A 144,179-nucleotide genomic window follows, 5' to 3' on the forward strand; every position below is an offset into this window, starting at 1 on the left:
GGCAAAAACTCAAAATTGTTTAGGCCAACAGGAAGAATGTTTGTGGTATGAACTAACTGGGAAAAGAATAGGAGTTTAACTAGCTCTCGGGGACAAGGAGAGGAGTTAGAAGCAGAGGCTCAGACATGACTATACCTGGCACCTATTTCTCTCTGTGCAGGTCATTGGTTTGTACTGGTTATCAGTATCTCAGTCCATTTCATGCTGCTATAACAAAATACCTGAGGCTAGGTAATTTTAAGGAGGAGAAGTTTATTGGGCTTACAGTTCTGGAAGCTGGAAAATCCAAATGGCATGGTTCCATTATCTGTCCAGGGCTCCCCTAGTCATGTTACAACATGGTGGAGAAGTTAAAATGGAACTGGCAGCATGCACAAGGGGACAAGCACCTGGGGTGGCTGAGCTTTGCCACAGCCCACTCTCAGGAGAACTAGTCCAGACCCACAAGAACTGACACTGATTTGAGACAGCATCAATCCATTCACCAAAGTGGAACAACCATGGCCTAATTCCCTTACAATAGGGCCCATCTTTTCAAGGTTTCATGACCTCAAAGTTACCACCCCAAGGACTGAGGGATTTGACAAGAGCTGAGGGTTCTGGAGAGGTCCCTGCTTAAGTGGAATAAAGTTCAAATTACCTAGTCTGGTATTCAGAATCCTACACACCTAGGAGAAACTTATATCTCTAGCTCAATTGTTTACCACTTCTTCCATGTTTCCTACCAGCCCTGCTGAGGCCCTCTGCCCAAGTACTGCTGTCATGCTTTCAGCTCTGTGCCCTGGCTTAGGCTCCTGCCCCAGTGCTCAGCGTCCCTTCCTCTCCTCTCCAGTGGGGAAGTCAAACCTTGTGGGAATCCTCCCCACTTCACAGAATGAATCAATCACTCCATTACCTATGTACCCCTAAAACTTTATTTTCACCCTTAGATTAACAGAAGATTGTATTCAGGACACTCTTTATATATGACTGTCCTATATAGGAACATAGGGATGCCCATCATATTCATTTTGGAATCCTCAATGCCCAGAAAAATGATTGGAACATAGAAAAATTTCAAATAAGAAGCTGTGGTCAAAGCGAATGATTGATTGAAGTTATGGCGATAAGCATAGAAAGGAGAAAGGCACATTGGATTATGTGGAAATAGATTTTGATCATCAGAAAATTACATAGCCGCCGGGCGTGGTGGCGCACGCTTGTATTCCCCGCGCTTGGGAGGCAGAGACAGGAGGATCGTGCAGGTTCGAAGCCAGCCTTGCTAGCTTAAGAGACCCTGTTTCCAAATAAAAATATAAAATAGGTCTGGGAGTGTAGCCTGGAGGTATAAGGTTTCAGGAACCCCAGTACCACCAAAAAAAAAAAAAAGAAAGAAAGAAAGAAAGAAAAGAAAAGAAGAAAGAAAGAAAGAAAAATACATCATAGCCAGTAGTTCTGTTTCTGAGAAAAACAAACAAACAAATGAAAGAAAACCAGGATGCTCCAAAATGCTCACTGACCTCCTACCACCTTGCAATATCTACTCCCCAAACGTGCCTGCTCTCTCTCTAGCAGTGGTAGAGTTCCAGGCCCCACTTAAGCTTTAGTTCAAACTCCAAGTTTTCAAGTGTGTCTGATCGTGCTCTCTTCTGCCCTTGCTTCTTGTCCAACTATCCCCTCATAGTTACATGATGCTTGACACACAGTAAGCATTCACACAGTACTTTCTGATTGAATGGTTAGAGGATTAAGTGAATGGATACAGCCATCCAGAATTATTTTTAGCTTTACAAACAGCCTCACCCTTTTCAAGTTTCCTCCACATGTCCACACAGTGGGTTCTATTTTAACCACTTTTCTACCCTTTTCCTTTTTTGGCCAAATTTTACAGATACAAGGGTTAGATCAGGTGCCAGTTTCTTCTACCAGGCTTCGGAAGCACACCTTTCCTTAAAGGATGGGCTGGTTACACCTTGACCCTGCACCAAGTACTCTTGAATAGAAAGGGCTAATGGCTGGGCCTGGTGGCACACTCTTGTAATCCCCACGCTTGGGAGGCGGAGACAGGAGGATTGCACAGGTTCAAAGCCAGCTGCACTGGCTTAAGAGACCCTGTTTCCAAATAAAAAAATATAAAATAGGTCTGGGAGTGTAGCCCGGAGGTAGAAGGGCTTCCAGGAACTCCAGTACCACAAAAGAATGAAAGAAAGAAAGAAAGAAAGAAAGAAAGAAAGAAAGAAAGAAAGAAAGAAAGAAAGAAAGAAAGAAAGAAAGAAAGAAAGAAAGAAAGAAAGAAAGAAAGAAAGAAAGAAAGAAAGAAAGAAAGAAAGAAAGAGGGAAGGAAGGAGGAAAGGGCTTATGCTCCTAGAGTTTAAAGACAGCGGGACCTTGAGGTCTACTCTCGCCAGTGGAAGAATCTGCGTAAACCCTGGGGACTAAAGAAGACTTCTTGGCTGTGTGGCCTTAGAGGAGGCTCTGAGACTGCAGTTTCTCTCCACTCTAGTTCTTTGCTAGAGATGACATTTCTTCAGTGCATGAGTGGTTAAAGATCTGTTTTTCTTTCTCAGGTGGTTTTGGAGGAAAACAACCTCAATGGGGATAAACACTGGGTCAAGTGAGATCGCCTTTCCTTGGAGAAAGCCTGTTACCTAAGCAGTCATAGAAAACAGAGGGTCCCTCTGGACTTTTCTCATAACTGTCCAACCTCCTGGCCTGGTAGCTTAGCGACTCTGCAATCTCTTTTGATGTCATCCGGCTCTTGTGGCATTATCTGGTTTTAAAGTGTATGCTCCCAATATCCTATCTCAGCCCAGGAGAGTGTGAAGAGCTGAACTGCCCCCGAGAGACCCCTCACTCATTAGGAAGCACCTGGAAACTTCTAAATTAATGATGAGGTGTACAGAAGGAGAGAAAGTAGTTAAGGGATGATCCAGGATGTGGCCAAGAAACTAGACTTTTTGTTAATTTTGGAACAGTGGGCTTTGAGCATAGCTCATGTGAATAAATTCCAAAGGTGTCAAACTTTAAGGACGGAATCATCAATGCTATACTATACCTTCTATCTTCTTTCCATCCTTCTTACTTCTCTTTTTATTTATCTCCAGTCTCCCTTTCTTTTCTCATCTTTTCTCCCTGAATTATGCTCCAGCCTGAAGGCATGCTGCTATGATTTGGATATGGTCTGGGTGACTGGAGATGTAGTCCACAGGGTGGCAGCATCAGGAGATGCTATGGAGCCTCTAAGATGTGGGCCATGTCTGAAGGCCTTTGTGTTAGTGGGTCATGCCCTCAAAAGAGAATAAGGTCCTTCTCAGGTGACTCCTTGGTAGTTCTCCAGAGAATGCTATAAAAGAAGCAAGCAGGCTCTTCCCATTCCAGCTTCCTGTGCGTCTTGGCTTGAGATATGACTCTTATCTACATGTTCTTCCATTCACTGCCTGCTGTGGAGCCAGACCCTGAGCCCTGTCATTTGGACTTTCAACCTCCAAAACTACAAGCTAAATAAATATTTTTCTTATAAAATTAGCCCAACTCAGTTATTTTATTAGAGTTATAAAACAATGTTAGATATATATGCTTAGCAAAGAAACACAAACACGGTGGGAGGACCCAATTATATATGTATATAGGCTGAGCGTGGTGGTGTACACTTATCATCCCTGTACTTGGAAGGCTGAGACAGGAGGATCGCGTGTTCACAGACAGCCTCATCTACTTAGTGAGGCCCTCCACAACTTAATATGACCTTGTTTCAAAATAAAATATAAAATAGGGCTTGGAACGTAGCTCAGAGGTAGAATGCCCCTGGGCTCATTTCCCAGTACTGCAATATATATATTATATATATATATATATATTATATATATATATTATATATATTATATATATGTAAATAGATGTATGTGTGTTATATTATATATGTGTTATATATTATATATAATCTATATGTTATTCTTGTGCTTTATGAGCCCCTTCCTTACCAAAATTCTACAGATATGCCATGGACAGTGTTGTCTAAGAAGATGCAGTATGAGCAGGTGTGTCACTACCTCTTTAATGGGAACATTTGAAATGATAAAGAGATGCCTTGTACATGAGTTATATTCATGGAGCGTAATCAGAACTGTAAATTGGTAGTTGAGCTTTTAACTTGATAACAGTGAATAAATAGTCAAACTGTTTGCTGTAGCTCTGAACTATAGCAAACAAACATCCCTGGCTCTTGCTCTTTCTTGATTTGTGATTGCCAGATTTTGTTCAGGGGCCAACAGGATCAGGAGAAGTGGAGCCCTTCTCTAACACTAGAGGGTGCAGGGTGGTTACGATGTCTGATGATGCCATTTCTCTTTTCTGATGATTCCTTTAGGGATGAATCTTGCTCTGGTCAATAAGACTCAAGTGAAATCAGCTTGGGAAGTTTCCAAGCTTTTTCTCCCTTAATGAGAATAAAAAAGAATTAACTGAACTGTTTGCATGCTATTAGAAATAAAAGTTTATGGTGTTGTAGAAAAAAAAGGGGGGGCACATTTGAAAATAGCTCAGCAAGGTGATTTTACTTTTTGCAAAAAGTCTCTTGCCACCAGGAATGCGAGTTGTGCAAACAAACGCATTGAGCTGGAAGTCCTCCCAGTTTGTATCCCTAAGCAGATCTCTGCACTGTCCTCCTATTGGTTTGAGCATGGTTTTACAGTCTATGTAGTTGGCTAATTCTTTTAGAATGCAATGCCAGGGGAAGAGATGGGCATTTGCAATTTTTAGGAAAGCTAACATTCAAAGAAGTCAAAACTTATACAAGGTTACAAAATAACAATTTTACAAAATGGGGTTACTTTAAGCTAATCCTTTGACAAAAAGACTTAATTTTATTCCCATAGGAAGTCAGCTTGAGAAGCTTCTGGAAAGTATTGCGTTCCTTAATGAGAAAAAAAGAGAGTTAACTGAATTTTCTTCTTCCTTTGAATGTAGTTTTCTTCTTCCTTTGAATGTAGTTATTTAGCAAAAGATGATTGGTGTCATAATACCCTAAAGATGTGTGAACAAAAAAGAAAAATATATGAAAGGTCTGATGATACTGGTTATGCACTCAACAATCCCTGAACTGAGGAATTGTGAGCTTCTACTAAGCATCTTGGCTGCTCAAGGTCCTCCTAACAAGGAGTTTCTCTGTTGCATGTAGCTAAATGTACCTTGACTGCTAATTGTTCTAGTCAATTCTGCCCTTTATACCCTCTTACATCTGCTATGACATACAATGGATCTATTGATAATCTCTGTGCCCTAACATTGCTTTTTGATGAGATTAAATTCTTCCTGTTATGCTTTTCTCTTAGAATCAAGAGCCCTTAATCAAATATTAAGAAAACTTTCTGGGCGTGGTGGCACACGCTTGTAATCCCAGTACTTGGGAGGCTAAGACAGGAGGGTCTGGGTTCCAGCCAGCCTCAGTCACTTAGTGAGGTGTTCTGCAATTTAGTGAGACTCTGTTTCAAAATAAAGAATAAAAAATCGAGCTAGGGGTGTAGCTCAGAGGTGGAATGTACTTGGGTTCAATCCCCAGTACCACATACACACAAAAAATATATTTGACCAAGGCTTTATACAGGTTTTCATTTTTAAATTGTGTTTATCATAAAAAGATACATTTAACAAAAACATTCCAAGCTGGGATATAGCTCAGTCGCAAAGTGCTTGCTTGGCAAGGGCACCGCCCTGGTTCGATCCCCAGTCCAAAAAGACAAAAAAAAAAAAAAAAAAAAAATTAAAAAAAAATACTCCCTTTAAAAAAAAATTCAAGTTGTATAAAATGAATAAACTCAGAAGTAAATGTAGCTATAATTTCCTTCCAGATTTTTCTTTGATTAGTCAACATAAACTGGTGTCATATATAATGAAAAATAGCTTATACTAGGGAGCTTTCCATATGCTAGGCTCTGTTTGAATGACTTCTCATGTACAAGTCATGTAATTCTTACAAGGTACCATTATTTGAAATAGGTATTATTATTATTATTATTATTATTATTATTATTATTATACTGGAGATGAAACCCAGGTGCATTCTACCTCCGAGCTACACCCCCAGCCCTATTTTTATTCTTTATTTCTTGAAATAGAGTCTCATTGAGTTGCAAAGGGCCTCACTAAGTAGCTGAGGCTGTCTTCAAACCGTGATCCTCCTGTCTCAGCTTCTCAAATGCTGGGATTACAAATGTGTGCCATGGCGCCACCATTGTTGTTGTTGTTATTATTATTATTATTATTATTATTATTACTGAATTATAATTGAGGAAAGGCAGGAACAGAGAGAAGCTTCAATGTTAATAAAGGCAGAGACAGAATATGAACTTGGCAATTGTCACCTCAAAGTCCACCATACTATAGTGCCTGCTGGTGGTACTTAGTGAATATGTATTGAATCAACACAATCATTGCTCAAAAGTTTTGTGTGTGTGTGTGTGTGTGTGTGTGTGTGTGTGTGTGTGTGTGTTACTAGGGATTGAACCCAGGGATGCTCTACCACTGAGCCACTCCCCCAAAACTTTGTATTTTTATTTTGAGACAGGGTCTCACCAAGTGACTGCATGCTGGCTTCAAACTTGCAATCAGCCCAGAAGTACTAAAATTACAGGTGTGCTGCAGTGCGCTTGGCCGATTTTTTCTTTGGGGACGATATTAGGGACTGAACCCAGGAGCATTCTGTCACCAAGCTACACCCCCAGCCCAATTTTGTTCCTTTTTATTTTGAAACAGTGTCTCACTAAGTTGCAGATGGCCTCACTAAGTAGCTGAGGCTGGCCAAGAACCTGAAATTCTCCAGTCTCAGCCTTCCAAGTACTGGAATTACAAATGTGTGCCACCATTCCTGGCTTGGCTGAAATTTTTATAATAAAATTTGACAGTATTTTTTTTATAGTTTCTGGTCTTGATGTCATACTAAGTGAGGCAATTTAACTTCCCAAAGAGATTAATTATTCTGGTTATTTTATCTTTTATGTTTCTAAGATATTATATTTCTTCATAGCAATATGGTCATACCTTAATACTTTCTCAATCATGTACACAAGCATTAATATACACTTCAGAAAACTAATCATGTCTTTAACCAACCAAAATAAGTAGAATTTTATCACATAAAGTTCTACTTTGATATTTCTAATAGTTTTTCTAAAATAAGCACTGCCATAGTGAGTAGATACAATGATTTACTGTATTTACTGAAATAATGGCTCGAACTGGACTATGATAGTACATCACCTAAGGGTCATTGCTATGTGGGTGACATGCTGCTTTTAATTAAGAGAGCAGCCTGGTAGCATATTGTCTGTTTAAAAGACTGTTGATGGATGAACAATGGATGTGAAAGGCCTAGCATCTTGCTAAGAATGGCTTATCATGTCTGCAATTAGAGGTCATTTTCAAAGGAAGGAACTTCGAACAAAAGGATCAATCATTTCTTCTTTTTTCCTTTCATGAGGCTGGCTGTTTTGAAAGCTAGTCCACCACTTTAACCACTATGGGACTTCTGCCCCCTCCACCTCCTATTAGACCTCCCTCATTCTCCTCATAGATTTGAAACAACTGCAATTCTCATTTTAATTTGTAGGTAGCTTTTTAGAGCAAATAAATTCACTGAAGAATTTCATAGAAGTATCAAAAAGATACTGTGATCTTGAAGCACCCCTCTAATTAATTAATTCTTCAATAGTCTATTTATATTCTAGGGCTGTCGTCTCTCCAACGCAGAAGCCAGCTTAGATTCGTGGTCACTTTGCTTTCTTTTCTCTTCCCGTGGAGCACTCCCCCTGGCACCAGTGTTCTCAGGCAGACACTGGGACCATCTTCTTCTCACCTCAGCCCACAATTAGTTCCCAACCTTTCTCTCCTCTCCCTATGTTCACCAACTTAAAATATAAAATAAAATAAAATAAACCAGAGACTTGTCCTCTCACAGTTCTAGAAACTAGAAGCCCTAAATTATGTATCTGCAGAGCCACGCTCCCTCCCAAACTCCTAAGGTAGATCCTTCCCTGCCTCTCCCTGCTTCTGAGAGTGGCCTTCAACCTGTGGTGTTCCGTGGCTTGCCGCTCAGGACTCCAGTCTCAGACCCTATCTCACACAGTGTTCTTCCTCTGTGTCTCTGTCCACATTCCCATCTGAAGAAGACAAGTCACACACTCAGTAGGGCCATCCTACTGAGCTCATCCTGGGCTTGATTACACAAGACCCCCAAGGCCCACAGTTTTGCTCCCCATGGTTTCAGTTACCTGAGCTTCGCTGTGATCCAAAAATATGACTGTAGTGCATTGAAGAATTAAAATATTTTGAGAGAAAAAAGGATACATAATATTTATTACAGTAAATTGCTATGATTGCTTTATTGTATTGTTATTGTTGCAAATCTTTTCCAGTGCATTATAAATTAAACTTTATCATGGGTATGTATTCTAAATATACATTGATGTGCATATATAGGGTTTGTTACTATCCACATTTCCACATATCCACTAGAAGTTTTAGAACATGTCTTCTGTAAATAAGGGAAGGCTAACATCTCTAAATACCCTATAACCAAATAAAGCCATAGTCACATGAATCGGAAATTAAAAGTGCATTTCAACTAATTTAAGATAGTATGTATGCAAACACACCTTAAAGATAGAATGAGATTTGGAAGAGGATGTAGCTTTTCTTTGTAGTAAATTTTTATTGGTGCATTGTAGTCATACTTTTTTTTTTTATGGTGGTACTGGGGTTCCTGGAAACCCTTCTACCTCTGGGCTACACTTACAGACGTATTTTTTTATATTTTTATTTGGACACAGAGTCTCTTAAGCCAGCGAGGCTGGCTTCCAACCTGTGTGATCCTTCTGTCTCTGCCTCCCAAGCCCGGGGATTATAAGCATGCGCCACCACGCCCGACTGTAGTCATACATTTTAATGGGATAAAAAAAACTTGTGGAGATATACATACACACATCACCCAGTCAGCTTTACCCAATCCCTAGCCCGTTCCGTCCCCCTCCCTCCTTCCTATGCTTGGCTTCCTGATTGACTTTGATATGTTTAAGTACATCATGTGCTTTAAAGAGTTTCTCTCCTTCCCACTCCCATTCCCTCAGATAGGTCACCTTAATCGCTCCTGTATAGGATCCCTTCTTCATCTAGAGTTCCTCCCATTACCCATTTCTCCTGAGGTTTTGCACATTAGGGAAAGCATCTGATTTCTTATTTTTTGTGACATTTCACTGTAAATGCCATGATTTTCTTCTCCTTTATGGCTGGGCAAAATTCCATTGTGTACACATCCCAAAGTATTTTAATTTTCTCATCTGTTGAAGGACATCTTGGTTGGTCCCATAGTTTGGTAATAGTGAATTGTGTAGCTTATGAACATGGTTGCTCGTGCATTAGTTTGGTATTTTGGTTTTTATTTTATTTTATTTTATTTTATTTTGGTAGATACCCAGAGGTGGTATTGCTGGATCATATGGTAAGTTCATTTTCCCTCTTCTGAGAACCTTCCTCCATACTATTTTCCAAAGTGGTTACATAAATTTGCAATCCCACCAATAATATATTAGAGCTTCTATTTCTCCACATCGATCAATTACAGTTTGTTTCTTCCTTGGAAGTCCTTCTTTTAATTTCCACACCGATTCCCATTTACTGAAATCCTGAAAGCCAGAAGGTGAGTAACTCTGACAAGATGATCCACTCACAACCAATTTTTTTAAATAGAGGTCACTTGGATCTGGGGATCTGCTGAGAGATGAGGTGAGGCAGCAGCAGCTTCTAGTGCTTCCTGGCTGCAGGGTTGCAGGGACCCACTGGCTCTTTGCTGTGGAGCAGGCCGCGGTCCCAGCCCCACCGTGCAACAGGCTCCAGGTCTGGCCTCGCTGGCTCCGGTCCTGGCCTCACCGCGTGGCAGGCTCTAGGCCCAGGCTCGCTGGATTCAGACCAGGCCTCACCACGTGGTAGGCTCCAGTCCCCATCATCATGGGCAGGATGTCTACAGAGCTTTCCATTTTTCCTTCCATATTTTATATTTTTTAGTAGGAGAAAACAGTACATGTCATTTGCAGAAGCTGGGAACCCAAATCTCTAGCAGCAATGGATTTTATCTCCCCACTGAAAGTGGAGGCACACAGCTTCACCACGGAGAGCAGGATCCGCTGCTCCAAGCATACCTCCGCCCCTGGCACAGCACAGAGGAGCGTGGTGGCCATGAGCGCCAAAGACTTGTGGGAAGCCCGGCGTAGCGAGCCAGCCTGGCCATGCAGGCAGGGCTCCCTCCAACTTTCCCTGGACATTTATCTTTTATAGTATGTTGTCCAGAATTTCTGAGCATGTGCGGCTGGAGCAGTCTACTTTCGGGAAGATTTCTTAAAAAATTCAAGGTGGATTGGATTGGATCTGTCTGCCTCTCCCGAATACTGGCCGCTGCCTCCATCTTGGTCATCTCCGCAAACCTTTTTCTTACATAGTATGTTATCCAGAATTCATGAGCATGTAGGGCAGAAGCAGTCTATTTTCGGGGAGAGTTCTCCAACAGCTCAAGATGGATTAGATTGGATCTGTCTGTCTCTCCTGAATACTGGCAGCCACCACTACTGCCATCTTGGTCCATCTCTTCTCTCTGATATTTTAGATATAGATAGTCATGGCTGAAAATGTCTCTGCATATTGTACCAATCAGATATTAAACCAAAATCTGTTTTCCAGGGTTTCTCAGAGGAATACTTCTCCTATTTGGCTGCTGACAGCCATCACTGCTGCAGCCACAGTCGCAGCCATCTTCCACCAGGATGTAGCTTTTCTGTTCCTTATTTTTTTAAGTTTTATTTTTTTGGTGCCCTGTAGTCATACATCTTAATGGGATACAAGATGGTAGAGACATACATGCACACATCACACACATAGCCCTTCCCCAACTCCCACTCCATTCCCTACCCCCTCTCTCCTCATGTTTGGGTTACTGATTGACTCTGATATGGTTGCAAATGTACATCATGTACATTAGGGAAGTTCCCTCTGTTCCTTTATTAACAGTGTGAATCTACTAAAAAAAGAGCATCCCACAGAAAGGAAGTAATTAGAATGAAACACAGATGTGGCTGACATTAGATAGGTGGGTGAAGGCACCCCTGTTCTGATAGGGTTGCTTTTCCTTCTCAAAGGCGCATGATTGGTTCTTACAGCTAATGTATGTCGTGTGTAAACCATATGACTCTCTCTTCTTGCTAGGATTCCATGCTGACCTAAAAAATCACCCAGGCAATTTGTTCTCAACAGGAATTCCTCACCTAGGGAAAGAGCAGGAGACCTCATGTTCTATGTCTTGTTTTCTGAGTCAGGCTAGTGGGGCCCCCGAGAGGCAGGTAAGTGGTGCAGCTGCTGAGCCCATCAGACTTCTGAGCCTACAACACCAGAATCCTGAGATACGTGAGCAAGTAAGGGCTGCTTCCAAGAGAAACTGGAGTTGACTCAGGCTTTGCGAGGCAGTGGCTCTCCGGGATGGCTGTTCCTTCAAGTTACATTACATGCGTTCAGGATCAACCAGTTGATTCGCAGTTTAGACTCTGGAAACTCATCCTCCAGATGTGATCTCTACTTGCATCAAGAACAGGGTGATAGTAAGGATTTACCAACTCTGTGACTCCGAATCAAGATTCTTAAAAAATGAACAAAATAATCCAGAAATGACTTTGCAGTCCTGTAGTGCTGTATGGAAGTGGTCCAGTGTTCTGATGGGCCTTCCACACTTGGGAGGCTACCTGCTGAGTAGCTGTAGATGAGAAACAAGGAGTACGTTGGCGAGTCCACCCCAGCCTGCTTCTGATGGCCTTGCCTGGAACATAGGTGCCATGGCCTCCAGGCTTGACCTTGGCACCTCTACCCATAGCCTCCATTGCTGCTCTCAGATGTGACTGTTACTTTTTCCTTCTTTTTTATTCTTTACTATGTGCTTTGCATGCTGACGGCCACACACCCTTGCCTTTCCTCAATAGCAAATTATAATCTAACTTCACTGCTTTGTCTCTTGCTTCTCTTATACACACAAATGCTTTGCTTTCCCCAGGTAATGCTGACTGTGATGGCCACCACTAACTGTACTAGTTCTCCGGGAGACTCACCTGACACCTAGCACATGATAATGAGGTGCATTGTTCAGTGCTGTGGGGGAAGCTGGGAAGCATGCCTCCTTCTTTGGCTCTTGATGGTTACTGTAATCTTCAAGGAGGAATGTGCCTAGTGAATGCTTGTTGATGGTAGTTGGAGGCAGAAAAGAAATGAAAGTACGTAGGAGGCTGAGACAGGAGGATCGCAGGTTTGAGGGCAGCTACAGCAAGTAGTGAGACTCTCATCAACCTAGCGAGACCTTGTTTCCCCAAAAAAAGTAAAATTGGGCTGGGGGTGGGGGTATAGCTTGGAGGTAGAATGTTACACAAAAAAGGTACACAGTTTTAGCTAAAATGTTACACAACTTTAGTTACACAGCTTTGGAGTCCAGTCCAACTTGTGTGTGAACATAAACACTGTATGTAGATAATTTTTTTTTTTTACAAGTTCAGTTACTTTCCATTTTATTTTCAAATTCTCAGGTGACGCACCCCTCTGTCCCCATATGTCACCTTTAGTGACACGCTATAAACATGATCCTGGGGTGGGGGTACACTGATGTTTCAGGCTTACTCCCCAAATATATATTTCCCTTACATTAGAGAACCAACCCTGACAATACCAGGTTTGCCTTGCCAGACCAGATGAATTCCAGAACCTTCTGGAATCAGAATTATGTTTTTCAAGGGTGCACTCAACCTCCTTGCTCTCGTCCTAAGCTTGGAGAATCTGGAGAAGCTCTGAAGGTGATGGGGAAATTTGAGACTGCTCCTTTAAGGCTTGAATCCAGGAGGGTAGCCGGTGTTTCTATTGACACAGACCCAGGGACAGTCTGGGGCCCAATTAGCAGTGAGCTAAGCAGGGTTTATGTTTAGCTTAGCAACCGTCTGCCGTCCCCGGGGCTGGTCGGGATGCCTCAGGCGGGCAGAGGCCACGATCTGCCCAAGTCCCCTCCCTGAGACCCCGACTCTGGGCCCTCGCCGCACGGGGGCAGCCGGGGAAGGTCCGTCCCAGGGAGGCAGAGCTGAGCGCCCCAAGAGTTTCCCCTGCGTGCAGAGAGAGCTGAGGCCGCCCCAGCCGGTCCCGGCCCCTAGGGCGCGGTGGATGGAGCCCTGCAGAGCCGCCCCTGCAGGTCCTGAGCTTGGGGCAGCCGCGAGGACTGCATCCCCCAGGTCAAGGCATGAAGGTTGCCGCCTTGGACCTTGGGTCTCTCTTTGCCAAAATCTTCAAGCCCTCCGCGGCGCCCCGCGAGGTGCCCTCGCTGGTGGCCGCGGCCAGCCCCGCGGGGTCGGCGGGCCAGGGCGCCGGCACCTCGCCTAGCGCGGCCCCCAGCCTGGCCGCGCGCCCCCCGCTGCACCCCCCGCTCGCCGCCCCCCAGTCCCGGGCCGCAGAGGCTGCAGATCCCCCCTTCTCCCCGCCCCCGAGCTCCGAAGCACCCAGAGGCCAGCCCCCGCCGCCCTCCGCCGCCGGCCCCAGAGCCCGGGGCTTCACGTGGTCCCACGTCGAGGAGTGGGACTCCGACAGCGACCCCGAGGACGGCGGAGAGGGGTGAGTAGCTGTGGGTCCACCCCGCCGCCTTCGCAGGGACCCCACCCTCCACCGCCACACCCCTTCCCCAACCTCCCCCAACTCCCCAGGAACCGGCTTGCGCTTTGGGTCTAAGCTTATTTCTTACTTTTCAAACAAGTGGTGATGTACTTTTTTTTTTGGGGGGGGGGGTCTGGGGTTGGAACCCAGGAGCATTCTACCTCCGAGCTACACCCCTTGCCCTGTTTTTTATTCTTTATTTTGAAACAGGGTCTCACTGAGTTGCAAAGGACCTCACTAAGTAGCGAGGCTGGCCGCGAACCGCGATCCTACCGGTCTCAGCCTCCCAAATGCTGGGATTGCAAGTGCGCTCCACCACGCCAGGCTTTACTATTTTTTTTTAAATATAATTTATTTGGAAACAGGGTCTCACTGAGTTGCTGAGAGCCTCACTAAGTAGCTGAAGCTGGCTTCGAACCTGTGTGATCCCCCCATCTCAGTCGGCCAAGCGCTGGGATTACAAGCGTGCACCACCACGCGCGGCCCGGATGTATTTTTTATAAGTATGTACTTTTACTGGTGCGTTGTAATGACACATCACAGCTCACTGTGTGAACAGGAACACGGTGCTTGCTGTGTTTCCCTGCGGATCCCATCCCGCTTTTGAATTCTCTATATATTCTGGAAAGTAATCTGTCGGGTACTTTTGCCTAACTTTCTCAGAGTGAATCACCCGTTGTTTACCAAGGTAGAGGGGAAAATGGTTTGAAGGAAAGGATAGTTCCCTGGTTTTCTTGAAGACTTTCCCTGAGACTCGAAGTGCCTTTCTTTGCTGAAGGCTATAGCAGATGTGCAAGTAACCTAAGACACAGTGGATTGGTTCTAAGAAACTGGAGAACATTCTGCTTCCCCACTTTCTAAGATCAGCTCCAAGTCTTATCCCAAGTGGGATGTGTTTTCTTTGTGTGACATCTAATTAATTTACACATGGATCACATCATCTGACGTAAGCGGGACTCTAAATGCTCAGGACGCATCTGATTCCATTCTCTAGAGATCTTGAGTTTTTGCCATAGTGCCCAGAGTCACGACAAAGAAGCGACTGACTTCATGGAAACACACACGCGCACGCGCGCGCACACACACACACACACAAACACACGCATGCACGCACGTTTGCTACCAAGGGCACTGACACGTTACTCTTGCAAAATGTGTACTTTAGAACAAAGGTAAATTTTAATTTTTAATAAGCAGCAAATTTAGCTAGCTATTTTTAAGTGGGCACAAAATTTTCCACCCTTTTGAATGTTATAAAAAATAGTGTAATAATTAAAGGCAAATCAGAGGCACTGATTCACAGTTAAAGATTTCTTCATTGTACTCTAGTGAAGGAAAAAAAGTCAGGCTTATCAGCACAGCCATTCCTTGTCTGCTTCTCCCCAAAAAAGTTCTGATCGGAAGACTTTTTACTATAAAACAGATTCTACTTCATTCATAATTTAAATAAATACAACTGCACAAAACTGCCTAACGACAAGGCTAAAACAGGCAGTTATGTCATATTATTTGTCCCCTTTAATTTAAAATATTATATTATGAAATGTGCTTATCAACTGATATTTCTTCCTTTGGGAAAATTAATTGCATTGGGAAAACTGGCTGGAGTACATGTGCCTAAGGAGTGAGACCTTTGTTATCAGCAACTGGCCTTTAACACTTATGCAATTAATGTTTGATGAGGAGCAGGGCTATACTCGGACCTTATTATACTCTCATCTCAATGCTTATATCAAATAGACACTGGAATATACAACATGGTCAGATAAAGAAACAATGCTACTTTCAGTTCTTAGCCATATTAGCCATGTTTATTTTGTCCAAAATACTGTAATAGATATTTTTGAACAGCACTGCAGTTAGCATTATTTATAGAAGAAACTATTCTCTATTAGCAAATTCAATTTCACTAAAAGCAAATAAATTAAATTTTCAATAATTTGGCCTTGAAATAGAAAATGCACGTGATATATGAAAACATATACGTGTTTCAAGAATCTCACTGCTGCATGTTCTGGCTGTCTGTAATAAAATATAAAGATATGGGCAGAGGCAGCATAGCAGACCAGCCCTCCAAGGATACATTTTTCTTTTTAGATACAAAACTACTTCTTTACTCCTTTCTTTCATTGCACCCATTTTTTTTAATTTGTGTGTGTGTGTGTGTGTGTGTGTGTGTGTGTGTGGTGCTGGGGTTGGAACTCAGAGCCTCCCCATGCTAAGCAAGTGATCTACCACTAATGCACATAATCACTATAATGTAGAAAGGGGCAGAAAGAAAGGAAGAAAGTATTAAGATAAAATTTTCTTCTTTTATTACAGACCATTTGCACTTAGATGTATATTTTTCCCCTCCTGAATGTCTGTGATGGCTGTTAAAAAAATAGAATAAGTAAATATTATAAGACAGCCAATTTAAATTCTCTCCCTGCAAGCTCATCTGTCGATTAGAAATACCTGCTACTGCTAATGTGATGGATTAATATTAAAACTGAGGCCGGGGCGGGTGTGGTGGCCTCATGCTTGTAATCCCCGCGCTTGGGAGGCTGAGACAGGAGGATCGCCCGGGTTCAAAGCCAGCCTCAGCTACTTAGTGAGGCTCTCAGCAACTTAGTGAGACCCTATTTCCAAATAAAATATAAAAAAAGGTCTGAGAGTATAGCCCGGAGGTAGAAAGCCTCTGGGTTCCACCCCCAGTACCACCAAAAAAAAAAAAAAAAAAAAAAAAAAAAAAAAAAACCTGATAATTTAATTTGAAAAAGCCTAGGGACCTGGAAAAAGAAAAAACAGTTCATGTAGAGGGAGGAGGGAGAAAAAAAAAAAAAGAGTAGCTAGAAAGAATGTGAATACATGTAAAACAAATTGAAATGCCTTCCTCAGAAACAGAGATCTAATTTTAAGACTATTGGGCTCAGTTATAAAGAAAAATATTAATTCAGTTTTATACATCTATGTTTTTAACATGTTAAGCATTTTTTCATTTGACTATACTTTGCCTTTGTTAAAACTAAAATCGCCAAGTCATTTAAATAGGAAAACATTCAAACTCTCTTGCAATTCAGGGACTTTTCCTTCCAGTAAGATGTCGATTAGAAGCATGGGTCTTGATCTTTGACCCAGGGAGTCAATAAATGAATGGCCCATGGAGCTTTCATACGACATACTGGCTGCTACATCTGAACCAGGAAGGAGGATACTGAGTTCTCTTTCCTTCCTTCACTGCCTTGCACCCCATATGTGATCCAACACTGTATACCTTCATGCTTACCTCCCAGTGCATTTCATTTATACACGACACTGCATGGACCCTGTTTTTCCTTGATCTTCATCTCTCTTCACTGCCTCTTTTTGTTACTTCTGGTTCAAATCACACAATTATCATGCTGTAAAGGCTTTACTCATTTGTCCTGCAAATAAAAGATTTCCTAGGCGGTGAGAGCTAAGTAGGTAGGTAGATAAATAATTGCTGCATATGAAGGTTGGTAGATTATAAACGTCATGTAAGCAGAAAGTATTCATATCTTTCCTAAGTTATTGCTGTTACATGTACTAATTCCCCCCCCCCACCGAATGATTATATTCTGTTGTTAAAATTATACTAGGGTGGGCATGTTATAGGAGCTGCCTAAAAGGGCTTGTCAAGACAGCTGACAGTAAAATGTTTGTAGGGATTCATACTCCAATTCTTTTGTTATTAAGTTGATCTAACATTGGGGTGAAGCCTAAGGATCCAGAAATCAGACAACTTGGATTCTAATCTCAAACCATTTACTGAGTATTTCTGGGCAAGTTATTTATTCTTTCCAAGCTGTAGCGGAGGCAGTAATAACACTTTCCACAAAGTGGTATTCCCAAAACAATTTAGTAAGTGCCCAACACATGGAGAAGTGTTTGGAAAATTATTACAATCTGTCTTTTGGCACAAAAATTAAAAATGAGAACATGTCAGATTAAAGAAAATATCCTAGGGAGAGAAAAGAATGAGAGAAAAATGATTCATTTTTATTATCTATCCTTTGATTTTTTTTTTTTTTTTTTTTTTTTTTTTGGTGGTACTGGAGTTTCTGGAAGCCCTTCTACCTCCAGGCTACACTCCCAGACCTATTTTTATATTTTTATTTGGAAACAGGGTCTCTTAAGCCAGTGCAACTGGCTTCGAACCTGTGGGATCCTCCTGTTTCCGCCTCCCAAGCGTGGGGATTACAAGCGTGCGCCACTGCGCCCGGCTATCTATCCTTTGATTTTAATATATGACATCTTTAAATTCAGTTATCTGGGAGAAGGATTACATTACAGGCTGCTCTTTAATCATTATTTTCCCTGCAAAATTCACAAAAAGTAAAGTTCCATTCAGTTAGCATTAAAACTGACTGCTGTATGACATGAAGAAGAAAATATATTTACCACTGTGGATCAAACTTTTACATTTTACAGTAGTATCACAAATCACATATGCCCAACCCTTGGTATAGCAAATGTCCATCCTTACCCCGTAACCTTGGGTTTGTATTCACATCTGATACCCCTTATTAGACTCCAAACATTTTGTTTTGTGTTGCTGTAAGCAACCCAAAGCTTTGGGTAAATACTTATTAAGTGAATAAATAAAAATATTTTCTTCCTCATATAATTCACTTTCACAAATTCCTAATCTAAAAGTAATTTAAATGCTCTTATTTGTGAATAATTTTTGCCTTGGACCTTTTTGCCTCATTGTCGTGGAGCTGGGACCTTGTATTCCACGGGGATGAATGGTGAGCTCAGAATACAATTATCATATGACTAATACGAAGTCATATGACCATGACTTTCACTGAGCATACTAATGGACTTTACACAGCTTTCCATGTCTTACATTTGCTTAAGCCCAAGAAAACAATTTTGTTTTAACTGTCTTAGGCAGTAGTGGTTTTTTTCCACTTTAAATTATCCTCTTTATTTTGTTATTATATTTAAAAATATTGAAAGTTATGTTTGGGATAGAAGTTGTACATTCTTTTGCTGTGTATTTAAAGAACACGTTTTGAGGTTTTTCTAATACAAAAGTCAACATGTACAGTACTTGATATGTGCCAAGAACATAACAGCAGTCACATGATGGAATTTGACACCTTTAGAGTTGTATAACATAATGGTAATTATGTTGTACAATAGCAACTCGTATAATGCTAACTTTTTAAAATAATAACATTTTAAGTTAATATAATTTTAAAGCATAACTGAAGTTGATTCAAATCTAATTTTATACTTTTTCATAGAATCCCAAGAATGTTAATTAAGTGTTCATATTAAATATCTTACTTAACCTCTTTTAAGCCTCATCTTCTCTTTCATAAAATGTAAAGAATAATACTTATTCAAATAAATATTGTAAGGACTAAAAAGACAATATATACAAAATTATCTCTGTGGTGGGTGGCATATAAACACTAAATAATTATTGCACATTTTTGTAATATTCATTTTTCTAAGTACATTTTTATTAATTAACTATAATCAGGCATCTTTTGCACAAGGTAGAATTTGTTGCTAAAAATCTTCAATGAAAGTTAATGTATTATTTTTTTTCTTTTTTGTGTGGTACTGGGAATTGAACCTAGGGACATTCTACCTCCGAGCTACACGGCCAGTCCTATTTTTTATTCTTCATTTTAAAACAAGGCCTCACTAAGTTGCAGAGAGCCTCACTAAGTAGATGAGGCTGTCCCTGAACCTGGATCCTCCTGTTTCAGCCTCCCAAGTACTGGGATTACAAACTGTGCCATTATGCCTGGCTCTAATATATTATTTTCTAAACATTAATTGCCAACCTATATTTAACAAATATCTATTCCATCTAACATTCATATGGCACTTGACTTTCTGAATTATCAGAGCAAAAACTGGAAATGAGGCATATCATTAAAGAATAGGAAAAAGAAGATGAATGTTGCAGGAGAGGTTTCAGACAAATGGTCACAAGCATAAGCTAAGAGAGGACGATGCTCATAGATTAAGCTACAGAGAAAGGGGGTATGAAGGATTGGAGGTGAAACTGGAATACCTATTGATTTGGGGGTGGGACATTCTAGGACACTAATACTGTGAACAAAAGCAAAGAGGTACAGAACTACATGGCACTTGAGGAGTGTCACTTAGGAGCTAGCTTTTGAAGAGACTTAAAAGAAAGCCAGGGGGAGCCTTGGATACCAGGCTCTGTTTTGTTAACACTGGAATGTGTTTATGCAAAGAGGTGGCAAGAGCAGCCTAAGCTTTAAAAGGATTAGGATCACGCATATAGGGAGATCCTAGAGTCTCTCAATAAATTCTGTGAGAGGATGAGGTAGAGATGCAGGGGCTTAGGTATGAATATAATCAACATGAAGATATTGGGATGACAAGTATCACAACACATTAAGGAAGTGGAAGGGAGCAAGAGAAAGGATGCCCTTACCTGCCTGAGAGGAGAATGTCATTACCAACAAAGAGAGACGCAGAAACACAGAGGTGTGTTTGTCAGGTAGATGGGATTTTCTTTGGTATACACGTTACATCGAAATCTTGGAAAAGAATGAGAGAACAGAGAAGAGTTCAGGCATGAAACTGGACATTTATGTGTAGAATTTGGCAGAATGATAAGGACTGGAAATATAAATAACTTTCCACAGGGTTGATGGTGAATACAGATAGCAGTGGAAATTATATAAGGAATTTCATTATATACGATGCAAGATACTTAGTGTTCTTTACTTTTGGTGCTGGGTGAGTTAAGCTCTTTTCAAATGAGAGATGTCTCCTCTGTCTTGCTAGACTAATGTTTCTCAATGTGGGTTCCATTTATTACCTGCTAGTAATGGCCGATTTGGTACTTTCTACCTTCTACCTATTCATGAAAAGTCCAGAAAGTAAGCACAAGCATTTCAAAACCTTTGTAAAAACTGACAACCAATCGACTCTGATAATAAATTACTCGAATTCATATTTTTGTATCTTCTTCTGATTTTATTTTCTTATTAATTTATTTTATTATATTTTAAAGTATTTGTCTACAGTGAATTGGAAGAATTTTTTAAGTGATTTAACACTACAGACACTTTGAGACACATTGAGTAGACTTTACTAAATAACTGACCCCACTGACCAAGAGATTCAGGACACTTAGATGAGGAGACAACCAAGTGATTATATTACTCTCTTTATAATATGGGAATAAAGAATGGGCAAATAGCATCCTTTGATTAAACATGAGATTTTCTATGCTGGTCATATAATCTGGACTTGAGGATGTGCTCAATTTACAGTGCCTTTGAGAGGTGTGGCCTGGGAGATAAAGCTTGCGGCCAAAAATTCACTGTTACAAAGGACAGAGTTGCTATTCCTTATTCTTGCCTTCATTAGAACTGACATTGTCAGGCGTGGCCTACCAGAGTAGTCATAGTTCATTCTAAGCACTCAGTGGCAGTTTCTCTCATGAAGCATAATCCACAGACAGACCTTGACAGGAAATTTTTAAACATGGCATGCTCTCTTTTCCCGTTACCCCTCTATAGTCCTTGTTTGGGACGAGTCCCTTGCTTAAAACTAATAGATTGTTGCAATTTATTAATCCTTCTGCATCTCACAGGAAGGAATCATGTCATGAAGAGAAGGGGTCAGGAACCTCATGCCACATGAGGGGATTTCTACATAGCTTAGATTTAATTCGTATTTAAAGCTCAGATTCTGCCAAAATGGTAGAAAACAAACTCAGTTATCTGGGATCGCTTCCTTCTTTATGTTAGTTTGGAGCCTTATTCTGCTGGGTTTCCATGGCTCTAGGATAGTAAGTGATGGGGAAGAAACTCTCTGTTATTTGATGGCCTCATCTTGCTGGAAAATGGAAATCTCTATGTCTTTTTGTCCTTCTTGACAAGCCAGGCCTCCTGCACACGCTGGCCAAGGTCCTCTGTGATAGGAGTCTCTCCCCCTGGTTTCTGCGGTGTTCCTGGTGGCCCCTTACATCACTGCACTGCTGTCTCTGTTTTCTGAAGCAATAACAAAAAATACCTTTGGATTTCTCAAAATGGGAAGATACAAAGAAAAATAATCAGTTAAATTTAAGAATAATCCCTCATATATTCTTCAGATAAAGGAAGCACATTCTTCACTCCTGTGTGCAAGGCAGATATTTATTTCATTTAACAACATCCAAACCACATTTTTGGGTAGGCATAGTTTTACAACCCATAGGCGACAGTTTCCAGAATAACCTGAACATTTTATGATCTTACAAGAAGCATAGTAGTTTCATTTCTAAGTTAATTCTAGAAAGCTATAATTTTAGAATATGAAATATATTTTAAAGAAGTGAGTGATATATTCTCAAGAAAAGATCTACTTCATCCAGACTTTTATTTTATTTATTAATCTTTGTAAGCATATTTACTGGTTGATATGAGCATTGTTCAAATATATAGTATTCTACAAATATTTGAAATAACAGCTGGCAATTCATTGCCCACTAGGAACTAAATACTGCATACATGTTTTATACATTTTGATGAATTTCCCAAACAAATACACAAGATAGGAAATTTATTTCCATTTTACAGATGAATAAATTGAGGTTCAGAAAGGATAAGAAAGTATGCAATTCTACATAGCCACTATGTGAAAAGTATGAAATTCAGTTCCAGGCAGTCAGTTGATATCATCCACACATATGTATAAGTAAATGTTCTAAGTTTTCTGTTTTTTCTGTTGTTGTTGTTTTTGAGGTACTGTGGATTAAACCCAAAGGTATTCTACCTCCGAGCTACCCTTAGCCCTATTTTTTAATTCTTTATTTTTGAAACAGAGTCTCACTAAGTTACGGAGTGCCTCACGAAATAGCTGAAGCTGGCCATGAACCCAACATCCTCCTGTCTTAGCCTCCCAAGTACTGGGATTATAAGTGTGCTCCACCACTCCTGGCTTAAGCAAGTGTTCTTAATGAATTGTTTAAGATGGTAATGAGGCTTAAAATTTGCTTCTAAAGTAAGGGTTTTTTTCTGTAAAAGAAAACTGATTCTAAAGAATTATTTTCTTTCCAATAAAAAACTAAAAAAATAAGAAAAATCATGTAAGTCATTTAAAATTATTTTCCTCAAAATAATAGCCCAATTAGTACTGATAAGGAAACAAATACCAGTTGTCATAGTCAAGACTTTATACAAATAAACCATTCATTTTGTCAAGTCACTTCCAGTTCATTATATAATTGTTTCTTATTATTTTGTGTATGTTTAATGCCAAATCAAATAGTTTCTTATTATTTTGTGTATATTTAATGCCAAATAAAATATTTTATTCTAAAAAAACAGATAATGAGAAAGCATTGTCTTACTAGGAAAAAAAAATGGAGAAGCAATTAAATGTGGCACTTTCTAAAGGAAGGCTATCCCTCTTCATTAGCAATTTTTGTGTGTGTGTGGTACTGGGGTTCCTGGAAGCCCTTCTACCTCCGGGCTTCACTCCCAGACCTATTTTTACATTTTTATTTGGAAACAGGGTCTCTTAAGCCATCCTCCTGTCTCTGCCTCCAAGCGCAGGGATTACAAGCCTGGGCCACCACACCCGGCTTCATTAGCATTTTCTTAATTAGAGTTTTCACTTAAAGGTTTAGAAGAAGCATCATAATTAAATACTGACAACTGTAATCCTTGTCAGCACTAATCTTTGTGTTTATCTAATGAGTATATTTTTTTGACACAACATTGAATATTTTAGATCTTTTTTTTACTATTGACTTCTAAAATAAATAATTTTAAGGATCTAAAGGGTGAGAAATTTTTATTTTAAAGATTTATTAAAGTGGAGATTTTAAAATTAGTCATTGACTTCAAAACCTTACAATAAAATTTACTTAATAACATGTCAAAATTACATTCAAAATCATGTAATAGTTGAGTGTGGTGGTACACACTTGTAATCCCAGCATTTGGGAGGCTGAGTCAGAAGGATCGCAGTTCTTGGACAGCCTCAGCTACTTAGTGAGGCCTTTGCAACTCAGTGAGAGCCTGTTTCAAAATAAGGAATAAAACATTAGGACTGCAGGTGTCGCTCGGAGGTAGAATGATCCTGGGTTCCATTCCCAGTATTGAAAAAAAAAAAAAATCATGGAATCCTATAAAGCTGTAAAAAATTATTGATGGCAATTACTGAATTTTAATTTTTACAAACATGCATCTTAACTACCCTAACAGTGACCTCACATATGCACACTGTATAGTTTGTTGCCATGATGTCACCATTCTACAATAGTTGTCTTTCTGTCCCTATTACTTTTACTGACTCCACTAAAATTTTAATTTTGATCCTTTTGTATTTTTTTCTTGATCTTGTAATGGAGTGTAACCATTTAGCTTTTTTATTTTTTTAAATGCATTTAACTTTTTTTATTTTTTATTTTTTGAGGTACCGGGATGGAATCCAGGGGCATTCTACATCTGAGCTACACCCCCATCCCTATCTTTTATTATTTATTTTGAAACAGGGTGGTACTATGCCTAAGCCTGCCCTGCCTACCCAAGAGAATATATGTTTGTTTTACTTCTTTCTTTTATTTATTATTATTATTATTGTTGTTGTTGTTGTTGTTGTTGTTATTTATTATTATTATTATTATTATTATTATTATTATTATTATTATTATTTTGGTGGTACTGGGGGTGGAACCCAGGAGCTTTTCTACCTCCAGGCTATACTCCCAGACCTATTTTATATTTTACTTGGAAACAGGGTCTCACTAAGTTGCTGAGAGCCTCAGTAAGTAGCTGAGGCTGGCTTTGAACCTGTCCCATCCTCCTGTCTCAGCCTCCCAAGCACTGGGATTACAAGTGTGCGCCACCATGCCCAGCTACTTCTTCCTTTTATTAAATTCTCACTGATCCAAATAGGTCTCCATATGAATGGAGAAATTGTTTGATGAAATGTGTATTGCCTTTTAAAAAGATGTAAAGAAGGAATCTAAAAAGAAAAAATACTTTGGTAAAGAAACTATAAAATGAATTCAGAACATAGAATATTCTTCAAGATAACTGACTTCCTCTCTTTTAAATTGTCCACAGGATTAAGGACTTACGGCAAATGTGAAAGAAGTGGGGTTTTTTTTAGATTAAAATAAACTAAGAAGACCTATAAACAGTTTAAAATGTTCAGACAGAATTCTAGTTTAAAAATATAGTTGTAAAAGACAGTAGAGACAATTAGATTTTAAATGCTCTTTTAGAAAGTGAATTTTGAAGTAGCTACATGTAGAATGACATTTTAAACTTTCTTTCAAATAATTTAAAATAAAATACATGTCAATAAATGAAATGTGGCAAAATGTTAACCACAGTTAAGTCTAAGTGATAGGTATAATTGATATTTGTACAAAATTTTCAACTCTTCTCTGTGCTTAAAGGTGCTATAGGAAAACGTTAGAAAGACTATTTTACATAATTATTAAATAAATAGAAATTAAACACTTCTCAATAGAAATGTTTAATCTTTTATTTGTATCAGAAATTTCATAAATAAGAAATAATTTTTTTTCAGTACTGGGGATGAAAACCCAGGGGCATTCTATCTCCGAGCTACACCCCCAGGCCTATTTTTATTCTTTATTTTGAAACAGGATCTCAGTTAGGCGTGGTGGCGCACACTTATAATCCCAGCATTCGGGAGGCTGAGACCAGAGGATTGCGGTTCGCAGACAGCCTCGGCTACTTAGTGAGGCCCTGCGCAACTTAGTGAGATCCTGTTTCAAAATAAAGAATAAAAAATAGGACAGGGGGTATAGCTCAGAGATCAAATGCCTCTGGGTTCCATCTCCAGACCCGCAAAAAAAAAAAAAAAAAAAAAAAAACAAGAAAAGAAAAGAAACAGGCTCTCACTGAGTTGCAGAGGGCCTCACTAAATAGCTAAGGATGTCAGCAAACTGCCTCCAGGTCTGGTCACAGCCTACCGAATGCTGGGATTACAAGCATGAACCACCACTGCTGGCAATAATCTAAATTTTTAGATGATGAACATTTAAATAATGAACTAGATGGTTGTCGGGGCCCACTTGGCTGGACCGAGATGGCACCCAGGCTTGTTGCCAGTGTGGACTCAAGATGGCACCTAGGCTTGCAGCCAAGTCACGAGGCTCACGAGGCTGGCGGTGCCCTAAGCCTGCGCAGTGAGCCCTATCAGGTGCCCTATGGATGATCAGTGACGCAGCGCCTCATGCTACCACCAGCCCGCCTATGAGAGGGTTAGAAATGCGCATGCCCTAGCTGTGGGAAGCTTGGGGTTGGTGGAGTGATGAGGGAGGGGTTATGAGACTGATATATATTTGCCTGCTGTGCGCATTGGCACCAGAAGCAGCAGCAGCAGCAGCAGCAGCAGCATTATTATTATTGAGAAGGAGCATTAAAAGAGGAAGTAGCTTCATCAACAGAGTCGGCGTTCGTTTGTTCCTTCCCTAGGCTCTGCTGGTCAGAGCCTTAGGGACACGATAGATGGTCATGAATAAATTCTTTCCTTTTTTAGGTTGTTTCCTAAAATTTAATGTTCCAAATACCATATCTCTATCCTTCTTTAAAAAAAAAATTGGTATTGGTGGATTCCTTTTGTAGAATTTCAAGTTTCAGAGAAGAAACAATTATTGGGGGAAGAAAGGGGAAGTGGAAATCATGATGGGTCCTAGAGCAAGAGAAGTGAGTATTTTTTAATTTTGTGAACAGGGAATAGGAATGGTGCGAGAAAGAAGAAAGAAAAGATCCTGTGCTCATCGTCCACACCTCTGCAGTCAAAGTCTGCTCATCCCCGTGTAGTTTAGTATCAGCACAAAGAACCAGAATAAGTTTTAAAATGAAGACTCTATTATCTATTATCTTATCTGTGAAAGAATACATGAGTCTTATTTTTGGCTAAGTATGGTTGTTAGTTTATGTGGCCTGCCGCAGTGATCATCATGTCTGTACCCTGAGGGCTGGGTTAATGGGTTAATGAAGAGGGGCTTGGCTAATAATGTGGAGAGGCAGCTCCCCATGGCCTTTCACACTCTTGTATATTTTTGCTGGTTCTTTATTGGGGCCATTTCTCAGGGTTGTGTTTTAAATGAACACCCTTAAAAGATGGGGGATAAAATCGAGGCTGGCTGCAGGCCGCTACAGAAGGCTGGCTGCCCACTCTCAGTGTTTGTTTCCCGTTTTGTTTTTTGCTTTTTGGGGTTTGTTTCATAGCCTAGTCCATTGCACCAAATACCCACGTGGGCACTGAGGTCCAGGGAATACACAGATTCTGACACTCTGGCTACTGGCATAAGTAATAGCCTTTCATCTCTGATCCCAGACTCTTGTACTTTAAGCATCTACAAAACTCCTTCATAGTACCAGTCAGTCAACACAATGGTTTCAAAGAATTATGTGATAGAAAATGTTTATGACATATATGTTATAAAACTTAAGCCATCTTTTTATGCAAAGCATGACAATAGCTAAAACTGTTAGGCAAAAATTCTATTGTGAAAACATGCAATCTCTTACCATAGGAGAAGGGAATAATACTCACACAATGAGATACTTGGTGGTGAATAATCACTTTGTTATCTGGGCCATCCATTTCCCAAAAAGGACAGAATTATGAGCTGTGTATAGTGGTGCACTCCTATAGTTATAGTACTTGGGAGGCTGTGACAAGAGGATCACAGTTTCAAGACCAGCCTTAGTAACTCGAGAAGGCTTTCATCAACTTAGGAAGAGATCCTGTTTCAAAATTTAAAAAAAAAAAATTAAGGCTGGGGATATAGTTCAGACATAGAATACCCCCCTGGGTTCTATCCCCACTATCAATAATAAAAACAGAATTATGATCAAATCCTAAGATACATCTAAATAATAATTTTTTGAGTAGGAAACTGAACTCAAGTGTATTCTTCCACACTTGAGGCAGAGGGTGGGTTAGTTTTCAGCATTTTCAAATTTCCATACAACACAACCTGGTGAGAGGTCCTGGGGAACAGAGGTCAGTAACAATTGCAGATCTTTGCTGGTGGCCTTTCACAAACCTTTCATTTTCTTTCAATACTTTTTTCTATAAATAATAATGGCATTTCAGGCCCTCAACTTGCTGTTTTGTGATGTGTCTGTCACCTCCCATCTTGAACTGTGTCCTTCTCACTGAAAGAGATAGTCGTTAGGATAACCTCCTTACCTGCATCCCCTTCTGAGGCTCTCTGGACCATGGTCTCTGCAGAAGGATGCAGCCCAGGATGTTTCTCAAACACAGAGCAAGGAGGCTCTTTTCGTTTAGCAGATCAGAGCCAACATGGGAACTGAAGAAGGCAGTCATTCTATTATCTGGCCAGGAAGTGGGAAACTGCCAAGATGGGATATAAGTATAATGAGTATGCTTCTCATGAGAATGTTCATGGAAGGTGAGAGTCAGCAGGCATCCCTGTTGTAGTGCTGTTGTCAAGTGTAAATGAAATTTGCGTAGTAGAGTGCTTGACTGAGATATAGGAACTTAATAAATGTTAGGAAATGATTGTGAATATTATTGTTAATAGTTGTAGCTGAAGGACACTTTGAAAGAAGGTGAAGAACAGAGTCCACAAGGTAAGTTGACCATAATAACCAAAAACTTGAAAGATGAGGGCAGAACAAAATATGAGATGGAGGATGAGATGCTGAAGAAGCAATAACAAAGGTCTCAGTCATCTTAATAACCATGGCTCCTTCGCTGTCTTCCACAAACTGATGCTGAAAGAAGGGTGAGATGATGCCTTATTGCCAGAGAGGATGAATGACTGTCATGCCATCAAAATTCCAGAGCCAGGTGATGTGGTACACACCTGTAATCCTAGTATTTAGGAGGCTGAGACAGGAGGATCGCAGGTTTAAGGACCGCTTCAGCAACTTAGTGAGACCTTCAGCAACTTAGCAAGACTTTGTTTCAAAACAACAACAAAAGGGATGGGGATTTAATTCAGAGGTAGAATGTCCCTGGGTTCAACCCCCAGTACCAAAAAACAAAAGCAACAACAACAAAAACCTCCAAAAAATTCAGTTCTCAAAAGCCTGCCATTTCTGTTCCTCCTTTTTGGCTAGCATTTCCCTGTGGGACCCAAATTCTTGTTTTTCTATTTCAGTAATCCCCACATAATGAAATCTTTTCATCACCATAACTGTTACTTATCACTATTACTTATCCTACTACTTATCCTATTACTTATCGCTAAGTGTACTGGAGTAAGGCTCACTGCTTGTCACCAAAAAGAATAAACTGACCCACATTTTTCTCCAAACTAACATCTTCTCAAGTTCCCCTTCTCTTGCTGGACGGGTATGGTTTATCCACTCTCCCAGCATTCTGCCATCTGGAGGTCTGATGATTAATTTTGCCAGTCATATTCATCAATGTGAATGAGCTAAAAGATGTTCGGATAGCTGAAAAAAACATTATTTCTGGATGTGTCTGAGAGAATATTTTTGGAAGAGATTGGTGGACTAAGAAGATCTGCTCTTACCAGTGTGTGAAGTGATCCATCCATTGAGGGCCTGGATAGGAGAGAGAAAATGCAGAGTAAGGGCTCATGCCGTTACTTCTGGAGCAGGGGCATCCATCTCTTCTGCCCTCAGATACTGGGGTACCTGGATCTTGGCCCTCATACTCTAAGACTTACACCAGCAGCATCCCACATCCCACTTCTGAATTCTCAGGCCATTGAATCTAGACTGGGATTTACACCATCAAGTTACATAATCAACTTCCCTGGTTCCAGGCCTTCCCTGGTTCCAAAACTGAATTATACTACTGGCTTTCTTGGTTCTCCAGCTTGAATATGGCAGGTTGTGAGACTCAATCCCAGCCTCCATAATTGCTCAAGTGGATTCCCATTATAAACCTCTTGCTATTTGTTTACATATATATCCAGTTTGCTCCATTTTCTTGGGAAACTCTACTAATACAGGGGGGATTAAGAAAGGCTTGCTCTTTATATTTGGGTAATGTATGACCTTTCAAAAGTTTTATTATTGCATTGAAATTATACACCATATTGAGAGTCATTGTGACAGAAACACACAGGCACACAGACAGCTCTTGGTGTATTCTCCTCCACATCCTGCCCCTCTTCTCCCTCCTCCCTCCCTTCACTTGTTGGAGAAATTGGCAGGCATATCTTCACATATTGTCATAGTAGTATTTGAATTGTTTCCTTCTTTAGCCATCCCTGCCTCTTTCCCTCCCGAAATCCCTCCGCCAATCCCCTTCTACTACTCTGTAGATCTCTCCATGTTTATTTAAAGTCCCTTATATTTCTATTCTCTTTGGGGTTTGAGCTAATTTTTTACTTTATTATCAAGGTTTGTTGAGGAATAGAGTGGAATTTTATTGTGGTAAAGTTGTTCTGTGTGTCAATTACAAAAGTTGACCACAGTTGCTAACTGTAATCCTTAGGACAGGCAACAATACAGCTGGGGTTGATTGTACTACCTAACAGCAGCCGATGATGTCTCTCTTTCCCACCCCACACTTAGTGGCCTCACAGTGGTAGTGTGAGATCAGCCATGGGAGGGAGCATGGACGCCTACAGGTCTGCAAACACCTCATGTCAGGGCTTTTGTTTCTTCCAGAGAGTTGGCTTAGCAACACACTGCTGCTAATAAGACGTATGTTGACTTCCAGAGCCATCCTGGATATGTCAGGCAGATTGAAACTAAAGGATGTTTTCACAAAAACCATTGGGGTTACTGAATATGGTTCTGTTGTATGAACATTCAAAATAGACATTTGGGAGCCTGCACCCAGGAATCACCCAGTACCAGGTCTCTGCCTAGTGGTTTTCAATGTTTGATTGCTGGTTTGTTTCTTCCTTCTACAACTCCCACCAGAGGATGTGGTTTCACTGAGCAGTTACAATTACCGTACTTACATCCTTACTCTCCACACAGCAAGAGTAAATGGCTGTGAGTGAAAGGGATGGCCTGAAAATAGTCTATTTCATAATGCAAATCACTGGTAAAATTAGTCCTATGTTTGAAGAATCACACCTCTCAACTGATAGCAGAGTTAAGGAACATGGTTTTAGATTATATATGGGTGAGAAGAAATTCTACTCTGGATGACTACATTGCAATATTTTTTGTCTCCAAGATCTATTTAGCCAAAAGTTGGAAAAAGAAAAACCAAACATAGAACAACAGAACATTCTATAGAACACCTTAGCACACAATACTTTTTTTCATTCTTATAATAAATAACATGTATTTTTTATCTTTATTACAATCTGTGCTTAATGGAAATATGTCTCTTCTACTCCAGAGCTCATAATATTTGTCAGTTCAAGGTCAATATTAAATTCAGTTTATTTAAGATTAGAATGTTTATCTTTACTACTTAGTGTATTTCAGTTGTTGTTCATTTGGTTAATACACTCTGAGTTTAGCTGGTGTGTGTGTGTGTGTGTGTGTGTGTGTGTGTGTGTGTGTGTTCAATATACTTCTGGTTCATATATTTGCTGTTCCTGTTAGAAAACTGTTTTTGCCCCACAGTGACCATGAAGCAGAATACCAAATCTACTTTTCCAAACATAAAGAAGTAATGGATAATTCTTGCATTAAATCAAGTAAAGATTTCCTTGGAAGTATAATGATTATTAACATCACACACATTTCACTATAAAAATTTACTCAATTCTACTTCTAAAAATGATAGACCAGATTGTTTTAGATCAACAGCCAGCTGAGAGAAACTAGAAAGGCTGAATAAAAATTTTTAAAATGCCCCCAGAAGTTAAAGTGAACTGGAAATAAACCAGCTCTGCAGAGACTGAAACCCAGTTTCAAATCTCCTCAGCTCTTGATTGGATTAAGGTGGCCTGGGATTGTCAGGGTCCCCAGCTCAGTCTGCTATAAGAAGCAAATGTAATCCTCTATGAATTTAAGTTGCAAGCACCAACTATATATTGTTTACCAAGGACACCATTTCAATATAAGAACATGGAAATGTTTAAAAATCAATGTGTGGGCAAAGTGCTTGTAGATGTGAATATTCTAAATAAAATAAAGCTGGTATAGCCTTTATAATATCAGATCAAGTATTATTTAATAAAAACATTAGAAATCACAGGGTCATTTCATGAACATAAAAGGGTCAATCCATAAGAGGATATAAAACTTCTAAATTTATAAGCATTAATAACATATAATAAAACTATATAAAGATATGTCTATTTGACATATTTTAAACCTGGAACAGGTCACATCTGCTGCTAAGGTTTTCTCTACAGATGCAGGGGGGGAATATGTTCTTATGCTGTTTATCTAACTGTAGCAGCTGAGATCAAATAGAAAAATATAGGAATCACAAAACATAGGGAGGAGACCCTTTTATTAACCCAGATATAAACTTGTACAATAGTGAAAAACCCACTTTACAAAACAAAACAAAAAATTAAAAATGGCATTGCAGATATTGAAGAAGAGATGGTTCCTATGGGCTGGTTGTCTGTCTCTACCAAAATTTTTATGTTAAATTTCTAACCCCCAATATTTTTGTATTTTGAACGGGGGCCTTTGGGAAGTAATTGGGCTTAGTTTAGGACCTTTCAAGCCAAGATGAAGGCCCTTCCTCACCAAGAATCTAATCAACTGGCATCTTGGTCTTGGCTCCAGAGCTATGAGAAATAAAGGTTTGTTGTTTTGTTTTGTTTTTGTAGAACTGGGGGTGGAACCCAATAAAAGTCTATTTTTAAGCTACTTGGTATGTGATGTTTTGCGATAGCAGCCGGAGCTAACAGAATGGTCTTTTCAATAAATGATTTCGACTTAACCGTGCGTATCCTTCAAGATGAAAATAAACTTAATTATCTATGTGATACTGTGTATGTGTGCACATACATACACAGCGGTTTCAAGTACATTGTAGAATTAATAAAAAAAGGTAAAACAATGAAACATGAGAAAAAACTTAGGATGTGATTCATGCCTTGAGATATAAAGATCTCTTTGCTAACAGGATAATATATAATCAGTAACAAAAAAATGAAAGATTTATAAATTACTGTATTAAATAAGAACTTCAGCTAATTCAGAGAGCCATATACATAAAGATTGTGAATTAGCCCAAGCAAGCTTTGTAAGGCCAGCTGGCCCTGGTAATTGTAATTTAGTGCTAGAAATAAAGTGCTTTAGAATTTGGTTTTGAATTGAATTTAGTTTCTGTTCTGCCTTTATTTATTATCTCCATAAAACTTTTGAAGTAAAAAACTTAAATATTTCCAGATTAAGGCTTAAAAGACCACAGATAAAAAGATCATCGGGCTTGGGAGGTGGAGACAGGAGGATCACGGAGGTTCAAAGCCAGCCTCGCTAGCTTAAGAGACCCTGTTTCCAAATATAAAAAAGTATGAAATAGGTCTGGGAGTGTAGCCCGGAGGTAGAAGGGCTTCCAGGAACCCCAGTTCCACCAAAAAAAAAAAAAAAAAAAAGATCATCTTCACCTCGGAGACTTGATAATAATCTTAATCATTTGAGTAATTATCCAGATACAGCATTATATTTCAATTTTTGCTAATTTAAAAAGGGCAAATCTTAGAAGATTTCTTATTTATTTCCACAAATTAAGTGATCTGTGTTGAAAAACACGTGTTCAAAATCATAAATTGCACAATTTTTCTTAATCTAAGATGCTACTGATTCAAAGACTCACTATTGTTTTACTTTTCACTACAAAGAAAAACATGTCACCAGTTATTACACAGTGTTTTCTTATTGTTTATAACTTCAACTTTATTTTCATTGTGGTAGATTATTTAGATGTAATCAGACTTTTTAAATAATAAATTATTTTAAGCCAATATAAAAGAAAAATATACTAGATTAATTCCTAAAAGTTATTAAGATGCAAAGACTATTATCGATCTCTTTTCTGCATAGCATTGTTAAGGCCTTTGTTTTCCCACACAGTATTTCCTATCATGTTAAAACACGGGTAAGACAGCATTTTATCAAGAATCCATTGAGGAACAAAGAGCTCTGGGTGCTGCGTTCCTCAGCGGCTTTGTAGTTACTCAGAGCCAGGATACACTTGACACTTGCTTAAGAAATGTGAATGAAGACATCCCCGGCCCGCTGCGCAGCCATCAGTAAAGAGTGAGGCATGCGCAGTGGAGCATGCTCGGATTCCTTCCGAGACACTGAATATTATTCTGAAAGCGGGAAGGTGATATTTTTAAAAATTGTAGTAACCATACATACCATAAAATTTAGCATTTTAGCCATTTCTAAGTGTACAATTCAGTGACATTAAGAACATTCCCATTGCTGCAAAGCCATCATCATTGTTCATCTCCAGAACTTTTTCCTCATGCCAGAAACTCTACACGCATTACCAACTCCCCATCTCTCCTATCTCCAGCCCCAGTGACCACCACTGTTTTCTGTATCAACAAATTTCTCTATTCCAGATACCTCCTTTAAGTGTAGCCAAACAATATTTGCCCTTTTATATCTGCCTTATATCACTTAGCATTATGGTTTTAAGGTTTGTCCTATCGCAGCATGAATCCAACTCTTACTCTTTTTTAGATATGAATTATTATTAATATTCCATTGTGTGCAGAATACATTTTGTATGCCCATTAATCCCTTGATGAATATTTGAATATTTTCCCTCATTTAGCTGTTGTGAATAGTGCTGCTATGAACACTGCTCTTTTCAATTTTTTGGATATGTACCCAAAAGTGACATTGCTAGATCATATGATAATTCTGTGCTTAACTTTTTGAAGAGCTGCCAAACTGGTTTTCCATGGTAGCTAGACCACTTTGCATTCTCCATGGTAAAGCACAAGGGGTTTGATTTCTCTGAAATTTTGCCAACACTTGTTTTCATTCTTCTTTTTTTATTTGTTTGTTTGTTTGTTTGTTTGTTTGTTTAAATAGCCACTCTAATAAGTACAAAGTAAGGGTCCTATCTTTTTATGTTGTATTAGAAGTACGTCATGATTACAACTCAGCTAAACCCTGTCCTTGTGAGCAGCTAGGCAGATACTTTTGGGGACAATCAGCTATGCTTGTAGGAGGTCTGACAGAACTGCTGTCCCTTTTAATGTTTCTTCAGTTTTGTTTGCAATGACTTTATAAAACATCACAAGCCAGGTGTGGTGGTGCCGCACGCTTGTAATTCCAGTACGTGGGAGGCTGAGATGGGAGGCTCACAGATTCATGGCCAGCCTCAGGTCCTCAGTGAAGACCTCAACAACTCAGTGAAACCTTAAAATAAAAAATTAACAAATAAATAAAATAGAACTGGGGTGTATCCCAGAGACAGAATGCCCATGGGTTCAATCCTCAGCACCGAAAAACAAAACAAACCAATAATAACAACAAAATCACCATTGGGAATAACGAGAATCAACTGTTTTACCTGTATCATTGCTTATATCTATGAGACACTACAGTATAAGGTCTTCATAAATCTTTTACTTAACTTCCAAACCTTTATTAGAATATCCCAAACATACAGTTTCAGAATACTAGGCCTGGTAGATAGAACACATTGTGTCCTTAGCAGTAAGTCTAAAGTAAAATAGAAGCACAGACTAGGGGCCAGTGCTCACTGTCTTGTGTTTACACTCGTTGTTACTTGTCAGATCACAATCAAATCCATTGGTTCTCTTTTTTTGTATGTGTGGTATTGGAGATTAAACCTAGGAGCATTTTACCTCCAACACTCTCATCGCTATTTTATTTTCATTTTGAAACAGGGTCTCGTTAGGTTGACGAGAGTCTCACTACTTGCTGATGCTGCCCTTGGACCTGCGCTCCCCCTGTCTCAGCCTTCCTACTGGAACGACAAGTGTGTGCCACCAGGCCCGGCTGATCTCAAATTTTAACAGGGACTCAAGTGCCCTGAGTGCTTATTAAAAGTTGTTGGATTTCAATGTAGAGTTTCTGTTTCAGCAGTTCTGGGGCAAGAATTTGGATTTTTTTTTCCACAATGCCAAGCTGCTGCTGCTGGCCAAGATGACACCTGTTCTGTTTTATAATTCGATCGTTCCCATTCCTTCCCACACGTTGCCCACCCCCAAAACTACTGGAGCTCAGAAATCCTGTCAGATATAGCCTTGTGATGTAGCCCGAGCACATGACAGGCCTGTGATCAACCAGGGAAGGAATGGATCACTTCTCAAAGCCTTTATCTTACAGCCCAGGGAAAGGAGGCCCACAGCTTCTCAGCGCAGGTCAGCGAAAGGAACTGGGACTCAGCCAGGCAGTCTCTTCCAAGGTGCTGTTGCCATCAAGACAAAATTTCTATCTTTGGGTGGGGACGCTGGCTGAAGGACATCCTTTCTAACATAAAACAGAACTGCCTGATTCTGCTGCAATGCAAGGTACTTAAGAGAAACCAGGGCTGGCCATGGCCAAAAGGAGGCACTGAAAGAACACTGAGTTCCTCCTCTCCATGCCCTGGGTCTCGGCTGAAGGGGAACTTGGGGAGCCAAACCCTCTCAGAACAACTGTGCTCTCTTGCTGTGGCCTTGTGCCCCCTGAGGAACAAGAGCGACTTGTCCTCTGCATGTCCCAGTGCTCAGCGCACACAGGCATGGGCATGCTTCACGTACAATGCAGTTTCTGTTCTAGGTCCAGAATGATGCTCCCCTAAAAACTTGCAGAAGGAGTAAAGAAAGACCACCATTTTTCATATAATCTTTGAGGTTGAGACGTGGCTGTCATCAGTAGCATCTCATGATGTAACCAGACGCAGTGGTTCCTTCTTAGTGAGTGCAAAGCCCACAAGCAGGACCAGGAGGTAGGGCGTGAAAAAAGGTTTATTACTTGCAGCCATCCAGGATAGTGCTGGGGATACTCTCAAATCAGTGAGTCCCCAACAAAGAAAGCAGAGGGCTCTCATCATGGAAACTCACTTGGTATCACTTGTAGAGACAGGATCATCAAGAGGGTGCTCAGTTGGAATGTGCTTATACATAGCATATTAAAAAGAAAAAGTTGCCGGGCGTGGTGGCGCTTGCTTGTAATCGCACATTCGGGAGGCGGAAACTGGAGGATACTCCAGCCTCAGTTACTTAGCCAGGCCCTTGATGACTCAGTGAGACCCTGTTTCAAAAAAAAAGAATAAAAAATAGGTCTGGGGGTGTAGCTCAGGGTTAGAATGTCCCTGGCTTCCATCCCCAGTACCACAAACAAACAAACAAACACTTATAATCCCCGCGCTTGAGAGGCAGAGACAGGAGGATCACATAGGTTCGAAGCCAGCCTCGCTGGCTTAGGAGACCCTGTTTCCAAATAAAAAAAGAGACCCTGTTTCCAAATAAAATATTAAAAAAATAGGTCTGGGAGTGTAGCCCAGAGGTAGAAGGGGTTCCAGTCCCCAGTACCACCAAAAAAAAAAAAAAAAGAAAGAAAGAAAGAAAGAAAGAAAGAAAGAAAGAAAGAAAGGAAAAGAAAAAGTGAAAGTAGACATGAAGGCCTCTGGGTGAAAAATTTAGTGTTATAATGAGTAAAGTTTACTCTAGATCATGTAAACAGTGTGAGTCAGAGTGATTTTGGATGATTCCTTATAAGTTTATTTAAAGGGCCTTATCTGATACCACACTTGATCTTAGCCAAAAGGCCTAGAAGCAATTACAGGGCCTTATCTGAAACAAAAACAACCATCATTCCTCAGGAGAAATACAGAATTGGGTTCCCATGAGCCTCTCATCTCAGTACTTTTCTCTACTGATTAATACATAATTTTGTCCAATGTTTATTTCTGTCTAACGATGCATTGTTTAGTATGGATGGTTGCTTTCTTGACATTAAGCTCACGACCAATAATAGCGCTCTAAGTGATGCCTGGATTAAATCTATCTAACTTGTGTTTCTTTCATAAGGCTCAGCACAACCTTCCTGTGCTTAGGACATTGAAAGAGCATTCTAGCACAATACCTGGGGACCACCGAAAATAGTGAGCTTGCCAGGAAAAAGCACAAAAATTCAGAAAACTTGTCACCGAGTAGACCCCTTGGAGCACCTGCTGGTTTGCAGTCAGAGAGCTGACAGGAGGAGGCAGTGACCTTGTTTGATCCCAGCTGGGTGCCCATGCCTCAGTTGTTCAAATTTTCCATCATTCTGCCTGTTTTTACAATTGGCCATGAGCACACTTCAGTACTGATTTGGGGGGTATAGATAAATGTTAGCAAGTAGGTCAAATGACAATTAGTGAACCAGAGAAGAATGAGGGTCAGTTTGCATTTTATTATTTTACTTACAAAAAATGAAACAGTCACTTGCAGTCAATGTCCTGGCAATTACTACAAAGTCATTCTATTTAAAAGGAAAAAATCAAACAACAAAAAACATTTTTAGAAAAATTTGGCCATCTTGATGGTATCGTTTGGGAAAACAAATATATTCATTTTCATAGAATATGTTTGGATAGCTGTTTATATTGTGAGACTGGTGAAATATACTTACAAATTTATTTTTGAATTATTTCTCCCTTTTTTCACTTTCTGCTGATTGTTGGGCTGTTTGGCAAATTTATATTTAATGTTTTGGGGTGCTGCTGCTATTTCCTTATGTGGCTGTATCATTATACATATTCCCCAGCAGTGAATGAAGTTCCAATATCCTTCAAACCCGAGACACTTGTTGACTGTCCCTTTGGTTACATCCATCCTAGTGTGTATGAAGCGGTATCTCATTGTGCTTGGACCTACATCTCCTGAGGGCTAACGATATTAAGCATCTCTCCATGTGCTTATTGGCCTTGTAGATCATCTGGAGAAATGCCTAGTCAGACCACTTAGTATTGCAAAAGATTTTTTTTCCTTTTTTTAAATTTTGGTACTGGGGATTGAATACAGGAGAATTCTACCTCCACAGTACACCTCTAGCACTATGTAATTTTTAGATAAGCTTACAAACATAATTTCTATTTGTGGGTTATGCGTGCCATACAGTGTCCACTGAAATGGTGATTTCCAGTTTAAACAGGGTTCATCATCTAATGTGGAATGAAAATTCAACGAATCCTAAATGTGGTGTGTGTGTGTGTGTGTGTGTGTGTGTATGTGTGTGTGTGTGTGTGTGTGTGTGTGTGTGTGTGTGTGTGTGTGTGTTAATGGGGATTGAACTCAGGGAGCATTCTACCTCCAGGCTATGTCCCCAGCCTTAACTTTTTTTTTTTTGGGGGGGGGGTCTGGGGATGGGACCCAGGTGGATTTGACCTCCAAGCTACACCCCCTGCCCTATTTTTTTTTATTCTTTATTTTGAAACCGGGTCTCACTGAGTTGCAGAGGGCCTTACTAAGTAGCTGAAGCCGTCCCGGAACCACTATCCTCTGGTCTCAGCCTCCCGAATGCTGGGATTACAAGCGTTTGCCACCATGCCCCGCTCCCAGCCCTAATTTTTAATCTTTATTTTGAAACAGTTGCAGAGGGCCTCACTAAGTAGCTGAGGCTGGTGGCAAACCTGCAACCCTCCTGTTTCAGGGACCCAAGTCTAATCCTAAATCTTTTTTTTTTTTTGCAGTACTGGGGATGGAACCCAGGGGCATTGTGTTGCAGAGGCTAAGTAGCTGAGGCTGTCCGCGAACCAGTACCCTCTGGTCTCAGCCTCCCGAATGCTGATTTTACAAGCATGTGCCACCAAGTCAGGCTCTAACTCTTTAAAGAAATATATACATGCTTTTAACTTCTAGGCAAGGTAATAAAGTGACAAAAGAAGGAAAATGGTGCCCTCTAGTGGTTCTCAGGAGATATTGCATAAAATATTTCAGTTTCAAAGTCAGTACCACATTTAGTTATATCTTGAATAAATTCCCTAGTTTATTGACTTGAGACCCCCTTTACAGAAACAAATTTTAAAATGTACTCAGATCCCCATTTGTTTTGAGTCAAGGTTTCCCAATTGCATCCAAGGCTACTAGCGCCCCATCCCATGATTCACAATATCACAGACTTTGAGAATCAATGCTAGATTGTTCCTAGAAATCGTTCATTTAAAAAATTCTGGTCTACAAAATTATATAATTTTGGGGAAAATGGATGGAATTGGAGAACATTATGCTAAGTGAAATTAGTCAGTTACAAAAAGTAAAAAAATGGATACTGTCGGGCGTGGTGGCGCACGCGTGTAATCCCCACGCTTGGGAGGCGGAGACATGAGGATGGCGCAGGTCCGAAGCCAGCCTCGCTGGCTTAAGAGACCCTGTTTCCAAATAAAAATATAAAATAGGTCTGGGAGTGTAGCCCGGAAGTAGAAGGGCTTCCAGGAACCCCAGTACCACAAAAAAAAAAAAAAAAAAAAAAACCCGGATGGATACTCTCCCTAATATGCAGAAGCTAGGGAGAAAAAGGGTTATACAAGGAACTTAGACCAAGAAGGAGATGAGCAAATAAGGCGACCTAACTCGGGGTGATGGGAGGGGGAAGAGGGAAATTCCCTAATGTACATGCTGTACATTCACAAACATCAAAGTCAATATCTAAGCCAAACATGAGAAGGGGGAGGGGCGAAGGAAGGCGGACGACGGAAGGGGGAGGGAATTGGGGAAGGGCTAAATGAGTGATGTGTGCATGTATGTCACTACCATCTTGTACTCTATTAAGATGTATGACTACAATGCACCGATAAAAATTTGTTTTAATTTATTATCCTACCTAGCTTACTTTAATTTCCTGGAGTCATTTAAAAATAATGTCCTTAGCCCGGCGTGGTGGTGCACGCTTGTAATCCCCGAGCTTGGGAGGCGGAGACAGGAGGATCGCGCTGGTTCGGAGTCAGCCTCGCTGGCTTAAGAGACTCTGTTTCCAAATAAAAAAAAAAATACAAAATAGGTCTGGGAGTGTAGCCCGGGGGTAGAAGGGCTTCCAGGAACTTCAGTGCCAATAATAATAATAATAATAATAATAATAATAATAATAATATCCTTATAAATTTCAATACCTAGGTTGACCCCCACCCCATGTTCCTGTACCTGTTGAAACAAATGGCCTTAGATTCTCAAGGAGAATCTTAGATTCTCAAGCAGGACAGGACAGGGACTCTACCTGCATCCACATTATTCATTGCAATTATTAAAAATGTTTCAGTGGGGAAGGGCATGTGTGTGCCTCACTTTAATACTTGGCTTTGAAATTGCCTTTTTCCTCAGCTTTCTCAGTCCTATTTCTTTTTGGTTTATGAAGGCGGTGGCTGGGTAATTTCTCAGTCTTACATTATAAAGTCCAGTGAATCTGGTCCTGCTATAGCTGTGTGACTTCAGAATTGAAACAAGCACACTTTGGTAAAGCACGCATCAAGGGTGCTGTTGCATCTGCAGAACACTTACAGGGTCGCGTGAACAATGCAGATGAAGAGACAGCAGAACATGAGCATCTTAATCCTTGGTGAGCAAGGTGTGGTGGTGCACGCCTATAATCCCAGTACTTGGGAGGCTGAGTCAGGAGGACCACAGGCTCGAAAATAGCCTTAGCAACTGAAGATCCCGTTTCCAAACAAAACTTAAAAAGGCCTGGGTGTGTATGTAGCTCAGAGGCAGAATGCCCCTGAGTTCAATCCACGTATCGCTCAATCTTTCTCTGGTGACCACAAGTAAGTTTGAAACTCCTGGTAATTGACAATGAATCGTGCATATACTAGATTCAGGGCTTTTGGGGGGCCGGAAGGGGATGAGTTACAACTCCTATTTAAGTTATTTATTATTATCATCATCATCATCATCATCATCATCATCATCATCATCATCATCATCATTTGCAGTGCTAGGGAGGGAACCCAAGGACGTTCTACCTCCAGCCCTATTTTTTTTTTTTTTTTTTAAACAGGGTCTCACTGAGTTGCAGAGGGCCTCGCTAGGCGGCTGAGACTGGCCTTGAACTTGCAATCCTCCACTCAGCCTCCCTAGTACCGGAATTGCAGAGTTTGTAGCTTCATTTTTTAAACCTCACTTGCCCACCCACTCCTATCTAGGAGTCCTTTGATGGGGAGAGGGAGTCAATGAAATCCTTCTGTAGTTCTCTTCCTTTCTCTTACTAACAAATTCGATTTTGAAGAAGCCAGGCAGGGAACACCCTCCTGCCCAGAAAGAACCCGACGCGCCGGAGGCCCAGGGAGGGCGGCGGCCTCGGCAGGAGACTGAGTGCTCCGCGGCCCACGTCCTGGTCTCGGCAATGCCATCTGGCCAAAGCCGGGGAGAAGGGGCCTGGCGTGCCCTTCCGGAGGTCTGGTCCTGGGGAGGGCTGCAGGCCGGCAGAGGGCGGGACTGCCGGCCAGGATCGGGAGGGGGCGCGGCTGGACCCCCGCCCGGATCCGGGAGAACCGCGCTACTGCACCGAGGGGGGACCCGCAGCATCTGACCGGGCCCGGGGGCTGGAGGGCCGAGCGCCGCGCCCCCAGCCGCCGCCCCAGGGGCTGCGCGGACCCGGCCGCGGGCGCCCCTGCAGGCTGGGGGTGTCGGGCGCCGCCCGGCCGCGCGCTGGGCTGGGTCGCGGGGCGCAGGGCTGGGCGGCCGGGGAGCCCGGGCCCCGCGGGGGCGCGTGGCCGCCCGCTGCCTGCACGGGGCCCCGCCGGGGTCCACGGCGCCCAGGCCGCGGGGCGCGGGAGCCGGCCCGGGGGACCCGAGCCCAGACCTGGGGCTGATCGTGATCGGGTAAGTGCGAGCTGGGAGGAGAGTGGAATGGAGGCACTCTCGCGTCCTATTTCTGTGCAAAGTGCGTGATTTTTTCCTGCTGGCAAATCCGGAATCCATCTGGAGTGTTTTCCTGCGTCCATTCATGAAATCTCGGTGCTCTGACGTCAACGGGCCTTCCCAAGCGAGGTTGTGCACTTGCTGGAACGCAGTCACCGCATCCTCGGGGACTTCCTCAGTCCCCAGGGCCCTGTTTGCTTCCTTCATAAGTCAGGGTGATGCAAGTGTGTAGGTTGGATAGTCACCGTCTCGCCTGTGTTTGTCCACAGTCTAGAAAACCATCCTGCATTTGAACATATTCAGAGACTGTGCATTCCAGATCATCCTTTGGTATGGAGGCACAACTGTGTGTGTGTGTGTGTGTGTGTGTGTGTGTGTGTGTGTGTGTGTGTGTGTGTTACTAAGGGTGGAACCCAGGGACTTTTCCACCTCCGGGTTCTACTCCCAGACCTATTTTATATTTTATTTGGAAACAGGGTCTCACTAAGTTGCTGAGAGCTACTTAGTAAGTAAATAGCTGAGGCTCGTTTTGAAGCTGTGCTATCCTCCTGTCTCAGCCTCCCAAGCGCTGGGATTACAAGTGTGGGCCACCAAGCTCGGTTTGGAGGCACAACATTTTGAAAGCTGAGATCGGATTATTACTTAAGCTTGGAATTTCTACAGGGCAGAGGTGAGGGGGCTCTCAGGAAGCAACCTGAGAAAGTAAAGTGAAATAATTAAATTATTTCTCTGACAGCTGGGGTGGAGGTTGGGACTCAGCACACCAACCAGCACATCAATGCAGTACTGCCCAGTGGTTGCACTACAGTCCACCCCTAAAATCCAGACCCTGTCCCCAAAATAAATCCGCTGATAAATAATATTATTTCTAGACTTTAAACAATAAAGGAACTACAATAAAATTGTCACTTATTCATGTTCTGTGTTACATAATCTTAATACATTCAGTTTTAAAATTGTGCATCTTCTAAGTTTGTACATTTCTAGACTGAATAGAAGATACTGGAATTAGTAATTTGCCAAGAATTCGTGGTTTACAGGGGATTATGGACATGTTCAATGGGCAGTTCAATGTTTGGTTGGAGCACAGAGCAGCCTGAGGACCAAAACATAATATGAAAAAGGAAAGGCGTATTATAGGCTCTGTTTGGAATTCACAACGCTGGTCACTTGGGGCTCCTGGAGAGACTGCGGGTCAGTAATCTGCATCCTGGTCCCAGCTTCTTGTTTTCTTCTTGGTGACCATTGGCATCATTGAGCTATGGGCTTGAATTCCTCTTTACCCAGTTTCTTCTGCTTTGTTTTGTCGAATTTGAATGCTATTACACTGAACTCTGAAGTTCAAGAAGTCACGCATGACAAGAGAAGGGAAGAGCAGAGAAGAGATGCAGAAGTGGGGTGGGATTAGACTGCTGTAAGCATTCATGGTACAGAAAGTCTCTGCCCAGCACCCTCGACACCTTCCACTCAGCGTAGCTGTCACGTGAGCGGGACTGCTGGTTTTTAACAAGGGTGTGGTATAATGTGAATAACTTGAAAATACTTTTCTTCTTAGTTTGAAAAGACCCTCTTTTCCCTCTGCCTTAGGTTGCTATGTATTTCATCTGCATAGAAAGATACAATTTTTATTATGAGATTAGAAATAGTTTATTATTAAATATCAGGAAGATAATTTGACTGGAAGGGAGTAAATGTTTGAAGAAGTTCACCGAAAGGGTATTTTAATGATTAACACAAGCTGTGCTACTCAGCTAGGTTTAATAGTTGTTGTTTTTTTAAACCAGCTTTCTCTTCTGCTTCAGTTCTCCATTAAGCGTTAATGTTTTTCAAACTCTCTAAAACTCAGAACACACTCCAAACACTAATACTAAAGTGACTTCGATGTTCGTGGGGCTTCCAAGTGATTGAGAAGAATTGGATATATTTAAGAATTGATATGGGATCAATGATTTGTTTTTCTGGAGTGCTGATCACCAAAAGTTCTTATTGTTCCAGTTAACATAAGGATATATGTGTATTATTGGCAACCTTGATACTAAGAAAAATTAAAATGGCAAGGTCCTAGACCTTATTTTCTTAAGGATGTGGGTATGTGTACACATATGTGTGTGTTTAGGGCAACATTGGAGAGGATCAATCTTATACAAAAGAAAATTTATTTATAAGTTTTAATAAATAAAACAATATTACTAAATTGAGAATATTATTACAACATTATCTTATTTTATTTTTCAGAAGAGGACTGTCAAAGGGTTCTAGAAAGCACAGCTTTGCTGTGAAAAGCAAAGATCCTTTACCTACACAGTTTACAAGAAATGTGCAGAAAGCCATTGATAAATATGCCAGGTAAGAATTAACCTGTTAAATGCTGCTTGTTACAAAATCAGAAAGTTCTCATAACAGACGTGGGAAACAAAGTCAGTGATCAGCCACCATGAACTTCTGTCAAATATAGTTTTATTTTTAACCAACCTAGCAGAAATGGTACATTGCAAAAAAAAAAATTAATTAGTGTACTGTAGCGGGGTGTGTTGGTACATGCTTGTAATCCTAGTACTTGTAAGGCTGAAACAGGAGTATTGCAGGTTCTTGGCCAGCCTCAGCTATTTAGTGAGGTCCTCTTCAACTTAATGAGACCTTTTTTTAAAATAAAGATTAAAAATAGGGTTAGGGGTGTAGCTCAGAGGTAGAATGCCCTTGGGTTTCATCCCCAGTACTGCAAAAAAAAAAAAAATAGTGTACTGTGAAATTAAAAAATATATTTAATGGAAGAAAAAGGAAAAAGGAAATAAGCACAGAGAAGTCAAGCCAGGCATTTCTCTACTTACAATATAACTTCTTCCTGATAAATGTTCTTTCTGTTGCTTATGTTCGTTCTGCAGTGAATCTGTGTCGTCGTTTTCATCCAGTGGAAGCCGCACTCCCACGAGAGCCCACAATTCATGGTCTGGGTCATCAACACAGAGTTCTACCACTGGCTTCTCTACAGAAAGGAGCTCAGTTTATTCTTGGAGAGATGACGTATGTCTCAGATTATTTCACATAATCCTGTGATTACAATTTATTTGAAGAACTGCTTTCTTCGGTTCAAAGAATCTTTTTTTTTAACCACTTATAAAAGCATTAGCTATTATATCCATACATATATGTTTATTTACTTGTTACATGTAAAACTACTAAAATACCAAAATAGAAAAATAAAAACCACTCATAATCTCATAGCCCAGATTGTTAGCTATTGAATATTTTGTTTTTTCCACACCCCATCTTGCCCCTATTGATATATATGTAATTTTTATGGCTGGAAATTCAGGACAAAATCCTGAAAGTTAGGAACTCAAATAAGAGAATAATTTTGGAAAGTTAAAAACTGAAATATCTCCATGTTTAGAAACCCCCCTCCCCCAATATTCTAAACTAAATAATTATACATTCATCTTCTAATCCTCGTCCCCTCCTAGGAGTCAAATTAACATGAGTTTTATTCTAGTATTTGCATTTTAAAAGAACTAATACAGCTTCCCTGTAATCTGGAAATCAAATTGGTTATCGATTTGAGAGGAGAACTAAGACATAAAATAATAAATACCAATCTAGGAAAATCAATTCAAAACGATCATTTGAGTCAGGCTTGTACAATTCAATATGCACTTGGTTGCTTTAAATTGTGCATTTGATTCTAGAATTATATACTCCTGAAAGAAAAACAGCTGGAACTCTTGCCCTAAAGGCTTCCTGTGCAGTCACTTCTCCTGATTATAGTCATGTTTATGTTAGTAACGTTCATGTTCTCCTTATTGGCTCATAGGACAAATATCTTCCAGTAGAGACCATCTCCAAGGCTGAAAGGTTCTCTCATCTACAGTTCACTGCAGCTACAGTGCAAGAATCTGTTAAAGCCAGACTCTACCCCCCTAAAAAAAAAATATTCTCGTCTCACTATAATAATTACATCTCTTAGAATATCTAATTTTTTTTTACTTTTCTTCTTTATTGATTAAAATAAGGCTAATGTTTCTTTCTACAATAATAATTACTTTTAATGTGGTAACATCATCAGAAAAAAATAGCTTGTATTTCACAGGTGTGCTTAAGCACATCAGGCTCAAATATATGAAAGGCATAATGTCTATGTGCGTGTGTGCACCTATATACATGTACACACGGTTATACGTATGTGTAGGTCTGCACATGAGTGTTACTCTCTTTGTCAAGAAGTGTACCAACACCTATGTCTTTATCTGTGTCTATGTAATATTCTCAAATAAGTTTCATAACTCATGTGGTAGAATTTGCCTCTATTTAATAGTTAAGGAATCCAAGGCTTGGAGTGAGATATAACTGGTCAGAAATGTAAAAATGGAATGCTGGCACATATGACTGCAAAGCTCAGATTCTCTTTTTCTTGTTGACTCCCTCCTATAAAATGGATTTTTAATTTTTTCTAAGTATCATTGATTGCAAGGCCCTTATTTCTATAAGCCTTAGTGTTGTGGCTAAATGTGTATTGTTGTGTTTTCTTTTTTTTCAGGAATTTGACAAAGTCAATGCACAGAAAGTGCAGCAGTTATTTTGGGAGGTGGAAGAGATGTTATTTGAAGGGAAAGTCAGCCCTCAGACCCAGAATCTACAGGCCGAATGTGGCGAGTGGGCAAGGAGATCCCTCCACCTGAGGTAGGCATATCCATCAGAGAAGTCCTCTACCATGGGCATTTTAACTACCCACTCCTGATTTGGGTTTAGATAATCAATAAATTTTTACTGAACTGCATGCATTTTCCCAGTCAAAATGTATATCTGGACCACATTCCTTTATGGACAAATCGTATCTTTTGTTATGGTGCCCAAGGAAACGTTTGGATATGTCAATACCTAAGTGTCTCTTAATTTGTGAAAAGCGCAACTAGCTTATTCTTAGAAAGACATTATACAACAAGTCCATATGTTCATGCCTTACATAACAAGTGCATTAGACATGATCTTTGCCCTTTACATAAAGTTCACTATATATGCGCAACAGCTGTCTGTCATCACTGAGAACCACAGGAGAGGAGCAGGTGGGCAGAGTGATTATATGCTGAATGGCTAGATAGATAAACCTTTCCATCTCTCACCATTCCTGATCTGGGGAGGGTCCTTTATTCATTTATTATTTTTCAGAGCAAAGAGGGAGAATTCAGGTTGGCCTGAAAGGACGCTATGCTTCCTGTCACTTAGCCAACCTACTTATGGGAATCCAGTCCATCTCACGTACCTCCTATTATATTTGGGAAGAACAAATTAGGACATTCATATAAACGTGCGTGAATTATCTGGTTAGCTTGACTAGGTGACTTAAAAAAAAACCTATGTAGGGTTTTTAATTTTTTTCTTTTCAATCTAAGTCCTAAGTCATTGCCTTAAAGGGTATAATGTGTACATTAGATGTTAACTGTAAATGCCAGCTTTCCTGGGGATGGTGCTTGTACCAAAGTCAGGAGCTTAGACTTGATCCCAGCACCATTCCATTCTCATACAATGCTAAGATAAGCGTTAAGAAGGGGAGGTTAAAAAAAAAAAGAAGAAAAGAAAAGATCCCAGGGTTCAAAAGCAAGTATATATGGCTATATGCTTTAATCTGTTTGATTTATATTACTTAACATTTATAAAATTTCACTGCCCTGCATTGCCTTAGATATCTGAGTCTGACATACAATTATCTCTAAGCCACATCAGTGCTGCAAGGTTACTACAATTATATTTTGCATCTGAAAAACAATAGGCAAATAAAACCAGTGGCTGAGGGAGCCAGAGCCTTTTGCCTCAGACTTTAAGTCCATGGTCAGCATAGACTCTCCCACTCTCTCAAAGCCTGAGCTTTTTCTCTGCCACAAAGATGCTTCTTGTGCACTGATATCACGTTGTGTCATCCCTGTATCTTCAAAATCATGATTGTATTGTACTTTTTTTTTTTTACAGTACTGGGGATGGAACCCAGGGGCATTATACTTCTGAGCTACACCCCAGCACTATTTTTTTAATCTATTTTTGAAACAGGGTCTCACTGAGTTGCAAAGGGCCTCACTAAGTAGTTGAGGCTGTCCAAAAACCGTGATCTTCTAGTCTCAGTCTCCCAAATGTTGGGATTACAAGTGTGTGCCACCAAGTCTGGCTTTATTCTACTTAAAAAAAAATTATAGGACATTTTCCCTGGTCTGTTCAAAGATATCAGTAGCTTCTTAGTGCCTTTTCTTTGCAGAGTATTAGGAAGACAGCTCATCCTGCCGACTGATGAAGGGTTCCGACATTTCCAGAGCAGTCTGCCCAGTGCTGCCAGCCACAACCCCTTACCTGCTATTCTTGAGTGCGGTGGCAACATCAGACAGTACGTTCACATATGTTACTTTCAAAAAGCATTTTAGATGCTTTTTGATGTATTTTAGTTATCCTTTTTTATTTTTAACTCATCCATGAGCCTTGGCCCTACCAAATGTGCAAATTCAGGTTTCAGAGCATGTTTTCAAAATGTGCTTCTGATCCTAAATTTATGATGAATGTCTATGCCTCTGTGTGTGTGTGTGTGTGTGTGTGTGTGTGTGTGTGTGTGTGTTTAACCTATATATAGTATATGAATGCATGCACACAGAGTTAACATCAACCTTTGACCCAAAGGCACTATGAAAAGTGGGTTAGATGCAAAACCCAAAACGGCCTTATTGTAATGGAGCCTAAGCCTTAAGGTAATAGCAGCAGAAGAAATAAAGCTCTATCCTGTTTTCTTTTGCTCACAAATAGATTCTGCTAAGTCTTTTTATGTCATTCACACCTATTGGAAACTGTGTTGGGACATCCTGTTATTACACAAGAGTAGACAGACATGTATAATAATTTAGGCTTTTAAGAAGGTTAAAAATTTTAATAATGCCTGTTAAAATGTTTTTAAGGATATGAATTTTATCTAATGTAATATTTAATAATTTTTGAAGCTGAGTTTCTGTACATTATGGATAATTAAAGCTCCACCGTGATCATACAACCATCACATTCTTAGTGTCTAGGAAACCCCACCTAGAATCTGTTTGCTTCCATAGGTTGTGCATCTCTGGTTCTCAAATTGTACCAGAGGCGCTCTCAGCCCCTGGCCTCCCAGGCCCTGAAGGCACAGGGACTGCGGACCTAACAGTATGTTCATCTCTGGAAGAAGAGGTGTATGATGTGGATGGAAAGATTGAAGAGTATTTCGCTTTTGACAAAAAAGAGGAGTAAGTGAAATTTATTTGGCATTGAATTAATAGTGTGAAGTTAATTTAGTTGACTTTTTTTTACTATATGCTCATTTACTTTTTTTACCCTTTCAGAATATTTATCTTCTTTTGAGAGTAATATATTTCCTAACGTTTTAAGATTCCTAACAGAAAATATATATGGTAGCACAGTGCTTCCCTTTCTTCTTAACAGTGTGTTAGAGTTAGAAAACAAGGTGCTAATGAATGGACAAGGCTCCCAATGGGCCTCATGCTCAGGGCCTCCAGGTTCTCTATACCTGGCTGCCCAGAAGGGCAAAGCGGACATTCCAGGCTGCACTGCATGAACATTTTGCTTTTGAGCAAAAGCTACAGATGTTGTTGGACAAAATTTTGCCTCATGAATGAAAATTAATATATTAAAAATAATCACCTATTAAAATAAATGTTAACAAATTTAAGAAGATTGATATCATAGTAAGCATCTCTGCTGACTACAGGGGTATGAATATAGAAGTCAATAACAGAAGCAAAACTGGAAAACTCACTAGTATGTCAAGGTTAAACAGCATTCCCCTAAACCACTGATGGGCCGAAAAAAGAAATAAAGGGAGAAATGAAAAATAATTTCAAAACAAATGGAAATACAGTATAACAAAACTTATGATACAATATAAGTAGTTCTAAGAGGGAAGTTTTTAGCAATAAATGCTCACTTTATAATAAAGAAAAAAGGGCTCAAATAAGCAAAATAACTTTATACCAGAAAAAAAAAAACAGGAAAAGATCAAACTAAGCCTAAAGTTAGTAAACGAAAGTAATTACAAATATTGGAGCCAAAATAAATGAAACAGAAACTAGGAAAAAATAAAAGCAAACAAAACCCCCCAAAATTTTCTTTTCTTTTTTTCTTTTTGGTTTGTTTGTTTTCCCCAGCTTTATTGAGGGATAATTGGCAAAGAGTATCTATGTTAAAAAAAAATCACAAAGTGCTATTTAAAAAGTAATATTATGTTTGTTAACATATGTATCAGTGTATGCATATGCATGCATGATGAAGAGAGAGAGAGAGAAAGAGAGAAAGAAAGAAAAAAGTTATCTTAACTTTATCCACAGATACTTTTAGTGATTAGAATGGGTTTTCATCCTTAGAGGAGATGAACATCTTGAACAAAACCCAGCTCGTCCCGGCCGGAAGTGGCTAAGACGTGGGCTTCCTCCCATTTCTCCTCATGACTGTATCAAAGACGCGGTGGCCGCAGAAGTATTCGATCATGTCTGGATGAATGTGGTAGAGCTACTGGAAAAACTGATCAGAAAAAACTGGGAAACCCCACTCACAGGTACTGACCGCTACACTGCGGCCTTCTGAAAAGAAAACAAGAGCCCTGCTCCTCGGCTTCGTGCCCCTCCCCCAGCTTGGCACACCTAGAACATGACTGGGGGAGAGGTGCGCTTTCTACCTTTATTCACAGGTGACCTTTAACCACTTCAAACAAGACATCATTGTTTTGGGAGTTATAAAAAGCATACCTGTGCTGTTAGCTTTTGAGAGGCTGAGACAGTAGGGTTGAAGGTACAAGGCCCGCATCTCAAATTATCACCTTCAGCTACTTAGGAAGACCCTATTTCAATATAAAAAATTAAAGGGCTTGGGTGTATCTCAGAGGTAGAATGCCCCTGGGTTCAATCCCCAGTACCATAAAAAAAAAAATAAGTAAATTAAAAAATCATAACTATGCACTCTGGAAAAAGACAGAAATGCAAGTCACACTTTTTAGTGTGGTTAAAAAAAACTCATCTTATTTATCTTAACTAATGGGATATTTGTCTTAAATTATTCATGAAATTATTATTACTACTATTGACATTCTACCTCTGGGCTACACCCCCAGCCCTTTTTTATTTTGTTTTTTGAAACAGATTCTTGTTAAATTTCTGAATGCCTCACTAAATTGCTGAGGTTGACCTCAAACCTGTGATCTCGTGTCTGAGTCTCCCAAGTATTGGAATTATAGGCATGCAGTAGTGCCAAATTAATGACATTATTTTTAAAGTAAAATGTGAACATAGTCAACTTAAGAGTCACTTCATTTATCTTCATTTTAACTTATAATATATTTTCTAAACCATTTAAAATAGAGGAGGAACAAATCATAGAAATATACCTTATAGCTGGGCATGGTAATCCCAGCATTCAGGAGGCTGAGACCAGAGTATCATGGTTCTTGGGCAGCCTCAGCTACTTAGTGAGGCCCTCTATGACTTAGTGAGACCCCGTTTCAAAATAAAGAATAAAAACATAGAGCAGGGGATGTAGCTTGGAGGTCAAATGCCCCTGGGTTCCATCCCCAGACCCACACACAAAAAAGAAATATTTATTGTAGACTTTAATAACTAGTTTGATGTAATTAGTTGATACAATAAGGCAATAGTCATGTTAATTTAAATTGTGTTCTTTTTTAAGCCAAAGGGATTAGTTAGGCTTTTGTAAAAGACTAAGAATCTTTATTGCCCCACTGCATTCTCTCTGTTTGCTCCATATCCCTGGAATAATCATCTTACTCGCCAGATGCTCTGCTGTGGTCTCTAGGGCAGTGCTCTTTAATCGATGGCCCTAAGGTAGACTTATATGGTAACTCAAGAACAAATATTCTTTTCGAAGAGTGACTTGCAAACATTTGTATTAGGTAATTTAATGTTTCTTATATTATTGATTTTTCTGTTGACACAGAGGGAAAAAAACAGAAAGGAAAATTGAAAATAGCTGAAACTAAATCTCCATTTGTCTTCACATCCCGTATTAGCACTGAGGTACCAAGTGTTCCCCCATCTAGAAGTTCTGAAACGCGCAGTGTGTCCTTGGCTTCTCATCTCAACCCATCCCAGGTAGATGCACTTACACCCGTCCTTGTTCTTTCAGTTCTCACACCTCTTGCTTAGCTTGTCAAGAGTACCCTTCCATTCAGTTCGATACTATTGTCAAGGCATTTGGGTGTTTTCAATCAGATTAAAATGTAATGTGATTATTTACTGATGTTTAATAGGATCACTACATTTATTAACAGATACAAAGACATTGCTCTCAGATGTGGAACTATTTTCTATATTTTGGGAGCAGAGGAAAAGGGCTTTCTCCTAAGTTTCTCATCAATTTGAGAGTTATGGATGGTCTTTTCTTCTTATACCAAAGTGATAAGAGAATCAATAAGTATACACTGGAGTCATTGAACATTTATTGTTTGTATGAAGAGGATCATGTTAGGTGTTTTGAGGAGTTATCTAGATGAGTCGCTGACCTTGTGAAACAAAAATTATAACCCAAGGTCAGTCACAATACATTCTGTGAGGGCCGTACAAAGAGAGAAGCATTGTAGAAGCAGCAAGAGGTGATTGATTTGTCCTGGCTAGAAGGCAAGGATTGACCTTTGATAGCAGAGGTGACATCTGAGCAAATACGAAATCGATTAGGACTCTTGTGGGTAAGGAATGGAAGATGGGTGTGTTTGGGAACCAGTGACTAGACTGAGTGTTTAGAAGACAGCAGGGTGTGTGGCAGAAACAGGAGGTTTGGAAACCAAAGGCTTGAGTAAAGTATTGTTTTGAAAATGTTAACTTTTCTTTTCCTTTTTTGGGGGAGTACCAGAGTTTGAACCCATGGGAATTCTACCTTTGAGCTACTCCTCTAGCCCTTTTAATTTTTTTTTTTTATTTTGAGTCAGGGTCTCACTAAGTTGTGGAGAATCTCATTAAGTTGCTGAAACTGGCCACGAACCTGTGATTCTCCAGTCTCAGCCTCCCAGTTACTGGGATTATAGGTGTGTGGCACCACACCCAGCTGGGTGTTAACTTTTCTAAAGTTTAATCTCCTTATCCTTAGAGTGAGGGTATTCATATGTTGTCTAAGAGACTGATGTGAGGATCCAGTTCTAGAACCATCCCAGAGTTCTGAACAAAGGATCCAGTGTAAACAGAGCACACAGGGAGTCACATCCTTATTCAGAGAACTAGAGCATGTGAGGCAGGAAAGGACAGGCCTGTTCATGGGAGGCCTTCAGTGTGCTGGGAATTTTGGACTTCATGTTTCACACAGTCCATCTTGTGTGGGGGAGCGGAGAAGAGGGACCATACAAGATTCCTGGTCTTGTGGTACTTAGCATTTATAGCTTAGTGAGAGGGCATCCACCTCTCTGTCTCTCTCTGTCTCTCTCTCTCTGTCTCTCTCTCTCTCTCTCTCTCTCTCTCTCTCTCTCTCTCTCTCTCTCTCACACACACACACACACACACACTAGCTGGTCTGCTGATTCCTGGCGGGCATCCATAATTAAAATGGCACTGGATTATTTTAATTTTTTTCATTTCTTTTCTCAGATTCAGCGCTTCTCCAACAATTTGTATACTGATCTGAATGGTGTAATGACAATTCAAGCAAAACCACTTCAGCAGAGACCTTCCTACTTTGCAGATAGAACGCAGTATGTATAAGAATCACCCAGCCTCTTCCCTGTGCTGGAAACGCTAGAGCAGTGAAGACCACAGGGATGGGTTGATGAAGACCCTGTTCAATCTCATGCTCCAGGGGTGCCCGGGCCCATCCCAGGGAAGCAAGAATAAAAGTGGATTCTTCTAATAATCACAAAATAATTACTGCCGCACATGAGGTGGGGAGGAATGAGAAAAGTGGAATGTGGCTGTAAATCCTTAAGCCTGTGGTTACAGATCATGAGAAGTTTAGGTCTTTTGTCCTGTGAATGATTCTTCATTTCATAGGAACAGAATTGTTTAGTCTGTCCATTCACTCAACAAATACAGAAATGTTTTCTGGCCAGTTTCTGCTAGGCAGCACCAAACAAGGCATAAACAGGTGTTTCTCTTCTCACAGCTTACATCTGAGTAGCTAACTGGATTTCCCTCCCCAGGAATGAACAAGAGGACAAATCTTCTGATGTGGGGGCTAGCGTGCTTTCCTCGGCTGCCCGACACCGACTGGGACGAATCTCAGATACTCGCGGATTACAGACTTCTGCCAAGAAAACACCGGTGCACAGGAGGCTGCCTTTGTTTGCTTCAGATGCACAGAGAATAAAACCCCCTAACATATATAGTGATGAAATTCTTAGGGGAATAAAACTGTAAGTTTCCTTTCCTGATCAACTAAAGGTCACATAGGACAGACACACCTGTCCATTAGGACCAATGGATTATTTTGGGCAAAAGATCCTTTCTCAGATTATGTGTAGGTGCTTTTCTAATGAGTTTATTTATTTGGGTTTTCAACACTAATTTAACTCTAGGAGTTATATATACCTGTATACTTAGATTGAATGAACAGTATACCTGTAGCTCAGGCAAATAGGTGAAATGAAATGCTGATGGCAGGTTGGTCGTGGATGGTTTTCAGTGGCCTCCTCTGTAATACTACTAATAAATAAAAAACTAATGCCTTTAAATTACATAATTAATACTTTCTATGGGGAGATTTAAATAAAATAATGCACAGTCAATCATTGCATAAAGATGTGTTGGCTAACTGCAAACTAAGAAAGGTGGTCCCATAAGATTATAATGCCTACTGATGTCATAGCTGAATTTGTGCAGGTATACTCTGTGGTGTTCACACAATGGTGAAATTGCTCATGGATTCATTTCTAATAATGTGTCCTCATCGTTAAGTTACAATGTATATAAAAGGCTTTAAAAGTAAAAGGGATGTAAGGTATGGTGGTATGTGTCTGTAGTCCCAGCTACTCAAAAGCTAGATGAACTCTGAGGCTGGAGGTTCAAGGCCAGTCTGGGCAACATAGCAAGACCCAATCTCAAAGAATAGAATAAAGAAGCAAATAAATAAATATGCAAATAAATAAATTAAAGGAATTTACACCTATCCATTTTTATTTATCTTTATATAAATGTTTCACCCTATGTAGGAATTTGACAAAAGCTTTTTCATCTTATTTTATTTTATTTTTTATTTTTTGCTATTGGGAATTAAACCCAAGGACATTCTACCTTTGAGCTATACCCCAACCCTATTTTATTTTTATTTTGCTTTTGTTTGTTTGTTTTTGCAGGTCTGTGGATGGAACCCAGGGGCATTAGACCTCCGAGCTACACCCCATGCCTTTTTTTTTTTTTTTTTTATTCTTTATTTTGAAACCTTGTCTCACTGAGTTGCAAAAGGCCTCACTAAGTAGCTGAGGCTGTCCACGAACCGCGATCCTCTGTTCTCAGCCTCCCAAATGCTGGGATTTCAAGCGTGGTTTTCTCACTGGGTTGGTGAATGTCTCACTACTTGCTGAGACTGTTCTGAAACCTGTTTCCCTCCTGTCTCAGTCTCCCAAATACTGGGATTATAGGCCTGTGGCACCATGCCTTACTTCAGAAAAGCTTTTGACCTTAGGAGGCAACATCAAAATCATTCCCTAATTAGAAAGCTATTTGTCTCTTGCCTCATTGTGAAATTCCAAAGGAATTTGCCAGCTGACTTACTCAGGGCCAGGCAACAGTTAAGTGAACAATAACAGTTAGCATTTGTCCATTGCTTTGTTTTATGACCAGCACGAGGTAAATGGATTACATTATCTTATTTATTCCCCACCACCCATCTTTCTAGTTGATACTGTACTCATAATATTTCAAATATAAAATGAGGAAATGGGCTGAAAGAAGTAGAGTGACTTGCCTGAGATCATCCCAGGAAGGCAGAGTTGGGGACGCCACAGTGTTCTGGGCTTTCACATCCCTTTTAGACTGTTTTCTCTAATTTCTTCCCCATTTGTGGAATTTAATACTGCAGATAGACTGTCTGTGTGTATAGCAGTGCTTTACACATTGTTTACCCTTTTGGGGAAGATCTCATCCTCTCTATGTGTAACTATTTCCTGTTACTTCTCTTTTCTTATGTTGATTCACGGCAGCCTTCTTTTAACCAACACACACACTAGCTATGTGTCACCCTTTCAGATTTTGTTTACACTGTCCTCCACTTTTGTGTCTGTGTACGTGTGGTCTTGGGGTTTGAACCCATGGCCTGTTTATCCCATGGCAAGTGCTCTACCACTGAGCCATCCCCGCTGCCCTTTACTTTCACTTTTTTTTTCTAAAAAAAAGTACTTTGCCCTTACTTATCAAAGTAACAAATGTATGCTGGAGAATATGAGAAGAATATCAAAAACATGAATAGAAGTAAAATATCCCTTGTATGCTCATCAAACGGAAATACAGAAATACAACAAAGTGTTGGAAAATTTTCTATCAAATTTTTCAATGATCATTTTTTCTTTTCTTTCTATTGCATTTTTCTTGACACAAACATGATCTTACTATTGTATAATATAGTACTTTTCTGTATACTTTTTTCACTTAACATTGTGTTATTTATATTTTCTCTGCTATGAAATATTTTTTAAAGCATGATTTAATGACTACAAAATACTTATGTGGGGCGTGTGGTAATGTATTAGGTATTTCCCTATTTGTGAAACTTCATTTTTCCTACTATATTTTCATTTTGATGATACGCAGTGAGCTTCATTTTATATCAGTTACAGTAAGAATGTCTATAAATTGTTTGCTAGTTATAGAGTCATAGAAGGAAAACTTCGAGCTCACAGTTGTATTTCTAAGAGTCTTGAAATATTTTGCTAAAGTTATTCTCAGAGTGGTTGTACCAGTGGGAGTGCCCCAGTGGGAATAAAGGCAGCTGTCATTTCCCCTGCAGCTTCTAAATTTAGGCTAATACATGTGCTTCTTAAAAATTTTATGGTTTTATACAGGTGTGTTGGTGCCCACTTGTAATCCCAGTATTTGGAAGGAGAATAGCAGGTTTGAGGCCAGCCTCAGCAACCTAGAGAAAAACTGTTGCAATATAAAAAAATAAAACAGCCAAGCGTGGTGACATACACTTATAATCCCAGCATTAGGGAGGCTGAGACAGGAGGATCTGGGTTCGTTGACAGCCTCAGCTACTTAGGGAGGCCATTTGCAACTCAGTATGACCCTGTTTCAAAAATAAAGAATAAAAAATAGGGCTGGGGGTGTAACTTGGAGGTAGAATGCCCCTGGGTTCCATCCCTAGTACCACAAAAAATAAAATAAAATAGAACTGGGGGTGTAGCATAGAAATAGAATGCTCCTGGGTTCAGTTCCCAGTAACACACACATACATACATATACACACATGCGCGCACACACACACACACACACACACACATATACATTCATAGTTTTATAGGTTAAAAAGTGTCATAACCTCCAGAGTTTGAGTAATGAGTAAATTAATTTGAATCTGTTTTGAGAATATCTATTCTAGCACAAAATCCAGTTTAATTTTTGATGGTTAATGTTAGATAGAGATAGTCTCTTGTCGTTACTTTTATTAAAAATTATTCACCCCACCAGACAAATAAACTTTAAAATCAATGTATCAATTAGAAAAATAATCACACTGGACATTACAGCATTAGATCTATTAAAAGTAGGAAAAGCTGGGAACTTGATATTCAGTTATCCTGCCAAAGAATATTTTTTCAACTCTAATTTCATACCACCTTTTTATAACTTTTCATAAAGTTTTTTTTATAGTTTTCTTCATCTAGGCCCTGTACGTTTGTGATTAATTATATCCTTCATTGATTGTGTCATCTCAAAGTTTCTAATTCTTAACATTCAGAATCACAAAAGAGCACTTTAGTATAAACTGTGTTGGAAGCCCTTTAGTTACTTGGGTGATCAGTAGTTTGTCAGCTCCGGTGCCTTCTGTGTTCTGCACAGTTCCTAGAATAGCCAAGCTCTCGGTAAATTCAGATTTACACTCTTTGCTAAACACGGACAATGTGACTAGAACAACTGGTTCCCACCTTATTTTGTTTTTCTAAAACCAACCTGTTCCCCTTGAATGTTGATTTGGAAGGTCCTTTGTGATCAGGAGCTCTCAGACTGGGAGTTTTGTGGTAAGATGCGCCCCGTTTCCTTGTGCACCTGGGTGTTCAGCTACATGTTTTGTGTTTACAGGCAAACGAGCATAGACCACATGTCTTCCCTGCCAGTTCAAGCCACCTGGAGCAGGTTACCCCCAATAGGCTCAGAGGCTGGGGAGCAGAACACAGCAATTCCCGCATCCCACCCTGTTTCCGTAAGTCAGATTTCATAATAAGTGCCACCGTTTAGGTAGTCTACTAAAAAACAAATGATAACAATTGAGGCACTTCCAAGAGAAGCCAATAACATTAGAGAAAGATCTAACTAGCATTATTCAAAATATCTTTGTAATCCACTTCCAGAAAGTAAATGGCCCCAGAGTCTTTACAGGGACTGAGAGGTTTGAGCTAATTCAGAAATTTCAGGCATCAAGGAACTAACTGATGGCCGGGATGATGTAGTGAATCAAAGAGTGTAGCAGGTAAGTGGAGAGACAGGCAGAATCTGTGTTTGGATCCGCCATGCAAACCAATATTTGGTACATGTTGCTTTAATTTCCCTAGGCCTTGGCTTGCTTATCTCTAAGAGGGTAATAATTCCTGGCATAAAGTAAGAACTCAGTAAACTATTGCCCTGGTCATATCTATCAGCTCTCACTTTTATAGCCAACATTTGCCATGTTTATAGCAATGTAGAGACGTTGTCTTCTTTGCTCAAGCTCAGTCCAGCCATGCAGATGCATTAGGTCTGGGTAGGATGTGCTGCTGGCAATATGCACAGCTGGGCTTCCCAGGTTTTACAAGCAACTCTCATACAAGTAACTTGTGTGTCTATCATATAAAGCACAGATGCATTCCAGTTGCAGGCGCATAAAGCAGAGAAAGACAAAACCTAACCAAGCAAGGGTTTTCTTTTGCATTCTTTCTGCTACCTTGAGCACAGCCATAGAACCCATTCTCAGAAAGTAAGAGTGGCCAAGCATTAATGTTTAACCTTAGAATGAAATAATGAAAGAAGATAAGTGTCACATAAACAAGTTCAATGCCTCACAAACTCAGTATAATTTAATATTAAGAATTGTGTGAGATTAAGGGATTTGATTCCTATTACACTGCATGGAACTGCCATTTTATCAGGTTTAATAATGCAATTATGTGGTTAAAATATTTAGATATTTATCTAGTCCTTTTACTTGCCAATGTCTAGACAAGTATTTCTAAATGAGTGAGTGAACAGATAAATGAGTGAATGATTGAGGATCTATAGATAGTTCTTGTCTTTCTAAAGAATGCATTTTTTTAGACAAGAGCGTATTATTCTTCATTTAGTACAGAGGAAGGTATCCCCAAAATCGTGTGTTAAGTGCAATGCCAGACAGCATAGATCAATCTCCTCTTCGAGAAAGAATCATTACTCTGGAGCAGCTTTCAAGGCCCAGTACAACCCATACATTCCGGGTAGGTTCTCTGATAATCATAGCTTTTATTTTTTTATTTTTTTATTTTTTTTGGTGGTGGTACTGGGGATGGAACCCTTCTACCTCCAGGCTACATTCTCAGACCTATTTTATATATTTTATTTGGAAACAGGGTCTCTTAAGCCAATGAGGCTGGCTTCGAACCTGCACGATCCTCCTGTCTCGGCTTCCCAAGCGTGGGGCTTACAAGCGCGCGCCACTACGCCCAGCTATAGCTTTGATTTTTTTTTTAAAAAGTTTGAAAAATAAACTAATCTATTATTTTATTCTCCCCTAACAGTCTGATACACCTCAAAAAGATTCACTGACGCCACTGGAAGTAGCTGGTCACACATGGATGGGTCACAACATTTTGACAGGTCAGCATTTACTGCATATAAAGACAATAGTGAAATTTGTGAGATTTCAACTTTTGAAAATAAAATCAAAGACTGTCTACCCCAGTACACCTATTTTGACCACTTAGGGGAAAGTAGCAAATGTTTTTGGTCTATAGCTTGACCTCAGAAACCCAATGAAGAGCACAGAGGGACCTTGCTGCTGGGTCATCAAGGAGAAAATTCCCAAGTGCTCTTAATTACGTAGGGGCCTTAACATCGAAAATGGAAGAATCCTGTCTTGAGAGAGGTCTCTCTCTCTCTCTCTCTCTCTCTCTCTCTCTCTCTCTCTCTCTCTCTCTCCCCCTCCCTCCTTCCCTCCCCTCCTTCCCTCCCTCCCTTTCTCTGCTGTAGTATTAATGCTTTTCTTCTAAATGAAATCCGTATCTAGATTTTCTTTGAAAAATCAAATGGTAGCAGTGCTTGAGAAAATTAATACAGATTTACTAAATATTTGATAGATAAGGTTTTACAGATAAATATGCATTTTAGCCTAGTGTACTATTTAAAGAATAAATTTATAACGTGAATGCAGGAGAGTGATGTTTTGGTCTTCAAACAAATACCAAAATCTCTGTTTTATCCATGGAGCAGGGCTTCATCATGAAGTGTCCAGCTTCTGAACCCAATGTCATGTCAGCTTTCCATCCTGGCTTTGCCCCCTATGAGCTGAGCAATCTTAGGACTATCCCAACCTTTCTGGGCCTCAGTTTCTCCTTTTGTCACAGGCCAGATTAATAAAGTAATTATTAGAAAGTCTATGAAAAGATTCTGGCTAGCCGGGTGTGGTGGCGCATGCTTATAATCCCAGTACTTGGGAGGCTGAGACAGGAGGATTGCTCAGGTTCAAAGCCAGCCTCAGCTACTTGGTGAGGCTCTCAGCAACTTGGTGAGACCCTGTTTTCAAATAAAATAAAAAATAGGTCTGGTAGTGTAGCCCAAAGGTAGAAAGCCTCTGGGTTCCATCTCCAGAACCACACACACACACACACACACACACACACACACACACGCGCAGGAAAATAAATAAATAAATAAATAAATCCTGGCTAGTTCTAGGAATACACTCTTTGCTCAAAAATTATGAGCCAATTTTATCATAGATAATCTAAAATATTAAATACAATGTACTATTGTAAGGAAAATTTGTTACATAGGTAAATCTTAAATATTGTATAACACAAATTTATCACTGTTTACATCAGATCTTGGATAGTTCCAGAGCTGTAGTGATACCAGGAATTCTTTTGTTGTGTGTGTGTGGTATAGGGATTGAATCCAGGGGCATGCTACCTTTGAGCTACACCTCAAGCCCTATTTTATTATTTATTATTTTGAAGCGGGGCCTCTATAAGTTGCTGAGGCTGGCCTCGAACCTGCCATCTCGTGCCTCAGCCTCCCAGGTACTGAGGTCACAGACACAGGCCACCATACCCCGCTGATGTCAGGAATTATTTAGCCCCTTAAAATTTTTCTCTTGTTATAATATCTCTAAACTGCTGTGGCTTTCTGTTGCCCTTCACATTACCTAGCAATATTAGCTATCATCCTTAGAGACAACAATATTTCCTCCCAAAGGAAGCCATGTTGCCTTAAAGGTATTGCTTCGGGGAAAAGTAGGCACTAACTTTTTTTGCTTACTAGTTAATAATAGTGTACCAAGGAAGTGCTATTTTGTGCCCAGTTCTGAGCTCAAAGCTGAGATTCAAAACATCATACTCGGGCTGAGAGTATGGCTGAGCAGTAAAGTGCTCACTCAGTATTTGTGAGGCCCTGGGTTCTATCCCCAGTACCATTGAAAGTAAACGAAAGTTGAGGATATTTTTGTCTGTCCTTCACGGAATTCTGAGTCTAGTGAAGAAGATGGAGAAGGCCTTGAGAGTGGTGAGCAGGACCACCTAACTCAATTTTCAGGTGGTAATAAGAGCAGAGAAGCTTCTGGGAGGAGATGAACATGACACAGGGTGTGAGCAGGGAAGGGAGCCAGCTGGGATTCTGTGGGTGGCCAAAGTGGCAGTGGGAAGGAAGGAAGTGAAGGAATTTTGAGAAACTCAGTTTTGAAGATGTTGATCACAGCTTGCCCAGTGGAAAAATGGCTCATAGGTTGTTTGGCTCTGCAGAAATCGATTTGAGGTGAGAGAGCTTGGCTCTGTCTTAGTTTTAAATCTACATTCCTCATCTTTCACCATTTTCTAAGTAAGTGTATTCTCTTAGCAATTGTTTCAAGATAACTATAAGCATTGGTGGTTAGAGGTCCTTTTCTTTTCCATTGAAGAAATCAAGGGGACCTCAGGCCTGCCAACGGTTTGTTTTCTTTTTCTCTGACAACCAGGCACTTGGCCTCTTTGTTCACTTTCTTCCAGGTCAAGAAGTACCGGGAGCTGTTAACTTAGCTTTGCATTAGTTCTGTGGCAGGGGAAAAAAAAAAAAAAAGAAAAAAAAAAGATAATGAAGAAGATGGCAGGTGTGCAGTAGCAGGAAGGAACTCTTAAAGTGGCTGCTGCTGTGAAGTAGTGGAGCTGCCCAGGCTCTCTATTCAACTCCGTGGGCTTCAGGGGGACTTCTGCATAGGAGCTTCCTGCAAACTGGCCAGCCCGGGCAAAACTCACAGCTAGCACCCCAGCTTGGCTGCAGGAGGCACCCTACCCTCTTTGTAGAACTCCAAATGGCAGTCTTCTTGTATGACGATTTTCTGATTTATGCAAAAGCAACATTAAAATAAAGTACCATCCACATTTAATGTACAAAACAATCCTCTTGAGAGGTTAAATTTTTAACATTTTAATGAGAATGACTTTTTTGTTCATGCTTCAGGTTCACAGTATCTGCCTAAATCTTTTCAGAGGACAACTTTGACTTCAAGAAAGAGGTTCCAAGTGGCATCATGATATTACTTCTCCATAACTATGGACGTACTGAAGCATTTGAAACCTCAGTGGTCCACTTATCACCTGAAGAGTGGAACAAGTATTATACTATTGAGATGTTTATCTGACAGTCTGAGATGTTAAGGCTGCATGAAAGAAATGCAAACAAATAAGTGACTTAAATATGAAGACTTTGCATTGTAAAGAGAATAAAAGTTGAACTCACTAATCTCCTTTGCTGGAAACATTCCCGAGGTTCTCCAGGCTTTGCCCCAAAGACCTGAATATGTGTTTAAATTCTACCACGTTATCAATTATACACACAGCTAGTGTGTGCATGTATTGACACACTAGTAATAGAGAAGAGCATATTATCTACGAATATGCCATTTGGTGACTTTGTATCTTGACATGTTGTTTGGGTCTCACTCTCAATAACTCCCTAGTCACTAATAGGTAGTATGTCCTTCTTGAGAAAACTAATGGAGTCATATTTGAGACAATCTGTCTCTTTGACAGAGATTCTGATTATTCTCATCATTATGCTGACTTTCCTACACCTTTGTTAAACATTAAGTGCTCTAGTCATGAACATCTTTGAGAAATGCCAGTGACTAATTCTTCTAAGGCAATTGCGTCTTACTAGGTTTTGTTTTCAAAGTCAGGCATTCTATTTAAAACCACCCCACATGTGTTTATTAAAAAAAAAACTGAATATAAACATAATTAAAATCGGTCATGTAAGGTTTCCCCCTTATTATATTGAGGTGTCCCCTGGCTGGAGGGGAGGCTTTGCAGCAGCAGCATCCTATGGTGCCCCAGTCTGAACTTGCTCAAAGGTCACTTCTGCAGTGAAGCCCCACCCAACCTGTTTGCTTAAAGCCACAGCTCCCTTCACCCTTGGTCTTCTTACCTGGCTTTATTTTCTTCAGCACCTGTGTCCCCATCTGACATTGCTATAGAAAATGGAGGATAATAAGAGAGAATATAAAAGAGAAATATCAACTGCAGGCAAAGCTCCTTTATAGTGACTTAAGTCCTTAAATTCATTTTGATATTCTCACATCTCAAATCAGCATATCTTTTATTAATTTACATAAAACTCTAGAAATGCATATATGTGTATCATACAAATGTATGATAAATTATTTTTAGACATTTCTGGTTATATAGAAGGGTTCATTGTCTATTTTATTTGAAAATTAAAAATTGTGTGGAGACTAGACTTAGTGTTGTTCATTACCACAGAATGACAAAACAAAAATGACCCCAGATCCTGCCTCATTGGATCATTTCTTCTCCACCCCATTTATTTTTTCCAGTACTGGGAATGGAACCCAGGGGCATTCTACCTTCGAGCTACACCCCACCACCCATTTTTTTATTATTATTTATTTTGAAACAGGGTCTCACTGAGTTGCAAAGGACCTCACTAAGTAGCTGAGGCTTGCTGCTAAGGAACCACGGTCCTCCTGTCTCCACTTCCCAAATGCTGGAATTATAGCTTTTGCCACTAAGCCCGGCTTCTCCACCCCATTTTCTATAGCAATGTAACATATCATTTTTTCTGGATGGTCACTCTAGGGAGCTTTTAATTCCCTAACTCTAGGTAATATTCTCAATACTTAGTTTTCTACACCAAGAGGACCATAGCACTTTGGGAATTTTCCAAATTACTCAGCATTGGGTATGAAAACTTTAAAGAGGAAACATCAGTCTTAACTGAGCAGTTCTCCAACTTGAGGAGTTTTTAGACAGGTGGGTGCTCTACAGCCTGTTTTAAGGGCCCCTGGTCATTTGCTTTGTGGTCCATCATTACTCCCCAAAGAACTTTCCACTCTGTTCTCTCATAAGCATTCAGGCAACTTGATATCAATTTCTAGGCTCCATTGAACTGCTTCATTATTCAACTGAACATCCTAAAAGGGAGATGGTTGATAGCCAATCTAATAATAAGTAGGGTACCCATAATAAATTATTTTCTTTTAGAGAAACATGTGATGTAGCCTGACCTTATTCAGCTTCAGAAGTTTGCAACTGAAAATCTATTATTTATGTGTACAGTGATCTTGGATTTTATCTTCTAAAGGTTGAATTGGAAGATAAAGTATTATTATCAATTATATTAAGTCTTGACTTTCTCATTGAATCTAAAGTAATATTCTCTTTGGACTTACTTTTATACCTGTCCAAAAATATTTTATTTGTGGGTTAAATGAGATTTAGAGGACAGCATATAATGCTTATAGCAAGAATGGTGCTTTTTAAAGTAAAAATTAGGGTGGTGTTTTCACAATGCTCTACTTTAATAAACAATTTATCTTAAAATTTATCTACTACAATTATAATAAAGCAAGTTGAATCATTTCAGAGATCAATTTTCAAATTCAAGTTAGTGAGTATATTAACTAACATGTCTGTTCATTCAAAACCAAAGAAGGAGTGGAAAATTTAAGATTAATCAAAATCTCAAATATCATAGTAAAATGATATGTTCTATAAATTTAATATAAAAGGAAGTATCCATATTGTGATTATTGCAAACTAGAATGGAATTTCTATACCTATTGAGGGGTGTGTTAATATAAATCATCTCAGTGTATATTAAAATTATTTTCTTATGACTACAGATTATTGTCCAAGATTTTCAGTTCTTTAATTTTTAATAAAATGTTAACTGTTGAGTTTCCAAATATTTATTACCTTTGTAAAAGCACCTTTATGTTTTAAATTTTTATACAACTTGTACAACTTTCTTTCAACTTTTCAGTTTCCAATACTGCAAAGTTAAAAAAAATTGAGTGGGCATCCATTCAATTGTTTCTAACTTCACAATAAACTCTTCTTATTGAATTTAAAATACACATATCTACATATATTTGTGAAGATTTAATTTATGAATACTCCAATGCAATCTCTCCTTCGGAAAGTGACACTTCTTCATGGGGACCATTAGGCATTTACTATTTCATCAACTATCTATTAAGTATGTCAAATGTTTTTAGCATTGGACTGAACAAGATGAAGTTTTTGCCTCAAAAGAATTTAGATTCTATTGAAGGAAATAGATTAGAATGGCTGGTAAGGGGGAATAAAAATCAACATAATTTGAAATCAGATTGGGGGAAGAGTGTTTCAAGGAAGTGACAGAGACTCAGATGTTGAATGCTGCTGTTGCAAATTGTTAAATCAATATGGAAGATATTGGTGGCTGCTGTTGTTTGACTGTGCCCTCTAAATTGCTTGTTTTGGAAACTTACTCCATAAAATTATGTTCGTGGTATTTGGAGATAGAACCTTTGGGAGATGACTAGGGTTAGATGAGGTCATAATGGTGGGGCCCTCATGGTGCAACTAGTAGCTTTATAAGAAGAGAGACTTAAGCTAGCACACTTGCTGTGTTGCCGTGTGATGCCCTGTGCCAACTGGGAACTCGGCTGACAGTCTCCACCATCAAGAAGGCCCTCACCTTGGGCTTCCCATCTACCCAAACCATGAGCAAAATGAACCTGTGTTCTTTATAAATTACCAAGTTTAGGGTATTAAGTTATAGCAACAGGAAATGGACTAAGACAATGACTTTGTCAAGATCTCTTAGGGAAGGTGACAAGGCAAGATTCTGCTCGCAGTGGGTTCAGGAGAGAATAAGAAGAGAGAAACTAAAGATAGCATTCATGGCATATTTTTAAGAAGTCATCCTTCCACCAAGAACTATAAAATCTGTAAAAGACAAGAAGCAACTATTTGGAGGTAGACAGAGACACACGAAACAGGAGGAAGAAAGTTGGTAAATAAAATTATTTTGAGGTTAATCCCACATTCTCAGTAACAAAAACCATGCAGGAGGCATCACAATTCCTGACTTGACTTCAAATTATACTACAGAGCTATGGTAAATAAAACAGTATGATATTGGCACAAAAACAGGAGCACAGACCAAAGGAACAGAATAAAAGGTACAGAAACTAACTCACACTCTTATAGTTAATTGATCTTTGACAAAGGGGCCAAATACCTATTCTGGAGAAAAGACAGACTTTTTAACAAATGGCGCTGGAAAAACTGGCTGGAAAAACTCTTGTAGAAAATGTGAAACTAAATCCTTACCTCTCACCCTGCACAGAAATCAACTCAAGATGGATCAAAGACTTGGAAGTTAGATCAGAGTCTATGAAGCTTTTAGAGGAGGGCATAGGTTCAACACTTCAACATATAGGCATAGGCAGAAACTTCCTCAACAAGACCCCCAAAGCTCAGAAAATTAAACAAGAATTAATAAGTGGGATGGCATTAAACAAAAAAGTTTTGTTCATAAAAGGAATCATCATGAGTCTAAAGAGAAAGCCAACAGAATGGGAGAAGATCTTAACCAGCTATTCCTCTGTCAGAGGTCTAATATCTAGAATACACTAGAAAAACAAATCATCCAGTCAATAAATGGGCAACTGAATTGAAAAGACATTTTACAAAAGAGGAGATACAAATAGCCAATAGATACACGAAAAAATATGTTCAACATCATTAGCAATCAGGGAGATACAAATCAAAACTTCACTGAGATTCCATCTAACCCCAATCAGAATGGCAATTATAAAGAAGTCAAATAACAATAAATGTTGACATGACTGTGGGAAAATAGGTACTTTTCTATATTCTTGGTGAGATTACAAACTAGTCCAGCCACTATAGAGATCAGTGTGGAAAGTCTTTAGAAAACTGGAAATGAATCTACCATATGATCCAGCCTTACCACTACTGGGCACTAGGTATCGTGTGTGTGTGTGTGTGTGTGTGTGTGTGTGTGTGTGTGTGTGTTTGTGTGTATTTATGTGTGTGTGCATGTGTGTGTGTGTGTGTAACTGGAGGTGGAATCCAGGGATTTCTACCTCCAAGCTACACCCCCAGCCCAATTTTTTATTCTTTATTTTGAAACAGGGTCTCACTAAGTTGCAGAGGGCCTAACTAAGTAGCTGAGGCTGGCTGCAAACTCAGATCCTCCTGTCTCAGCCTCCCAAATGCTGGGATTAAAGCATGTGCCACCATGCCCAGCTACTACTGTATATCTTTCCAAAAGGATTGAAACCAAAGAACTACAGTAATATATGTATACCCATGTTATAGCAGCATAACTCACAATAGCCAAACTATGAAACCAGCCTAGGTGTCCATCAACAGATGAATGGATTACAAAATTATGAGAAAACACAAAATGGAATTCTACTCATCAATAAAGAAAAATAAATTACATCATTTGCAAGAAAATGGAAGGACCTGGCAAACATATTAAGTGAGATTATCCAATCGCAGAGAGTAAAGGATCATATATTTTCTTTAATATGTGCAGGATAGGGAGTATTTGGGATACAAGAGAGACTGCAGATGATGAGGAGAAACCTCAGGGTAGCCAGGGAGGAGATATAAGGGTAGAGGAAGACTCAGGTTTATTAATAGAAATACTACCATTGACTATGTGTATACATGTGAATATATACTCAGTCTGGGTGCTCTGTATTGGGAAGGAGGGGAATGGGGAGGGGGCACCAAGGCTTGTGCATGCATGTCATTGTCAACATGATTTACATTATGATGTGAGACTATAATGCACCAATAAAAGCACAAAAAATAATTTAAATAAATAAAATATCATAACAGTAGTATAAATCCAGAAAGAGTTTAACTCTTGTTAAAGCATTGCAAATTCATTACATTGTCCAGAAGCAGTCATTTAAGGTAGACTAGGAAAAAAAGGTATGTGGTATAAGTTCTAGGTTAGTCATCAGACTGATAATAAAATGTTTAATTAATAAGCTAATAGAACAAATAAAATTATATGATTGCCGAAAGCCAGCTAGTCCAATGGGGCGCGAGTTTGCTCGCGGTCGATGGTCTCAGTAAAGGTGGGGAAGGATAGAGTGATTTTCTACAGATTCTTATCTGTAGCGGTTCTTTCCTAAGAAAATAATCCTATGATCGGTGCTTTTAAAAAGAACCTGACATGGATCGATGCTTCTTGTGCAATCGAACACTTTATTTTGGACACAAGATTTTTTATATATTCCCCTCTCCCAGTGAATTTCTAGTAAAAAGAAGTGCAAAACACCCAAGGTACAAAAGAGAGATACACATGCAGATTACCAACCCTGAACAAGACAAAAGTAAGGCCTGGGATATCCCAGGTCTTTGTGATTGAAATCAGTCCCATTATCTCAGGTGGGCCTTGTGCTCCAGAGCCCAGCCCCCTTTGGCCTTGCAGCTACAGAGGCTTCTATTTGGCTAAAAGTCACACCCAAAATCACTTGAAGAATTTAGTTTTTAAGATCACTCGAAGAATCCAGTTTTTAAGAGTTTTCTTTAACCCTTTCGGAGCTCTCATTCCTAGGGCTTAGTCCAATGTCCTCCTTTATATATAATGGGGGACGAAGTCCGAGATTCCAGCTTTCATATAGTTATCATAAGGAAAATCCGTGTTCCTTTATGATGATTTAAGGAACTTCGATGAATGTCTGCTGGATTTTGTCTGCAATACTATCCGCTGTCTGAAAACTTAAACAAACTCATGACACAGTTTAGCAGGTAAACACCAAGAAATAACATGAGGTCTTTAGATTTAGTTGTCAGATATATTTCTCTAGCAGCTGAGCATTTTCCCTCTTTTAATAATCCATATTGATAAGTAAAATAAAAAATTAAATGCGAGTAAAATAAAAATAATGTGCATACGGCGGAGTGTGAAAAACACGAGAGAGGTCCGGTACACATGGCATGTAAAGTTTTAATGGCACGGCTCTCCCGGGGATCAGGGCGAGGCACCGTGGGGCCCGCGCGCCTGTCCGAAGCTAGAGGACGCGGGCTCTCCTTTTAAAGGCATGCATCTCGCGAGATGGGGGTTTACTCGCGGGAATGCCCAATTCTCGCGGGGGTTTCAGCCCCTCCCTTGCCCTGCAGAGGTCATGTGACACAAAGTCACATGAGTGCAGGACCCAACTTAACATTCCGGCCTTTTGATGGTAGGGATAATGGATGACGTTGGACCCTCTAGCTTCTTCCTGCTGTCAAGGGGCGTCGTCAGGGGCCCCAGGCTGGGAGGAGTCGGGAGTCCAGTCCCCCAGAAGGGGGTGCAGGTCGGTGCATAGCTGCAGTGCGAATTGGAGGTTACCCTGGACAGCTTAGTGATGTGCGCTTGAGGAGGCTTGAACAAGCAAGGGCTATTAAAGAAAAAAACAAATCATGAGATTGAGCAGGCGACCAAAAAGGAGACTGGCTTACTCAGTACCTGGAGAGCTACCCTGAGCTGGCAAAGAGGATGGAGGTTGAGGGATCCAGGAGCCGTCAGTCTTCAGCTAGGCTGAGTAGAGCCAGCGGCAGGGCCTGGTCTGGAAAGGTGCTCCCCCTGTGTTGAGGCACCTGGGGCTCAACCTTTTCCTAGGGCACTGTTCCAGTGGCCCTCCTGGCCACACGCCGGGCACAGTCTGATTGGTGGGCGTGGCTTCGCCCCACTTCAGGCAGGCTCCTGGAGGTAGTTGTTGTTGCAGTCCTCCACACCTAGGTGGCGCTCCAGAGGGCTGAGCCGCCACCGCCAGCTGAAGGGCAGCTACCAGGGATCTGCTTTTTGGCAAAGTCGGAGTGTACGCTCCATTTCCGCCTGTTTCTCTCTGGAATTAAAACTTAGATGCTATGTTAAGGTTCTGTCAGCTGTGACGGACCTATACTCACAAAGAGCACGTCCCGAGACGGGTGTCCAGCAAGAATGGCAACGCGGACTCCGCACGGGCAGACAGAGAGTGTCGCCCCAGCCCCGGCCTGTCGTTTCCCGCAGCACCTAGGGCGCGCCCGAGCGGGCCACCCAGCAAAATTGCAGTCTGGCGCAGGCCAAGATGGTGACTGTGACATCACCAGGCAGTGACTACGCGCCATCACAAAATGGCAGCTGGCGGGAAAATAAATGGAAGCTGATGGGGGAGAGCATTTGGAGGGATACCAGACCGCTTATAAAAGTTCCTAACTGTTCCTGGGCCACCGCAACCCATTTCCCAACTCGTATCAAGGCAGACAGGCTCTCAGGGCATCTGCTAGTATAAAGGTTTGACTCCCCATAATTGGTTCGCAGGCGGAAACGAAGAACAGGAAATGGGCGTCCCCAATTTCCCTGCTCAATTGTTCGGAAACGGAGGTTAAGAGATAGGGAAGAACGTCTTCATTCCTTCTCAAAGCCGGAGGATGACCTGGTCATCCGCAGGGTGGTCCCAGTGGACCGGGGGACAATGGGTCACCAAGCGCTTGGATTTTAAGGTCCCAGTGGACCGGAAGACCCAAGTCCGGAACCCGCTAACCAAGGGAAGAAGGCAGTTTACCGGAGTATAGTGATGTCGGCCAGCGCTGGCTGTGACAGAAGCGCTGAGAAGCTGCTGGGGGCGCAGTGGAGCCAGGGCGCACGGATGCCGGTGGCTGGTGTGGACGGCACTGGCGGCTGGCGCAGGTGGGATCAGTGGGGGTGCGCAGGCGGCATGGCTTGCCGGGCCCGCAGCGTGGAGACAAAATGGCTTCCAGGCACGCGCCAGACGCTGAGGCTGGGCCCCGAGGAGCACCGCCAGTGAGCCTGGCTCGGGGCGGGTGGGGCAAACCGGCCAGAGGTCCCGGCGGTGACCGGAGAACCAAGCTGGAACGGTGCTTTAGGAGGTACAAGCGGCAGGCAGAGGTCCTGGCCCGCGCAGGCGGTTGGCAGGCAGAGCAAGTGCCAAGCTGCCTGGCTCGGGCCAGAAAGATGGCCGCCGACTCCTAGGATTGGTTAGGAGTGGAAAGTGGGAGGGATTAAAGATTGTGAGGCCTCCAGTGAGGCCATGAGGTGGGAGGGGTTAAGGATGGCGAGGCCTCCAGTGAGGCCATGAGGTGGGAGGGGTTAAAGATGGCAAGGCCTCCAGTGAGGCCATGAGGTGGGAGGGGTTAAGGATGGCAAGGCCTCCAGTGAGGCCATGAGGTGGGAGGGGTTAAGGATGGCGAGGCCTCCAGTGAGGCCATGAGGTGGGAGGGGTTAAAGATGGTGGGGCCAAGATGGCGGCCCCCCAGTGATTCCACGTGTCCAAGATGGCAGGCCAAAGCTGGCGACCCCCCCCCCCCCAGTAATTCCATGTGGCTGCTTACCGGAATGGCCAGGCCCAGGCAGCAGGGGTGGGCAGGCACAGGGTGAAGGGCGCCAGGGCGCTAGTCCGAGTGGAGGAACCAGCTGGAGCGCGGGCTGGACTTGGCGGGCTGGGGGCTGTTTAGCAGAGTGGTGGCCACCTAGATAGAGGAGGCAGGCGGCCCCGGCAGGCGGGTCTAAGCAACGCCAGGCGCGGAGAAGACATAGGCGCGCGGTGTGGCGCAGTCCGCGGGCGGCGCGGTCCCATTCCAGCGGCGGGCAGCGTGGGCAGGCGGGAACGGCGGTTTTAGGTGGTCCAAGCGGCAGGCAGAGGTCCTGGCCTGTGCAGGAGGTCGGCAAGCAGAGCAGGTGCCAGCATCACCCAAGGAGCCTGGCTCCGGGAGGGTGGAACTGGCAGCCTGGCGGCCGGCGGAGCCTGCACGCCCCGGCGGTGGTGGCTGCGGCCGCGGTGGCAGTGGAAGATGGCCTCCGGTGCTCCAGAAGAGAGCACATGGGCGGGAAAAGATGGCCACCGGCTCTCAGCGGAGCGCGGGGCCGAAAAGATGGCCGCGGGCTCTCAGCAGAGCGCGGGGCTGAAAAGATGGCCGCGAGCTCTCAGCAGAGCTCGGGGCTGGAAAGATGGCCACCGGCTCTCAGCAGAGCTCGGGGCCGAAAAGATGGCCGCGAGCTCTCAGCAGAGCTCGGGGCTGGAAAGATGGCCACTGGCTCTCAGCAGAGCTCGGGGCCGAAAAGATGGCCGCGAGCTCTCAGCAGAGCTCGTGGCTGGAAAGATGGCCGGGAGCTCTCAGCAGAGCTCGGGGCTGGAAAGATGGCCACCGGCTCTCAGCAGAGCTCGGGGCCGAAAAGATGGCCGCGAGCTCTCAGCAGAGCTCGTGGCTGGAAAGATGGCCGCGAGCTCTCAGCAGAGCCCGGGGCGGGAAGAAGGCCGCCGGCTCTCAGCAGAGCGCGGGGCCGAAAAGATGGCCGTGAGCTCTCAGCAGAGCTCGGGGCCGGAAAGATGGCCGCAGACTCTCAGCAGAGCCCGGGGCGGGAAGAAGGCCGCCGGCTCTCCCGGAGAGGGCGGGGCTGGGGAAGAAGGCTTACGGTCCAGGCAGGCATGGGGCGGCAGCGGCGGCAGTGGTGGGAGCAACGCCTGCAAGCGGAGCGCTGGTGTGGGACCTCACAGTCGAGCTGCTGGCGGGTCGGAGAGTCCGGAGCTCAAAAAGAGAGTAAAAATAAAAAGAGAAAACAGAAAAAAAAAAAAAAGGAAAAAAATGGGGAGGGACCCAAGAGTTCTCCCGGTTCGGCACCAAATGATAAGTAAAATAAAAAATTAAATGCGAGTAAAATAAAAATAATGTGCATACGGCGGAGTGTGAAAAACACGAGAGAGGTCCGGTACACATGGCATGTAAAGTTTTAATGGCACGGCTCTCCCGGGGATCAGGGCGAGGCACCGTGGGGCCCGCGCGCCTGTCCGAAGCTAGAGGACGCGGGCTCTCCTTTTAAAGGCATGCATCTCGCGAGATGGGGGTTTACTCGCAGGAATGCCCAATTCTCGCGGGGGTTTCAGCCCCTCCCTTGCCCTGCAGAGGTCATGTGACACAAAGTCACATGAGTGCAGGACCCAACTTAACACATATTTCTATCACTAACCTTCTGCAACTTTCTTTTCTTTTCTGATTACCCTAATTCTCTCTTTCCCATTCGGGTCAATCTCAGGATAAGCTCTTCTTCATACAAAATACTTTCTCGTTCTCACCATATTCTCTTTCTTTTACCTTTACACATCTATTTTATCGGTCCTTTGTTTTGACATAGCTATTTTTAACCAGGTGGTGTCGCTGTATTGAAGGTCGAAGGTGGACTGGAATGCTGCTTCTAATTACCATTTGAACAAGGCTCATCTAATTACCATTTGAGCAAGGCTGAAAGTTTACTGGAAGGACATGGATTCAATTTTCACTCACAGTCCTGATCTTTTTTCCACCGGAGCAATTTCATGTGGAAAGTTAAAAGAATCATTACTAAAAGAATAATAGTTATGAAAGAATATCTAAGAGTGGAGGAGTTTTTTGGCCAGAGACGATGCCCTCTCTCGGGGCTAATCGCCGATGACTACATGGATTCTCACACATGTAGATGCCGAGATGAAGTGGGCAGCAAAGTCTTGGCATATGATTATACATTCTTTCTTAAAGAAAGCATAATTGGGAAAAGGTCTAAAATAAATGAAACAAAAGATAAAAATATATAAAATATAAGTCTAAATAATTTGATTAAAGAACTAGGATAATTAGGCCAAATTGTTAAAAAATAAAATAAAACTACGGTTGATTAAAGAAGACACACTTTGATTATAAGTACAGAGAAAGGCTGAATAGTAAAGGGTAAAAAAAAGAGATATACTAAAGGGTAGAAAGTTAGCCGGGCATGGTGGCGCATGCTTGTAATCCCAGCATTCAGGAGGCTGAGACTGGAGGATCGCAGTTCGCGGACAGCCTCAGCTACTTAGTGAGGCCCTTTGCAACTCAGTGAGACCCTGTTTCAAAAAATTTTAAAAAGACTAAAAAATAGGCCTGGGGGTATAGCTCGGAGGTACAATGCCCCTGGGTTCCATCCCCAGTACCTCGAAAATAAATAAATAAAGGTAGAAAGTAGATATAGACTCAAATCTTAAATAAAATAAAGTTGGTGTGGGTTTCCTAATAACAATAACAATAAAGATTTTAAGCAGAAGTATTTCCAGAGATAAAGCAACACATTTCACAATAATAAAAAGGTAACTCATATAGAAAGATGTGACAATGTACTAGATTTATATATACTAATGGAATTGACTCAAATAGAGTAAGCTGAACTGACAATATATAAATTTATAAAGAAAATATTTTAATAGACTTTCATAGTTAATAATAGATCAGAAACAAAAAACAATTCAAGTACTACATTTGATGTAATTGACACATGTAAGATACCGCACCAAAGGTGGGAGAATTAAGTGGTCTTTTCAAGTACATATGAAATATGCATAAATATAGGCCATATATTGATGTGAAACACACTTCAGCACCTTTCAAAGGATTGGAATAATCCATTATGTTCTCTGACTAGGTAGACTTAAGCTAGGAATAGTAACTGAAAGATAAACAGAAAAGCTGTGAATGTATGAAGGGTAAACAATACATTTCTAAACAATCTGTGAGTTTAAAAATCACAATAGAAATTGTACACTATTTTAAGTATAATGATAGTGAAAAAACAACACATCAAAACTTGGGTTGTATAACAACGTTCATAACAGCATTATTGGCAATGGAAACAACTCAAATGTTCATCAAAAGATAAACGATTAAACAAAAAGTAGTATATATGAGCAGTGATATATTATCTAGATTTAAAAAGAAGCAAGGTTCTAACATATGCTGCAGCATGATAAACCTTGAAAACATTATGCAAAATGGAATAAGTCAGTCACAAAAAGACAAAGGCTACATGATTTCACTTATAGGTGCTTAGAGTAGTCACTTTCGCAGACACACACACACACACACACACACACACGGTTAGGAGGAAGAGGGAAGAGAAAATGAGTCGAATTCTAAGAAGTCTAAAGTAAACTCAAAGAAATAAGAATAATTAAAATAAAATGGTATGAACAATCCTCAATAAAATTGAAAATTTTGAGAAAGATTCTGAGAAGTACATCATTGCAGGATTTTGGCAGTTGTGTGAACATCATAGGGTATAATTACAGCAACAATGTCATTTGGCTTATTAGTCCCCCTGTTGTTGCTAAGAACACAACATCACAGGTTAGGCAAGTTATTTTAAAAAGTTTATTTTGGCTCAAGAGCCAAAATACAAGGTCTAGGGGCCACATTTGGTAATGGCCTTCTTGCAGGCAGAGTCCCGAGGTGGTATGGAGTACCACGGGGCAAAAGACAGGGAGGGCATGTGTGTGTGTGTGTGTGTATGTGTATGGTCTTGCTACCTTTTATAAAGTCACCAGAATTCATTCATGGAGGCTCCACCCTAATGATTTTTTTTTTTTTTTTTTTTTTTTTTTTTTTTTTGCGGGTCTGGGATTGGAACCCAGGGGCATTCGACCTCCGAGCTACACCCCCTGCCCTATTTTTTATTCTTTTTTTTTTTTTTTTTGTGGTGGTACTGGGGTGGAACCCAGAGGCTTTCTACCTCCGGGCTATACTCCCAGACCTTTGTTTATATTTTATTTGGAAACAGGGTCTCACTCAGTTGCTGAAAGCCTCACTAAGTAGCTGAGGCTGGCTTCGAACCTGTGCGATCCTCCTGTCTCAGCTACCACACCCGACCACCCTAATTATTTTATTTGACCATAATCAGCTCCCAAAAATCCCAACTCTAAACACCACAGTTAGATTAAATTTTCATCCTCTAAATACCTCAAAATTAGTATTAAATGTTAATACATGAAGCTGGGGGGCATTTAAATCATATACAAACCATAGCATTAAGTGACATAATATCATATGATTACTGTTATATATGCAGTCACAGTCATGGTACATGATTGTCAGTGCACCCCAGAGGGGGAAAGTGCAAAAGTCAAAAGTTGGTTTTTAAAACAATTTATCAAATTGATATTAAGAAAAAATATCAAGGAGAGAAAGGTAGGTGGCACAAAATAACAATTTCAAGAATGAAAATGAGCATATCACTAAAGATTCTGCAGCTGTTAAAAGTGATAATCAGTATACTGTGAAAAATATGATTTGATAATTTAAATGAAATGTTAAAACTCCTTGAAAAATAACAGTTATCACCAAAGAAGAAATGGAAAATCTGGACAGGTTCATATCTATTATAAGATTAAAAATCTATCATTAAAGCCTTCCCACAAGGAGGATTTCAGGTCGATGACTTCAGTTGTTAATACTTCGAATATTTAAGAAAAATAGCACTAATAATAGCTCCTCCTAGTAAAGGTGCGTGGTGTCCTGACGGATACTCTGTTCTAGGCCTGATGCTTCTCACTGAGGGGCCAGGCGAGCAGGGTCCTTTTCTAATGATGCCAACATAAAAACCCTTCATGATGATTGTCATTTTGTAAGGCTACTATAACCTTGATACAAAATCTGATATGGATATTACATAAAAAGGTAAACGACACGCCAACCCCTAAAATGGCTGATAAACTCCTGTGTGAGATGGCGGTACCAAATCAAATCAAATCAGCAGTGTATAAAATGGATAATAGATACCATGAAAATTATATTTATTTCAGGAATCCAAGTTTGATCCAACATGTGAAAGTTATCAATACAACACACAATGTAAGGAAACCACACAATTTTTCAATAGATGTAGAATGAGTTTTTCTCAATAAATGGAGAAAATACCACACACACAAAAAATAGTAAAGTAACAAGAGAACCGCTGTCTGGTGATAACAGGAATGAGATGGTTTGTCTGGTTTGTCTAATGGAAGGTGGTAGAGCCTTTAGGAGGCGGGTCAAGTGGAAGGAGGGAAGGTCAGTAAGGGCGGTTCCTTGAGGTGGTCCTGGGACCCCAGCCTCTTCCTCTCTCTTTGTGCTTCCTGGTCACCAAGAGGCCAGAAGCTTCCTTTCACCTCCCTCTTTGTTCTGCCTCACTGCAGGCCCCAGAGCAAAGGGCCAACCACCTGCGGACCGAAACCTCCCGCTGGGCGAGCTGGCTGTCCAGCTTGTTCTGACATTTTAGTATTCCAGGGCAATATAAGAAGACTATCTGCTAACAAGGGAAGCATGGGAAGATGACTGAGAAAGCAAAGGGACAAGGCTTCTATGTTATGGTCCGTTTACCCCCAAATCTTCAGTACCTCTTTCATATTTACAAATTGCCTTCAAAGTAAAGATAAAAATTCGAAGCCCAGCAGGCAGTCGGGTCTCTTGGAGTCACTCCACCCTACCTACACCTGTTAATCTTGCCCTGTTCCCCACGAGTGACGCTGTGTCCCACGGAGGGACTCTGGTGGCCTTTGACATGTCACACCCTTCCCTGCTTTGGAACAAGTCTTTGCCCACGCCCTTACTTGCTGCTGCCCAGAGCACTCTGCCTTCTCTATTTGCCGAGGGAGACATAGCATGGTACAGTCCTTATCTTGTCCATAAAAGTTATCAGAGTTAGATACAGGCATATCTTAGACTGTTACAGCTATAATTAACCTACAGCTTAGTCTCCATCTTTCAGAAAGGAAGAAACTAGAGCCTATGAGACATAGTTAAAGATGTATCTATATTATGCACATATGTATATGTATTTTTGTGGTATTGGGGATGGAACCCAGGGATATTTTACCTCCAAGATACACCTTATGTTTTATTCTTTTTTTTTTTTTTTTTTGAAAAAGGGTCTCACTGAGTTGCAAAGGGCCTCGCTAAGTAGCTGAGGCTGTCTGGGAACCACAAAGCCCCTGTCTCAGCCTCCCAAATGCTGAGATTACAAGCGTGCACCACCACACCCGGCTTTGTATATGTATTTTTATTAGTGTCCATGATCTAACCCTGCATATGCTAAGCAGCAGACACTCTACCACTGAGCTATACCAAGCCCAATACATGTAATTTTTTAAATAAATGTTAAAATGATTAGACAATATAGACGCAAGTAAACCAAAGAGTGTACACTCTCCTTCTCCCATTCCCACTCCATGGAATTGATAGGTATTTTTCTTTTCAATCATCAGCCCAACTGTAAAGAAAGAAACTTTCCTCCACACATGACATTCTGTTACATACCCTATTTTACCACTTATTTTGTTTTGTTCTGTTCCCCCCACCCCCATGAACCTCTTTCTGTGAGCATATACAGATGAGCAAAACAGACCAGACACTGAATTGGAGAAAAGCTTGTTTTTCTTTACATCAAAGAGTCGCGGTGGGTGGCTGTGGACACCTATGTAAGAGCTGCACGAAAACTAACAAAATAAGGTCAAGCTGGAGTCCAGGGTGTTCTTGGATTCTGTCTTCCTTGTCACTTGGTGCTTATGGACCTGCCACTAGGAAAAGGACCCTCCTAGCCTGGGCCCTCGCTGAAGAGCATCAGGCCTAGAACAGAGAATCCGTCAGGACACCGAGCACCTTTACCAGGGAGAAGCCAGTAGTCAGGGAGCACAGCCCCTGCGCAGAACTAGGGCGTCCTCACCGTCTCCTCCCTCCGCCTGTGCTGTGTCTCCGTGTGGAGTCCACTCCATAGCTGCTGTTTCCTTATCAAATGCTTCTCTCCGCGCGTCTCTTAGACTTCACCCCACGCCTGCCGCCCCATCCCAAACCATCTTTTTTTTTTTTTTTCTACCCTCTTAGGCGCCAGATATTTTTGGAAAATAACTGGATTGCAACCTCCCTTGGCACTCCAGTGTCTCAATCAGTCAGCTGACGCAGGCGGCTCCCTGCTTGCGTCCCTGGAGTTCCTCTAGATCAAGGCAAGGCAGCTGATCTGAATAACCCCGGTGCAGAAGCCAGGTGAATCCACCTCCCAGGGCAGCCAGTCCCACTTGAGCCCAGCCCTGCAGGTTGCATAAGAAGAGCGAGCTTAGCGCTCCAAAGGCTGTGTTTCAATCCAAACACGTCTTTATTTTTATTTTAAAACAGGCTGCTCCCAAAGCTACCGTCCTTCTATGCCCAGTAGCGGGATCCCACAATTTCAAACACAGCCCACCCTGGCTGGTCCCAGGACACCAGAGGAACCCGAACACTACGCAGCTTCGTAGCTCACAACAACCCCCGCGGCACTTTTCCTCGAGACCGGGCGAGGTCGCTGCAAAGTTTTGGGACCGCTGGGCGGGCGCCGGGCTGCGACCGGGTGACTCCTCCCCGGCCCGGCCCGGGAGCCTGGGAGCCGGGCCTGGACCTCACCCGCCGCCCCGCCCGGCCCCCAGGCTCGACCTCCCCATCGCCAGCCCGGCCGGCGAGCCAGGCTCTGCAGAGATGGCGGGGCTCTGGCTGGGACTCGTCGGGGAGAAGCTGCTGCTCTGGGGCGCGGCGAGCGCCGTCTCCCTGGCCGGCGCCACCCTCATCCTCAACCTCCTGCAGATGGTGGCGAGCTACGCGCGGAAATGGCAGCAGATGAGGCCCATCCCCACCGTGGCCCGCGCCTACCCGCTGGTGGGACACGCGCTGCACATGAAGCCCAACGGGAGAGGTGAGGGATCGCCCCCGGCGGGCCTGGGCTCCCTGCCCCAAGCTCCTCCTAACTGGAGCCAGTCCAGGGGGCCCGACGGCCCCTCCAACCGGTCTTCTTGCCGGCCCGGACTCCAGTGCCCGAGCGCCGGCTGCTGCAAGAATCTCGGCGGCCAAAGAACCCAATTCTCTCCAGGTTTCCTTTTGACGCCTGCCAGAACTACCACCCCCAATACTAATGAACTTTTCTTTACGCATGGCACAGAATGTAGTATTCCCAAGTCCCAGTCCTTCTGGGTTTTTTTCTTCTCTTTTTCCTACCCATAGCTTATCAGATCCCCAAACCTTCTATGTTCTTCTGTGTGGGCTTTGTACAGCCTAAGGGCAGAAACTACCCTGGAACTTGGCAAACACTTCTTAATACTTAGTGTTGCCCAAAGTATTACTTTTCTCTTGCCCACCTTGGAACATAAGAGACTAGAGATTCTTTTGAGACTTCCTCCCCGTCACTGTCACCCCAGCCCAGACATCATATGACTTGACCACTACATACTTTGCCTCTTTCTTGACTTCCTATTTTAGTCCTTCTATGGATATTTCATAATAATAATTAATGAACTGCGCAGATCAGTACATGGCTCGAATTTATATGGCATTTCAAAAGACTAAAGAGTGAAAATTTCAAAAGACTTATTATTAGAGAGAATCGTTATTTTTAAAATCATGTTTTTAAAAGGAGATAGGTATAAGTTTTGCTGATGGGGGGGATACATATCAACTAAAGTTAGGAAGCTCTAAAAAGTACCTGGCATTTGCAGTCTTCAGAAAGGAGCAGTGAATTTGATCTTAGCAGTTAATTTCCATGGGCATATAAATTAGGGTACCCCAAACCGAAAAGATGTATCCTAAATGACATATTTTAATGGAACCCAGCCAGAACCCAGCTCCTCTACTGATTAATCATTAGTAACTGTTTTACAGACTCAGCATTAACTTCAGAGTATGAAGGATTATCCCATTTTCACCTCTCTTTCCCCAAATAAAAATAATGCCGTCATTTCAACTTCATTGAAATAAGATGGGGTCTCATGGGAAAGTGTTGCCCAAAATATTTTCTGGTAGGAGAAATCCTACCAATAAAGTAAACTTTTTTTTTTATCAACAAAATATCAATGTGACTAACATTACAAGTAATTCAACAACAGATTTAGATATATGAAAATCATATTGGTAGAAATCATCTCTGTTAATACTAAAAGCAGAGCTAACCTCCTTTGTGCTCTGAGGCTCTATGGTTTTAATATATAATTGTGTATGTAGAAGTATAGATTCCCCCAGACACAATTCTGAATGTCATGATCTCAAATATTGAAATCCCCAAAGATCAAAATTCCTAGTTTAAAATTCCCATAATCACAATGCTAAAAGATTAAAATTTCAAATGTTGAGCTGGGCTTGGTGGTACACACTTGTAATCCCAGTATTTGGGAGGCTGAGACAGGAGGATTGCAGTTCGCTGACAGCCTCAGCTACTTAGTGAGGCTCTGCAACTCAGTGAGACCCTGTTTCAAAATAAAAAATAAAAATATAGGCTTGAGAGTGTTGCTTGGAGGTAGAATGCCCCTGGGTTCCATCCCCAGTACTGAAAAAATGTTGAAATTCTGAAAGCCAAAATCCAAGACCCCAAATTCTCTTTTTTTTCCTTGGAAAAAAAAAGGCTACTTAAGAGAGGTGACAAGTCCAAGCCAGGGGAAGGGCCAGTGTGTTTCTGATTTTACACAGGATAGTGGAGTCGTGTTAGGTAAAAGGAAGACCTAGAACCCTGCTAAGGCATCATGTTGGCTGTGTCTGAGATTCTGTAATCTACAGAATTGTTTTAAGGACCAACAAAATCCAATGAATGCAAAGTTTCTAGATTACTGTCTAGAACTTGGTTAGAATTAAGTCTTTTAATTACTAGTCAAGCATCCACTGAAGTCCTACTCTGTGTCTTCTGTCATAGCACATAAGGGCCGTCAGTATAAAATGTCACACTAGTAAAAGCAGCATGTCACAGCACTGGTGGTTTGATCCAGCCCTTTTCACAGCAATTTTGACAAACATCCAAGGGACATTTCTTTTCTTTTTTTTTAAAAATATATTCTTATTGGTGCATTGTAGTTAAACATCATAGTGGAATACAAGACTTGGGAGGGTATACAAGCATATAGCATCCAATTAGCCCTTATCCCTTCCTGGTCCCATTCCCTCCCTCTCCCTCAATCCCAAGCTTGATTTGGTGATTAACTTTGATAGATTTGTTTACGTACATCATGCATTTTAAAGAGATTCCGTCTTCCCCCATCCCATCCCCTCTGATTGGTCACCTTGATTGCTCTTCCATGGGGCCCTTTCTTCAACTAGCTCTCTTCCCATTACCTATTTCTTCCTAGTTTTTGCATATTAGGGAAAGCTTCTGATTTTCTATTTTCTGTGATGTTTCTCTGTGTATGCCATATTACAAGTTCTGTTCCTGCTCCTGAAGGCCCTGTCGCTGGCCTTGCCCTCTGGCAGACTCTGATGCCAGCCTTGCTGGCTCCACAACGGCCTTGCCTCATGGCAGGCCCCGATCCCTGCCCTGCTGACCCTGGCTCTGGCCTCACCCCTCGGGAGGCTCCAATCCCTTCTTCAGAAGCCTGGCACGAGCCTCACCCCTTAGCAGGCTCTGATCCTGGCCTCGAAGGCCCCAGCACCGGCCATGCCTCATGGCAGGCCCCAGTCCTGGCCTTGCTGGCCCTGGCACTGGCCTAACCCCTTGGCAGGCTCCGATCCCGACCTCGGAGGCCTCAGCACCGGCCTTGCCTCACGGCAGGCCCCGGTCCTGGCCTCCAAGAGACATTTCAAAGCAGTGTGGTATAAGGGTCACAGTATCAGGTTCTGGGGTCTTGGTACAAAGCCAGGTTCTACCACTTCCTAGGTCAGTGACAAATGTACACAAAAAGTACACATTTGGGCACATCAGAACCTAATAATAACTATTTTACAATCACTAACATCATTCTCTTGTGTTTATTTGTAGTGGCAAATGTTATTTTGAAACAATTTTATATCTACTGAGAATTTGCAAAAATACTGCAGCGTTCACGCCTGCCTTTCCCAGCTTCCCTCATTCATAATTAATGTATTTACCAAAATAAGATAATGAACACTTGTACAAAATGATGAACACAGTTCTTCTCTTGGTTGAATTTACAATTAAATCTTTTTCTCCTAGATTTTTTCCAGCAGTTAATTCAGTACACAGAAGAATATCGACACCTGCCGCTGTTGAAACTCTGGATTGGGCCAGTGCCCATGGTGGCCCTTTATAATGCAGAAAATGTGGAGGTGGGCATTGGTAAATAAGATAGATATTTCATGATCTATTTGATAGTATGAACATATCATCAGAATAAATATAATGAATATATCCTTAAATTTAATTTAACTTAGCCGGGCGTGGTGGTGCATGCTTGTAATCCCAGCATTTGTAAAGCTGAGACAGGAGAATCACAGTTCGAGGACAGCCTCAGCTACTTAGTGAGGCCCTTTACAACTCAGTGAGACTCGGTTTCAAAATAAGGAATAAAAAATAAGGGTGGGGGTGTAGCTTGGAGGTGGAATGCCCCTGGGTTCCATCCACAGTAACGCAAAAACAAAACAACAACAACAAAAAAAAAAAGTAAAAAGTGATGTAGCTGCGCATTTGTTATCAGGTATCAATGTTTATTCTCTTTTTGTAGAAGGTCAGCTGAGTGATACACTTTTATAGAACCATAAATAGGTTATTCCATGAGATTAGCAACTGTTACCTCTCAGACACAAATTAAGACTTCAAAATATGTGATTTGTAAAATATGGGCATTTCTTTCCAGCTGCTCAAGGTTTCAGATTCTATCTGTGACAAATCTATTATTCCAGAGTTTAAAAGAATACTGATTTGATATTTCTAGGGTAGATATTATTAATCCATGCTAATGAAATTATTTCTCAGAAAGTTTGCAGACCTTTTACTTATTACTGGATCACTGGGGAAACTGTTTTGTAACATGATGAGAAAAGGATTTAGGCGAGGGAGTAAAAAATGGGTAAGCAGTGTTTCTCTTATGGGACAAAATTAAAACAGTGTCTTAGGGACTAGTGCTGGGATATGTCTACCTTAGCTGTTGTGGTCAGGTCAGAGTTCCTTTGTACCACAGTGTGGATCCCATGGATTTGGTGCTTTCAGGTAGAGATCTACCCACAGGAGAGGCCCAGAGCAGGAAGCCTGGGGAGCATTCCTTGCTCAAGCCTAGACACTTAGCCCTTTTGTTCCACTCAAACTCCAGGTAACTTGATCATGCTCATGGTTTCCAGTGTAGCTATGTACTGGAGACACTCAAATATGTATCTCTGGCTTATGCCTTTATCCTGAGTATCAAACCTTCAGACTATGGGTGCAGGGTGCCTCAAAGTCAGCATACAGTGAGAGGAACTCAGGATCTACATCTTCCCAGAGGTGGTCATCCTCCGGATTCACCTGCTCCTTCTTCTCTTTTCCTACCCTCATTAAATATCTCCATTGGTCCATAGTCCATGGCAAGAACTAGGGAATCATCTTTTTCTTTTCTTCAATACCAATTGGTCCCCAAGGTTGGATGACAATTATAATAATCAAGGCACTAAGTACATTCCTTTGAGGTACAGGAATGAAATTGAGGCATAATAAAAATAAAGGCTATTATATATTAATGAGTAGTCATGTTCTAGCCAGGTCTTCCTATAATTGAAGCTATTTTGATGTCTATATTTCTCTCATTTTTTTTCTCTTCCTAAGGTAATCTTAACTTGTTCAAAGCAAATTGACAAATCATCTATGTACAAGTTCCTAGAGCCATGGCTTGGCCTAGGACTTCTTACAAGGTAGGTCAGTATAAATTTGTAAAGCTATCTTGTAGAACTAGTTATTTCTGTGAATAAGTAACTTCAGGAGTGGACACAAGGCGATTTTTCTGTAGTATGGTTGTTCTCAGGAAGGAGGAGAGAGATTGGAAGAAGAATCTAGCTAACAGCAAGCATCCAATAGACAGAAGTCCAGGGTGTATGGTGGTCTCCAGCCATATAGTCACAGTGACTATCATCAGTGTTCCATGAAGTATTAGAAAGTACTGATGTTCAAGTGCAGTTAAGCAAAGGAGTACCTGGAGCATGGAAATCTTGAAAGCCAATGGAAAAAGCAGTCAGCCTCAGAGCAGTACACTGAGCAGTGACCTCCATCTTGACCTGGCATCCAGACATCGGACTTCATTCTCTGAGAGAGTGCTGGGCAATAGAAAGTCTCTTGAAGAGGCTTTAGGAAATTCAAACTCAATAGAAATCAAGGTAGAGTCATGGACCATGGAAACATCCGAGGACTAAGGTATTGATGGGGGAAGGAAAAAGCTCTTAATTTTAGAAACTCAGAATTGGAAAGACGGGTGTGGTGGTATATGCTTGTAATCTTAGTACTTGGGAGGCTGAGAAAGGAGGATCACAGGTTCAAGACCAGCCTCAGCAACTTAGTGAAGCTCGCAGAAACTTAGTGAGGCCCTGTTTCCAAATAAAAAATATAAAATAGATCCAGGGGGTGTAGCCCAGAGGTAGAACTCTCTGGGGCTCCATCTTCAGCAATTCACACACACACACACACACACACACACACACACACAATGGAGACCAATTCTGAAATTTTTCAGTGCTAGTTTAACTATTATTTTTATAAAACAATGGCAAATAAACAATATATGTCTGCCTTCCTAAATCTAACTGAAACATTTGAGAATCGGTAGATAAAGCTGTTTCAGCATTTTGTTGACTTGATTATCCTCTGTCTTGTTTGCAAAACTGCTCCTTTTTCTTTGGTAACCATGCACTGTGTTTCTAGTACTGGAAATAAATGGCGCTCCAGAAGAAAAATGTTAACTCCCACTTTCCACTTTACAATCCTGGAAGATTTCTTAGACATCATGAATGAGCAAGCAAACATACTGGTTAATAAACTTGAGAAGCGCGTTAACCAAGAAGCATTTAACTGCTTTTCTTACATCACTCTTTGTGCCTTAGATATCATCTGTGGTAAGTCTAATTGATTTCTACTTAAGTTACAATATAAAGATAAAATGGCCCAAATAGAAAATAGCATTCCATTGGAAAGGCAAATCAGGGGATTGGAAAGGATGTGGGATTCTTCACGGTGGTGCCACTGATGAATTAGCCTCCCACAAGGCACCAGCTACTCCCAGGACAATGAGCAGAGTGGCCATAGAACCAACTTGCCAGAAAGCCAAAGAGAAGGAAGTAAGGAACAAACAAGAGCAATCCTAAAATATATAAGAATAGAACAGGAATTTATGTCTTTTTTAAATGTCTAAGCCGGGCGTGGTGACGCACACTTGCAATCCCAGCATTTGGGAAGCTGAGAGGAGGACTGTGGTTTGCAGCCAGCCTCAGCTACTTAGCGAGGCCCTTTGCAACTCAGTGAGAACCTGCTTCAAAATAAAGAATAAAAAATAGGGTTGGGGGTTTAGCTTGAAGGTAGAATATCCCTGAGTTCCATCCCCAGTACCACAAAAACAAACAAATAAATGTCTGCCATTGCAAAATAAACACAAGATACATACATAAACTAAATGGTTGCTTCTCACTTATGTTTTATAGAAACAGCTATGGGGAAGAATATTGGTGCTCAAAGCAGTAATGATTCTGAATATGTTCGTACAGTTTACAGGTAAATGGAATTCTGTCAATTATTTTTTAAATTGATGCTGATACGGGATTTAAAACATTTTGCTAATCATTTTCTATGTTGTTATCGTTTTTTGTTTCAAATCTACTGTTAAGCTAAATATTAGCCTTATAATGTAAGCATGTGTTTTAGCAGCAGAAGAATGGTTGGGGTAATTGTGGCACATCTACATTATGCAGTGATTTTTTTCAGCCAGGTGTGGTGGCACAAGCCTATAATCCCAGTACTTGGGAGACTGAATGTTTGAAGCCAGCTTCAGCAACTTATGAGACCCTGTTTCCAAATAAAAAAATAAAGTAGAGCTGAGCGTCTAGCTCAGAGGTAGAATGCCCCTGGATTTAATCAGTACCAAAAAAATAAAAATAAAGTGATTCTTTTCTAGTGTTCTGAGGTTACATTATGATGTACATTATACATACTACATTTTGATACTAAATGACAAAGGAAATATGTAAACAATTTTTGTAATGACAGCCATTGCCATAAAAATTAGAAAAAAAAAAACTAGAAGAAATTATACCCAAGTGCTAGCAATGGTTATCATTGTTCTGTCTATGTGCTTCTCCTTCCTACTGCATTTTGTTTTTGTTGTTATTTTTCCCATATTTTCTGCATCAGGCAGGTATTGTTTTTGTAACTGAAGCAATTAGTTTTACTTTAAGATTGCTTGCAAAGCCAGGTATTGTGGCATATGCTTGTAATCCAAGTATTTGAGAGGCTGAGACAGGAAGATCCCAGATTCCAAACCAGCTTCAGCAATTTAATGAGACTCTCAGCAACCTATTAAGACCTTATTTTAAAAATAGAATATAGTTGGGGTTCAGAGGTAAAATGACCTGGGTTCAACCCCCAGTAAAACACACACACACACACACACACACACACACACACACACACACACACACAGATTACTTGAACTTTCCAGCTACTAAGAAGTGAGAAGCAGGGTCAGGATTTGATTTGATGTATCTTATGTTAAATCCCTGCTCGTTTAACTTCATCTGAACTTTTATTTATTAAATATCTGTAACCTGCCAGTCATCACACAAAATTCCAGCATAGCCTGGGAGATTAGAATTGAACTAACATAGATTTAAGAATTGCAATCTTTGCTTAGGAAGAGTAGATCAAGCTGGTATTAGAGAAGGAGGGAAATGTCCTACAGGTTGAGTGGCCGTGAAAGGCCCATAGTCCTGAGGGAGGAGGACTTCCTCCTGCTTGGAGGGATCTTTCTGCTCTCTCTCTGGAAGTGAGAGCGAGCAGCTTGCCACAGCCGTGTGTCACTACTTACTGAGCACTTGTAGAAGAGGGCGGTCACATCTTTTTTTGTCACCCCAGAGGAGTGATCAAATGAATTGGTAGACCTTGAAAAGAGCCAGATTTCATCTCACCTTTTATTACAAAAGCCCCCAGCATTAGGAAGTTGAGAATTCACCCGGGAGAAACGAAACAGAGCACAGCCTATCTGTAGGGCATTTTATAGTGAATTCTTTTTTTTTTTTTTTTTTTTTTGTGGTACTGGGGTACTTGGAAGCCCTTCTACTACTGGGCTACACTCCCAGACCTATTTTATATTTTTTAATTTGGCAACAGGGTCTCTTAATCCAACGAGGCTGGCTGCGAACCAGCGCCATCCTCCTGTCTCCACCTCCCAAGTGCTGGGATTACAAGCGTGCGCCACCACGCCCGGCTATAGTGGATTCTTCATTCTGTTTTTTTTTATTGCTTTCTTGGATGTAGACTAGCTCCATTCCTTTCTTCACTGTTTAGCATCAAGCACGGATCTCTTAGTAGCCTCAAATACAAGTCAGCATTCCTCTCACTTATTACCTTTATCAAGAACAGGCATGGAGCAGGTGTGGTAGTGCAACCTGGGAGGCTGAGATAGAAAGGTCCCAGGTTCACAGCCAGCCTCAGAAACTTTGAAATGATCCTGTTTTGAAATGAAGAAGAATAAAATAGGGCAGGGGGCATAGTTCAGAGGTACAGTACCCCTGAGTTCAATCTTTAGTAGTATCACAAATTAAAAAAAAAAAAAAGACCCAGTACGAAATAGGTGCTCAAGAAACAGACATTTCAGATATACAAGATGTGTTTCTACCCTGTTTATAGGATGAGTGATATGATACATCGAAGAATGAAGATGCCCTGGCTTTGGCTTGACTTTGGGTACCTCATGTTTAAAGAAGGCCGGGAACACAAAAGGGGCCTTAAGATCCTGCACACTTTTACTGACAATGTAAGTTATCCTTCCATTGTGGCCCAACACGAAAATCATCATCATAACCATTGTAGGTGCACCATTTGCTGGCACCACATGCATTCACAATTTTGTCCAGCTATCACCATTATCTACTTCCAGAACTTTTTTAAAGTCATGAGTTTTATCTTTCGTTAATATACCTGTGCAGAACCATCAAGTCTGTGTCCCATAAAATAAAAGTTATGTGAACAATAATGGCAAAAAAGTGTTCAGTATGATTATACTTAAATATTCAACTAATATTAAATACTTGCTAAGTGCCAAGCACTGTACTAAAGTTGTGACATAAAATATTGAAAAGGCATGTATGCTCCCTACTGTGATAGAGGTTAATCCAGTCAAGGAAATTGTCTATAAAAAAATTGCAAATTTTGATAGAAGGCCAGGCGTGGTGGTGCACGCTTGTAATCCCAGCATTCAGGAGGCTGAGACCGGAGGATCGTGGTTCGTGGACAGCCTCAGCTACTTAGTGAGGCCCTCTGCAACTTGGTGAGACACTGTTTCAAAATAAAAAATAGGGCAGGGGGTGTAGCTTGGAGGTCAAAAAATGTCCCTGGGTTTCATCCCCAGACCCGTAAAAACAAATTTGATATGGGCTACAAGTACTTTTTAGCAAACTGGGTGCTGTATAAATGAATAAAGAGACAACAAGCTTTGTGTAAGAGTCTTCTGAGAAATATTGGAATAAGCAGTAGTTTTCAAAGGCAAAGAGAATTTAAAGTAGCAAATATCTTAATATGAACAAAATGAAAATGAACTTGATCCTATTATTTTATTTTCAATTGAAAAATAACCAGGAGTTAGGGATTTTATGGAATATAGGATATCAATCTTCATGCCAAAGATATGTTTATAAAAAGGCAAGCCGGGCGTGGTGGCGCGCACCTGTAACCCCAGCATTTGGGAGGCTGAGACAGGAGGATCACAGTTCGAAGACAGCCTCAGCTACTATTTAGTGCGGCCCTCTACAACTCAGTGAGACCCTGTTTCAAAATAAAGAATAAAAAAAAAAAATAGGGCTGGTGGTGTCTCTCGGAGGTAGAATGACCCTGGGTTCCATCCCCAGTACTGCTAAATAAATAAATAAATAAATAAGGCAAAATTTAATTAAAAATATACATCAATTTATAACTGTGCTGAAAAATGTACAAATTCAAATATATTCTTTCTTTGCTGCAAATTTAGGTTAAAACATATCAGAATACCTTCCTATGATGAGGAAAACCCTGCCACCAGTCAATCAGATTTAATAACCATTAGATTTTTTTTTTTTTCCTTTGGTACTAGGGGTGGAAGCCAGGGATTTTCTACCTCCGGGCTATACTCCCAGACCCATTTTATATTTTATTTGGAAACAGGGTCTCACTAAGTTTCTGAGAGCCTCATTTAGTAGCTGAGACTGGCTTTGAACCCGTGTGATCCTCCTGTCTCAGCCTCCCAAGCACAGGGATTACAAGTGTGTGTCACCATGCCCGGCATTAATCATTAGATGTTAAATGAATGAACTGTTGGCTTGAATTGTTCACGGTATAATCACCTAGTAGTAGAAGAAAAGCAAACAGATTCTATTTTATTGTTATGTTTTTTCTTAAATTTTACTCATCAATGTTATTATCAATAATTAATTATTTGGCTGGGCATGGCGGCGCACGCTTGTAACCCCAGCATTTGGGAGGCTGAGACTGGAGGATCGGGGTTTACAGACTGCCTCAGCTACTTAGTGAGGCCTTCTGTAACTCAGTGAGAGCCAGTTTCAAAATAAAGAATAAAAAATAGGGCAGGGGGTGTAGCTCAGAGGTTAAATGCCTCTGGGTTCTATCCCCAAACCCGCAAAAAAAAAAAAAAAAAAAAAAAAAAATTAATGAATTATAGACTAGATAGACAATGTCATTTATTTCATAAATATTGAAAACTGCATACTGAGACCTAGGCATTATGAGTTCCACAATGAATTTAAAAAACTATATGGTATTTTGCCCTTAAAAGCTTAGAATCTACTCATTCGAGGGACATGATAGCAGGCTTGCTTGGTTAATGCCTGATAGGAAAAAGAAAGGTGAAATGTATAACCAAATGCAGATTTTATTTCATTTACTCACTCAACAGAAATCAAGTGAACATTCATGAAATTCCAGCAAGTACTCTAGAGATTAGAAATACATCAGTGGCCAAGGACAAATACAGCTTTGTTCTGTTTCTTTTCTCTAATACAACCTGCACTTAAGAGTGATCTATGGTGGCGCACGCTTGTAATCCCCGCGCTTGGGAGGCAGAGACAGGAGTATCTGGCTGGTTCAGAGCCAGCCTCTCTGGCTTAAGAGACCCTGTTTCCACATAAAAAAAGTTAAAAAAAATAGGTCTGGTAGTGTAGCCCGTGGGAGTGTATCCCGAAGGTAGAAGGGCTTCCAGGAACCCCAGAACCACCAAATAAATAAATAAATAAATAAATAAATAAATAAATAAATAAATATTCTGTAGGTCATTGCTGAACGGATCAATGAAATGAAGGCAGACCAAGAATGCAGAGGTGCTGACAAGGACTCCGACCCCTCCAAAAGCAAACGCAAGGCTTTCCTTGACCTGCTCTTAAGTGTGACTGACGACAAAGGAAATAAGCTAAGTCCTGAGGACATTCGAGAGGAAGTCGACACCTTCATGTTTGAGGTACTTACTATGGTTATTTTTAGGTAACATGAACAAATTCAAGAGCCCATCATAGGTCGGAAATGGAGCTGGTGCTTGAGCCTTGTGCCAGGCGCTACCTTCCATCCACAATACTGGAGAAAAATGTTTTTTGTTTTCCGTTTTTCTTTAGAATCTTTAGCATAACTCTAAAAAATCTAACCAATCTTAAAGCAGCTCAATATAACCAAGGAAAATTTATTTTATTATCATGCAAAATTACAAAATTTAAGAACCTGATTAAGTGCTAGATAAGCTTCTGTCTTAAGAACAAGATTTTGACTGGTGGTGGATATGGTAGCTAATTTTTTTTTCCAAGAAAATCTAAGTTTCATCACTTTTCTTAACCAGGAATAAGAGCAGCAAGAAATCCCTTTCAGTTCCCAAGAAATTTCTTTCAGTTCTCTATATTGCTTCATGCTTCTTAAAAACTCCCAGATCCACAGGTCCATTTCCTCAATACCTCCTCTTAAAGTTCTAACAAATGAGCCCTTAGCTGCTGCTAAGAGCTGCTTTTGCCAAAAAAGATATGATTCTAAGGGGATTTCTGGCCTTCAAAAGTTCTTAAGAAGTAATTTTTACAAAATAGCTTTAAATGTTATATTATTTATGAAAAATGTGAATCTTTCCATATGTGGATTACTATAAAGAAATGGTTTTAAAAAGCATTGTGTAGTAATATTCTCTCAGTGAAAGGAAGGAAAAAGACCCTAGTTCTTAGTGGCTTATTGTGTGCTAAGCACTGTGTTGGGAGTGTTTCCCAAATTCTTCTGGATATAGTAGCAATATGCACACAGTCTTTTTAAATATATCTTTAGTTTTGCTTGATAATTAATAATCGTGTGCTTACGGGGTACCATGACAGATAGTTAAGTATGTGGACTCTGGGTCCAAGTCTCAGCTTTAATATGTACTGAAAGGGTACAACCCTGTGAGGTACTGGTACTGAGATATCCTCTCTAAGCATGAACCTCTGCTTTTTTTTTTTTTTTTTTTTTTTTCCAGTACTGGGGGTTGAACCCAGGGGCATTCTCCCTCTAAGTTACATCCGTAGTCCTATTTTTATTATTTTTTATTTTGTTTGTTATTTTACTTATTTATTTATTTATTTGGTGGTACTGGGGTTCCTGGAAACCTTTCTACCTCTGGGCTACACTCCCTGACCTATTTCATACTTTTTTTTAAATTTGGAAACAGGGTCTCCTTAAGCCAGCACTGCTGGTTTAGAACCTGTGCGATCCTCCTGTCACTGCCTCTCAAGCGCGGGGATTACAAGCGTGCACCACCACGCCCGGCTGTTTTTTTTTATTTTGAAACAGGGTCTCAATAAGTTGCAGAGGGCCTAAACAGCTGAGGCTGGCCTTGAACCTGTGATCCTCCTGTTTCAGCCTCCCAAGTACTGGGATTACAAGTGTATGCCACCAAGCCCAGCTCAAACCTCTGGTTTTAAGGTATGGTTTTATTTGTTTCTCACCAAGGTGAGATGCTATATAGAAATAATTTTTTTTTCTATAGTCACACTACAGCTCTAAGATGTAGAAATAATTCAAGTGAGTTAGTATAGTCACTCTTAATCTCCTCAGTAATCAGCTCTGCTATTTTATCTTTTTTTTCTCCTTACATTTTTTAGGGTCACGATACAACTGCAGCTGCAATAAACTGGTCCTTATACCTATTGGGTTGTTATCCAGAAATCCAGAGAAAAGTGGACAGTGAACTGGATGAGGTGTTTGGTATGTTTCCCCTTCATGTTCTGTTGTGGGTCCTGAGTCCACCAAAGCAAATGTCCTGCTTGTTCATTCAGGATGTGCAGGAAGACCTGTTCCAAAGACACTGACATAAGCAGAAATGCCCCACATAGGAGCCTTCTGGGCTGTCTCCTTGCAAGGCCTCATCCATTCTCTACAGATGGACTGCCCAGGGCTGGATGCTGAGGGTACACAGATCAATGTGATTGTCCTCGAGGGTCTGTGTGATAGGTGAAACAGCTGCATGTACATAAAGCTTCGAGCCCTGGACTGCGCCCTCGAGGAGTGCAGTGAATACAGGGGCAGGTGAAGCTGTCTGCAGGGGTAAAGGAAAGCTCTTTCATAGGGCACTGCCTCTGATCACACAGGAGAGGAAAGACGGGTAGCTGAGAGGAGATGAATTTCTATCATACAACAAGCAGTCGGTCCGGTGGTAGAGTCTTAGATTGATGTCCAGAGGGATAACCTATGGTTCTAGACCTGCTTTTTTTCTCTTTCATCTTGGCTTTTGTCTCCTTGATTCTTGCTCTAGGCTTTACGTTCATCCTCAAAGCAAGAAGAAAAGGGGGAGATGGGGATAAGAATGTATTGTTTATATAAGGTGCTATATAAAAAATTCCACAGACTAGAAGTCTTATCACAACAGAAATTATTCTCTCAGTATCACTGACCCTAAATCAACCTGTTGTCACAATGCACTCCTGAAAAAACACATTCCTTGCCTCTTAAACTTTTGGTGGCGGTATAGGGACACGTCACTCAAACCTCTTCTCTGTCTTAACATTACCTGTGTGTGTGTGTGTGTGTGTGTGTGTGTGTGTGTGTGTGTGTGTCTATAAGGATTCTTGTGATTCAGGACCTACCTCGATGCAGAGTAATCTTTGTATTAAAAGATTCTTATTTTAATCACATCTGCAAAGATCCGTTTATCCAAATAAGGGAACATTTACAGGTTCTATATATGAGAACCTGAAACTTTGCGGGTCTGTTGTAAGTCTACCAAAAGAGGTCTCAGTTTTACCATCAATTTGATCAATTCTTCAGTCATGTGTCTTATGGTTCCCATAGCTAGATGATGAAAAAGAAAAAACAAAGGGTTGGGTTACCCAACCAACAATGTGGTATTTGATGTAGTTTCATAGAGAAAAGTAGTAGGGAAGGAAAAATAAAGAAAAAAGTTGGAAAGTAAAAGCATTCTAGAAAGAGAGGAACCAGGTGAACAATGATGGCACAGACGGGAAAAGTTTCTGATTTGGTAGGGAATAGCAAATAGTGAGAGATGCTAGAATTCAAGATGTTGGTAGAATGTAGGATTAAGAGATGAGTGTGGGACGGCATGTTCATGTTCAGCCTGGGCAGGCACTAGAGTCTCTTAGCAAGAGCTGACTTTATTTTGTAGAATGGAGGCAATCTAGACTCTCTGGTTTCACTCCTGTGGTCACTGTATTTCTCCATCTTGATTTTAGTTTCTCTCAGAATGCCTCAGGAAGGTAAATTTTGGTCTCTTAAAAGCTCACAAGTTCTTTTGGAGTAAGTTCACAGTTTTTCTGTACTCCGTCTCTAGCTCCTTGCTAGTTTCATAAATGTTTTTAATCCCCTACAATTAGTAGCACAATCATTGTTTCTAGAAGGTTTTGTACTGTTCATGTTCTCTGCTCTAGAGAAAAGGTGCCTTCTTTTTCTCTAAAATATTAGTTCTAATTATTAATTCTATTTTTGAGGAGGTAGTGTTTGGATACTTCAAAAATATTGGTTCTGTTTCAGAGCAACTCATCTTTGGGTATTGGGCCGCAGGTATCAATTCCTTTTGTCTCTAGTTTTCGTAATCAAGGTAAACATCACAGACCATAAAACCAACCATTTTAAAATGTAAAATTGAGTAGCATTTAATACATTCAAGTTACTGTGCAGTGGTTACCTTAGTCTAATTCTAAAATACTTTTAACACCCCAAAAGGAAACCCTATAGCATTAAACAGTCACTCCTCATTCCCCCTTTCTCCCAGCCCCTGACAACCACAAATTTTTCTGTATCTATAAATAAATGTTTTGTGTCTGGGTCATATCATCTCATTTTATTTTGATTATTCATGTTAGATATTCTACTTTAGTCGTGGAATCTAACATTTGATATTTTGATTCATGTATGAGACTCTCATCCCACCTTGAACCCAGTTAATTCTTTCATGGTCGCTTAATACATTTGCTTTCATCAGGGAAGTCTGATCGTCCTGCAAACTTGGAAGACCTGAAGAAACTTAAGTATCTGGAATGTGTTATTAAAGAGACTCTTCGCCTCTTTCCTTCGGTTCCTTTATTTGCTCGAAGACTTAATGAAGACTGTGTAGTGGGTAAGTAGTGCATAATTAGAATAGTAAGAAAAGTGAATTTCATATCTGATATCTGTCTTGCTTTAGTCTTATGACACATTCTTCACTTCTTGACAGCGGGTTACAAAATCGTGAAAGGCACCGAAGTGGTTATCATCTCCTATGCACTGCACAGAGATCCAAAATACTTCCCAAATCCAGAGGAATTCCAACCAGAGCGCTTCTTTCCTGAAAATTCACAAGGGCGCCATCCATACTCCTATGTGCCCTTCTCTGCGGGACCCAGAAACTGTATAGGTTTGTGTCCATGTAAACAGTTTTGACCTTTCTGGCCCATAAGATAGTAGAATTCTCACTAGGATTTCTTTCAGATGTTTTATGGCATTATCTATATGCAGTAGCTTTTAAACAAAACAAAAACAAAAACTTTTCTTTTTCTTCTACTTTATATTATAGTTTTAAAATATTACTGATTGTCATAAGGTATATTAGTTTTCTGGGGTTGCCAGAACAAAGTACCATAGACAGAGTAGCTTAAACAATGGAAATTCCCCGCAGTTTTGGAGGTTAAGATGTCCATAAGATTGGTTTATTCTGAGGCCTCTCCCTGGCCAGTGGGTGGCATCTTCTTCCTGCTTCTTTGTCTTCATGGACTCTTTGCTCTGTGTGAGCCTTTGACCTCATTTAACCCTAATTTAGGACTTCTACACGGGAATTTGAGGAGGAAACCACAATTTAGCTCATAACATAAAGCATAAATAGTTTCATAGTAAAGTTTTGCAAGGTTGTAGATATGGAATTAAAATCAAATGTAATGTATTATGATAGAAAAAGCATACAAATAGTTATGTTTAACCTACTTTTTATATATTTTTTGCTTTTAAGAATTCCATTTTGCAACACCAAAACAAAGGATCCTTGCCAGATGGCTGAAGTACTAAGCAAAGCAAAAGTGCATCACCATGCATCAGAAACACTTTTGGATTCCTAGCATTTTAATCACTTTTATAAACAAAGAACTTAGTAAAATGAAGCCATACTTAAATGAATGAATCTGAAGCATTTGGTGGCTCTGTGGTCACCAGATTATAGGTCCTATATAAAACAGTTCTTGATCTTAAATGAGCCCTGAATTCCCCTGGGACGTAGTCTTCCCTAGATATCCTCAGGTGATTGGTTCAAAGACCTCCTACAAATACCAAATCTGAAGATGTTCAGGTGTTTTAAATAACATAGTTATATGCATTAATCTACATATAACCTCCCACATACTTTAAATTATATATATATATATATATATATATATATATATATATATATTTTTTTTTTTTTTTTTTTTTTTTTGGTGGTACTGGGGTTCCTGGAAGCCCTTCTACCTCCGGGCTACACTCCCAGACCTATTTTATACTTTTTTTATTTTTGGAAACAGGGTCTCTTAAGCCAGCGCAATCCTCCTGTCTCTGCCTCCCAAGCGCAGGGATTACAAGCGTGCACCACCATGCCTGGCCCTTTAAATAATATTTAAATTACTTATAATACCTGAGATAATATAAATGTGATGTGAATAGTTACTATCCTGTATTATTTAGTGAGTAATGATAAGAAGGAAGGTCTATATGTGTTCAGTGAAAACTGAACAGTAAAAAAATATATTTTCAGCCAGACATGGTGGTACACTCTTGTAATCTCAACATTTGGGAGGCTGGACAGGAAGATTGAGGACAGCCTCAGCTACTTAGTGAGGCTTTTTACAACTCAGTGAGACCCTTTTTTGTTTTGTTTTGTTTTTTGGTGGTACTGGGGTTCCTGGAAACCCTTCTATCTCTGGGCTACACTCCCAGACCCATTTTTTATTTTTATTTGGAAACAGGGTCTCTTAAGCCAGCGAGGCTGGCTTCGAACCTGCGCGATCCTCCTGTCTCTGCCTCCCAAGCGCGGGGATTACAAGCGTGCGCCACCACGCCTGGCAGTGAGACCCTGTTTTAAAATAAAGATTGTAAAACAGAGTTGGGGGTATAGCTCAGAGGTAGAATACCCCTGGGTTCCATTCCTAGTACTGAAAAAAAAATTCCATTTACTGTTGGTTGAGTCCGTGGATGTGAAACCTTTGGATCTAGATGGTCCACCGCACTGCTAAAATACAGACTTCCTAGTCCTCCACATTTATTTGGTCATACTAGTTGGAAGCAGAAAATAATACTCAAAAATCTTCATTTTTACAAATGTTACAAGTGATTTAGATTACCTTAGGGGGTCTATGTGAAAATATAAAGTTGTTTTTTTCCTATAATAGAACCCCTTATTTTTCATATTTGATTTGTACCTATAATTAAAATATGGTATTTATATTAATTTGAAGGTCAAAGGTTTGCTATGATGGAAGAAAAGACCATTCTTTCCTGCATCCTGAGGCAGTTTTGGGTAGAATCCAACCAGACAAGAGAAGAACTTGGCCTGTCAGGAGAGTTGATTCTTCGGCCAGATAATGGCATCTGGGTCAAGTTGAAGAGGAGAAGCAGAGATGAGTCCTAACTATATTCCTGGGCTGTGGCCTTAACACGAAAAAAGGCTTTCGTGTAATGAAAACTTGACATTTACAATTTATAGATCATGAGTTCAATACTATGAATTCCTAGACCTAATTTGTTCTTGTCTCCACTGACCAGGGGATCCAGTCTGTCAAAGAGAGAGCTTTTGTGTTTTTATTACTACCATAGATGCTAAGTTATACCTGGTCTTCATCTCAGAGGTACAGTTGATAGAGTCAATACCAAATAAACACAGAGCAAGATTCTCAGCGGAGGGATCCACAAGCCAATTCAATTTTATTTGATAGGCTCACAGGATATAAATTAAGTTTCAGAATTTTCTAAATATACTCTTGTTGACTGAGGAATATATATCATATAATTTGAAAATTGTGGGTAATTAAGTACTTTTACTTAAGTAAAAGTAATAATTAAGTACTTTTTACTTAAGTTTTAAAATTATATCAGTGACATCAGTCATGAGAAGAATAATCATTATAGCACTTTTCAGATTCTGTCACCTAGAGCACATCTTTTATAAGTTGACTCCAATTCTGTTTCAGTTTCCCCTTTGGTTGTTTACTTTTAGTCTCTTCCATTCTTTGTAGAATCATAAGTGCCTTTATATATATCATGAATTCTTGGAGTGGAGTGCTCTTAATAAACTCTGCTCCCTCACAGTGCCTCAGAGAGTTCATTATTGGCTTCCAGAGCTGGAATGACCTTAGATCATCCTTGCTTATGCTTCCTTGTAAAGGAGTAAAGGAATGGAGTCAACAAGAAGGTAAATTTCTGCTACTGGTTGGGACAGGGATAGAAATAGATGTTTATATTCTTCACTCCCATTCTGATATACGACTGTCTATTACAGCACACTATTGCTTTAGGGAGTTCCTATCTGTGACTAGATATGTTATAAGAATTTAGAATTTCTGCCTCTGGTTTAGGCATATTTTTCTTGGAATTCTTCTACCTGTAAGGGAACAAAGAAGCCATTCATCTTTAGTTAATAACAATAATATCTCAGTTTGGGGTTAGAACTTTCATTAATTCAGTCCTATAGAACAGAACTAGGTATAACTGGTACACAATCTTTGAATTTTAATTTACTACACAATATCTTTATTTATCACTCGGTGATTTTTAGAACATTTTAATAAATAATTTTAGTAAGATTGGAGTCTTAGTCCCCAATTTTCCCAAGGCACTAGCCCAAAGAAATGTGAAATCAGGAGAGTGGAGTATGTACTCTTCAAGGGATATCAAAAGAAGAGCTTACAAAATCACTTCATTGCCCATTGAAGGATTTGGGGCAATGTCAGTCGCTGCACTCACTCGACTGTCCAAAAACCACAGAGCTCACTCCCAGCTCCTAAGGTGATAAGAAAAATGAAGGAAGTCAGTGAAACATGTGAAAAAGATTATCATCGATAAGTTAATCTTGTTATCTGGGAAATGGATATATGTAGGGAATATCATTCTCAGATGATTTTTGGATAATAAAAGTTTCATTCATGGAAGTTGGTATTATCTCTCAATGTTTGCATTTACATTTAACCCTGCTTTTTTTATTTGTGGCAAACCTACATTGGGCACTAAAATTCTAAAGCAAAACACTGCTTAATGTTACCTTTTGGCCTAAGCTTTACATTTAGCTCCCAAACAATTTGTTACTCATATTTTAATTAATTCAAAATAAGACAGGTTGAAACTGAGAAATTATGTCTTTGTTTTATAGTATTGAAATGTGGATATTGATTTTTTAAAATAAGATGACCAAATATCTGTTTGTGTCCCCATTATCTTTCTTATTTCTACTTGAAAGAGATATTATATTTAAAATAAAAATAAAAATAACTTACATTTTGGATTTGGGTACTACATTTTATTTTAAGAGTTGATGTTGGTTTGAAATGTGTATAACTCTAAGCTGAACATGGTGGCACATGCATATAATCCCAGTACTTGGCAGGCTAAGACAGGAGAATCACAAGTTCATGGCCAGCCTCAGTTACTTCATGAGGCCCTCTGCAACTTAGTGAGACCCTGTTTCAAAATAAAGAATAAAAAATAAGGGTGGAGGTATAGCTCAGAGATAGAATGCCCCTGGGGTTCAATCCTTGTACCACACACAGAAAAGAAAGAAAGAATATAATTCTAAAAGATCAGTCACCCTCGAACTTTCTAATAATGTGCTCCTTGGTTATTGTCATTGACTGATGGGGAAATTACCTGACTCTGAGAGTATAACAGAAGGGAAATAACACCATAGCGTTTTGCTCAGCTGATAGCAGAAAGTGACATCTAGTACTACCTTGGAATTAGCAAACACCAGTAGCATCATAGGGCCCCAGGGATTTCAGGTCTAGAAACCTCTAGATGAAGTACTGTTGAGTTATAATGAGGTTCAGAGTGATAGCACTTGGCATGTTTCCCTCAGATTCCATCTTGCTCCTTCCCCCTTGCCCTGCATATTACCAAGATTGGTATTAATAACTTCATATATGAACACGAAGTTATTTAAACTGTTTCCGTCACCAAGTCTCCTTTTCCCCCTTCTCACCTCCCTCTCCAGATCCTCCTCTGCTAATCTACTGGTATCTTTCATCAGTTATATGAAGTTCCTTTGTTTCCCAATTCCTCTCTAGCTTCCACATATGAGAGATATCACAGCACACTTCACATTCTGTGACTGGAGAATCTCACTTAGCAAAATGTTCTCTAAGTCCAGTCATTGTCCTGTAAGTGACATAATTTTGTTCTTCTTGTGGCTGAGTAAAACAAAAAACCTGGAATAGTCAAAGCAATTCTGAGCAATAAGAACCACTCTGGAGACAATATAATACTTCATTTCAAATTGTACAGAACCATAGTAATAAAAATAGAATGCTATTGGCACAAAAACAGACACATAGACCCATGGAATAGAACAGAAAATACAGAAACAAATTCTCACTTTTATGGCCAGTTTATTTTTGACAATGCCAAAAACATATGCTGGAGAAAAGGCAGCCTTTTTAACAAATGGTGCCAGGGAAACTGGTTGTTCATATGTAGAAAAATGCAATTAGACCCCAGTCTCTCACCCTGTACAAAAGTCAAGATGGATAAAAGGCCTAGAAGTTAGAAACTTTGCAATTACTAGAATAAGACAACTCTCCAACATATAGGCCTTGGTAGAAACCTCGGTAAGACTTCCAAAGCTCAGGAAATAAAAATGAGAATGACTGGGATGGCATTAAATTAAAAAGTTTCTGTGTAGCAAAGGAAACAAGAGTCTGAACGAGTCTACAGAATGGGAGGAAATTTTTGCCAGCTACTCCTCTGATAGAGGACTAATATCTAGAATACACATTTAGTTTTTAAATTAGCTCTAGCCTTTAGCTCTCTCTACTACTAATTTTTTGATACTAAGAGATATATTCTTGGCTTTTTCTTCTTCTCATAATTATATCTCCTTCTCCTTATTCATCACCTTTTTGTTAGTATTTACATGTCAACCTTTGTCTTTTCTGATATTAATCAATTTATGTTTCATAAAAATAGTGTTGGCTGGGCATGGTGGTACATGCACATATTCTCAGTACTTGGGCGTCGAGACAAAAGAACACAGGTTTGAGACAAGCCTCAGCAACTTAGGCCCTCAGAAATTTAGACACTGTTTCAAAAAAAAAAAAAAAATGAGAAGGCCTATTGATGTAGCTCAGAAGAAATGCCTTTGGTTTCAATCCCCAGTACCAACCTCTCCCAAGTAGTTTTATACTGAAACATATTTCTCCATACAAATATTTTGATGGCCATGTTTTTCTTCTTTTTTATATGTAGGCCATATAGATAATATAGGTCCTATCAGATAAATTATCATAAATTTAGATTTGATTATCTTATTTCTAGAGTGTTGTGTGTGTGTGTGTGTGTGTGTGTGTAAGCTCCTTTATTTTTTTTAACAGTTGATTTCTTTTATTTTTTTATTAATTTGTTTTTTAAATTAGTGCATTGTAGTCATATATCAATCACATTGGAGTACAAGACTTGAGAGGATATACAAGCACACATCATCCAATTAGCCCTCCTCCAGCCCCCATCCCATTCCCTCCCCCTCCCTCCATCCCACGCTTCTTTGGTGATTTACTTTGATACATTTGTTTATGTACCTCCTGCGTTTTAAAGAGGCTCCGTCCTCCAGTATTACATACCCTCTGATTGGTCACATTAGTTGCTTCACTATAGGGCCCTTTCTATAGCTCAACCTCTTCCTGTTGCCCTTTTCCTCCTAGTTATTGCTGATTAAGAGAAGCGTCTGATTTATATTTTCTGCGATATTTCTCTGTGCATGCAAGTACCGATCCCACTATGATGGTCCCAGTAGTGGCCTGGCTACTCAGTGGACTGATCCAGACCTCGCTGGCTCAAGCAGTGGCCTTGCCTCATGGGAGGCCCCAGTTCTGGTCTCGCTGGCCCCTGCACCGGTCTAACCCCTAAGCTGGCTTTGGTCCCAGCCTTGGAGGCCGCAGGAGTGAACTTGCCTCACGCCAGGCTCCGATGCTGGCCTTTGGCCCCTGCACCGGCCTAACCCCTTGGCAGGATTCCAATCCCGGCCTCAGAGGCCCCAGCACCGGCCTAGCCTCACGGCAGGCTCCAATGCCAGCCTCGTTGGCCCCAGCACCGGCCTAACCCCTCGGCAGGTTCCGTTCCCGGGTTAGGAGGCCCCAGCACTGGTCATATCTCACGGCAGGCTCCGATGCTGGCCTCGCCTCACGGCAGGCTCCGATGCCGGCCTCACTGGCCCCAGAACCGGCCTAACCCCTCGGCAGGCTCTTATCCCGGCGTCGGAGGCTCCAGCACCGGCCTTGCCTCACGGCAGGCTCCGATGCCGGCCTCACTGGCCCCAGCACCAGCCTAACCCCTCGGCAGGCTCTTATCCTGACCTCGGAGGCCCCAGTACCGGCCTTGCCTCAAGGCAGGCTCTAATCCCGGCCTCGGAGGCCTCAGCACTGGCCTTGCCTCACGGCAGGCTCCAATGCCGGCCTCCCTGGCCCCAGCATCGGCCTCACCCCTCGGCAGGCTCCAATCCCGGGCTCGGAGGCCCCAGTACCGGCCTTGCCTTATGGCAGCCTCCGGTGCCGGCCTCGCTGGCCCCAGCACCGGCCTAACCCCTCGGCCGGCTCCGATACTGGCCTCGGAGGTCCCAGCACCGGCCATGCCTCACGGCAGGCTGCGATGCCGGCCTCACTGGCTCCAGCACCGGCCTAACCCCTCAGCAGGCTCTTATCCTGGCCTAGGAGGCCCCAGTATCGGCCTTGCCTCAAGGCAGGCTCCGATGCCGGCCTCACTAGCCCCAGCACCGGCCTAACCCCTCGACAGGCTCCAATCCCGGCCTCGGAGGCCCCAGCACTGGTCATGCCTCACGGCAGGCTCCGATGCCGGCCTCGCTGGCCCCAGCACCGGCCTAACCCCTCGGCAGGCTCCGATCCCGGCCTCGGAGGCCCCAGTACCGGCCTTGCCTCACGGCAGGCTCTGATGCCGGCCTCACTGGCCCCAGCACCGGCCTAACCCCTCGGCAGGCTCTTATCCTGGCCTCGGAGGCCCCAGCACCGGCCTTGCCTCAAGGCAGGCTGATGCCGGCCTCGGAGGCCCCAGCACCGGCCTTGCCTTACGGCAGGCTCCGATGCTGGCCTCGCTGGCCTCAGCACCGGCCTAACCCCTTGGCAGGCTCTTATTCCGGCCTCGGATGCCCCAGTACCGTCCTTGCCTCAAGGCAGGCTGATGCCGGCCTCGGAGGCCACAGCACCGGCCTTGCCTTACGACAGGCTCCGATGCCGGCCTCACTGGCCCCGGCACCGGCCTAACCCCTCAGCAGGCTCTTATCCTGGCCTCAGAGGCCCCAGTACTGGCCTTGCCTCAAGGCAGTCTCCGATGCCGGCCTCGCTGGCCCCAACACCGGCCTAACCCCTCGGCAGGCTCCGATCCCAGCCTTGGAGGCCCCAGCACTGGTCTTGCCTCATGGCAGGCTCCGATGCCAGCCTCGCTGGCCCCAGCACCGGCCTAACCCCTCGGCAGGCTCTTATCCTGGCCTCAGAGGCCCCAGTACCGGCCTTGCCTCAGGGAAGGCGCCAATCCTGGCCTCGGAGGCCCCAGCACCGGCCTTGCCTCACAGCAGGCTCCGATGCTGGCCTTTGGCCCCTGCACCGGCCTAACCCCTTGGCAGGATTCCAATCCCGGCCTCAGAGGCCCCAGCACCGGCCTAGCCTCACGGCAGGCTCCAATGCCAGCCTCGTTGGCCCCAGCACCGGCCTAACCCCTCGGCAGGTTCCATTCCCGGGTTAGGAGGCCCCAGAACTGGTCATATCTCACGGCAGGCTCCGATGCTGGCCTCGCCTCATGGCAGGCTCTGATGCCGGCCTCACTGGCCCCAGCACCGGCCTAACCCCTCGGCAGGCTCTTATCCTGACCTCGGAGGCCCCAGTACCGGCCTTGCCTCAAGGCAGGCTCTAATCCCGGCCTCGGAGGCCTCAGCACTGGCCTTGCCTCACGGCAGGCTCCAATGCCGGCCTCCCTGGCCCCAGCATCGGCCTCACCCCTCGGCAGGCTCCAATCCCGGGCTCGGAGGCCCCAGTACCGGCCTTGCCTTATGGCAGCCTCCAGTGCCGGCCTCGCTGGCCCCAGCACCGGCCTAACCCCTCGGCCGGCTCCGATACTGGCCTCGGAGGTCCCAGCACCGGCCATGCCTCACGGCAGGCTGCGATGCCAGCCTCACTGGCTCCAGCACCGGCCTAACCCCTCAGCAGGCTCTTATCCTGGCCTAGGAGGCCCCAGTATCGGCCTTGCCTCAAGGCAGGCTCCGATGCCGGCCTCGCTGGCCCCAGCACCGGCCTAACCCCTCGGCAGGCTCTTATCCTGACCTCGGAGGCCCCAGTACCGGCCTTGCCTCAAGGCAGGCTCTAATCCCGGCCTTGGAGGCCTCAGCACTGGCCTTGCCTCACGGCAGGCTCCAATGCCGGCCTCTCTGGCCCCAGCATCGGCCTCACCCCTCGGCAGGCTCCAATCCCGGGCTCGGAGGCCCCAGTACCGGCCTTGCCTTATGGCAGCCTCCAGTGCCGGCCTCGCTGGCCCCAGCACCGGCCTAACCCCTCGGCAGGCTCTTATCCTGGCCTCAGAGGCCCCAGTACCGGCCTTGCCTCAGGGAAGGCGCCAATCCTGGCCTCGCTGGCCCCAGCACCGGCCTAACCCCTCAGCAGGCTCTTATCCTGGCCTAGGAGGCCCCAGTATCGGCCTTGCCTCAAGGCAGGCTCCGATGCCGGCCTCGCTGGCCCCAGCACCGGCCTAACCCCTCGACAGGCTCCAATCCCGGCCTCGGAGGCCCCAGCACTGGTCATGCCTCACGGCAGGCTCCGATGCCGGCCTCGCTGGCCCCAGCACCGGCCTAACCCCTCGGCAGGCTCCGATCCCGGCCTCGGAGGCCCCAGTACCGGCCTTGCCTCACGGCAGGCTCTGATGCCGGCCTCACTGGCCCCAGCACCGGCCTAACCCCTCGGCAGGCTCTTATCCTGGCCTCGGAGGCCCCAGCACCGGCCTTGCCTCAAGGCAGGCTGATGCCGGCCTCGGAGGCCCCAGCACCGGCCTTGCCTTACGGCAGGCTCCGATGCCGGCCTCGCTGGCCTCAGCACCGGCCTAACCCCTTGGCAGGCTCTTATTCCGGCCTCGGATGCCCCAGTACCGTCCTTGCCTCAAGGCAGGCTGATGCCAGCCTCGGAGGCCACAGCACCGGCCTTGCCTTACGACAGGCTCCGATGCCGGCCTCACTGGCCCCGGCACCGGCCTAACCCCTCAGCAGGCTCTTATCCTGGCCTCAGAGGCCCCAGTACTGGCCTTGCCTCAAGGCAGTCTCCGATGCCGGCCTCGCTGGCCCCAACACCGGCCTAACCCCTCGGCAGGCTCCGATCCCAGCCTTGGAGGCCCCAGCACTGGTCTTGCCTCATGGCAGGCTCCGATGCCAGCCTCGCTGGCCCCAGCACCGGTCTAACCCCTCGGCAGGCTCTTATCCTGGCCTCAGAGGCCCCAGTACCGGCCTTGCCTCAGGGAAGGCGCCAATCCTGGCCTCGCTGGCCCCAGCACCGGCCTAACCCCTCAGCAGGCTCTAATCCTGGCCTTGGAGGCCCCAGTACCGGCCTTGCCTCAAGTAAGGCTCCGATCCCGGCCTCGGAGGCCCCAGCACCGGCCTTGCCTCACGGCAGGCTCCGATGCCGGCCTCGTTGGCCCCAGCACTGGCCTAACCCCTCGGCAGGCTCTTATCCCAGCCTCGGAGGCTCCAGCACCGGCCTTGCCTCACGGCAGGCTCCGATGCCGGCCACGCTGGCCCCAGCACCGGCCTAACCCTTCGGCAGGCTCTTATCCTGACCTCGGAGGCCCCTGTACCGGCCTTGCCTCATGGCAGGCTCTGATACCAGCCTCGCTGGCCCCAGCACCGGCCTAACCCCTCAGCAGGCTCCGGTCCCGTCCTCGGGAGCCCCAGCACTGGCCTTGCCTCACGGCAGGCTCCGATGCCAGCCTCGCTGACCCCGGCATCGGTCTAACCCCTCTGCAGGTTCCAATCCCCGCCACGGAGGCCTCAGTAGTGGCCTTGCCTCACAGCAAGCTCTGATGTCGGCCACTGGCCCCGGCGCCCGCCTAACCCCTCAGCAGGTTCCGATCACTGTCTCTGTGGTTATTATTTCATAGGTTCCAGGTGTAATGTATCAGATCTCTGCCTCCCCTGAGTATTGGCCACTGGCATTGCCACTGCCTCCACCGTTTCAAATCCTTCCCAGGCTCTTTTTCCACTCTGAATGTTGTCCAGTGTTCCTAAGCATGCGTGATGGTAGCATTCGACATTTGGTGTAATTTCTCCAAAAAAATAAAGTTGGTAAGATCCGGTTTCTGTTTCTCCTAAATACAAGTCTCCACCACCATCGCGGAGAACTCTTTCAACACCGCATTTCTCCTTGGTCTCCACTAAACTCTCTCCTTACATGTGATGTCTGAGATTCTTAACAATATAGAGAAATAGCAGTCCTCTTTCACGGCAAATTTTTCCATAAGTTCCAGTGCATTTAGAAATGTTTTGTCTGCATCTCCAGTGTCCTGGCATCCATAATGGTTTTCTTACCTCCTCTCTGATATTTTTCTTTATCTTTTTCTGTTCTTGGCCAGGTTTCTCCAGGGGTCTGGCGTGCTACTCACAGTTCGGCCCGGGGCCCAGAGTCCTGCGACCCGGGCCCCAGCTGGCGTGCCCTGCGCGCGACCCCCGCCCAGAACCCAGCATCTTACTGGGCCTGGTTTCTCCAGGGGTCTGGCATGCTACTCGCAGTTCGGCCTGGGGCCCAGAGTCCCGCGACCCGGGCCCAATCTGGAGTGCCCTGCGAGCGACCCCTGCCCAGAACCCAGCTTCTTACTGGGCCCGGTTTCTCCAGGGGTCTGGCGTGCTACTCGCAGTTCGGCCTGGGGCCCAGAGTCCCGCGACCCGGGCCCCATCTGGCGTGCCCCGCGCGAGACCCCTGCCCAGAACCCAGCTTCTTACTGGGCCCGGTTTCTCCAGGGGTCTGGCATCAGAGTGTTTTAAATTTACTTCCCACTACTTGTAATGATATGTTGGTTAGTGACAGGTCACATACATGATGGTGGTCTCATACAGTTATAATGGAGATGAAAATTCCCTGTTGCTTAGCAACATCACCACATTACAACACTAATAGCATGTCACTCATGTGTTAGTGGTGCTGCTGTTATAAACAAACCTACAGCATTACCAGTCACATAAAAGTACTACAGCAATACAGGTATGTACTGCATACAGTCCTTGACAATAAAGGACTGTTACTGGCTAATGTATTTATTATGTTATATTTTTAGCATTATTGCAGAACATACTCCTACTTATAAGAAAGGAAATCTTGAGCTGCGAGTTTACTCAGTGTTACAACTCTGGCCTAGCATATGTGAATCCCAGCACTGCCAAAACAAGAAGAAAAGAACAGAAAGCTCAGTGTAAAAAGTATTCCAAGCCATGCCCTTAGCAGACTCATGTGTCTCATATTGACTGCTTTTCTTCATTGGATCATTTCCTCCGTGCTTACCTTAATCTCCTTTGTTTCATTCATTAGGGCCTTAGGAACAATAGACTGTATCATATATATATATAATAATATAGCCTAAGTGTATTGTAGCCTACACCATCTAGGTCTGAGGAAATATACCTTAAGATGTTTGCACAATGACAAAATCACCTAACTGAAAACATACCTCAGAAGATACTTCAGTTGTTAAGTGATGCATGTCTGTGTAGTTTTTAAAATATGCATTTTAGCTGAATGGTAAAGAATATGTAGGTATAGAAGTTCCCAGAAGGAAATTGGCTCTGTGTGTGTGTGTGTGTGTGTGTGTGTGTGTGTGTGTGTGTTTGCGTGTGTGTGTGTTTGTTTTGTACTGGAGGCTGAACTCAGGGGCATTCTACCTCCAAGACACACCCCCAATCCTATTCACTTTTTATTTTGAGACAGGGTCTCACTAAGTTGCTGAGGGTCTCACTAAATGATGAAGCTGGCCTTGAACCTGTGATCCTCCTATCTCAGCCTCCCAAGTACAAGAATTACAGATGAGCACCGCCACACCCGGCAGCTATGCCTTTTTTCCTACTCAAGTCATTTTTAACAAGTAAGTTTTCTATCGATAGAAAGTACATTAAGACATTTAAACCATTCAGGCACAATTAGTGTTTTCATGCGGCCACATCATGGGCATATCGTTATCATTGTGCAAACAATGTCATTGTGCAAACAAAGTATACTACCATGAGTAATACTTGATGTAATTGTGTTCATTAGTGACTACCAGGGACAGTGTTGTGTTTTCAAAAGCCAAATACAGCCTGATGTCATATTGATGCAACTGAATACAACCTCAGGAGCGACTCAGTCCCAAGACTCGGGCCTTCCTCCAGGGATGCAACCCCCAGGCGCACTCACAGCTCACACAGCCCTCCAGCTGTGGATCCACATGGGCTTCTGCAGCCCCACTACCAAGCCAGTCCCAGACTCCAGTAGACTCAGGGTTCAGGCCTGACCCCCTGTCTCCTGGTGCAGGGCCAGCCCCTCAGACCTAGCCTCCAGTTCTATCCCTACAGACCCAGGATCCAAGGCAGCTCCATAGCACAAAGGGCCCAGGCTGTCCTCTCAGAATCAGACACAGGTCTGTCCCCATGGAGAGAGGTGCCAAGCCTGCCGTGTGCATCCCATCTTAACCCTTGGACACAGCGGGAGAAATGGGGAGAGGATGATCAAAGGATACAACATGTTAGATCTTGGAGGCCTATTGTACAGAACAGTAACTATAGCTGATGATTATGTGTACTTGAAAATTGCAGAGAGTAGATTTCAAATGCTCTCACTACAAAAATCCTAAGTTTGTGAAGTGAGAGATATGTTGAGTAGCTTGATTTAATTATTTGACCATGTGTACATACATCATGGTTGTATACAGTAAACATATACCTTTTTTTTGTGGTACTGGGGATGGAACCCAGGGGCATTGTACCTCTGAGCTACACCCCTAGCCCTATTTTTTAGTCTTTTTTTAATTTTTGAAACGGGGTCTCACTGAGTTGTGAAGGGCATCCCTAAGTAGCTGAGGCTGTCCGTAAACCATGATTCTATGGTCTCTGCCCCCACAGTGCTGGGATTACAAGCGTGCACCACCATGTCCAGCAACATGTACCATTTTTATTTTTTACTTAATTTTTTTCCTTGAAGTAGCATTGGCTGTAAGTATGGTGCCTTGCTTAATCTGGGAAGGCTTACTCCTGGGAGGGCCTTCAGGGAGCCCAGAGAGCCATCACTGACCACAGGCCACAGCAAGTCCCGCCTGCAAGGTTACAGCTTCAAGGACATGTCATAGTCACTAGCCCAGCAGTGTTACAACAGAACAAAACCTTGAGGGCTGTAGGACAAACTAAAACCCAGGGGACGTGGTCTGCAGGCTCAGCAAAAAAAGGCTACCCAGAGGCTGCCTCTATGTGGCTCCAAGCAGTCCTGCAGGAGCATCCCTGTGGCTCTCACCCTTGCCCCTTGTGCTTCTGGGGACAGTCTTGCAATTACATCCAGGGGCTATCACCCCAGCACTAAGGCAAATGCAAATGCTGTCCTGTTACTAGAATCTGTATGTACCTATGTGCTTTGTTTTAGGAATTCTCCAGCCCACTCTGTGATAATAAGTAGTGTTAACCACATCAACAAAAGAACTTTCAATGAACTTTCAGCAGAGCTAACAGAGTTAGGGTCAGTCTGCCTATTAGTCTAATCATCATTTTTACTTCTCCTAAGACAAGTAGGTAATTTTAGCCTCCCCTACCTCCCAGTACTGGGGATTGAACTCAGAGGCATTCTACTTCTGAGTTACACTCCCAGCCCTTTTTATTTATTTATTTTTTCTTTGTTTTTTAAACAGGCTCTCACTAGGTTGCTGAAAGTGTTACTAAATTGCTGAGACTGGTTTTGAACCTGTGATTCTCCTGCCTCAGCTTCCCAAGGGATTATAGGCATGTGCTACCACACCCAGCTGCCAAGCTGCTCATCTTAAAGTATAATTGTGACTCTCATATGTGACTAGATAGTCCACAGCTGTGTTAAGGGACCATCTGCCCTCAGTCTTTTTTTCTTGGTTCTGTGTGGATTGTCACATGGATTTACCTGGGTGGTACTCCTGCCCCACCCCATAGGCTGGTAGGGTGTGGCTGGATCCCTGGGGGTGTGGTCTTAGGGGTTATATATGGTTCCTCCTCCCTCTGCTCACTCTCTCTTGCTTCTGGCCTCCATGATGTGAGGAGCACAGCCCATGTGCTCTTCCTCTCTCCACCTCCCACCGCCATACCTGAGGTTTGCAGTCCCCAGCCTCATATGGACTGAACCCAAAACCCTAAGAAAATAAATCTTATTTCCTCTAATTTAAGTGGTCAATATTTTAGGTTGTAGCTATAAGAATGCTGGTCGCAACAGTGTTTGAAGGGAGGTTCTAGAGTAGAACACTCCAGGTGCACTTAGTTTACAGGAAGTGTTCAGTTCTCCGTGGGTACAGGCCTGCCTTGAATCCCCATCCTCTTTCTGGCAGAGGCCACTCTCACTCTCTGGTCCCTTTCCTTGATGGATCCAGCCCGTCAGCTGTGGGGCTGAACCGGAAGGTTGAGTGCCGACGGCCTCAAACAAAACCACACGGAGCCGGGAGACATGTCAAGCAGGATCTCGTTTATTTCTCTCAGGCAACCCAATTTAAAGCAAAAACCTGCAAGGGGGATTTCCAACAGGAAACTATTCTAACCTATCAAGCTAAAGGTCACTCTTGCATGTGTAAAGTACATAACTTGCAGCCAATCATTATCCAGTGCACGAGGGGTTCACGAGCATGGAAGCATTATTTGAGCCAATAAGGCTCAACATTACCAAATTGGGCTAGCGGGGGCAAGGAGAGTAGTTACGCCCTCCGTATCTGCTCGGCACTACATGTAGCTGATTCATCGGAAGTTCTGTCGGGCAATTGTGCAGACTTCAACGCGCTTGGCGCTACGTGTAGCTAATTCATCAGAAGTTCTGTCAGCCAGTTTGAGCAGACCCCAACATTTCCTGAACCCCTCTATCTCAAAGCCAGCACCAGACAGCTTCCCTGCCGTTCTGAGAAGAACAGAAGAAAACTCTAGTTTTGAAAGGCATGTGTGATAAAGTGGGGTCCATCCATATAGTCTCAATTTAGATTAGCCCAAAGTCAATTGAGTACTAATCTTAATTACACTTGCACATAATCACGGCCAGATATAATATCTCATTGTATTCCCAGTCCCCGGGATTAAAGTGTGAAATCTGGGGCAACTGTAGAATTCTGGCCACCATTGCCCTTTTTAAATTCAATTGATTTGCTTTGGCTGAAACCAAAAAGGAATTTTTAGTTTTTATTGTATTACTAGAAAGTAACTTCTGTTTTATCGTAAGAAAAATGCAAACTAAACACTGAAGTATATTTAAGTGGGTTAAAATATCTGTTCTTACCTTGTTGGAAATAACCTCTGAGAGTCTCTGCTGTGCTTGGAAGGAGGGTGTTTTTATCTCAATCATCTCTTTTCCTGTTGAGCTGGGTCACAGATGAGATCAAAATTTCAACTTTTTTTTTTTTTTTTTTTTTTTTTGCGGGTCTGGGGATAGAACCCAGGGGCATTCGACCTCCGAGCTACACCCCCTGCCCTATTGTTTATTCTTTATTTTGAAACCAAGTCTCACTGAGTTGCAAAGGGCCTCACTACTCACTGAGTTGCAAAGGGCCTCACTAAGTAGCTGAGGCTGTCCTCGAACCACGATCCTCTGGTCTCAGCCTTCCAAATGCTGGGATTACAAGCGTGCACCACCATGCCCGGCTAAATTTTAACTTTTTAAATACTCCCGAGATGGGAAGGTTTTCTTCTGTTGATTGCTAATATGCCTCTTAATATCTTGAATACAGCATGTATATTTAAATATGATTCTTTGTAACAAGCAGCAGCATCCTATATATCTAATAAATACAATTCTGCATCCCAGTAATATACATAAAATATTTACAAATGAAATCTCCTTAAATCTAATTTACCACTTAGAATGATGTACTGTGATTTTGAAGAAGAGAAAACAGAGGAGACTTATGGGCAAGTAATTATGGTCTTTAATATTTAAAAAAAGCACAGGGAAAGGAATTAAGTTTTTTGTAGATTTAGTAGATGAATCTAGGACTGAAGATTACAAGTTGCAAGGAGGTGTGTCTTAGCATATGAGGAAATTTTTCCTTAAAGCTAGAAAATAAAATAGAGTTCCTTGATCAGGAGCAGGCTGCCTAGAAAGCCAGCATGTTCCTGCCAGCTGGGGAATCCTCAGAGGGCATCCTAGACTGTCAGAAGTAGTGTACAGTTGACAGGCTACAGCCAATTCTCTGTAAAGAGCCAGGTGGTAAATCTTTTTGGCTTTGCAGGTAATTCTGTGTTGCAACTTCTTAGCAAAGTAGTAATAAGGAGAAAAAAAAAATGAGTAGACCATATATGAGTGGACTGTGTTCCAACAAAATTTTATGTATGGAAAGAGGGCTGGACCAGATTTAGTCTCTAAACTGAGGTTTATCGACACTGATATTACAGTTCTTGAAGTGGATGGGAGAGGTCCTAAATATCACCTATATTCCTTACAAAGCTAAAGTTTTAGTGTTATATGATTCTTTGAGTAGGAATAGCAAAGAAAGACATCATTCCTAAAGTATACCTGTAGGAGGAGCTGTCGCTACCCACCCCTCATCAGGTGTGCTTCTAAGCAACTCTTAATAGGAAAAAAAGTTAGGTGAGATTTAAGTCCCATGTCTCCACATAAATGAAAATATTGTACATATTTTGAAAAATGGAAATCTGTGCATGAATCATGTGGTCTTAGTATAATTTTTTCTGAATTAGGCATCTTATACATTTCTCCTCTCTCCTCTTCTCTCCTCTTCTCTCCTCTTCTCTTCTCTTCTCCTCTCCTCTCCCCCTCTTCTCTTCTCTTCTCTTCTCTTCTCTTCTCTTCTCTTCTCTTCTCTTCTCTTCTCTTCTCTTCTCTTCTCTTCTCTTCTCTCCTCTCCTCTCCTCTCCTCTCCTCTCCTCTCCTCCTCTCCTCTCCTCTCCTCTCCTCTCCTCTCCTCTCCTCTCCTCCTCTTCTCTCCTCTCCTCTCCTCTCCTCTCCTCTCCTCTCCTCTCCTCTCCTCTCCTCTCCTCTCCTCTCCTCCTCCTCCTCCTCCTCCTCCTCCTCCTCCTCCTTCTCCTTCTCCTTCTTCTCTTCCCTCTCTCTCTCTCTCTTCTCTTCTCCTCTCCTCTCCTCTCCTCTCCTCCTCTCCTCTCCTCTCCTCTCCTCCCCTCCCCTCCCCTCCCCTCTCCTCCTCCTCCTCCTCCTCCTCCTCCTCCTCCTCCCTCTCCCTCTCTCTCCTCTCTCCTCTCTCCTCTCTCCTCTCTCCTCTCTCCTCTCTCCTCTCTCCTCTCTCCTCTCTCCTCTCTCTTGTCCTGGGGATTGAAACTAGGGCATTCTACCTCCAAGCCACATTCTCAGTCCTTTTTGTTTTTTCTTTTGAAACAAAGTCACCTCAAGTTGCTGAAGACCTCACTAAGTTACTGAGGCTGATTTTGAACCTGTGATCCTTCTATCTCAGCCTTCCCAATACTGGAGCTATAGGTATGCACCACCATGCTCAGCTCCCATCTTTTTTGATGTAGAATCTACAAACTAAAAGTTGCATTACTTATAATATAACATATGATTTTTTTTGTTTTTGTTTTGGGTACTAGGGATTGAACCCAGGGGCATTCTACCTCTGAGCTACACCCCTAACCGTATGTATATATGTGTGTATGTATGTATGTGTGTATGTATATATGTTTGTAAGTATGTATGTTTGTATGCATGCATGCATGCATGTATTTATTTATTCTTTACTTTACCTATGGTATTGGAAATTAACCCACAGGGAATTCTACCTCTGAGCTATGGTCCCAGATCTATTTTACTTTATTTATTTATTTTGCAGGTCTGGGATATAACCCAGAGGCATTCAACCTCCAAGCTACACCCTCTGCCCTATTATTTATTTATTTATTTTGAAACAGGGTCTCACTAAGTTACTGAGGCTGTCTGTGAACCACGATCCGCCTGTCTCAGCCTCCTGAATGCTGGGATGACAAGTGTGCACCACCATTTCCGGCTTCTATTTTATTTTTTATTTGAAAACGAAGTTACCAAGCCTGGGTTTGAACGAGCGATTCTCCTGTGTCAGCCTCCCAGGTACAGGGATTACAGGCATGCAACACCATGCCCAGGTTACTTTTTATTTTGAAGCAGCTTTTTGATAAGTTTCTAAGGGTCTCTCTGAGTTGCTAAGGCTAGAGTTTTCAAACAGTGGTGGGAGGACCCCAAAATCATGGTTCTAGGGTCATAGCAAGGGCCCTCTGGCTTCATAATACATGGAGAAGTAGAAAGGGAAGGAGCCCCAAGCAGAAGTATCCTGTATGAGAGAGAAGAAACAAGAGAGAGAGGGCGGAGTCAGTCTCCTAACAATTCACTCTAGCAGGAAGTCCTGGGAAAGCAAGGCTGAACAAAAGCAGGAGGCCCTCTCAGAGACTTAATTGCCTCCCTGAGGCTTCAGCACTTGGAGCTCCCACTACTCAGTATCATCACCTTGAGGACCAAGCTCACAACCCTTTGGTGTCTAATCTTCCCCAGAGTATAGCATGGATTATTGATTTGCATGTGTTGAACCATTCTTGCACCCAGGAATATATTCCACTCAACCACGACCCTTTTCGAGTGATTTGCCTTTGCTTCATTAGTGTTTTGTTTGGGATTTTTTATCTGTGTTCCTCAGGGACATTGACCTGTAACTCTCTTTTCTTGTCTTGCTTTGTGTCTTTGCTTATTTCTGTGCTCCAACCAGTTATGTGAGTTCTCACCTCGATTCCTTAGCTCTTGGGAATTTATTTTTGTATATGGATAGCTCTTCAAATTGATGTTTGCCAGGCGTGGTGGCGCACGCTTGTAATCCCCGCGCTTGGGAGGCGGAGACAGGAGGATCGCGCAGGTTCGAAGCCAGCCGCGCTGCCGTAAGAGACCCTGTTTCAAAAATATAAAATAGGTCTGGGAGTGTAGCCCGGAGGTAGAAGGGCTTCCAGGAACCCCAGTACCACCAAAAAAAAAAAAAAAAAAAAAAAAAAAACCAACAACAACAAAAAAAAAAAAAAAACAAATTGATGTTTCTATAAAGGATGGGTACTTATTCTGTCATCTTGTAGACAACACTCCATGAAACAGTTAATAAATTAAATAGCTAAACATAGAAATAGTGTTCTGGGAGTATATTGACAAGACAAAAAGTTAAAACAGCTGGCAGAAACCCAAAGTTAATATTGAAGCCGAACAAATATTGCCAGCAGTGCCATTGAGGACAGCTTGAAGACCGCTCATTTTTAAGTGGTAAGAGACTCCCTCATCTCCAGGACCACAGAAGCAATTGCATTTTCAGGTAGTACATTTCTATTATTCTGATTGCTTACAAATATAGTGTTTTGTCTTTTAAGTATAATTTTTACTTTGTGAAGAATCTATGAATTTGTGTTTTAATTTTCTGAATATTTACAAAGGCTTGAAAGAACTTATGTTCTTATATGTGGAAATATTTCAATGCAAAGTATTTTAAAATCAGAGATAATATTTGGTTAAAATTTTTTAATGGACTGTACTATTTTTAGAGGGTTTCATTATGGAAGGATTCTAGACTCATGTATTGACACTATTTACAATCATCTCTTTTTTGCTTAAATAAAGGGTTTTTATAAATGTTTAATTTTCCCTATCAATTCCCTTTTCATGATTTCTAGCAACAGAGGTAAGAAATTGACAATAAACACAATAGTAGTCTAGTGGTCTCAATTTGTATGTAGGCAAGGATTACAACTTTTCCAATTCCTAAACACAAAATGTACAGAAAACAAAAACAAACAAATGAATCTTTGTTCTCCATAATGGTCATTGTGTGCTTTTATTTTCAATCCAGACATTAAGAAGAAAATCCCTATTGCCTTCAATTAAGATTCATGCTAAATATATGCTATAGATAATCTAAAACTGGCAGTTATATATATTTATATGTATGTGTGTGTTGTTATTTTAGGATGTTTTCACTCAAGCCTGCAGTTTATTTCACTTGTTTGTTTGCTACAGTTTCTTGTGGTAAGTGGATTATTTATAAGAAATAAAGTGAAGGGTGTGCAAGAGAGGAATACCTAAGTGAAACAGATGATCCCTGGAGAAAGTTATTGAATTTTGAGGAAGGAGGCAGCCTTGCTAATGCCAGACAAATATCTTTCTGATGTATGAAGGCAATGATGTATAATTGCAATGCACCAATAAATTTTTAAAAAAGTAAAGCATTTCTCAGATATATTGCTCTAGTCACTCACGACGTATCAGGAAGAGAAGCCCAGAAGTGAGAAGATCTTTAAACAAACACATGTTGACAAAAACTTCTCTTTTTTTTTTTTTTGTGATACTTGGGGTGGAACCCAGAGGCTTTTTCTACCTCAGGGCTATACTCCCGGACCTATTTTATACATTATTTGGAAACAGGGTCTCACTAAGTTGCTGGGAGCCTCACTCAGTAGCTGAGGCTGGCTTCCAACCTGTGCGATCCTCCTGTCTCAGCCTCCCAAGTGCTGGGATTACAAGCGTGCACCACCACGCCCAGCTAAAAAAAACTTCTTTTTGGAGATGACTCTACAAAGCAGAATCAACCCCCAATTTTTATTAACATTTGACAAATAAACACTACCTGATGCGATTACAAATACTCTTTAACTTGCCTTTGTGAATGATAGCTATATTTATTTATTTTTTAACCAGAATTGAATTTTTATTAAAGTCCCTGATTTATATTACAATAACAACAACAACAACAACAACAACAACAACAACAACAATCAGTGGGCTGACATATTCAAAGTACTAACCTAAAAAAGAAGAAAAATATCAGCTATAACTGGAAAAACTGTTCTTCAAAATTAAGAAGGAAATTAAGACATTTCCAGATAAATAAAAGTAGAGGCACATGTGATTTGTTTTTTACAAGTTGGTATTACTTGAAAGAAATGCTAATGTGTATCTTGCAGTTTGAACTGAGAGGGCCTTAGATAGTTACTCAAAGCCATATGAAAAAATAAATACCACAGTATAGAGAAATACCTGGGCAGTTAAAAACTTATGTTTAACAATTGTATTGATAGCTATATTTAATGCAAGTAGATATATATCATATTTTTTGTGTGTGGTACTGGAGATTGAGCCAAGGGGCATTCTTCCTCTGAGATACTCCCCCAGCTTATTTTTATTTTTATTATTTAAAAATAGTGAGACGAGAGGTTCACTCCTTGCTAAGGCTATCCTCATACCTGTGATCCTCCTTTTTCAGCCTCCCAAATACTGAGATTACAAGCCTGTGTCACCATGCTCAGCATATTATACTTTTTTGTGGTACTTTTCATTATATTTTGCATGCACATTCTTATGCCCATATTCAATTATTTTTGCGGATTAAGTTTTTGACAATAGAAGTACTAGATACAAAGGCAAAAATATTTTTAAGGTTTAAGTCATCATGAATATCTTCCAGAAGGTTATTCTCTATTTGGCTTTTTCCACCAGTTTGTGAGTGTACTCAGTCACCTTCTTAGGCCAACTCTAATAAGCATCTGTTGCTTTGTGACTTGGCATGTAGTTACCTTTATGGAAAGAGTACTCTAATTTATTTCTGGAGATGCTTTGGCCCAAATACTCAATTGAGGAGAGGGAACTCACAGGCTAGCACTGGTCAGAGTTTGTACTCTTGTGTTTTGGGATAGGAAAAATGTGGCTGCTTTGTGATTATGAATCAACCCAATGCACCAACTGTCTACAAAAACAAGTCTTTTGATAGCAAGCATTGTCCCTGGGCCAACTAATCAGTGTTCTGTGCACCTAAAAAATCTAGGCATATACACTTGGGAACTTGTATTCCCAGAAGCTTCCATCTAAAGAGGTGTATGTACTTCCCAAATATAAACATTGCCCCAGAGCTAAGCATCATAGCCATACCTTGGAGAAAAAGAAAAGCGATCTCGCAGGATCGGGTTGTCAAAATAGAGCTCAAGGTCAGAATCCCCAGAGGGCTTGGATAACGCAGAGAAAATGATGGATCCTTAAGAAAATACATGTTGTCTAAGTTGCCCAATTCCCTGAAAAGCAGTACCAAAATAGATAGAAGCAGAACCACCACATCAGGGGATGGACAAGGCTGTCATTGGAATGCTGCATGGTTAATGGACAGCTGACCAACTAAAATGAGGTGCTACCTCAGCTGGGAAGTTTATTAAGCAGACATTAAACTGGGTCTTTCAAGGCAAGTCCAGGCTCTTATTTTAAAACCAGTGAAAACAATTCTCTAATAATAAGTGGGCTACAAAGTACTTTGCAGCTGTGATTAATTCCAAACAGCAAATGGTTCAAAATTTATTTTCCAGCTCAGCATGGTAGCACATGCTTGTAATCCTAGTACTTAGGATGCTGAGACAGGAGGATCAAAGTTCACAGACAGCATCATCTACTCATTGTGGCCCTTCAAAACTTACTGAGATCCTGTTTCAAAATGAATACAAAATAGGGCTGGGGTGTAGCTCGGAGGTAAAATGTTCCTGGGTTCAATCCCCAGTATTGGAAAAAAAAATTCCTATTTAGCACATACATGCTTTTGCTTAAACAATTAAAATTACCTTGACAAGATAAATAATAATTTTTAGTTCGCTAGAATTAAACTGAAATTAGGAAAAACATTTGACATTGTATGCTAGAAAAGGGAATAAGTTTGGAATTAAAAGGGCTGAATTTATGTTCCAGAACATTTGTCAACTATGTGAATTTTTGGCAAATCTATATATTCCAAGACTCAGTTACAAACTTTCTTTCTTTTTTCTAAAAAAAAAAAGTCAGATGCATAAATAATAAAGCCTGCCCCAGTCTTCCCTGAGTTGTGAGACTATACGGTGATGTTGGTTATGAAAGTATCTTGAAAATAGATTAAATATCATTAATTTCAAACCATGGTATTTTTATAGCATGTTAAACAGGAGGGCAAGATCAAGTTAGGATTGTATTATACTGGGGATAATATATGTGCACATTATTATATAATTTAATTAAAATTCAATGAAATATTTTATACAGAAGTATCCCCCCAATTAAATCAAATAGCCATTATTTTGCTCAAATAATGATCAATGGAAGAAGTAAGAAAGTGAAGGACAATTATACTTTTATTAAAACTTGTATTTGCATCCAGCTCAAGTTAATTTCTGAATGATTATATTACAGACTGTCTGACTCAACTGTATGAGAACACCTTCTTCAGAGGTGGGGACATCACTGCCATGTATTCCCCAGATGCTCAACACTGTCGGATGATGTGCACATTCCATCCCAGGTGTCTGCTCTTCAGTTTTCTTTCAGCTAGTTTTGCTGATCCAGAGAAAAGGTAATAACTTGTATTTCATCGTGGGCAGTGAGTCATTTTTCAAAATGGTATCAGATATTTGCAAAAAGGTGAAGCATCTCAGTTTCGCAGGTGGGGTTGAGAGATCAGCTGCGTTAGAATCCTCTGGAGTGGTTCTTACAAAGGCAGACTCCTAGGCCAGAAGCTAGACCTACTGAACCAAAATGCTTTGGCCTGAAGATATGCATTTGAAAAATCACCACATTCACGGAAAGTTGTAGAAGCTAGTTATTTTCTACCCAAGGCCTCAAGAAAAATGCTTGAAAATCACTAAGTGGTTGTCTCAAAAAAGGGTCAAGAGATTGTCTCAAAGAAGTATCCAATAATAAGTCAACATTTCACCTGGATAAGAAAATATACTAAACTATTATTACACTTGTGGATTAAGAAAATATAAAATGCCATGCACTGTGGTGCACGCCTGTAATGCTAATACTTGGGAGGCTGAGTCAGGAGTATCACAGGTTCTTGGCCATCAACTTAGTGAAGGCATGTTTCAAAATAAAAAACAAAATAGGGCTGGGAGTGTAGCTTGGAGATAGAACACTACTGGGTTCAATCCACAGTAAAACACACACACACACACACACACACACACACACACACACACATAAAAAGAAAAAGAAAAAGGAAGGAAACTATAACATCAAACAAGCATTTTTTGGGGACTGTAATTGAATAACATTGAGAAAGGATAGGGCCTTTGTTTTTTCTGGTGCTGGATAATGAACTGCAGGGCTTTATGCATGCTAGCAAAACACTACACTGTGCTACATTTCCCCTCTTCCCACCTTTTAAATTTTGAGACAGAGTGTTTTGATAAATTACCTAGGGTGGCCTTGAACTTACAAACTTCCTGTCTCACCTTCCCCAGTAGAAAAGCTTATACCATGCTCTGCAAGGATAGTAATGATGCTTATAGTAAGAGTTTGAGGACCTGTTGTGTGCAGTGTGTGTGTGTGTGTGTGTGTGTGTGTGTGTGTGAAGAGAGAGAGAGAGACAGACTATGCACTATTAACTGGTAGTTTGAAAAAGTAAGAGAATTTTAAAATAGTAATTAAAAATTTATTAGGTTATGAAGATGCTTATTTGACAACAAATTTCATCTTAATTTTATTTTGATCAATATACACATTGAAATTTTTGTTGCCATATCTCTATCTGTAACTCATTTATCTTTGCTTTGGCTACTTAAGAATAATAAATTTGACACTCATTTTCAGTTCTTACACGTTAAAATATATGTGAGAATCTTCATTTTAAAAGTTGAGTTAGAGTCTAAAATTCTTGTAAATAATTAAAATAACATTGATATCAATATTAAAGACAAAAATAAGTCTAATATCAATATTAAAGACAAAAATAAGTCTTCTAGTAGATTTCATGAAATTAATAAGCAAGATAAACATGGTATATAGGCTCTACGTTTATGACTGATTTAAATTCTTAAGCAAATTAAAATATTTATAAAACAACCATTAGCCAAGTGTGTTAGCACATAACTGTAATCCTAGTGCTTGGGAAGCTGAGACAGGAAGATCTCAGATTCAGGACCAGCCTGAGCAACTTAGCCAGGCTCTCATCAACTTCGTGAGACCCTGTGTCAAAATAAATATAAGGCTGGCAGTCAAGTTCAGAGCTAGAACACCCCTGGGTTCAATCCCCAGTATAACACACACACACACACACACACACACACACACACACACACACACACACACTAAAGGGCTAATAATTATTCCTGTTTTACTAAGCTTTCAGAGAAACTCTGTTGTCTTTCAATTTTTTTTTAGTGGTACTGGGTTTTGAACCCAGGGGTGTTCTAGCTCTGAGTTCCAACCCCAGCCCTTCTTATTTTTTATTTTGAAAGATTTCTCTGTGTTGCTGAGAATCTTGCTACCTTGCTGAGGCTAGTCTTGAACCTGAGATCCCCCTGTCTCAGCCTCCCAAGTAATGGGATTACAGGTGTCCACCACTGCACTGGGCTTCATTAACTCTTTAGTATGGCTGACTTTCAATACTTAAATGAATGCAAATTTAAAAAAATATGCTGAAGTGAGGCTGAGCTGCCTCTTGAAAGTTCTTCCTAGCAAGTGCCAGAGCAACTGCACTAATTTCCTTATTCTTGGCTTCATTCAATAGTGTATAGAAAATTCCAGACATTTCCTTAATATGTGTTTGTTACCCTCTAAATGAAGCTACCTTTAACAGGTTTGGCTGCTACATGAAAGACAGTGTCACAGGAACGCTGCCAAGAGTGCATCGGACAAGTGCAGTATCTGGATATTCCTTAAAGCAATGTGGCCATCAAATAAGTGGTAAGATGTGGATGTTTTAGCAAAATTTAAGATTATAATGAATCTCCCTTGCAAAAACTTTTTCTCAAAGTCTGCACTGCTGTGGATTTTTGGAAAGGAACACCAAGATAAAAGAGATGAAGAAATATGATAGACATCAAAGAGGGAACCATATTTATCTTATCAATCCTCCTGTCTTTATAGGTCAGCATTACACATGCTTAACAGGCCTGTATTATTTAAGGTTATCAGTATAGTTTAATATTTTCAGAAAGTGATCATATACCCAGACAATACTCTCTCCTTGAATGCAGAGAAGAGGGTGAAGAACTCAGGGAATATCTCTTTGCTGAGTTCACCTGAGCGTGACTTGTGGTTCTCACCAGTGGCTCTTAACCAGCAACGACCCTATCCTTCTTCTCCCAAAGGACATTTGAAAATGTCTGGAGACATTTTGTGTTATGACAACTAGGTGAGATGCTATTACATATAGTAAGTTGAGGCCAGAGATGCTGATAAACATCCTACAAGGCACAGGACAGTCTCCCACAGCAAAGAGCTTTTCTGGCCCCAAATGTCAGTAATGCCATTGATAAGGGTTTAAGAAAACTTGTATATGATTAAGCACAACTGAAGGCCTGGGTTCCACAAATCCTGCTAACAATAGTACTTTTTAGAAGAAAGATGAAGACTAGGATGCTAGAGAACTTCAGACACAATAGAAAACTTCATATACCTGTTGCTGCTGATATCTTAGGAAAGTTTCTAACACTATCCTAAAATTTTTAAGAAGAATGAAGTACTTCTCTACCATGGCTGGGACTGGTCAGAAAAAAAAAATTCTCCCAATTGATGGGATGGTGGAATCTTAAAATAACTATAGTGGAACTGTACATCATTACTATTTTATCTTTACTGTCTACAGTTAATTTTGTAGGTTCAAATTTCATATATCACCTTTACCTCTCTCACTAACACCACTCCCCTAATATGCCTACATTTTGAGCCTTCAGTTTGAATTTCAACCAGTTAGTGAGGGATGGCAGTGCCTTAATTATAAGTATAAATATTAATTGTAATGTGAATATTAATAATAGTCAACTGGAGGTGAAATACATTTTCTTTGTTATAAGATCAAACTTATATACTAATACAACTTAGTATAAATTGTTATTTTCAATGATTATATCATATAAAAATTTAAAGAAAAAGAAATATTATGCCTTTCTCAACACTGCCTTTAAGTTATTGCTAATTTATTCCAAAAATTAGTCTTACTCACTAAACTTGACTTTAAAGTTCCTTTCTAATTTTCCCCAAACATTCTAAAGTGAAAAAAAATACTCTCAGGACATATACAAAGTCTCTAAACTCAGGGCGAGTTTTAGTAAAAAACATTTAGAGGTAGGTTTAAAAAGCCCTTCAGATAATCATAAAGAAAATTTGTGTATGTGAATACCCCATCCCATCTCTTAGACTCTTTTTTCCCTTATGTGTAGCAAAATAGGGAAAATTGTGTTTCTATAATCTGTTTTTTGAACCATTGGGGATAATTCACTTCCCTACCCACCTCAATATATTATTTTCCTGTTAATTTGTATATTTTTGTCTTTCTCATGCTTAAAATTGGTATTATGAGTTTTCCATTTTAGGAATGGAAAACTGCATAAAATTATAGTATATTTTATACTTCTAGCTATACTACCTCCTTAATAAATGTTTAATAAGCCAGGCATGGTGCTGCACGCTTATGATCCCAGTATTTGGGAGGCTAAAACAGGAGGATCATAGGTTCAGGCTAATGTCAGCTACTTAGTGAGACTCTCTGCAACTTAATGAGAACTTGTTTTAAAATAAAGAATAAAAAATAGGGTTGGTGGTATAGCTTGGAGGTAAAATGCCCCTGGGTTCTACTCCCCAGTACTGCAATAAGTAAGTCAATAAATAAATAAATAAATAAATAAATAAATAAATAAATAAATGTTTAACAAATTGGTAAACTAACAACAAAACAATAAAACAAACCCAAGAGTTTAATCTGGTTCACTGCCTGTTAAAAGAATTATATTTTTTGTACATAAGATAAATTTCAATAAAAAATAAGCTGAAGTAGATTTTAACAAACTTAAAACAAGAATGAAAATAGTTGCATCTCCCTATGCAAGAACTCTCGACATTTTAGAAGCTTCAACACAGAGGTGTCAATGGCAGGGCTTACGGAGGAGATCCGCACTCAGACCTGAGTAATTAAAAGCAGAAATAAGACAGAGATAAGAAGCTCCTTTATTTAGCGCAAGAAGTCAAAGACATCAGTTTGTCTAATAACACAAATCCCTCACACATGATCAGGGTCATTGTTAGTGCCTTATTTATTTACCACTGTCACTGATCATTTTAATGTGAAATGTTACTTGTATTGCTACATATACCTTGCAGTTTGGGAATCAAAATACCCCCCCCCCTTTGGAAAGAGGGTACTGGGATTAAACCCAGGGATATTCTACGTCTGAACTACACCCCAGTCCTTTTCATTTATTTTTTTCTGAAACTGAGTCTTGCTAAGTTGTTGATAGCTTCACTAAATTGCTGAGGATCTAAGTTGCTGAGGCTGGCTTTGAACCTGTGATCCTCCTATCTCAGTCCCCCAAGTACTAGGATTACAGGTGTGCACTATCTTTTAATGCTAGTACTCTGAAAGGAAAAGCATATTGGGTTTTGTTTATTTCAATCAGAGTTTTATAACTCAGGGTCATAATAAACATTTTAAACCCCCAATTAACATGGTGATAGCCCCAAATGGGATATTATCCTTCAAAACTACTCTGCCCAACTGGTGGTTGATGATCTACTCCTAAAAAGGTGATTGAATTTGCTCGACATGTTTCATTTGTACAGCTTGCCATCGAAACACTTATGAAGGAATTGATATGAGAGGAGCCAATTTTAATGTATCTAAAGTGAAAAGTGTTGAAGAATGCCAAGAATTGTGCACCAATAATATTCGCTGCCAATTCTTCACATATGCCACACGAGAGTTTTACAATGCAGAGCACCAGTAAGTAAAATGCATAGTGTTTGTTCGTTATAATGGTGCTTTCAGAATTTAACTGCACTCTTTATAACTCTTTTTCTTTCCAAATAAAGCCAACAGGGATTTAATACTAACTACTTTTCTGATTTGCTTTCTCAACGTTAGTATCATTTTCCTGAAGGGAATAAGTTCCATTTGGTCCACAGAGCAGTTGCATTTGTGAAATGCAAGTTTAGTGTCTTCTATCCCAGTCTCACCCTAAACTGTTCTCTGCAGAGGATGAAGAGGCCCCTGGCTCCCTCACCATCAGGGTTATTGTTCTGATTTGCCTTGTCCATTTTCCACTAAACATGGGTTATTTCAATGCCAACGATTACCTGACAGCTCTATGTACCTGTGTTTTCCTGCTTATTTGTACATTTTCTGTCCTCCACTGGTAACCTCTTTTCTTCATATCCAGGAACAACTGCCTATTAAAATACAGTTTAAGTGGAACACCCACCAGGATAAAGGTGCTGGACAACGTCGTATCTGGGTTCTCACTGAAGACCTGCGCGCTTTCGGAAATTGGTAATTGGAAGGTTTTAATTTCACCAAGGACTTTGAAATAGAGTGATTTTTCTGGATTTTCTGGATGTACCCAATCTGGCCACTAGTGTCATTGTAAGAGAAAGAGGTAGGCAGCAAGGCCAGAGATAGAGAACTCTAAGGATGCCATGCTGTTGGCTTTAAAGATGGAGAAGTATCCATGAGCAAAGGAATGCAGGTGGCCTCTGGAAGCGGAAAAAAATAAAAACAGATTCTCCTACAGAGCTTTCCAAAGGAGCAAAACCCTGCCAACATCTTGATTTTATTCTAGAAAGATCCATTTTAGACTTCTGACCTCTAGGACTATAAAATAATAAATTTGTGTTGTGTTAAGCCTCTAACTTTTTCAGTACTTTTACAACAGCAGTAATGGGAAACTACTACAGCGATAGTAGAAACAAAATTGTAAGATAATTTCTTGATGATGTTCATATCTAATGAAATGACTCTACCATGAATCAATAAAACCCCGTTGTTTCAGATATATAAGTCAATTTCATTTGAATTATCAAGACAATTGCCATGAAATTCCATCTTATTTAGCACACTATTGTTGTAATGAAATGTTATTGGAACCAAATCAGATCTACAGAGTACAGAGTTTGTGCTGTGCCAAGCCCTGTCCACGCTGCTGGTCAGGGACCTCTCTGAAAGACTGGGAACAAAGAAACAGTGTGTGAAAGAAACAGTGTGTCACTTTTCTACTGTCTTGCCTTTCATGCTGCACATTTCCTCTGTGGGCAGAGTTGTTGGTTCAAATTTACTGATTATTTAATTTTAATATTTATGTTTTTTAGTAGGAAGTTTTTGAAGCTATGGACTGTAAGATTCTGTATTCAAAAATATTGCCTTCTGGACATAGCATTTGCATTAGTACATTTCCTATTGCTATGACAATGTTTGAGACTGAATTTTTTATTTTTGTTACTAGAGATTGAAACCAGGGGCCAGGGGTAGTGGCACACGCTTGTAATCCTAGCATTTGGGAGGCCGAGACTAGAGGATCACGGTTTGTGGACAGCCTCAGCTACATAGCGAGGCCCTGTTTCAAAAATTTAAAAAGACTAAAAAATAGGGCTGGGGGTGTAGCTCGGAGGTAGAATGCCCCCTGGGTTTCATCTCCAGTACCTCAAAAAAATAGGAGTGTTCTATCTCTAAGTCACAATCCCAGCCCCCCTTTATTTTTTTGTGGTATTGGGAATGAAACTCAGGGCATTCTACCTCCGAGCCATACCCCCAGCCCTATTTTTTAGTCTCTATTTTGAAACAGGATCTCACTGAGTAGCAAAGGGCCTCACTAAGTAGCTGAGGCTGTCTGTGGTATCCTCCCGTCTCAGCCTCCCAAATGCTGGGATTACAAGTGTGTGCCACCATGCCCGGCTCACCAGCCCTATTAATTTATTTTTAAATTTTGAAACAAGGTCTCAATAAGTTGCTAAAAGTCTTACTAAATTGCTGAGGTTGTCTTTGAACTGGTGATCCTCCTGTCTCAGACTCCCAAGTACTGGGATTACAGGTCTGCACCACTAACCCAGCTCTGAGTAACTTTTTTTTTTTTTTTTCGTGGTACTGGGGTTCCTGGAAACCCTTCTACCTCCGGGCTACACTCCCAGACCTATTTTTATACTTTTTATTTGGAAACAGGGTCTCTTAAGCCAGCGTGACTGGCTTCGAACCTGCGTGATCGTCCTGTCTCCACCTCCCAAGCTCAGGGATTACAAGTGTGTGCCACCACGCCCGGCAAGTAACTTTTTTTGACGAGTATTATTTAGCTCACGTTTCTGGAGGCTGGGAAGTTCAAGACTGGGTGGCACGTCTAGCAAATACATCAAGCTGAGATAACATGGTGGGGAAAAGTGGAAGAGCAAGCAGGCACGTATGGAAGAGACAGAACACCAGAGGAAACCTTGCTTTATGACAGTCATCTCTCAAGAAACTAGTTCATTCCTATGAGAGCAAGAACTCACTCTTGTGAGAAAGGCCTCATCCATTCTTGGAGGTTCTACATCTATGACCCCAATACCTCCCACTGGGCCTCCACTCCTAACACTGCCCCCCGGGCCTAACACTCAGCATCAGTTTTGGTAAGAACAAACCATATTAAAACAATACTAGCACTACTGCTGGAATTACCTGCTGCACCTGGAGAGGACTGATGGTGTACCCTGCAACAGCCCTTCACGCTGCTACCCACAGCCTGAAAGCGCATCTCACATACCCGATCTCCAACAGTTCTGTGCTTGCTTCCTTTTTAACTTGCCAGGAGCTCACTTATTCAGTCTAAGTAAACGGCCTTTATGGAGTGATAGAATGTTTTTCAGGAAGTTTTTAAACTCTTAAAGTCATGGCTTTTCACTTCCTCAGATGCCAACTAAACCTACAGTAAGAGCATCTCTTTGATTAATTGCCCAAATAAATTCAGTAGTGAGAAGTAATTCATAGTCATAACTACACCGTTGTCCACTGCCCATAGTTTCACCAAGGATTTTTCTAGTTTCACAGATTAGAAATTAGGGCTCCTACAGGCGACTTGGTCTGCACACAGCTGACAGGCAGAACTAGAACTTGAATCTAGTCACACAAATTTTACACTTCTCTTATTTTAATGAAAACTTCTATCAACCAATCCATATATGAACTCACTATGTTTAAGACTTACTTCTCTTTTTATACATTTTCCTGCATGGATTTTGAAAGGTTTTAATATAATCACATTTCTTCCATTAATGCAACAAAACTACTTGCAATTCTGCTTAGAAAAACTCTTACCACATTACTGGCTTGGTATTTGTCCCAGCTATTATAGCCCCCTTAGGCAGCTGCAAAAATCACCATGATTTTTCTTTTTCTTCTTTCACTTTTGCTTTTTGGCAAATGCTCTCAAGGAAGAGGCTTGGTAATATTGGGTAACCTCAGAGTAGGGTAAATAAATTCAAGTCTTGGGGGCAGAATCCTCCAGTGAACTTCTAGATAACTCGAGTAATGACAATTATCTGGGAATGGGTCTCTGGAGTGACCATTTCTCTAGATTAACTACTCCCTGGGTTGTTGTTTGTCTTTGGTTTATTTTCAGAGTTCTGAAAATGTTGGTCCAGATGATGTTGCCAGTGCTGTCTTTACTTTTGTAGAGGAGATGATTTTAAGAGGTCCCCGCACTGCCACACCTACAAACATATAATGAACAAGCCTGAGAATATTTTAACAGACCTTTTTCCTTTTAGGATGGTTAGTGTTACAAATAATTAATGGTCAGAATTTCTCTAGTCGTGATGACAATGTACAGGTACATTCCACCCCATGTTGTGGACTACAAATCATCTTTCCTCTGTTCTCAGGTTGCCACATGGACCTTTTCCAGCATCTTGCATTTTCAGACATGGATGTTGCCAGAGTCATCACTCCAGATGCTTATGTGTGTCGGACCATTTGCACCTACCACCCCACCTGCCTCTTCTTCACGTTCTACACAAGCATGTGGCATGAGGAATCACAGAGGCAAGTAGGGAGGGGCAGTGTGTGTGTTACAGTTCTCTCATTGCTTGTTGAGTTTGGAACAGGTATTGTTCATATCTCAAAAGATACCAGAACCTACAGTTTAAGTTGGTATTTCTTGCCAGAGACAGATTGGTTATGAGATTAGTGGACTTTTTTACATACCTTCTCTTACCAAAAGCAAACACACCACTGAATCATGAAGTAGGTGTGGGAGAGAAAGGATCAGATATCTTTCTTACCGGTCTTAATGCTTTGTTTGAGCTTGCAGTAAAAGCTATGTACTGGCAGTATATCCCTTAAGCTATCAGCTCTAATTCTTTTCTGTTCTAGAAATTAGAGCCTGGTTTATGCTGATCAAGATTCTGGTCAGACCTCTTTACCCTTAGATAACCCACCCTTTTCTTTATATACATGGGGCTAACAGATAGAATAACATGGGCAGCATAAATCCCAGTAATTTGTTGTTTGATGTTTTTGCTTCTAATTCTTTCAAGTAAAAGGTAGAAGTTAATTATCATCCTCTTGCAGGTTATCTGTGCATATTAGTTTTCATGTGAAGGAGATCTGGCTTGATTTACATTTAATCTCCGTAAATTATTGACTCCTTGCTTTGAAGAGAGTTTCTCAGAATAATAAAACTTAGAGAGCTGCTTTTTTTTTATGTGAGCTGCTTTTGAATTTGCCTAATGTCTTTAATGCAGTTCTCTCTCTCTCTTTCTCCATTTTTTTAAATAGGAATATTTGTTTCCTTAAGACTTCTGAAAGCGGGAAACCGAGTCCCCCTACTGTTCAAGAAAACACTATATCTGGACATAGCCTTTCATCCTGCAAAAAAACTTTGCTTGGTAATGTGATTCAATAATATTATTACATAACGTGGCACATTGATTGATTTCCTAACAAATGATAGTAAGGAAACTACCCTCCAGGCACCAGCATCTTGTGTTAATGTGGTTTGTGGTTCTCTTCTCATTTTATGCCCTTTTATGTTTTCGCTTGGCCCAGAGCCCTGCCATTTCAAACTTTACCCTGGAGTTGACTTCGGAGGTGAAGAACTGAACATGACCTTCGTGCAAGGACCACAAGTCTGCCAAGAGACCTGTACAAACACCATTCGCTGCCAATTTTTTACTTACTCTAAGCTCCCAGAAGACTGTAGGGGAGAGCAGTAAGAGAGCACTCATTTGATCATTGGCAAATCATTTCACTTTTTACTGTGAAGCTTTAAGCTTTATGCTGTTCCTTTTACCCAGGTGTAAGTGTTCTTTGAGATTGTCTTCGAATGGTTCCCCAACCAGGATTACCTATGGGACGCAAGGGAGCTCTGGTTATTCTTTGAGACTGTGTAAAACCGGAGATAGCTCTGGTGAGTAGAGCCCACTTCGTCAGGGAAGTGCAAAGCGATGTCTGTGTCATTCTGACAGCTTGTTTAGGCTTCTGTAATGAATTATATATCTGGATTTCTTGGGCTGACCAGGACTCTGCTTCGCTTCTGATCGTAACCATTAGCCACCACACTCTCTTCTTAGACTGTACAACAAAAATAGACTCACGCGTTGTGGGAGGCTCGAACTCTTCTTGGGGAGAGTGGCCCTGGCAGGTCAGCCTGCAGGTAAAGCTGACATCTCAGAGCCACATGTGTGGAGGGTCGATCATTGGACGCCAGTGGATCCTGACTGCGGCTCACTGCTTTGATGGGTGAGTGATGGACGTGTCTTATGCTGCTTGTTCATTTAGAAGAATCTTTAATCAGTTTCTACATCATCATGTAACTCTTAATGGAGAAGTAGTAGTAGTAGTAGTAGTAGTAGTAGTAGTAGTAGTAGTAGTAGTATTTTGCAGAACCCAGGGGCATTCTACCTCCAAGATACACCCCTCAGCCCTATTTTTTATTCTTTATTTTGAAACAGGGTCTCACTGAGTTGCAAAGAACCTCGCTAACTAGTTGAGAATTATGTTTTTTAAAGTATTAACAACAGAATAATGAGTAGTTAATAACAATTAACATAACTAATAAATATGCTTAGTAATAATTATTAAAATAATTAGTAATTGATAACTAATAAAATAATTAACAATTATTTTATACTTACTTTTAACTAAGTAAAAACATAAAAGATTGTATATTTATGGGGTCCCATTTGCTGTTTCGATACATGTATACATCATGTAATGTTTAAATCAGGGCAAATCTTTCTGTCTCCTCAAATATTTATTATTTCTTTATGATGAAAACATTAAAAATTCTTTCTCCTAGATTTTGAAATAGGATGACTACCGTAATCTGTAGTCACCCTCTTGTGCGGCAGTACTCAATAACTTCTTATGCCTACTGAACGAACTTGGTACCCACGGATCAACCTTTCCCCCTCTTTCCTACCTCACTCATCTCCCTGACTCCTGGCAACCACCATTCAAATCTCAGCCTCTATGAGATTATCTTGAAGATTCCACATGTGAGTGTGAACACACAGTATTCGTCTTTCCATGCCGGGCTTATTTCACTGAACATGATGATCTCCAGGCTCCCCCACATTGTCACTTGATGGTGATAAAAAAAAATTCAGATCTTTGTACGAAATAAGATTACAATTTTGGGCTATATTTCATGTATTTTTTGAAATAGTAAAATTTAAATGTTCATACTTCCAAAATATAGAGAGATCTTTAAGCAAAAACCCCTCCTAATCTGACCTATCAGAGGGGACTTATTTTTTTTTTATGCTTTCAGAGGGGACTGTTTTGGATCAATATGACAACTACATAATTCTGAATTTAATCAAAGCAGTTACTTTCAGGTTTGGTGAACTGAGCTTGATTTTCCTAAAACTTCTCAAAATGGGCCAGCCACATTCTTGGATTTGTACTTGTAGCAAACATGATGTATTTACATAAATGCACATTTTCAGTGTTCTCAAGTAAATCTTCAGCAAGTGAGCACTGTTGTTGGAAAATTGCCAGGAGGAGGACTTAGTTATATGCAGTGTTTTCTTCCCTGTTCTTCTTTGAAAATGAAGGTGAAACTGAAAGGAACAATATCCACGGCAGCTTTTCCAGGCCTGAGTGTTTGTTTTTCTCTCCTAGGATTCCCTACCCAGATGTCTGGCACATTTATAGTGGCATTTTAGGTCTGTCCAATGTTACAAAACAAACTCCTTTCTCAAGAGTAAAAGAGATTATTATTCATCAGAAGTATAAAATCTCAGAAGGTGGTCACGACATTGCCTTAATAAAGCTTCAGGATCCCCTGAATTATACAGGTATGCATATTGAAGGAATAACTGTGTAGCTGACTTGTATTCATTTAAATTTTTCATCAGTTTGAAAGAGAGGACAGATCTGGAGAGACCTTTTGTTCTCTGGTTGGTGGAGTTAAGGGGAAGGTGAGAGGTTGCCAGGAAAGTGAGGAGCCTGAGACTTGACCCTACATCTCTTCTAATTAAGGGGAAAGAAATGTTAATGAGCTCTTCTGGGGAAGCATCCCACTGCATATATGCTATTATGCATATGCATATATGCTAAGTAGTAGGCATAGGAAACATCTTGGCCATCTGGGAACATGAGACTTCTTTTTGCAAGAGTAGCAGATATGTCATTGACTAGGCTTAGGAATATAGGAAGGAAAGTGGAACTAACGACTGACTTCTAGGAATAAGTTGGATTAAAAAAAAAAAGAGGACTTCCAGGAAGATGGCGACCGAGAAAAGCGGGGCTTAAGAGTCCCGCTAACAACCAATCTCCATTACCACAAAAAGAGCGCCTTTCATAGCCAGAAAACACCATCACCAGAAAAACAAAAAAAACCACCAGGCTCCAGAGAGAAAGCGGACTGAGAACAGAGCTCAGGGCCACAGAGGAGACACACGCGCCCGAGGACGCGGCAGCAGTGCCATACTGCCGGCGGCAGCGGCGAACTCAACGGACGGCTACAGCAAGCCAGGTGAGCCGCTGCGGAACAGCCAGGCGGGATCTTTCGGCGCAGACAGCATTTAAAGCTCCCAGTGGCTGAGCTCAGCACACGCTGCAGGGATTCAGAGTGGAAATCAAAACCAGAGAAGAAAAAATACGCCAGCCTCATGGCCGAGGGCGTGGCTGCGGCGCCATATTGCCACCGGCGGCGGCAGCAGCAGTGAATTCACCGAGTCCAGTACAGCTACATCTGCGTACTCAAGAACAGTGAGTCAAATTGCGGGCCACAGAGGAGAAATCGCAGTATTGGGCCTCCTGGGACTTGACCCAGTGAGGGAGTGGTGGTGGCAGAGATATCACACCATAGGAGAACGTGCAACCTGGCACCCCCCATAGTTTAAAGCAGCCTCTATCGACTCCCTGGGTCGGAGACTCTGTGATACAACCCAGTAAAGGAGTAGTGGGGTCTGAGATAATACAGACTCGAGATCCAGAGCACCTTAAGTGAAGCCATAGTGACCCAAGGGAAGAACCCAGAGAAGGCACAAACCTCCGAAATCATGGGAAAGAGGAATAACACTGGAGTAATGAATGTGCACAACCCCACAACGTCAGAACCTGATAAAACAGAAAATCAGAGATTTCTAGAAGATCAAATCAGGAAAATAACTGTAGAAATAATAGAGGTGCTTCAAAAAGAACTCAGAGAGAGCCAAAAAGAGATAAAGGATGCAATTAATGAAGTAAAGGCCTCAATTCAAAGCACAAACAACCGATTAGACCACATGGGGAACAGAATCTCGCTCTTAGAAGATGAGCAATCCAAAAATGAACTCATAGTTTCTAATCTAGAAAAAAATATCCAACAGCAGGAATCTGACATTGAAGAAATATGGGCCCATCTTAAGAGAGCTAACCTAAGAATAATTGGAATAGAAGAGGGAAAAGAAAGTGATACCAAAGGGATCAACAATCTCTTCAAGGAAGTAATAGCAGAAAATTTTCCAAATATAGAGCAAGAGGTTGATACACAGATCCAGGAAACTTATAGAACTCCCTTTAGACAGGATCGGAGAAGAGGATCTCCATGCCATATAATTGTCAAAATGACCAATGTGGAAGCCAAGCAGAGAATCTTAAAGGCAACAAAAACAATGGGCCAACTGACATTCAGAGGCAAACCAATTAGAATCACTCCAGATTTCCCAAACCAAGTCATGAGAGCCAGAAGGGCTTGGAGTAACATATTCCAAACTCTGAAAGAAAACAACTTCCAGCCAAAAATTTCCTATCCAGCAAAACTTTCTATCAAATTAGATGGAGAAATAAGAAGCTTCCATGACAAACAGAAACTGAAGGAATTTATGTCTTCAAAACCAGCGCTAGAGAAAATACTCAAAGAGATTAACTACAAAGAAGAAATAGGTAACACTCACCAGAACCAGAGAAACAAGAGTTTCCATCCAACAGACAACTAAGATTGGTTATCTGTGGAGATTCATTATTTATGTTAGTCTTTTACCTATCTCTAAGTTGTATTGTTTGCCTTTATTGTTGTTAATTTTTAGGATTTCTAGTTGGAATATTAATATACCTTCAGATATAGCATTTGGAAATATTTTATCCCATTCTATTAGTAACTGTTAACTCTGTTTACATTGTCTTTGGATATACAATATTTTTTTCTATTTTTTAGGGAGTTTGTATACTCTTCTGTTGCCTGTGCCATTGAAATCATATCCAAGAAATCACTGCCAATTTCAATGTTGTGAGGTTTTATGACCCAGATTTTCTTCTAAAAGTTTATAGTCTTAAGATTTATATTTAGGTCTTTTATCTATTTTGAGTTAATACTTGTATATGGGATTAGGTAAAGGTCCAATTTTATTCTTTTCCATGTAATTATTATTTTTCAACAATATTTAGTTAAAAGATTATTATTTCCACCACCAAATGTTCGTGGAAACCTTGTCAAAAATAACTTGACAATATAGGGAAGAATTTAGATCTAGGCTTGTATTTAACTCCAATGGTCTATATATCTGCCTTTAGAACAGTACTACACTGTTTCAATTATTGTAGCTTTATATGGTTTGAAATCAGAAAATATATATATCTGCTAGCTTTGTTCTTTTTCAAGATCATATTCCATATTAGGATAGATTTTTTTCTGAAAAATAAATATATAAATATATGATAGTTTCACCTAAAAAAAACAGAAAAAAAATATGCTCTAGTAAGAAAGAAAGCAAAAAGAAATATTGAAATGTTATCTTTAAGTTATCAAAAGCTTGGTATCAGACAAATGAAACTGTTATGTGAGATTATCATTTTTAATTCTGGATAAATTGCTATAATACTAGATGTCAACTACTAAGCCAAGCATGGGAAGGAGGGATGGGGAGAGAATGGGGTGGGGATCGGGTGGGGGCTGACTGGGCGATGTGTGCATGTATGTCTACAAAAGTTTGTATCCCACTATGATGTATGAATACAGTGCACCAATAAAATAAAATTAAAAAAAAAAAGAATTGAATAATGCAGAAAAAAAGCTCTGGGAAGACCAGAACATCATGGCTGACTTTGGCGGCAGTGCCTGTTAATGTTCATTAACTATTATTTGATCTCAGGCAACCTGCTTTTCCTCCTGCACCTCTAATTTCCTCATTTGTAGAATGGGGTTGATGATGTCTTCAAAGGTTTGTTATAATAATAAATGTAAGAGGTTAAAGCACTTTCTGAAATACTATAGACACTTTGGCTATGACCATTAACTCTTCTTCATATACACTGCAAAAGAAATAAGAAATTATAAATTCTCTTAATAGTAAAGTCAGGTTTTGAGTTTTTAATGTAATCTGGGAAATTTTAATGCTAAAAGTTCCATGTGAAAATGACTCAAATAGTGAGGGATTTTTCCCAATCACTGACCTTGAAAATTGAATAGAAAGTCATTCTTGGAACTACTCTGTGGAAAGAGGCTATGGGTAAAGGATAAGGAAGTGTTTTCAAATTCAATATCTAATAACTTTACTTAACCCAACTCTAATTTTATTTTTTATTTTATTATTATTTTTTAATTTTTTGGTGGTACTGGGGTTTCTGGAAACCCTTCTACCTCAGGGCTACACTCCCAGACCTATTTTATATTTTTATTTGGAAATAGGGTCTCTTAAGCCAGCATGGCTGGCTTCAAACCTGTGCGATCCTCCTGTCTCTGTCTCCCAAGCGCGGGGATTACAAACCTGCGCCACCACACCCAGCCAACCCAACAATAATTTTAAAATGTCCTTTCAGATTACCAGAAAGCAATATGCCTACCTTCCAAAGAAGATACAAATGCAATTTACACCAACTGTTGGGTGACTGGATGGGGCTACAATAAGGAAAGAGGTACAGTCTGATATTTTAAATATTCCTGAAGCTAACCTTATATGTTAAACCCATGGAGCAGTTCAGTTTAATCAACTTCTGTTTAAAAACTTATGTTTACACTCATGATCTGTTCCAAAATATTCATTCAGTGATTCTCAAGAAGATGGGTTTTTGTTTGGCCCTGAAAAAAATATATAAACTAATCTTTTAAGTATCTTACTTCATAATAAAAATTATTTGCTTGACTTCTCACGAAGTATAGGGCTTCTACATATCCAGAAAGCCCACTAGAACATATCTGGTCCTTACTATTAATAGTGTTGATAATTAATGGCCAGTAAGTAGTATAGGTCAGCACATCATCATCTTCTTTATGCCTAGTTCTTAATCTCTCTTTTTAAAAATTTGTCATGCACCCTTCATACAAACTGGTGAAGCCTATGAGTCATTTCTCTACTAAGGCTTTTGGATGCTTAATTAAAATATGTACAATTATAAGGAAAGCCCATTAGATTTTCATATAGTAATAAAAATATGTTTAATAAGACATGATACGGGGATATATGTGTTTCTTTTTGCTGTATTGAGTAGCAGGTTGTTTTAATATCTCCCATGACTTTAAAATAGGGATGCACTTAAATTATATCTTCAGTAATCTGCCAGACCTGTAAAGTTACACAAAAATTTCTGGGATCCCTATTGGTAACAGAGTCAAAGATGCTGTTAATACTACTGTTCATGTTACCCACATTTATAGTTGAAGCGAGTATTTGATTTCAGTTGGAGGTTAGTAAAATTAAAGATATGTAGTTTTTTTCTATCTGGGTTTAGACATGTGATTCTCTGTACGGACCCAAGTCTAAGAAATCCTGCTTATGAATACGTGGAGTATTTCAATTGTCCCTACACTTTCCCATAAACAAAATATTCTTCTCTTCCAAAATTAAGTTCCAAATAACACCATAAGAAATTATATTTGTATTATTCCTTACAAAAAGAAATAGATAGCCAATCACTCTCCATCTTTCCTGAATGAGCCCTGTACTTAACTAATTTAAAATTTTCATGTTTTTGACTAGTACCTTGAGACAGAAAGAAAGTGGAAATACCCTTTACTAAATAAATATAGAACTCTTAGCATATATCCAGGGGAATCTGGACATGGGAAGAAATTAAATTATTTGCAAATAAATTGTTCTTCATGGAAAATGTGTTTATTTAAAGAACAAAATTCTCCGTTGTCAGAGGTTTGAGATTTCAGAAATAATATGATAAATCATGGAGTGGTTAAAACACTGAATAAGAGACAGAAGTTAACTTAAGGTGCTCAGCCCACCTCTGTGCTGTTCCTCTCTCCCCCCTCCCAGTGTATGTATAACTCTCCCTTCTGGACCTTTACTGTTTTTATCCAAGAATATGACCCTATTGAAAAGTTCATTTTTCTAACTTGCTTTAAGACTTTAGTCGTATTTTCACATTTATTGTATTTCCTTCCTCTGAAGTTATATGTTGGTTACTTTATAGGTGAAATCCAAAATATTCTACAAAAGGCAAACATTCCTTTGGTGACAAATGAAGAATGCCAGAAGAGATATAGAGACTATGCCATAACCAAGCAGATGGTCTGTGCTGGCTACAAGGAAGGAGGCAAAGATGCTTGTAAGGTAAAAAAAAAAAAAAAATACACTCTGGTTTCCTTGAGGCAATTAATTTCAAAATATTTACACTTTGAAAATTTTCCAATGTATATTCCACTTTGCTTTTAAACTCAGAGACAAATGATCTAATGATTTATAAATAATCTTTTTAAAAAAAAGGTTAGATTTTAACTAAGAAAATCAATCTATCTCATATAACTTCTCCGTGTCTCCTGCCTGCTCCTTAGAACCCAATGCCACCTGGTTCCCTGGGCTAAAGCTCAAGGAAGCTTGGGATTTGCTTTGCCCTTTGGTAGGAGGAGATCTGCACTGTATTCTTGTTTACAATGAAAAGAATTACCTGACCCTGGAAAAACAGGGCATCTGCTTATCTCCGTGTCCTACCTTTTTGACTTAGAATTTTGACATATGCCACCATTTTTTTTTTTGTAAGCCTGCCCATGTGCATGATATATCTAAGGAACAGAACTCTATGTATGATAATGCTACTAAAACGTGATTAACAATAGATTTCTTTGGCTTTGGAATAAGGATATCAATTTTTTGTTGTTGGATTTGCCTTAGAATAGAAGAGGGAATAAGCTGAACTGTAACCATATACTACTCATTTGTATCAGAGCCGGTGGCTAATGGGGCCTATGAGATGTTTGCAGCTATAGGAAACTGTGTATATATATATATATATATATATATATATATATATATATATATATATATATATGTGTGTGTGTGTGTGTGTGTGTGTGTGTGTGTGCGCGCATGCGTACACTGTGAGGTATTTACTGAATGTTAAAGGCAGTCACTTATTTGAATCACCTGTGTTTTAACTGCCATTTTATTTTTCCACCCACTGTGACACAGGGAGATTCCGGCGGTCCCTTAGTCTGTAAATACAACAAAATATGGCATTTGGTGGGCATCACTAGTTGGGGAGAAGGCTGTGGGCGCAAGGAACAGCCTGGTGTCTATACCAAAGTTGCTGAGTACGCAGACTGGATTAGGGAGAAGACACAGACCAGCACTGGAGACACTTTGAAGAAGTCAGCAGTGTGAAGAGGCTGGATATTGTTGAGGAAGCGCCCCGGTTAGGGTACTAGTTTTGCAACCTTGGATCGAGTCAAGTACTGAGCCTTGGAGTCCTCATCTGCAAATTGTGGAGAGTGGTGTCTACCTCGAGTCCTTGTCATAGGATAAAAAATCAACACACTCGAGACTGCTCAGGACAAGGTATTGCCAAAGCATGCCTTGGCGTTCAGTGACCCGGAGCTCCCAGTGGGAGATAACCGAAGAGCTCCACAATTGTTTGTTGTGAAATAAAATGGCAAAAGAACACGATTAGGAAGTGTTTCCTTCTGGCTATGACATGGAACTGAAAATAAGTATCTCCAATCCAGCACAGTGCCTGGGGTCATTTTCATCTTTCTCTGGAACTCATCCTACCCAGATAAATAACTTCTCCAAGCCTCACCAGCCTGATCATTAGGCCCCAATGCTGTCTGCTTCCCTCGGGGTAAAGTGAGAGGAAGTTTGGGCTTTTTCTGCCCTTTGGAAGGAGGAGATTTATGTAACATTCCCTTTTACAATAAAAAGAAGAGTTTCCTGTCGGGCGTGGTGGCGCACGCTTGTAATCCCAGCATTCGGGAGGCTGAGACTGGAGGAGCGTTCATGGACAGCCTCAGCTACTTAGTGAGGCTCTTTGCAATTCAGTAAGACCCTGTTTCAAAATAAAAAATAAAAAATAGGGCAGGGGGTGTAGGTCAGAGGTCGAATGCTCCTGGGTTCCATCCCCATACCCGCAAAAAAAAAAAAAAAAAGGTTTCCTGACCCTGGAAAATTTTTTTTCTTTCATTCTTTTTGACCCGGGCACCAGTATACAGTCTGGGATACATATGCAGACAAAATTTATGGGGCCATATTTCCTCGTTTCGGCTCCTGCAATAAGCTCAGCCTTTTTGGAAGCCAAGGAATCTGCTTTGCAAAGAGCATTAACCCTGGGAATAGATAACAGTAACTATTAGGCTCTGTAATAGTAATTCAAGAAGTATTGTTAGGTGTAAAGTATTTTGTCAAAGTTATACTTGTAAATGAGGGTTGCAAATATTCTATGACACATATCCTTTGGCACCACAAATTCCAAATCTTCCCATGATCAACTTCAGTTGATTGCAGGTAGTATGATTCAGTTCATTTGAGTTGGTAATATTTACATAGATTTGCCCATTTACAAAATATCAAGGAAGTAGAAAAATAGAAAAGTGAAGTTTTCTAAGAGACTGAATTTTTTGGTTCTGTACTCAAAGACACATTAAAGTGATAGAAAGGGTCAAAGACCGCGAGGGCTGAAGGCAAGTCATGAGGTCCTGGTTATCCATAAACCATGTAACGGGAAACTGAAGAGTTAAGACTTTGCTCTGTAAGCAGATGGCTTTTGTAAAACCTGGCTAGATTGCATGAATTGATTTTTTAAATGCACACATTTTCAACTTTTACTTCTGCATGAAAGTTGTTCTACGTTTAAAAGGAACAAACCCCTATTTACAAAGAAAATATTTTATATTTGGTGTTTAGTATTGATAATTCCAAAGGGTGTTTAAACAGGACTTTGGAGTGCTTACAGCATAACGCCTCAGGCTTTTGATGCTAAGGGAATGAACTTTTTGGGCAAAACAAAGAGGAGAATTTTGAAATGTGGAATTTTCCTAAGGGATAAATTATCATTTGGAAGTTGCCAGCTGGAGCCCATTGGTACTGGAAGGTTCTCTTTGTTTTTCCCCATGTGTTCTTGTACAAAGGGAACAGAGGAGCCCTTCACACACTAAGAGCTTCATGGGACTAAGAGGCTAAGAGTGAGAGGTTGAAAGGATTTCACCCTCATGAGGAACCGGGAAGGGGGAGCCTGGCTCTTGGGCAGGTCATCCAAGCAGGGCCGATGGCAGTGCCAACACTGCAAACTGACACTTTTTTGCCCTATGTCGAAAGTATGAGTGTGGAATACATCAGCCATTTCATAGGAGGTTAGCCAAGGGCTCCAATATCTGTCTCTAATGTGAAATTAAAACCTGTTATTTTCATTATTGGTTGTATCTACTCTATTAACCTGTGATCAACTTCAGAGGAGTTCCTATTCTCTCATTCTTACTACAAATACATGGACATCAGTAAATATCTAATCAATAAATACATTGTGTGCATATGTGTGTATGCATGTGTGTGTGTGCACACTGGTATGTGTGTAAGGGGGATTGAGCTACACCTTCAGTCATTTTTGATTGATTGATAAATTGTTTGAATGGTTTATTGATACTAGGAATGGAATCCAGGGGCATTCTACCTCTGAGCTACATCCCCAGGCCCATTTTACTAGTTTATTTTTTTAACAGGGTCTCACTAAGTTGCAATGACCTCTCTAAGTTGCTGAGGCTCGCTGTGAACCTAAAATCCTCCTGTCTCAGCCTCTCAACAATTAGGATTTCTTTTTATTTTGAAATAGGGTCTCACAAAGCTGCTGAGCGTCTTACTAAATTTCTGAGGCTGGCCTTGAGCCTGTGATCCTTCTATCTGAGCCTCCAATTACTTGGATTACAGGTATGTGCTACCATGCCTAGGGTGAATATATTTTATAAAAATGAATTCATGGAGGCTGGAAGAGGTATACAGATGAGATGAAGGCCACTGGTAGGGACAGAGCCAGGATTGAGTGTGGCAGTCCTATTCCAGATGATGTCTTCTAGGTCCATATCATGTTACCTCGCACTATGAGAAGGATAAAAGATGACAGAAGTGTTCATAACCACCTTTTGTTATTTTCTTTGTCATCTAAGACAGTTGTTTTCAACCAGGGATGATTTTTGCCCCTTTCTTCATCAGGGGACATTTAACAATGTCTGTGGATATTTGGGTTATCACATCTGGAAGAGGGGGTCTAACCAGCTGTAGTGGGTACAGGCCAGGGATGCTGCTGAACCTCCCAGAATGCACAGAACAGCCCATTGCAACAAAGAATAATCTGACCCCAGTATCAATGGTGCCAGGACTGAGAAACTCTGATCAAAGTTCAGCATTAAAACTTGATATAAAAAGAGGACATTTCGGGAACAGTAGCAGAATAGGAGTTGCAGGACATGGCTGGCTGTGCCCTTTTCCAAAGTGCATTTTTATGAGAGAGAGAAGGTGCTTCAAGAGAAAGTGGGATGTGGCCATGGCTGAGCAGGGGTCTTCAGCAGACCTTTGTGGACTTTACTATCCCAGACAGAGGAATGAGCTCACAGTATGCCCAGCACATCTATCACTATGACTCTAACCTCTGATGTACTCTTTGGTCTCTTTTGTCTACATATTAGATTCTTCTCACAATTTTGTCTAGTAATTCCTGAGTTTGATTGGTCTTAAAAGCATGTTATTCTGCTGGGCGTGGTGGCTCACACTTGTAATCCCAGCATTTGGGAGACTGAGACTGGAGGATCACGGTTTGCGGACAGCCTCAGCTATTTAGTGAGGCCCTCCGTAACTTAGTGAGACCCTGTTTCAAAATAAAAAATAAAAAATAGGGCAGGAGGTGTAGCTTGGAGGTTGAATACCCCTGGGTTCCATCCCCAGACCTAAAACAAACAAACAAACAAACAAACAAGCAAACAAAAAACCAAACATGTTATTGCACTGGGGAAAAAACTTTACTTTTATAATAAAAGTAGTTGATATCAGAAATTTTAAGCTGCAATGTATTCATTGAAAAGAATTTTTAGAATACCTATGTCTGTTGAAAGAATTTCTATGTAGTTAAGACTCACTTTATTTCTATTTGAATAGACAACAATGTTTCAGAGTCCTTATACTATTTCAAAGGCTTTAGAGATTTCATAAACTAGCCAAATAAAGTTCAAGAATATATTATTT

At 41.2% G+C, this 144,179-nt stretch overlaps 3 protein-coding genes across 3 annotated transcripts; all 3 read left to right on the forward strand.

Annotated features, from left to right (window-relative positions):
* Positions 1-13,609: 13,609 nt before the first annotated feature.
* Positions 13,610-63,242, forward strand: FAM149A (family with sequence similarity 149 member A; the record flags this gene model as incomplete). Its single annotated transcript, XM_080710800.1, has 14 exons — positions 13,610-13,647; positions 44,594-44,704; positions 45,241-45,379; positions 46,890-47,032; positions 48,597-48,722; positions 49,429-49,599; positions 50,734-50,924; positions 52,316-52,470; positions 53,953-54,056; positions 54,501-54,713; positions 58,594-58,714; positions 59,829-59,957; positions 60,258-60,336; positions 63,169-63,242. The coding sequence occupies exons 4-14, from the start codon at positions 46,947-46,949 to the stop codon at positions 63,240-63,242; spliced, it is 1,449 nt and encodes a 482-aa protein (XP_080566926.1). The 5' UTR covers positions 13,610-13,647; positions 44,594-44,704; positions 45,241-45,379; positions 46,890-46,946.
* A 17,040-nt stretch (positions 63,243-80,282) lies between these two features.
* On the forward strand, positions 80,283-98,809 carry CYP4V2 (cytochrome P450 family 4 subfamily V member 2; the record flags this gene model as incomplete). The annotated part of the gene is made up of 11 exons (XM_080710918.1): positions 80,283-80,496; positions 83,728-83,840; positions 85,309-85,394; positions 86,395-86,585; positions 87,168-87,237; positions 89,368-89,494; positions 91,997-92,182; positions 93,831-93,933; positions 96,164-96,298; positions 96,395-96,574; positions 98,637-98,809. The coding sequence occupies 11 exons, from the start codon at positions 80,283-80,285 to the stop codon at positions 98,807-98,809; spliced, it is 1,578 nt and encodes a 525-aa protein (XP_080567044.1).
* Positions 98,810-120,811: 22,002 nt separating this feature from the next.
* Positions 120,812-139,486, forward strand: KLKB1 (kallikrein B1; the record flags this gene model as incomplete). Its single annotated transcript, XM_080709876.1, has 12 exons — positions 120,812-120,915; positions 123,145-123,251; positions 126,126-126,285; positions 126,722-126,831; positions 130,185-130,344; positions 131,080-131,189; positions 131,350-131,512; positions 131,598-131,710; positions 131,874-132,042; positions 133,429-133,604; positions 137,551-137,646; positions 139,153-139,486. The coding sequence occupies 12 exons, from the start codon at positions 120,812-120,814 to the stop codon at positions 139,392-139,394; spliced, it is 1,710 nt and encodes a 569-aa protein (XP_080566002.1). The 3' UTR covers positions 139,395-139,486.
* Positions 139,487-144,179: the final 4,693 nt, after the last annotated feature.

Source organism: Muscardinus avellanarius, assembly GCF_963383645.1.
Source record: "Muscardinus avellanarius genome assembly, chromosome: 14".
NCBI classification, from domain to species: Eukaryota; Metazoa; Chordata; class Mammalia; order Rodentia; family Gliridae; genus Muscardinus; species Muscardinus avellanarius.